General features: G+C 48.8%; 4 protein-coding genes across 6 annotated transcripts; all 4 read right to left on the bottom strand.

Moving 5' to 3' along the window:
* Positions 1-25,084: 25,084 nt before the first annotated feature.
* Positions 25,085-51,429, bottom strand: LOC134343045 (Golgi phosphoprotein 3-like). Its single transcript, XM_063041881.1, has 4 exons — positions 51,142-51,429; positions 32,253-32,384; positions 31,182-31,296; positions 25,085-27,541 (listed from the first exon to the last, which is right to left on the bottom strand). Exons 1-4 carry the CDS (start codon positions 51,334-51,336, stop codon positions 27,117-27,119), a joined length of 867 nt encoding a protein of 288 aa, XP_062897951.1. The 5' UTR covers positions 51,337-51,429; the 3' UTR covers positions 25,085-27,116.
* Positions 51,430-63,835: 12,406 nt separating this feature from the next.
* On the bottom strand, positions 63,836-101,323 carry prpf3 (PRP3 pre-mRNA processing factor 3 homolog (yeast)). Of its 2 annotated transcripts, XM_063032433.1 has the most exons (17): positions 101,254-101,269; positions 100,569-100,660; positions 92,272-92,424; positions 90,088-90,218; positions 89,712-89,852; positions 88,952-89,035; positions 88,150-88,370; positions 86,475-86,784; positions 85,011-85,177; positions 83,734-83,816; positions 82,391-82,534; positions 82,206-82,305; positions 78,815-78,928; positions 78,169-78,287; positions 70,122-70,205; positions 65,551-65,612; positions 63,836-65,113 (listed from the first exon to the last, which is right to left on the bottom strand). In XM_063032433.1, the coding sequence occupies exons 3-17, from the start codon at positions 92,420-92,422 to the stop codon at positions 64,964-64,966; spliced, it is 2,061 nt and encodes a 686-aa protein (XP_062888503.1). In that variant the 5' UTR covers positions 92,423-92,424; positions 100,569-100,660; positions 101,254-101,269; the 3' UTR covers positions 63,836-64,963. The 2 variants fall into 2 exon arrangements, with proteins under 2 accessions (XP_062888503.1, XP_062888494.1); XM_063032424.1 differs by lacking the exon at positions 100,569-100,660 and having other exon boundaries at positions 101,254-101,323.
* Positions 101,324-106,951: 5,628 nt separating this feature from the next.
* Positions 106,952-122,118, bottom strand: LOC134337421 (extracellular matrix protein 1-like). Its single transcript, XM_063032415.1, has 6 exons — positions 121,964-122,118; positions 117,505-117,848; positions 116,696-116,864; positions 113,477-113,820; positions 110,389-110,593; positions 106,952-107,753 (listed from the first exon to the last, which is right to left on the bottom strand). Exons 1-6 carry the CDS (start codon positions 122,016-122,018, stop codon positions 107,734-107,736), a joined length of 1,137 nt encoding a protein of 378 aa, XP_062888485.1. The 5' UTR covers positions 122,019-122,118; the 3' UTR covers positions 106,952-107,733.
* Positions 122,119-126,754: 4,636 nt separating this feature from the next.
* Positions 126,755-139,034, bottom strand: mrpl9 (mitochondrial ribosomal protein L9). Of its 2 annotated transcripts, none has more exons than XM_063041879.1 (7): positions 138,811-139,005; positions 136,487-136,646; positions 134,874-134,998; positions 134,552-134,605; positions 131,087-131,188; positions 127,833-127,916; positions 126,755-127,058 (listed from the first exon to the last, which is right to left on the bottom strand). In XM_063041879.1, exons 1-7 carry the CDS (start codon positions 138,904-138,906, stop codon positions 126,903-126,905), a joined length of 777 nt encoding a protein of 258 aa, XP_062897949.1. In that variant the 5' UTR covers positions 138,907-139,005; the 3' UTR covers positions 126,755-126,902. The 2 variants fall into 2 exon arrangements, with proteins under 2 accessions (XP_062897949.1, XP_062897950.1); XM_063041880.1 differs by lacking the exon at positions 126,755-127,058 and adding an exon at positions 127,065-127,224 and having other exon boundaries at positions 138,811-139,034.
* Between the last annotated feature and the right edge of the window lie 4,485 nt (positions 139,035-143,519).

The raw sequence follows: 143,519 nt of genomic DNA, 5'->3' as shown, positions 1-143,519 counted from the left end.
TAGTGTATTTCTATGAATGCCTGCAAGTAAATGAATCTCAGGGTGTCATAACGGGGGGCGCTGGGAGAGGACCCAAAAGCAAGGCACGGACACTGAGGTACTAGGAACAGGACAGGACTAGAGTTAGGGACGTGACTGGATGCAGGCTAGCAGCTGGGACAAGAACACAGACTTGGGCTAGGACACTGGCGAGGCAAGCGGGACCAGGACTAGGAACTGGGAACTAGACTCCGAGCCAGAGACTGGATAAGAACCCAGAACCTGGGTCTTGACTCGGGCTCGGACCCCGGAACTAGGCGAAGACATGACGTGGTCTTGGGAGACAGGACTAGGCGAGGCTACAGGACAGAACAAGAGACTCCTGGGCAAGATGAGGGAACTCCAGCACAGGACTAAGCACATGGACAGGACGAGAACTCAAAGCCTTGACTTGGTATTCAGGAACAGCCGAGCTTTGGACTTGGGATGACAGGAACCTCAGAACCTTGGACTTGGGACGATAGGAACACAGAACACAGAGCTTTGGTCTTGAAAGATAGGAACATGGAACACAGAGCCTTGGTCGAGGGAGAGACAGGAACATGGAACACAGAGTCTGGACCCCTCCTTGGGAACAGGACGTAGGGCCCGGACTCATACACAGAATGCTGAACACGACGAGACGGTTCTCAACACTAGGTAGCGGCAAACGGCTGGACCTACCTAGCGAAGGCGTGGACACAGAGACAGTTCCTACTCAACGAAAGACAGTTTCATATCTTGACACGGCAAGGCTCCAGACACAGGTTGAGGGCAAGGCTCCAGACATAGGTTGCAGGCAAGGCTTCAGAAGGAAGGGGAAGGGAAGGGAACAGTCCAGTCTCAGGGTAATGGCAAAGACGGCCTGGCCTACCCCATGGAGACAAGGACAGGATACTGACAAGATAAACCAGCACCACACTCGAACCCAGGGCCACTTATATTCCCAGCCCCAAGACGAGCATCAGGTGCCTATGATTAAGCCTAACTGAAACAAGGGACAGCCGGAAGACCCGGAATCTGGAATCCACGGACCGGACCGTGAACCGGAAAGTGGACTTTATGGACCGGACCATGACACAGGGTAGTGTATGGTGACGTACACGTACTTTGATAATAAATTACTTTGACCTTGTTTACATGTATGAAAAACATGAAAACAAATGTACATACAATCAACTCACCAGACTGCGTTTATACACAGACACACACACAAACACACATATACATACACATATATACACACACATATACATATGTACACACACAAACACACATATACACACACACATACCCACACATATACATACACACACATATACACACACATACACATACATACACACAATCACACGCACTCACTCACTCACACACACACATACACACACAAGCATACACACACACTCACATACACATATACACACACATACAGACACACAGAGACAGACAGACACACACGCATACACATACAGACACACACACACACACACACACACACACACACACACACATTCACAGACACACTCACACACACACAGATCTTCTGTGGTGTCAGAACGTTTTGAGAAAGTACAAGCGAACCCGACCACAGCCATGGTTTCAGAATCTAGCGTGAGTACCGGTCTGCAGCCCCACGAGTATATTTGGTAAAAACGCGAGTCGGAAAGGTAGATAAGGATTAAACTTGTGGAAGGGTTTTGAAAGGTACAGAACTGGGAAACACAAGAGATTCTTCAGCTGCTGCAGATCCAGAGCAACTCCCAGAACATGCTGGAGGAACTCAGCGGGTCAGGCAGCGTCTATGGAGGGGAATAAACAGTTGACGTTCCGGCAGGGACCCTTCATGAGGACTGAAAAAGCAAAAGGAAGATGCTGGAATTAAAAGCTGGGGGGGGGGGCAGGAGGGCAAACTAAAGGGTGACGGGAAAGGCAAATTTCTTTGTGCAAGGGGAAATATTCTCTTGGGCTGCATCTGTATACATGAGAAAGAGAGAGAGAGAGATAGATAGATAGATAGAGAGAGAGAGAGAGAGAGAGAGAGAGAGAGTCATATCGGTTGTGAACACAGACTGGAGAGAGGGTCACCGAGACTGGGAGACACAGTCACAGTAAGACTCAGAGAAAGACAGAGAGAGACGCACGGACATTGAGAGAGAGACTGGGCGAGACAGAGAGAGCGTGTGTGTACACAGAAGGTCAGTCACAGACACACATTAACAGCGAGCATCAGACTGAGAGGGAGGGGGATTGAGAAAGATGGACGCATAGTAAGAAATACACAGAGCGGTGAAGAAGGAGGGAAGAGAGGAAGATAGATATATATGTATATTCCTCTCTCCCACCCCTTCTCTCTTTCACTCTCCTCCTTTTCCCCTCCTTCTTCACCTCCCTGTCAATCTATCTCTTACTATGCGTCCATCTTTCTCAAACTCCCTACCTCTCAGTCTGATGCTCGCTGTTAATGTGTATACATTACATATACATACATAGATATGTATATATACACACATATATACACACACACACACACACACACACACACACACATATATATATATATATATATATATATATATACAGAGAGAGAGAGATTCGCACAGAGGGAAAGAAGATGAGCTAATTATTTATCACACAAACAGTGTTAACTATATCGCTTCCGTGAGATTAAGCTCTGACTCTGTCCCCGGATTGTCCTCACCAGCAATATTCCGTGCGTTGCGTTTCATTCGGCCCCCCGTCTCCCGGGACTAAACATTTCACCGGTTATCTGCAGACTCCTACCGTATTCCGCTGCTGTTTGCGGGAGCTCCGCTGTGCTGAGCGTGGACTGCGGGGAAAACAGGAGACCGGACTTGCAAAGACGCCCCGGCATGGGTAGACAGTTTCCGCAGCGTTTAACTGGGCTGTCGGTCGATCCCGCTCTCTCTGTGGGTCGATCACTCGCCGTCTGTATGTTCGGATTACCCTGGGAAATGATCAAACGGATCGATCGGAGGGAGGAGAGGGCAATTGGTGACAAGTTATTGATGTCTGTGTAGGTGTCCTCTGTGTGAGTGTGTGTGTGTGTGTGTGTGTGTGTGTGTGTGTGTGTGTGTGTATGTGTGTGTGTGTGTGTGTGTATGTGTGGAGTTTGGACGTTCTACCCGTGACCGTGAGGGTTTCCCCCGGGCACTCAGACACTCATCCGTCCCACGTTCGGCGGGTTTATCAGTCACTGTACGTGGTGTGTGGGTGAGCGGTGGAGATGATGGGAACGTGGGGAGATTGAAAAGGGGATGGGTGTAAATAGGTGGCCAATAGGTCAGCCCGGCCTCGACGGTCTGAAAGGCGTGTCTCTGTTCCTCTCATTCTCGGGAACCGCAGTGAATGTAACCCTGGCCGGCCAAGGTGTCCATGGTTAGTTGCCCGACCTTGTCTCCCCCTGTGTGGTGGGGGACGAGGGAATGCCGAGGGGCTCCCGGGAGACTGAGGAGGCCGCGTTCTGCCTGGAGACGGTGGAGACGGAGGGCCGGAGACGAAAGAGGAGGGGAATTGGGAGGAAAGGTCAAAGACTGCGTTCCAATATCGACCAATGGGAGACTGCGCCCATGTGGTCACCTGGCAACAGCAGACTCCGATCAATGGAGCACAGGACCAAGTCTTTGTCTAACCCTGCAATTCATATTCATAGAACATAGAAAAGTACAGCACAGTACAGGCCCTTCGGCCCACAATGTGCCGACCCTCAAACCCTGCCTCCCATATAACCCCCCCACTTTAAATTCCTCCATATACCTGTCTAGTAGTCTCTTAAACTTCACGAGTGTATCTGCCTCCACCACTGACTCAGGCAGTGCATTCCACGCACCAACCACTCTCTGAGTGAAAAACCTTCCTCTAATATCCCCCTTGAACTTCCCACCCCTTACCTTACTTTACCTTATATACACGACATAAGCCCACAAGAAATAGGATTAGAAATGGGCCATTTAGCTCATCAAGTCTGAACCGTGTACCGGAGAGCAGAGGCGGTAGTCAGGTCGGGAACGTGCATGGAGTACTGCACTGGGGGAGATGCAGTGAGGAGGGAGCGTCTCACTGTGGAAGGGACGGCGGTAGGGAGGGAGCATCGCACTCTGAGAGGGGCAGTGAGGAGGGGAGTGCCACACCGAGGAAGGGGTAGTGAGGAGAGAGTGCCACTTTGAGGGTGTGGTGGTGAGGAGGGAGCGACTCATTGTGGAAGGGGCGGCGGTAGGGAGGGAGCATCGCACTCTGAGAGGGGCAGTGAGGAGGGAGCATCGCACTCTGAGAGGGGCAGTGACGAGGGAGCGCCACACTGAGGGAGAGAACAAGTTGCAGTCACAGAGGGAGAAGAGAGGAAGGGAGGATGTGATTAATAGGATTGCTCTGTTGGGAGCTAGCATGGACCGAATAGGCCGAATAGCCTCCTTCTATGTCACCATAAGCAGATCAAAACCTCGGGATCCTCATCTTAATCTCTCTGATACAGCTAGAGTAAAACTCTCTCTCTATCTCCCTATCTCCCTCTCTCTATATAAAATTCGTTAATAGGGCAAAAGTCCCACGTCTAAGTCAAAGTTGCCACCTACACAAAAGCTTACTTGCAGCAGTGTCACAGGCACAGAGAACCTGATAAGCAGTGATCAGAATAAAAAATAGAAATGAGTTATAAATCATGTGCAATTTTTACAATTAGGAGAAAAAAGGAAGTATCTCTATTCCTGAGCTGGTGATCAGGACTGAGCAGGCTGGTTCGGTTGTAGAGATGCCTGTCACTGGTTTTCGCCCTTTTAGGGGAAAATGCTCCAAATTTTGTTTGCCACATAAAAAAGGTTGGTTTTAGATCTAGCATTATACATAACTCGTTAAGGTGCGTGAGGTGCTTATGTTTCGTGACAGTAGTGGATACCCAACCCTTGAGACGTGTGGTACTTGATTCAATAATACAGGAGGAGAGGGAGATAGGAGAGGAGGGAGGGAAGGACAGGGAGACAGAGAGAAGGAGTGAGAGGGAGAGAAAGAGGGGTCGAGGGAGAACGGGAGGGGAAAAGAGAGTGAGAGAGAGGTAGAGGAAGAGAGAGCAAAAGCGAGACGAGTTGTCATGGGTCCTGCAGGCCTGGGCAGGAAGCCCTAGAGCGCTGGGCTCCGTGTTTCAAGAGCACCTGTTAATTATTGTCTTGACTAGACTCAGTGCTTCCCGTTTAATCTTATCAAGTTTGGTTTGACTGGCACGGGGTTCCCACGTGGTGATTAATTAAAGTGGTCTCCCGATTAGTGCTTATTGCAGGGTCCTTGTCATCTCATGATGTCGCTCGGTCGAGCCACCAACGTTCTGTTGGAATTCCCGTGTAAAATCTCTTGTTTGCGTCTCTACGTGGGAGTCTGTCGTCTGCACCTGGGTTCAGACATTGCCAGCCTACGCCGTGGCATGCAGACAAGAGGGAGCGGGTGGAAGGAGAGGAATAGTTTCTGGATTCCTTCTTCTCCGGCCTTTTAACTCTGCTTCAATCACATCCCAGCTTCTCACTTCATACCAGCCACCTTACCCCTCACCGGCCTCACCTATCACCTGCCAGCCTGAACTCTCTTCCTTACCATCTCTTTCTTAATCTGGCTCCTTTCCCTTCCTTTCCCGTCCAGATGAAGGGTCTCTGCCAGAAACGTCGACTGTTTATTCATTTCCATAGATGCTGCCTGACCTGCTCAGTCCCTCCAGCGTTTTCTGTGTGTTACTCTGGATTTCCAGCATCTGGAGAGAGAAGTAGAAAGTGTTGGATAGAAACAGAGAAGAGAAAACGTGACGGGGGTGGGGAGGAGGGGGGACAGAGTGTGATAACGCCAGGAGAGAGGGTGGGAGAGGGGGCTGAAATAGGGAAGAATAGAGAGAGTGAGTGAAGGGGCGAGGGGAAGAAAAAATGAAACAATATACAACGACGCGCTGTGGGAGGGGTGGCGAGGAGCAGAACGACGGTTTTCCAAACACAGGTAGATGGTGAATATCCCATCACCCTCCCGACCCGTGCCTTGCAGGCAGGGGAGAGGTACTGGGCGGATGTTGAGCGCATGGACTAACTCCACCCAGGCAAGTGGGGAGTGTTCGATCAGACCCAGATCAAGGTTTTGTTGAGCACTCCTGTGAAACTTCTCTGTAATATCTAACCAAACTGAAAGACGTCACAAATGCATGGAGGCCTAGCGAACATCCCTACTGACGTTAAAACATGAACCCACACTCCGTGGCCACTTTATTAGGTACATTGCTCATTAATGCAAAGATCTAAGCAGCCAATCCTGTGGCAGCAACTCAATGCATTAAAACATGCAGCCATAGCCCGGACGTTCGGATGGTGTTCAAGCCAAACATCAGATTCGTGAAGAAATGTGAGCTAAGTGACGTTGACCGTGAAATGATTGTTGGTTTGAGTCTCAAACACGAGGAATTCTGCAGATGCTGGAAATTCAAGCAACGCACATCAAAGTTGCTGGTGAATGCAGCAGGCCAGGCAGCATCTCTAGGAAGAGGTGCAGTCGACGTTTCGGGCCGAAACCCTTCGTCAGGACTAACTGAAAGAAGAGATTTTAAATCTCTTACTAGCTCTTCCTTCAGTTAGTCCTGACGAAGGGTCTCGGCCTGAAACGTCGACTGTACCTCTTCCTAGAGATGCTGCCTGGCCTGCTGCTTTCACCAGCAACTTTGATGAGTGTTGGTTTGAGTCTCCTGGGATTTTCAGCGGGAGACAGAAAAAGCAACCCAAAGGGGCAATGTTACAGTAATCATGGGGAATTTCAATATGCAGGAGGATTGGGGAAATCACGTTTCTGCTGGATCCCAAGGCGGGGGTGGTGGAATTTCTAGAATGCCCCATCAGAGAAGAATCAGAATCAGGTTTATTATCACCGGCACTGGACGTGAAATTTGTTAACTTAGCAGCAGCAGTTCAATGCAATACATATGGATTCAGAATTGGCTTGCCTGCAGAAGGCAGAGGGTCGTGGTGGAGAGAATACATTCAGATTGGAGGATTGGACTAGTGGTGTCCCACAAGGATCTGTTCTGGGAGCTCTACTTTTCGTGATTTTTATTAACGACCTGGGTGTGAGGGTAGAAGGGTGGGTTGGCAAGTTTGCAGACAACACAAAGGTTGGTGGTGTTGTAGATAGTGTAGAGGATTGTCAAAGATTGCAGAGAGACATTGATAGGATGCAGAAGTGGGCTGAGAAGTGGCAGATAGAGTTCAACCCGGAGAAGTGTGAGGTGGTACACTTTGGAAGGACAAACTCCAAGGCAGAGTACAAAGTAAATGGCAGGATACTTGGTAGTGTGGAGGAACAGAGGGATCTCGGGGTACATGTCCACAGATCCCGGAAAGTTGCCTCACAGGTGGATAGGGTAGTTAAGAAAGCTTATGGGGTGTTAGCTTTCATAAGTCGAGGGATAGAGTTTAAGGGTCGCAATGTAATGATGCAGCTCTATAAAACTCTGGTTAGGCCACACTTGGAGTACTGTGTCCAGTTCTGGTTGCCTCACTATAGGAAGGATGTGGAAGCATTGGAAAGGGTACAGGGGAGATTTACCAGGATGCTGCCTGGTTTAGAAAGTATGCATCATGATCAGAGATTAAGGGAGCTAGGGCTTTACTCTTTGGAGAGAAGGAGGATGAGAGGAGACATGATAGAGGTGTACAAGATAATGAGAGGAATAGATAGAGTGGATAGCCAGCGCCTCTTCCCCAGGGCACCACTGCTCAATACAAGAGGACATGGCTTTAAGGTAAGGGGTGGGAAGTTCAAGGGGGATATTAGAGGAAGGTTTTTTACTCAGAAAGTGGTTGGTGCGTGGAATGCACTGCCTGAGTCAGTGGTGGAGGCAGATACACTAGTGAAGTTTAAGAGACTACTGGACAGGTATATGAAGGAATCTAAGGTGGGGGCTTATATGGGAGGCAGGGTTTGAGGGTCGGCACAACATTGTGGGCCGAAAGGCCTGTACTGTGCTGTAATATTCTATGTTCTGTGTTCTATAATCTAGAAAAAAAATAAATGAAATAAAAATAATCAATAAACAAACAAACAAACAAACAAATAAATAAACGGCAGGAGCCGGCCACAGCCAGTTTTCTCGCAGGTCGGCGACGCTTGTTTAAAAGAGAAGGGACAAGGGAGGCGGCCATTGTTGAGAGTTGGCCAGTGGTGGTGGTGGGAGTGTCCGGCTTCGGCTCGAAAGCGGCGTTGACTCTGGGTTAAGCTTTGTTAAGGTTCCCTTTTTTTCTCACTTTTGCTGTATTTAGTGTGGTTTAAATGGCTGTTGTGTGTTCTTCATGCCAGATGTTGGGAGACCCAGAGTCTCCCAGGAAACTACATCTGCGTGAAGCGCATCCGGCGGCAGTTCCTCGAAGACCGTCTGGGGATCTGGAGCTGGATGATCTTCAGCTTGAACAGGAGAGTGAGGAGATCATCTGCTGGAGCTACAGGGAAGTAGTCAGCCCAAAGTTGCAGAAGAAGAGGGGAGCGGTGGTGATAGGAGAACAGACCGGAGATTTTGTGAAGGTGAACGGGACACCCGAATGGTATGTTGCTTCCCAGCTGCCAGGGGCAGGGACGTCTTGGATCGGGTCCACAACATCTTGGAGAGGAAGGGAGAGCAGGCAGATGTCGTGGTACGATTGGTACCAATGATATAGGACCTCTTCAGCAAAGAGATCCTGAAAAAGGAATTTAGAGGGCTAGGGAGAAAGCTGAGAAACAGGGTCTCCCGCGTGACAATTTCTGATTGCTACCCGTGTCACACGTCACTGAGGCTGGGAAGCTGGCGCAGGGGGCAGGGCGTTAGGTTCTTGGATCATTGGGATCTCATCTGGGGGAGGTATGACCTGTTCAAAAGTGATCGACTGCGCCTGAACCCGAGGGGGTGGGGGGAATATTCTCGCGGGCAGGTTTGTTAAAACTGTTGGGGAGGGTTTAAAATTATTTGGCAGGGGGTTGGCAACCGCGGTGAAGCGACTCAGGATAGGACGGATGGTAAAAAAAACAGCAAGGGTTGTCACAATGGGGGCGCTTGAGAACGGACCCAAATGCAAGACATAGACACTGAAGTACAAGGAACAGGACTTGAATAGAGTAGGGACGTGACAGGATTCAGACCAGGAGCAGGGACATAAATGCAAACTTGGGTGAGGGAAAGCGGGACCAGGACTAGGAACCATGGACTAGGAGACAAGGCTTGGACTCCAAGCCCAAGACTGGACAAGGACCCAGAACCTGGATCTTGCCTCGGGCTCGGAACCCGGAACCAGACAAGGACATGACATGGCTTCAGGACAGGACATGGCTGGGGTCTAGAGGCCTGAGCTTGGAGACCGGCTGGGGTCTTAGCTCTTGAGGCTTGAGGCTGTGGTCTTGGGTCTTGAGCTTGGTTGCAGGCTGGGGCCTCGGGTCGTGAGCTTGGCTGCAGGCTGGGGACTCCAGGTTTGTGTTCTTGGAGCTTGGCTTGAGAACCTCGAGGCTAGTGTTCTTGGCGCTTGGCTTGGGATCCTCGTCTTGAAATATGGAGGCTGATAACTTGGAGGCTGGAGCTCAGAGACAGACTGGGAACTGAACATCAACATAGAGCTGGGACTTATCCTTCGAAAAGCCGGGACTCATCGTTAACATGACACCAACATGAGACAGGACAGTACATAGACATAGAGCCGGGACTTATCCTTAAACAAGCCGGAACTCAACCTCACCACACTAAGGTGGGACAGGTTCACCTGTTGGGTAATGGCAAAATGGCCAGACTTACCCAGCAGAGGTAAAGATAAGACAAGACATATGCCCCCCGCAGGGCAACGGCAAAACAGCCTGACTTACCCCACGGGGGCGAGAGCAAGAAGAGACAAACACCAAAGAACGACAGACTGTTCCATTTCTGCTTCGGGGTAGCTCCGAATCTTAGTTTGGCCAGCAACCTCGGCTGGTTACGGAAACAGCCGGATCACTACTTAGCTCGGAGTGGCTGGCAGCCACTCAGCTGGCCCGGGAAACAGCCGAATCCATATCGCAAAGATTTCTCCAACGAGTGGCAACAAGGCTGCATGAAGCGGTGGTCCTCCAACCAGGCCTCGAGATCACGAATGGTTTCACTAGCCTTCCATCAGCGGGTTGCTCCAAGGGGGGCTGACAAGCCAAACCAGCAGCCCACACTCAATCCCAAGGCTACTTATATCCCAAGCCCAAAGATGGGAATCAGGTGCCTATGATTAACCCAATCGAAATAAGGGACAGCTGGAAGACCCGGCATCCTGAGTCCACGGACTGGACCGTGAGCCGGAATGCGGACTTCAAGGACCGGACCATGACAAAGGTAGCGTGCAGTCAAACTGTCAGGAAGATGATAGGACAAAATTGCAGCCAGCAGGCTGAATATCAGTGTATTAGGGGTGCAGAATCAAAAAGGGTAAAAAATACAGTACTCAAAGTGTTATATCTCAATGCACGGAGTATAAGAAATAAGGTGGATGATCTTGTTGCACTATTGCAGGTTGTCAGGTTGATCACTGAATCGTGGCTGAAGGGTGGTTGTAGTTGGGAGCTGAATGTCCAAGGTTACACAATGTATCGGAGGGATTGGAAGGTAGGCAAAGGGGGTGGTGTGGCTCTGCTGGTAAAGAATGGCAACAAATCAGTAGAAAGATGAGACATAGAAGATGTTGAATCCTTGTAGCTGAGTTAAGAAATTGCAAGGGTAAAAGGACCCTGATGGCAGTTACATACAGGTCTCCCAATAGTGTCTGGGATGTGGACCACAGATTTCAGCAGGAAATAGGAAAAGCATGTCAAAAGGGCAATGTTATGATAGTCATGGGAGATATCAACATGCAAGTTAATTGGGAAAATCAGGTTGGTAATGGATCCCAAGAGAGTGAGTTTGTTGAATGCCTACGAGTCGGCTTTTTAGAGCAGTTTGTCATTGAGCCTACTAGGGGATCAGCTATACTGGATTGGGTGTTATGTAATGAACCATATGTGATTAGGGAGTTTAAGGTAAAAGAACCCTTAGGAGGAAGTGACCACAATATGATTGAGTTCAACTTGAAATTTGACAGGGAGAAAGTAAGGACTAACGTAGCAATATTTCAGTGGAGTAAAGGAAATTACAGTGGTATGAGAGAGGAGTTGGTCAGAGTAAATTGGAAAGAGATGCTGGCAGGGGTGACAACAGAGCAGCAATAGTGTGAGTTTCTGGGAAAAATGAGGAAGGTGCAGGATAGATGTATCCAAAGACAAAGAAATACTTAAATGGCAAAGTAGTACAACTGTGGCTGGCAAGGGAAGTCAAAGCTAATGTAAAAGCAAAAGCGGCCAAATAACAACGTAAACATTAGTGGTAGGGATTGGGAAGCTTTTAAAAAAGCTACAGAGAGCAACTGAAAGAATCATCAGAAGGGAAAAGATGAAATATGAAAGCAAGTAGCAAACAATATCAAATTGGATAGTAAAAGCTTTTTCAAATATGTAAAAAAAAAGAGGGATGAGAGCGGATATGGGAACGGCAGAAGATGAGGCCAGGGAAATAATAACAGGGGACAGAGAGGTGGCAAATGAACTAAATGAGTATTTTGCATCAGTCTTCACTGAGGGGTGTGAAGGAAGAGAAGGGGGTGCAGTTGCTATTACAAGGGAGAAGGTGCTCAAAAGGCTGAAAGATCCAACGATACATAAGTCACCACGATCAGATGAACTGCACCTAGGGTTCTGAAAGAGGTAGTGGTAGAGATTGTGGAGGCACTAGTAATGATCTTTCAAAAAGCATTGGATTCTGGCATGGTGCTAGAGGACTGGAAAATTGCAAATGTCACTCCACTCTTTAAGGAAGGAGGCAGGCAGCAGAAAGGGAAAGTATAGACCAGTTAGCCTGACCTCAGTGGTGGGGGAAGATGTTGGAGTCAACTGTTAAGGATGAGATTATGGAGTACTTGGTGACATAGGACAAAGTCAGCATGGTTTCCTTAAGGGCAAATCTTGCCTGATGAACCTGTTGGAATTCTTTGAGGAGATTACAAGTAGGATAGATAAAGGGAATGTAGTGGATGTTGTATATTTGGACTTTCAGAAGACTTTTGACAAGTTGCCACACATGAGGTTGCTTACCGAATCAAGAGGTCACGGTATTACAGGAAAGCTACTAACATGGTTAGAGCATTGGCTGATTGGTAGGAGGCATTGAGTGGGAATAAAAGGATCCTTTTCTGGTTGGCTGCCAGTGACCAGTGGTATTCCACAGGGGTCGGTGTTGGGATCGCTTCTTTTTATGCTATCAATGATTTAAATTATGGAATAGATGACTTTGTTGCCAAGTTTGCAGATGGTACGATGATTAGTGGAGGGGCAGGTAGTATTGAGGAAACAGGTAGGCTGCAGAAGGACTTAGACAGATTAGGACAATGGGCAAGAAAGTGGCAAATGAAATACAATGTTGGAAAATGTGCTTTGGTAGTAGAAATAAATGTGCAGATTATTTTCTAAACGGAGAGAAAATCCAGGAATCTGAGATGCAGAGGGTCTTGGGAATCCTCGGGCAGAACATGCTAAAGGTTAACTTGCATATAGAGTCCTGGGTGAAGAAGGCAAATGCAGTTCATTTCAAGAGGTCTAGAATACAAGAGCAGGGATGTGATGCTGAGGCTCTATAAGGCACTGGTGAGGCCTCACCTTGAGTATTGTGACCAGTTCTGGGCTCCTCAACTAAGAAAATATGTGCTGGCATTGGACAGGGTCCAGAAGAGGTTCACAAGGATGATTCCGGGGATGAAAAGGTGATTATACAAGGAAAGTTTGATAGTTCTGGGTCTGTACTCGCTGGAAGTTAGAAGGATGGGGGTGGGGGGCGGAATCTGATTGAAACCTTTTGAATGTTGAAAGGTCTAGATAGAGTAGATGTGGAAAGGATGTTTCCCATGGTCGGGGAGTCTAGGACAAGAGGGCACAGCCTCAGGATAGAGGGGTGTCCATTTAAAACAGAGCTGTGGAGAAATTTCTTTAGGCAGAAGGTGGTGAATTTGTGGGAATTTGTTACCACAGGCAGCTGTGGAGGCCAGGTCATTGTGTTCATAAGGCAGAGCTTGATAGGTTCTTGATTGGACACCATATAACCATATAACAATTACAGCACGGAAACAGGCCATCTTGGCCCTTCTAGTCCGTGCCGAACTCCTACTCTCACCTAGTCCCACTGACCTGCACTCAGCCCATAACCCTCCATTCCTTTCCTGTCCATATATCTATCCAATTTAACTTTAAACAACAACATCGAACCTGCCTCAACCACTTCTGCTGGAAGCTCGTTCCACACAGCTACCACTCTCTGAGTAAAGAAGTTCCCCCTCATGTTACCCCTAAACTTTTTCCCTTTAACTCTCAACTTATGACCTCTTGTTTGAATCTCCCCCACTCTCAATGGAAAAAAGCCTATCCACGTTAACTCTATCTATCCCCCTCATAATTTTAAATACCTCTATCAAGTCCCCCCTCAACCTTCTATGCTCCAAAGAATAAAGACCCAACTTGTTCAACCTTTCTCTGTAACTTAGGAGATGAAACCCAGGTAACATTCTAGTAACTCTTCTCTGTACTTCCTCTAATTTGTTGACATCTTTTCTATAATTTGGTGACCAAAACTGTAAACAATACTCCAAATTTGGCCTTACCAATGCCTTGTACAATTTCAACATTACATCCCAACTCCTATACTCAATGCTCTGATTTATAAAGGCCAGCATACCGAAAGCTTTCTTCTCTAGTTGGTATCTCTATGTATTGCTGCAAAAAACTATCCTGCACACATTTTACAAACTCTAAACCATCCAGCCCTTTTACAGTATGGGCTTCCCAGTCTATGTATCAAAGATTATTGAGGAGAAGGCTGGGGAGTGGGGCTGAGGAGAGGAAAAGAAAGGATCAGCCATGATTGAGTGACGGAACAGACTCGACAGGCCAAACGGCTTAATTCTATTCCTATATTTTATGGTCTTATGGAAATGGATTTTTAGAGCAGCTCATGTTTGAGCCCACTACTGCATCAGCTATTTTGAATTGGGAGCTGTGTAATGAAGCAGAATTGATTAAAGAATTTAAGGTAAAAGAACTCTTAGGGGCCAGAGAATATTACTTGTTTCTTTTGTAATTTAATTTTTATTGAAGTTCATCATCAAACAAACATTTCCATAAGATGTATTTCAGATACTGTACATATATATCATATAATCATATTTGTCACAAATCTCCACATATTTATCTGAGGTATACACTTATAGAAAGGAGAGGAAAGAAAGAACAATTGAAAGAAGAAAACTATGTACAAAGTAGGGAGTGATCTTTTTTCATAACATATTCATTGACTTGTGAGAATAAAATCAGGCCTATGAGGTGTTATGTAGTTAAACCATTTTTCCCCAGTATGAATCAAATTGCTCCAACTTATGATTAACAGATGCTGTTATCTTCTCGATTTTGTAAATGCCCATTGTAATTTCCATCCATACATTTAAAGTTGGGCTCTCCTGTGATAACCATTTCCTGGTAAGAGTCTTTTTACCAGCCACCAGCAGTACATTCATTAAATATTTATCTCTCTTCAGCCATTCTTGAGGTACATACCCAAAATATATGGTCTTACTCTCTAAGGGTATTTCACATTTAAAGATGTCTTGTAGTGCATTGTGTATCCCACTCCAATAGTCTTTGATAACGGGGCATTCCCAGAAAATATGATAATGGTTTGCATTTTGATTTCCACAATTTCTCCAGCAAACAGGGAGGTTGCTATCATAATGGGATTTCTGAGATATTTCTGACACAATAAAATATCACGTTTTTCCACCCGAACTCCCTCCATTTCAGTGAACTGGTACACTTCCATTGATACCTCCATATTATTGTCCACTCTTCCTCAGATACTATTATCCCTCCTTCCTTCTCCCATTTTGTTTTAATGTATGAAGTCGAATGTGTTTTAAGATTTGACAAACCCTTATACACACTTGAAATTATTCTACTACCGTTGTCTGAATTATATGCTTTTCTAAATAGCTGGTGTCTGAAAAGAGGATGCTGTCCAAGTTGCACGCCATCTTGGACAATGTCTCCCATCCACTACATAATGTACTGGGTGGCCACAGGAGTACATTCAGCCAGAGACTCATTCCACTGAGATGCAGCACAGAGCGTCATAGGAAGTCATTCCTGCCTGTGGCCATCAAACTTTACAACTCCTCCCTTGGAGGGTCAGACATCCTGAGCCAATAGGCTGGTCCTGGACTTATTTCTATCTGGCATAATTTACATATTATTATTTAATTATTTATGGTTTTATATTGCTATATTTATATATTCTTGGTTGGTGCAACTGTAATGAAACCCAATTTCCCTCGGGATCAATAAAATATGTCTATCTATCTATCTATCTATCTATCAAACATTTACTTGGCTTGGTTACATTTTTAACCGTCCTATTAACATACTGTCACATCTGTAAATATCGATAAAAGTCTTTTTTTCTAATAAGTGTTTCTCTTTGAGCATTTCAAAAGTGAACAGTGTTCCTTCTTTCATTATATTGCAAATAGCTGTTATTCCTTTAGCTGTCCAGTTCTTAAATGTAGCACCCAGTTTATTCGGCATATAATCCGAGTCATATGCACACCATTTACGAATTGCAATGTCTCTCTCTAGTTTATATTCTTTTATAATAGTTTTCCATATTTTAAGAGTCCATTTCACCCACGGGTTATCAATATTATTTATGTAACTTTGTAGGCTGTTATCAGCCAAAATTGCCTGTATGGGGATGGAAAGTATCCTCTCCTCAATGTTTTTCCATTGAGCGCCATACGATGGGTTGCACCAGCATATCACAGCTCTCAACTGTGCTGCAAAATAATAATCTCTAACAGAAGGTAGGCCCCATCCCCCTTTTCCTTGGCTAATTGCAAAGTTTTGAGACAAATTCTAGGCCTTTTACCTTGCCATATATATCTTGATAGCATCTTGTTTCATTTATTGAACTGATTTTGGTTGATCTCTATTGGTAGGGTCTGAAAGACATATAGTAGTCAGGGCAGTATACTCATTTTAATAGATCCAATCCTTGAGCTGAGACCAAGAAAAGGAATTAGGTTCCATCTTGTTATATCTTCCTTAATTTATATATATAGGCTGATAATTGCATTCTGATAATTTTGCCAAATCTTTTGGCATAATGATGCCCAAATATTTGAAATACTCTGTTTGCCATGCCCAAGGATATCTACTTTCAATTTCTCTTGGTGGGCTATAGTTATATGAAAGTAGTTGGGTTTTATCTATGTTGATCTTGTATCCTGATAATTGGCCATATTGTTCAAAGGATTGTATCAATTTAGGTAAAGAGTAAGTTGGTTGCCCTAGATAGATCAAAATGTCATCCGTGTAACAGGCCAATTTATGTTCTGTCCCTTTAATAGTAATTCCCCTGATATCTTCATTTTGTCTGATGTGTTGAGCTAATGGTTCCAGATGTAATGTGAAGAGTAGCGGTGACCATGCACAACCCTGTCTCGTGCCCCTTTGTAGGGTAAAACTATTAAATAAATATCCATTGATTTTAATCCTAGCAGAAGGATTGTCATATAGTGCCCATATAGTTTTAATAATTGTGTCATGCAGACCAAATCTATGTAAAACTCTGTAAAGAAAATTCCAATTAACCGAATCAAATGCCTTTTCAGCATCCATGCTTATCACTATTGCTTCGATTTCATTTCTTATACAATCCATAATGTGAAGTGTCATTCATATATTGTCTTGTGTTTGACGTTGTTGTATAAAACCTGTCTAATCATTATGTATCAGTGTGGGTAGAAACCCTTCTAATCGTTTGGCCATGATGGAGGTAAATAATCTATAATCCACATTAAGAACAGATGAGTCTAAATGACCCACATTCCATTTTATCCTGGTCGCCTTTCGGTATAGCTGAGATTATCGCCTCCTTCCAGCTGGGTGGCATTTGTGCCTCTTTTAGAGCCCAGTTCAGTGTGGGGAACAAAACAGGAATGAACTCATTTCTAAATTCCTTATACCACTCGGCCGTATATCCATCTGATCCTGGTGACTTGCTTAATTTAAGCCGACTAATTGCAGCTTCAGTTGCGTCAGCAGTCATCGTTCTGTTTTGTTCTTTGCTTAAAGTGGGTAGCTCTAAAGAATTCAGGAAGGTGTCAGTCTGGGCTATGCTTCTCCCTGGGAGCTTTGTAATATAGAGTTCTGTAAAACATTTCAAAAGCTTCTTGAATTTCATTTAGCTTATTTTTTATCATTTTTGTTCTTGGATCCCTAATTCTATGAATTGTATTTTCTGCTTTTTTTTTCAGTTCCCACGCCAGTATTTTCATAGATTTAGATCCACTTTCATAGTGTCTCTGTTTCAGAAACATTAATTTTTTTTCTAATTTCTTGTGTAGCCAAACTATTAATTTCATTCCTAATTTTTTAAATTTCTCTAGTGTATCCTGTGCCAAACTCAATTTGTGTTTTTTCTAGTTCCTTCAGCTTATTTTGTAATTCCTCTAATGTTTTATTCCTTATCTTTTTCTTATATGAAGATATCGCTATAACTTTCCCTCTTAAGACAGCCTTCATGATATCCCATAGAATGGGAGGTGAAACCCCTCCATTATCATTGAAAGACCAATTTAAAAAAAATTTGTTCCTTAAAATAGGAATCATTGAGTGGACTTGAATTTAGTTTCCAAATAGAATTCTTTGGTTGTAGGTCAAAATCAACATATAAATATATAGGTGCATGGTCACCTACATCTATTGTCCCAATTCCACAGGTGTTTATTTTGTCTTTGTCTTTTCCAAATGTTATGAAATAGTCTATTCTTGTATATACGGAATGGGGGGGGGGGACAGAATAATGAGTGTAATCCCTTCTGTCGGGGAAAAGATCCCTCCATATATCAATTAGACCAACGTCCTCAAAAAGAGTGTTAACTTTCTTATGTAAGGACTTTGTTTCGTAAGTTTTCAGTGAACATTATTTGATAGAATTCAGCCTAAAGTTTGGGAAGAATAAGCCAAAGTCAGATGTAGCAATATTACCGTGGAGTAAAGAGAATTACAGATGTGTAAGAGAAAAGTTTACAAAAATTGATTGGAAAAGAACACTGGCAGGGATGACGGTAGAGCAGAATAAGTATTTTGCATCAATCTTCACTGTAAACAACACTAATAGTATGCCAGAAGTTCAAGAGTGTCGGAGGCAGGGGAGGGAGAGTGGGACATGGCAGAAGTATGTGAAGTTATCATTACTAGGGAGAATGATCTTGGAAATTGAAAGGTGCAACGGTGGATAAGTCAACTGGACCAAATCGTATAAATCCCAGTGTTCTCTAAGTGGTGGCTGAAGAGATTGTGGAGGCATTAATAATTGATCTTTCAAGAATCAATTAATTTGTGAATGGTTCCAGAAGACTGGAAAACTGTAAGTGTCACTCCACTCTTCAAGAAGGGAGAGAAGTAGAAGAAAGGAAATTATAGGCCAGTTAGTCTGACCTCAGTGGTTGGGAAAATATTGGAGTCAAATGTTAAGGATGTGGTTTCGGACTACTAGGAGGCACATGATAAAATAACCTGTAGTCAGCATGGTTTCCTCAAGGGAAACTCTTCACTGCCAGATCTATTGGAATTCTTTGAAGAAATAACAAGCAGCATAGATGAAGGGAACTTTTCTGGTTGGCTGCCAGTGACTAGCGGTGTTCCCCAGGGGTCTGTGTTGGGATCGCTTATTACGTTCTATGTCAATGATTTGGACGACAGAATTACGTACAACATTGAACAGAACAGCACAGGAACTGATGGCTTTGCGGCCAATTTCGTGGATGATATGAAGATAGGTGGGTGCAGAGGCAGGTAGATCTGAGGAAGCAGATAGAAGACAGAAGGATTTAGCCAGATTAGGAGAATGGGCACAGAAGTGGCAGGTGGAATACAGTGTTGGGAAGTGTATGGTCATGCACTTTGGTAGAAGAAATAAAAGGGTAGACTATTTTCTAAATGGAGATAAAATACAAAAATCTGAGGTGCGAAGGGATTTGGGAATCTTCGTGCAGAATTCCCTAAAGGTTAACTTGCTGATTGAGTCATTAGCATCCATTTCGAAAGGACTAGAATATAAAAGCAAGGATGTAATGTTGAGGCTTTGTAAAGCACTGGTGGGGCCTTACTTGGGAGTATAGTGGGCAGTTTTGGGCTCCTTGATGTGGTAACGTTGGAGAGGAGGGTCAGGAAATGACTCCGGGATTGAAAGGCTTGTCTTTTGAAAAGCGTTTGATGGCTCTGAGCCTGGACTCACTGGAATTCAGAATGAGAGGAGACCTCATTGAAACCTATCGAATGGTGAAAAGCCTTGATAGAATTGATGTGGAGGGGATGTATCCTATGGTGGGAGAGTTTAAGACCAGAGGACACCGCCTTAGGCTAGAGGGGCGTCCTTTTAGGACAGAGACGAGGAATAATTACTTTAACCAGAAAGTGGGTGAATCTGTGGAATTCTTTGCTGTGGAAGCCAAGTCTCTGTGTGTATTTGAGGCAGAGGTAGATCCTTGATCAGTCAGGGCATGAAGGGATACAGGGAGAAGGCAGGAGACTGGGGCCGATTATTTTCACGCACAGCGATCTCTGGAGTTCACAGAGAATGGTTAAAAAAACATCCAGTGGGCGGCAGTTCTGTGGGCGCAAACGCCTCGTTAATGAGAGAGGTCAGAGGAGAATGGCCGGACTGGAAGGCGATGGCAGCTCAAATAACCACACGTTACAGCACTGATGTGCAGAACAGCTTCTCTGAACGCGCAACACGTCGAACTCCGAAGGGGGTGGGTTACAGTAGCGGAAGAGCCCAAACCTGTGGCCATTTTCTTAGGTAGGAATTTACTTCCAAAGTGGCCACTGAGTCCAAAATGCAACGTTAGAGGATCAAAGACTTTTTAAAAAGTCCAACGGTACATGCCGGAGGATCGATTTACAACGACCTTGCAGACTAGGAGGTGGGAAGCTCCAGTCCTGATAAATGTGACCGACAGGTTAATTTGCTTCTATTTTAGCATATTTCCTGCATTCCCGAGACACCACGTCCTTCCCTCTGCACCCGAGAGTGTGCTGATGGCCAACTAATATTCCCAGGTTTTGGCATCGGCAGCCGATTCTTCAAAGACCGACGTTTTAAATGTTAATTCAGTACCGTACTGGGTAACTGCTGGCCCCACCAGTTCTTCCTTCGATTGCAGATTCACGCGGGTGGGGCGGTGAGGAGGGAGTGTCGCGCTGTGGGAGGGGAATTAACAAGAGAGCTGTGTGTGTGTGTGTGTGTGTGTGGAGGGGTGGTGGTGTTGCCGGTGAGGAGGGAGCGTCGCTCTGCGGGAGCGGCGGTGTATGTGAAGAACCCGGTTTTCATTGCCTGTTAACCATCCCACTAAACCCTTGCTCTAGGACAGAAGCGTCGACTCTTTCTCCCTCTCCACGGATGCCCCCTGGCCTGCTGAGTTCCTCCAGCATTTTGTGCGTGTTACTCTGGATTTCCAGCACCTGCGGAATCTCGTGTTTGTAGTTACATTACGACCTTGTACGGCAATTTCGACGCACAGGAACGCAAGAGCCGCAGAGAGCAGTGAGCACATCTCGGTCCATCATGGGTACGTCCCTCTCCAACACTGACAGCGTACTCGAAGAGGCAACAGCCATGAACAAAGATCCCCACCACCCGGGCCACGCCATCTTCTCGTAACTACCACCGGCCAGGAGATTTTGCAGCCCCGCACACCACCAGGTTCAGCAACAGCTACTTCCCTTCAACCATTCGGTTCTTGACCCAACCTGCACGACCTTGATCACTACCCCAGTACAGCAACACTGCGCTACAGTGCGCTTGCCTCTGACTGCGTTTTGTTTTGCCACTAATCTCTCGTTTTGCACAATCTTTTTTCTTCACTTGCCTTGCGCATTGTCTGCACCCGCGTACCTGCGATGCTGCCGCAAGCAGTTCTTCTGTTCCACTCCTGCCTCGCAGTACTTTCCCGCACATAACAAGGACTTGTCTTGGCTTAAGGGGTAAATAAGTACGCCCCAGATCACCCTGTCTCCATTCCCAGCACAAGCAGAAATCCCTTCCCTATCTCCCCTGCTGTAGGTTACCCAACTTCTGCCCCGAAGGGGAAAGAAAACATCACACGTTTTGTACGAGACTTTGGTAGGCTGTGGTGGGGTTTGAGAGCTGGCGAATCATTAATTCGGTAACAGACACAAACAGCATCAACAAACTCATTCGTAAGGCCAGTGATGTTGTGGGGATGGAACTGGACTCTCTGACGGTGGTGTCTGAAAAGAGGATGCTGTCCAAGTTGCATGCCATCTTGGACAATGTCTCCCATCCACTACATAATGTACTGGGTGGGCACAGGAGTACATTCAGCCAGAGACTCATTCCACCGAGATGCAGCACAGAGCGTCATAGGAAGTCATTCCTGCCTGTGGCCATCAAACTTTACAACTCCTCCCTTGGAGGGTCAGACACCCTGAGCCAATAGGCTGGTCCTGGACTTATTTCCTGGCATAATTTACATATTAATATTTAATTATTCATGGTTTTATTACTATTTATTATTTATGGTGCAACTGTAACGAAAACCAATTTCCCCGGGATCAATAAAGTATGACTATGACTATAACATCGTGCTCCTTTAACACGCGTTAAACTGGATCACCTCTGCCACCTCGTGGTCATTGAGGGGTACTGCGCGCTGTGCTGAAGGGAGAAGCTTGTCAACGTGACGGCGACAGATCTACCCCCTCACAGAACAATACCCTTCGCCTCACGATGTTGTGCCGAGCTAAATAAACCGGTCCTTAAACCCCTAACGAAACTCGCTGCTACCGTCAAGCAAGAAGTATGGAAGCCTCAGGTCCTGGAGCGCACAACCTCAGAAATGAAGGCATGTCCCTTTAATTCTTGAGATGAGGAGGGATTTCTTCAGATAAAGCTGAATTTGTGGAATGCCTTGCCACAGAGAGCGGTGGGGATGAAGTAATTTCGTATATTTAAGGCAGAGACTGATTGGTAAAGGGTGTTACAGTAGGGGGAGAATGGGTTGGTAAAAATCAGCCACGACTGAATGGTGGAGCACTCGACGGGCCGAATGGCCTAATTCTTCCCCTTTCTCTTGCAGTCTGGCACACCATTAGGTTCACAGAAGACAGGAACAGGCCCATCAGCTTACAATGTTGTGCTGTACCAACTAAATCTGAAATCAAATGGCTGACTAATCTCTTACGCCTACACACAATGTCCATAATTTTAAATTTTCCTCACAATCATAAGCCTATCTAAATGATTCTTAGAAGTCCCAACAGTTCAGGAAGTTATTACCCTACAGCCAGTGCGGATAACTTCCCTCACCTCAACATTGAACTGATTCCACAACCTGTGGACTCACTTCCAAGGACTCTGTAGCTTGTGTTCTCAGTACGATCTCTCTCTCTAGTTACCATTCTTATTTTTTTTGTATTTATACAGTTTGTATTTTCTTGCACATTGGTTGTTTGTCAGTCTGTGCAGTTTCTCATTGATTCTGTTGCATTTCATTGTTCTAATGAAAATGCCTACAAGAAAATGAATCTCAGTTTAGTCTAACAACAGGAATTCTGCAGATGCTGGAAATTCAAGCAACACACATCAAAGTTGCTGGTGAACGCAGCAGGCCAGGCAGCATCTGTAGGAAGAGGTGCGCGTCTGACGAAGGGTCTCGGCCTGAAACGTCGACTGTACCTCTTCCTGGAGATGCTGCCTGGCCTGCTGTGTTCACCAGCAACTTTGATGTGTGTTGCTCAGTCTAGTCTACACACTTCGATAATGAATTCATTTGGAGCTTCAAACTCACTGAGCGTGGAACAGGTTTGTCTCTTTCTCTGGCTTTCATATTTTATGTTGACGCAGTATCCTGTGGGGTCACAAGATGTTACAGATCCTAGAATCCAAGCCACACCCTCCCCCCCCCCAAAAAGACTTGGTCTTCGGGGATATTCAAGACAACGATTTGGATCCAAGAGAAATTGGGGTTCTGGGTTTAATGTTACTGAGGTAGATCGGGTGTGAAATAGTGATGTAGCAAGCCACATGAAAACAGGCTCTTCAGCCCAACACATTCCTGCTGATCCTGTTGCTCTCCAAGCTAGTCCCATTTGCCTCCATTCGGCCCACCTCCCTCTAACTCCCTCCTATCTTGGCATTTATCCAAATGCCTTTTAAATACTTACATTTGCCATTTCCATATACTCACCCCCACCTGTTGTCAAAAAGTTGCTCCTCAAAACTTTCCCCTCACCTTAAATCTATGCAACCTAGTTTTAGAACCCCCACCTAACCTGGGGCGGGGGGAAATACTGTGTGCACTCAGCCTCCTCGTGATTTTATACCATTCCACAAGGTCAGCTCTCATTGTGAATGAGCAGTGAATGGGCAACACTGACGCGATGGGCCGAAGGAACTGTTGTACGACGCAAGCCTTCCCAGATATAAGGAGCTGGAGTGAGATCCCTCCTCAAACTCCACGGTGCAGTGACGGGTCGAATCCAGGTGCAGGACCCCACCAGTTCTCCTTCTCTCCCCATCTCCCCCTTTCACAAGCTCCCCCTCCCTCACTTATATACCTCCCCCCTATCCCTCTCCCACCCTTCCCTCCCTCCCCATTTTCCCTCGCCCTCTCCCATCCTTCTCTTCTCTCTCATTCTCCTTCCCAACCTTCTCCCTTAAGCCTTTCCCACCCTTCCCTCCTTCCCCCCATTCCCTGTCTCCTCCTCCCCTCCCTTGTAGGCCTTCCCTTCCCTTCCCTCTCTCATTCTCCCCCTCTCCCTCTCTACAATACCCATTGCAGGAAATTTGTCCCGGATTGGGACACAAACTCCGACCCAGAACTCAACAAGGCGGCAGTGTACGTGGGTCATTACCGCTGGCCCACAGGAAGCAATGAACACAGATAAAAGGACTAATCCTTCACAGTGAGGGCAGTTTTCAAAACTCATTTATCCCCGCAAGTCTTTGGATCAATAACCTGTCTTTTCTTCCCAATTCGTATTGGATTGAGTGGGGATGTTGCCCTGGTAACAGAACTGCGGCATTTCCAGGGAAACCAATACCCTATAACGTTACAGGATAAAGTCTGAAAGGGTGATAGGGAGAGGGCGGGGGGGGGGGAGAGAAGAGGAGGAACCGGGGAGGGGGGGGAGAGAAGAGAAGAGGAGGGAAGAGAAGAGGAGGAACCGGGGGGGGCGGGGAGAGAAGAGGAGGAATGGGGGAGGGGGAAGAGAAGAGGAACGGAGGAGGGGGAAGAGAAGAGGAGGAACCGGGGGGGAGAGAAGGGGGGAACCCTGGGGGGGGGAAGAGGAGGAACCGGGGGGGGGCGGGGAGAGAAGAGGAGGAACTGGGGGGGGAGAGAAGAGGAGGAACCCGGGGGGGGGGGGAGAAGAGGAATGGTGGATTCCCTTAGGCTTGAAGGAGATCCATGTTATAGTCTCATAGTCACAGGCAGTTTCGGGGTGGGGGGGGGAGGAGAAATTTGCAGAGGGAAGAGGCACTGCTTCACTCTCCCAGTGAGCTGGATGTGATCCTGAATTCCAACGCTGTGTGTGTGTGTGTGTGTGTGTGTGTGTGTGTGTGTGTGTGTGTATCTTGTCACGTGTCTCATGTCTCGTGTTGTGTGTTCGAGTGTGTGAGTGAGAGGCAGTTTACATACTCTCCCTGTGGCCACGCGGGTTTCCCTCGGGGTGTTCCGGTTCCCTCCCACGCCTCAACAACGCGTGGGGTCGGTGAGTTAACTGGCCGCTGTACGTTGGGGAATGCTGGAATCTGTGGGGGAGTTAGTGGGAACTTGGGAAGAATTAAACGACAGTAATGTCAGATTGGTGAAGATGGGTGGTTGACAGCACAATCACATTGGGCTTCTGTGCTGCGAGTCTCCAAGGCAGCCCAACAACAAGTTTCCCAATCATCCAACAGGCCCTGTTTTTTTGTTAAACTAGTTTTAAATTTATTTTACAGATTCATTGATTACATAGAGCTGAAAATAAAGAAATTCAACTGAATCACTGACCTAACAAAGATTACCGATGTCACATTTAAGAGGGCTCGTGGACAGTGGACTGGGCTGGGCCTCAAAAGACTCGAGAGTTGGATTTAATTAACCTTCCCACTCCCTGCTTGGGGACACGACTGGGACTGGCCCAAGCTCTGAGAAGCAAGGCGACAGCAGCCCCTCTCCTGACTGACCAGCACAGGCTGGGGAGAATTCCTTGTTGCTAATTTGGAACTGATCCTCACTAACCTTTCACCTTGAACTTCGGCTAGGGGACATAGCTGGTTCTCCATGCCCGTCGCCTACATGGAGGTGGGAGAGGGAGTGACCCACCTAGGAGGACGTGCATGGAAGAGGGAAGGAATCAGCCCTGGCAGGAGAGCAGCCTGTAATGATGGACTCCCACTGAGGGGTGGCGCTAAGATGCTGGGCGAACATCGGCTTACGAGCACCACCCTGAGGCCAAAATAAACCATCGCGGCCATCCAGCCCAACATGGCAGCACTCCTTGACCGCCACCCATCCAGTCCGAGCCCCCTAATCCCTCAGATCCTTCCCCCGCTCCACTACTCTCCCCCCACATAACCCTGACAGGATTGAGTGGGGGGTGAGTGGATTTGTGAGGTGGGAGGGGGAATAAATTCAGCAGGGCGTCAGGTCACACCCCATCCCGTTCCCAAGAGCTCCAATGTCACCACCAGTTAGGCGCTTCAATTGGCAAACTAGAGGGAATTAATTCAGGTGGATTGCGGACATAATTTAGAACGCGGCTGATTACCTGTGAAACAGTACGTTCCCTTTCAACAGAAATTAGATAAAGAAGTTATATTAATCCCCAAACTCAAGGCAGCGCCTTTATCTGGAGTCAGGGACAACGCCCAACAGCATCTATAACAATGGAGAGCTCACACTGGGATAGGAGGGAGAGTGGAGGGCAATGCAGTTGGTGGGGACGGGGCATTTGGGTGTCCTGTAGCACACTGCTTTTCTGTCACTGAGCTGACCGATATGGCACACAGAGAAGGCATTCGATGGTGGGGAACTTTGGAAGATACAAGGTGGATGGATCTTACGTGGGTGTTACTTGGTAAAGGCCACGATGGTGGCCCTCATAACTTTTCACAGTGGAAGCGGGGAAGGAGAGCACGCAGGTGTAGTCACCCACCCTCTCCAAAACATCCCACCTCAACCTACTCCCCCACTGTTGGTCAGGTTTGTGTGTTAGCTCCCCCAGGGGAGGATGCTGTAATTAATAACCACTGATCCCTGGGGTAGCGGTAGAGGAGCTGTCTTCTATAACAGATTGGGGCACAGACCATCTTGATTCACATCAAGAACAGAGGCATCATGGTGGGAACACTCGTAAGAAAACAAGGTCGGGGGCCATGTTGGGAGTTCGTCGGGAGGTGGGGGAAATGGGACCTAAAATAAAAGTGCAACTCACTAATCACAGGGCAAGAGATTAGACCTCCCCTCCTTCACAAAATAGGTTGTCCCTTAAGTACTACCTACTATCGCCAAGAGGTGGCGCCAAGGTTCTGAGTAAGCAGCAGCGCCACCCAGAGGCCGGAATAATCCACTGCACCGATCCAACATGGCAGCACTCCTTGACCACCACCAATCCAATCCAAGCTTCCTGCTTCCTTGGATTCTTCCACCAACCCCCTTCCCCACATCTTGGGTGATCGAGTGGCCTAAAAAGGATTGGGGATGGGGGCGGACGAGATTGCAAGGCAGAAGGGAGAATAAATCCACCAAGGTACACCCTGGCCCATTCCCAAGAGCTACCAGCACCCTATTGCACACAGAGACACACTCTTACCGAGGCAGGGTGCACACAAGAGGGGAAGTGATAAGAAGGTTTGGGGGGGGGGGCGGGAAGAGAAACACCATACCATTAGATTGTTCCCTCAAACAGAGTTTTCATTGGTCAAATGAAAATAAAGGATCTGGGCATTACTTGGTAAAGGCTGCCATTACAGCCCAGATCATCTGGCCACTGCTCGACTTGGCGCACTCCACGTCTGGGTTGAGCTCCAGCAGCTCCCGCGACCGGCAGGTGGCCAACTCGTACTGCTCGTCCTGCAGCGGCACGAAGGCGTTCTCCAAAACGTCCGAGTTGTGGGCCAGCAGGATGAGGGCCAGCAGCCGCTTGTCCATGCGCTGGGGCTCCTTCACCCACTTGTCTAGGAAAGCGTCCTGCAGCTTCTTGATGAGCCGCTGCTTCAGCGTGTCGTTGGTGACCGGGTGGGTGGTCATGTCGAAGAGCAGGAAGTTCTGCTTCTCGGTGGTCAGCACCCCCTTCTCCACCAGGCTCTTGGCCAAGCGCTCGCGCACATTGCGGATCTGGTAGTTCAGCTTGAGGGGGTTCCATGTCTCGCCTGGTCCCAGGGCAAAATGGATCAGGAGGGACAAAGGGTAAAAGAGGGCAACAGAATTAGAACATACAGCACAACATGATATATAAACTACTCACCATTTCTCTGCCTTTCCCTCTTGCAAAGGCCATAACCCTTCACATGCCCCTCTAAGAGTTACTGAGTATCACAAACAGGCCCTTCAGCCTATCTAGTCCATACTGAAACGTTAATCTGCCTAGCCCGTCAACCCGTATTGGCACCAGAACCCTCCGCACCACTCTTGTCCAAACTTCTCTTAGAAGTTACATTCGAACCACAGTCTCTGGAATGTCCCTAACGTATCAGCCAAGCACTTACTTCGGTAAAAAAAATGTCTGACATCTCCCTGAAACTTTCCTCCATTCAGCCTAAAAGGATGTCGTCAGGTATTAGCCATTGTCACCCTGGAAAAAGGGTGCTGGCTGTCCACTCTATGCCTCTTATCATCTTGTACACCTCTATCAAATAACCTCTCATCTTTCTTCAGCCCAAGCTCACTCATCCTATCCTCAAGACATGCTCTCTAATCCAGGCAGTCTCCTGGTAAATCTCCTCTACGTCCTCTCTAATGGCGGGAGGAGGAGATAGCAGCGCACCGTGCATGCGCAGCCCCCCGGTAAAAATGATATCGTATCCGTTAAATAGGGGCTGTGGACAATTCTGATTTGATGGAGACAGACGTGAAAGCACAGAAGAACATCTGGAGAAATTTCTGAAAAGCAGGCTCACTGCCACTGTTACTGGGCGATCGAGAATCTTCCGGAGGGAAGGCCCCAAAACCCCCGGCTTTGTCTGCTGCTGGCGACCGAGATTGAGGTCGTATCGTTCGGACAGAGATGGTGCTTGGTACTCAGTATCAGAGAGCTTATCGGAGAGCTGATCGGAGGCTCGAAGTTTTCGGACGACTCTGAGTCGGACTGTGGTCGGCATGGCAGGGAGAGTTTTTCTTCCTTCTCCCGTCTGCGTGAGATGTGGGACATTTGAGAGACTTTGAACTTTACTGTGCTCATGGACTTCTTCATCAAGTTATGGTATTGTTGCACTGTTGTAACTATATGTTACAATTATGTGGTTTTGTCAGTTTTTTCAGTCTTGGTCTGTCCTGTGTTTTGTGGTATCATACTGGAGGAAATATTGTATCATTTCTTAATGCATGCATTACTAAATGACAATAAGAGAACTGCGTGTCTTCATAATCTAAAGCTTCCACATCCTCCCTAGAGCCAAGGAGGGGATTTGGTGGGAGACAAAAGAGACTACAGGTGCCAACATTTGGAGCAATTGGGTGAAGTAAAAGGTTCATAAGGTTACAAGAGTAGGCAGCTCGTATCTTTCTCCCTCGGGTTAACATGTCTAATACCAGAGGGCACGTATGAGAGGAGATGAGCAAAGGAGAAGACCAGAGCAAGTGTTTTGTTTAAGAACACACAGCACAGCAGGTGCCTGCACTGCACTGCAGGGGCAGAGGTTGTGGTGGTGTAGATACAATAGATGTGTTTAAGAGGCTCTTAGATGGACAATGGAGGGATAGGGACATTGTGTAGGCAGGAGGAATTTGTTCAGTTCTGTATTTAATTGCTGTTTAAATTAGAGCGGCTTGGTAGTGTAGCAGTTAGTGTAACTGGGCAGTTGTAGCACTCATCCCACTTCACTGCGAAGGCAGCTGATGTACCTTAGCCCTGTCATCCTAGTTAACCCTGACCCGTAACATCCAGACATTTATCATCGTGGGAGCAGCTCTCCGGGATGCAAACTTCCAAAGGTTCCGGTGAAGAAATCTCATCACTTGTTCTGAGAGGTGAGGCCAGCTGGTCAGCCAGAGGAATCACGTTCCCTGTATCCAGCGCTTAACAAGCCAGTCAGTCCCATAATGCTGCTCCTTATTACCTTGCAACTCTGTTTTAATCATCAACTATTTACACAGTTGCTTCCTGAAGTCCAAGTTAATCACAAATCGTCCGCCTTTCAGATGGCAACCTTGTGCTGCAATCAGTTACGATGTTTATCTGAACCCTTCAAGGTTCCTGTAGGTTGTTGTAGCTGAGCGAGGTAGTGGCGATAAGCTCCCACGACCTATTAAATGCTCACAATGGCATGTGTCTCAGGTAGCCTCCGACAACCGAGTCCAGCTCATGAACTTCACGTGTGGCTTAGCGGAATTGTTTCTACTGACAGGAGAAGGGACGAATGCGGGTTACTGGCACCTTAAAACCAGTCGCTTCGGGCAGATGGGGCTCATCAGCCGTGGCTGGCGGCTCATCCAGAAGGAAAGCTCTCAAACGCCTGCTGCCGGGCTTCGGGAGTAAACCCCGAGAAAAAAATCCAGCCCCTGTAGTCCCTGTAGCAGTCCCACGTTGAGTTCAATGCTGACTAGCAACTCCTGCGACGCCACCGGTGCCAAACTGTATCGGTCTCTGCCGTTCCTTTGGGTTCATCAGCTGTGTGCAGAGGGGGAGCCTGCTACACGGGCAACAGCTTGCTCCCCACATCGTACTGCCCTGGTTTGCGTATCACGTGGACAGCTGGGACTCAACATCTATGGTTGACCTTGACCACATCAAACCATTCAAATCCAGTCGTCAAACTTCTCTCCAGCCTTGCGTGTTGTTAGGAGATGACACATCTCCTCCTCACCGCATTCTTGTGACTGTAATCACAAGATTTGATCAAGGTAGAGCAGTGGCAGAATACGTGATTAACGGCAGGATTCGGAGCAGTTGAGAAACAGAGGGATTCTCGGGTCCAAGACCACTGATTGCTCAAAGTTGCCACACAGGTTAATAGGGTGGTTATGATGTGTTGGCCTCAACACTTAAGAAAAATTTGGACAGGTACATGGCCAGGAGGACTATGGTCCATGCCAATGGGATAACAGGCAGACTTGTAGTTCAGCCAGACTAGGTGAGCCCAAGTGCCTGTTTCTGTGCTGTAGTCTCCTACAACTCTAAGGTTGACCTTCATTAGTTGGGGTATTGTGTTCAAGAGCCATGAGGTGATGTTGGAGCCTTATAAAACTCTGGTTAAGACCACACCTGGACTACTGTGTTCAGATACGGTTACCTCATTATAGAAATTATATGGAAGCTTTAGAGAGGGCGCTGCCTAAATTAGAGAACACGTCTTAATGCGGATAGTTGGAGTGAGCTAGAGCTTTTCTCTTTGGAGTGAAGGGAGGTTGAGAGGTGACTTGATAAAGATGCACAAGATGATAAGATAAATACCAGATTGGTCAGAAAGTCAAATGTTACGTGGAGAAGGGTAGAGGAGGGAAGTAAATCAGCCATGATCGAACGGTAGAGCACCAGAGGGACTGAAAGACCTGATTCTTCTTCCAGAACTTATAGACGTCCAAACTGGGAGCCTGAGGTAGAAGAGAGGGGTGATGAAAACATGGGATGGCACAGAGGATAAAACTACTGCCTCATTTCACTAGATCCCTAGTTTGGCAGACAGTGAACGAAGGTCTACTCTCGTACAGGAGGGAATGCTGTTGATCCTGGGGTCAGAGGGCAGGAGGACTGATCACCAGAGGGATTCAGTGGTGTCACAAGGCCCCGATCTCCCCACCCTCGCCTGCTCCCAGCGCAGCTACCCCGCCGAAGCCCGTGGGCAGGACGAATACCTGTGAGCAGCTCGATCCAACTCTGGACTGTCTCGGGGGGTTCGGTGGCTTTGATGTGTCTCAAGGCTTCGTCCAAGAGGACATCGCCAGTTGGGGCATCGGACTTGAAGAGGACCTGAAACAAAAGTGGAGGGGAGATAAGAGGAGGGGATTAGTTTGAGTAAACTGCAGAACAAAAACACCCTATCTCTGACCTTCCTCCACACACGTTAGAAAGATAACATCTGGTATCAGCATTTGCCACCCTAGGAAAAATGCACTGGCTGTCCATTCAATCTCTGCCTCATCTTATACACCTATATCCAGTTGCCTCTATTCTCTTTCGCTCCAAAGTCCTAGGTCGCGCAATGTTTCCACATGTGGCATGTTCTCTAATTCAGTTAAGTCCTTCCTGCTTCCTATCTGAGGTTTCCACATCCATCCTACAGTGAGGCAATCAGAACTGAAAACAATACTCCCAAGTGTGGTCTAACCAGTGTTTTATAGAGCTGTGTTGGCGCATGGCCAAGTGGTTAAGACCTTGGTCTAGTGATCTGAAGGTCGTGAGTTCGAGCCCCAGCCGAGACACTGCGTGGTGTCCTTGAGCAAGGCACTTAACCACACATTGCTCTGCGATGACACCGGTGCCAAGCTGTATCGGCCCTAGTGCCCTTCCATAAGACCATAAGACAAGGAACAGAAGTCGGCCATTCGGCCCATCGAGTCTGCTCTGCCATTTCCTTTGGACAACATTGGTGTCGTGGAGAGGGGAGACTTGCAGCATGGGCAACTGCTGGTCTTCCATACAACCTTGCCCAGCCTGCGCCCTGGAAACCTTCCAAGGTGCAGATCCATGCTCTCATGAGGCTAACGGGTGCCTATAAAAGGCTATATAGAGCTCCAACATTACTTTGTGGCCTCTTGAACTGAATCCTCAGACTAATGAAGGCCAGCACTCCATACACTTTCTAAACCACTGGAATGCACTTTATAGATAAAATGCACAAAGGCAACAGAGAAGTTTCACCCCGAAGGGGCTGCCCGTGGTCGCTGCTGCCCTGTCCCGGCTTCAGGCCTGATCCCAGCACTCACCTTGCGATTCAACAGGCTCTTGCGGCGCATGGTGACGGGCTCCAGCTGGATGCGCCCCCTCAACGCCAGCTCCACCAGGATGCAGCCCCGCAGGCCGGCAGAGATGCAGTCATTCCAGAACGAGGTGTAGCCCTGAGGGAGAGAGCAGGCAGAGCAAATCAGTGGGCTCACATCACAGAGACAAGGAGAGCGGGTGCAAGAGTGACAGATGGGGAGAGAATGAAAAAGAGAGATGGGGGAGGAGAGAGAGAGATGGAAGAAAGATGGAAAGTTAATCAGAAAGTTGGGGGGGAGAGAGAGAGATAGAGGGGGAGGGAGGAGATATATATATATATACACATACACACACATATATATACACACACACATATACACACACACACATACACACACACACACATACACATATATACACACACACACATATATATATATATATATATATATATATATATATATAGGAACTTACACCACAATTTCATAACTCTGAAGACAAGTTTCACTCTTTACCACAGGGGTTGTGGAGCTGAGCAGTAATAGGGTGGGAGGTATGGTGGGGAGTGAGCTGTTGGCCAGCTGCAATAAAGGGTTAAGTTAAGACGGGTAGACGAGTTTTTTTTAACCGTTAGCAGCCCCGTTTACAAACCTGAGCAAATAGGAGGGGTTATATAAATCCCCTGGGGGAGAAGCAGTTGTTTATTTCTGTGGATCTGACAAACAAGTCAAGACTAAACATAGAACATAGAATAGTACAGCACAGTACAGGCCCTTCGACCCACTATGTTGTGCCGACCCTCAAACCCTGCCTCCCATATAAGCCCCCACCTTAGATTCCTCCATATACCTGTCTAGTAGTCTCTTAAACTTCACTAGTGTATCTGCCTCCACCACTGACTCAGGCAGTGCATTCCACGCACCAACCACTCTCTGAGTGAAAAACCTTCCTCTAATATCCCCCTTGAACTTCCCACCCCTTACCTTAAAGCCATGTCCTCTTGTATTGAGCAGTGGTGCCCTGGGGAAGAGGCGCTGGCTATCCACTCTATCTATTCCTATTATTATCTTGTACACATCTATCATGTCTCCTCTCATCCTCCTTCTCTCCAAAGAGTAAAGCCTTAGCTCCCTTAATCTCTGATCATAATGCATACTTTCTAAACCAGGCAGCATCCTGGTAAATCTCCTCTGTACCCTTTCCAATGCTTCCACATCCTTCCTATAGTGAGGTGACCAGAACTGGACACAGTACTCCAAGTGTGGCCTAACCAGAGTTTTATAGAGCTGCATCATTACATCGTGACTCTTAAACTCTATCCCTCGACTTATGAAAGCTAACACCCCATAAGCTTTCTTAACTACCCTATCCACCTGTGAGGCAACTTTCAGGGATCTGTGGACATGCACCCCCAGATCCCTCTGCCCCTCCACACTACTAAGTATCCTGCCATTTACTTTGTACTCTGCCTTGGAGTTTGTCCTTCCAAAGTGTACCACCTCATACTTCTCCGTGTTGAACTCCATCTGCCACTTCTGCATCTTATCAATGTCTCTCTGCAATCTTTGACAATCCTCTACACTATCTACAACACCACCAACACCACTAAAGATCTAAACATTAGCTTTATTTGTCAAGTGTACAGAGAAATGAGTTCTTTGTGTTAGTGACCAACAGGCAGAGGATGTGCTGGGGATGCCTGCAAATGTCACCATTTTTCCAGTGGCACCAACGCAAAATGCCCACAACTTAGTGATCCTGACCCATACCTTTCCGGAACGTGGGAGGAAAGCGGAGCACCCCGGAGAAAGCCCACATGGTCATGGGGAGAACATGCAAACTCCTTACAGTGACAGGATTTGAACCCCAATAGCTGGCTGCTACACTACTGTGTTAGTGAAGTGCTACTTGCTATGCCAGGGTTACCCCTGTGCTTTAGAGAAAAGCAGTTAGACTTCTGAGCCAAGAATGAGTGCAGGGACAAAGGATAATTCAGATAAGATGTGCTGAAACTGAACGTAGGAACAATAATGAGCAAAGGTTAAAAAGGGAGCGGTACAAGTTTTGAGGACAAGGAGGTGGATGATTACAACACTGCTGCAGCTGCCTCACATCTTCAGTGACTGCAGGTTTAAGCCTCTATGTGTTGTATGCGTCGGGTTTCCATGTTCCTGTGACTTTGGCGGTTCGCCCCACTCTGTTCCTGTTCCCTCTCACATACTGAAGAAGTGAGGATTAGTGGGTCAATTGGCAGTAGGTTACCTCCAACCACCACACCCCACACCCCCCCCAACTACAGGCCCTTCGGCCCACAATGTGGTTCTGACCTTTTAACCTCCTCTAAGATCAATCTAACCCTTCCCTCCTGCATAGCCCTCCATTTTCCTCGCCTCCATCTGCCTATCTAAGAACATCCCCGACGTGTCTCCTGTACCACCACCCCTGGGAGGGAGTTCCATGCAGTCACCACTTTGTGTAAAAACTTACCCCTGATATTCCCCCTTAACTTATGCCCCTTGTATTAGCAATTTTCTCCCTGGGGAAAAGTCTCTGGCTGTCTACTCTATCTGTGCCTCGGCCTCTGATCACCTTGTATACCTCTATCAATTCACCTCTCACCCTCCTTCACTCCAAAGGAAAAAAGCCCTAGTTTGCTCAACCTTTCCTCATAAGACACACTCTCTATAATCCAGGCAGCATCCTGGTGAGTTCTGAAGAAGGGTCTCAGCCCGAAATGTCGACTGTTTAATCATTTCCATAGATGCTGCCTGACCTGCTGAGTTCCTCCAGCATTTTGTGTGTGTTTGCTCTGTATTTCCAGCATCTGCAGAATCCCCTGTGTTTAGCATCCTGGTAAATCTCCTCTGCACCCTCTCCAAAGCTTCTACAAAAGTGAACACAGTACTCCCAGCGTGGTCTAACTAGAGTTTTATAGAGCTGCAACATTACTTCACAGCTCTTCAACTGAATCCATCGACTAACGTAGGCAAATACACCACGTGCCTTGTTAACAACTTTATCAGCTCGACTCAATCTGGCAATGTTGGTACAATGGGTTATAGGGGTAAACAACGAGGGAACGAGGTGCAGCAGAGACTTAGTGGGCTGAACGTGAATGTGAGAAAAGGAACCTATTACATTAACCGAATGGACCTCTTCCTAATACCTGTAAGATCATAATCACACCAGTCCACACCTTCAATAACTGCATCAGGATCTCTTTACTGTATCTTCCCGCAGGCAGTCCTTACGCAAACATTTAAAAAAAGTCTGCTCACAGCTGCTCTTAGCAAACTCAAAATGTACAGCTTGTGTAGGAGCCACTTGTTCAGAAGATCTGGTAAGATAAGCCACAACACAAACAACAGCTTACGGGCTCCCTGCTTGGGTTGGTCTTGTTTTAACATCACTTCCCTGAGATACAGACAAAGGAGTTGAATCTCCACATCCCTCTATTCACACACAGAAATCCACCGGCCAAAGGAGTGAGCCTCCGAATACTCTCAGTCCGAGATACGCCGGACCTTCGTGCAGCATGACAGTGCAACGGTTAGCACCGCACTGCAGTAGCAGTGATCGCCCACTGGGGTTCAATGCCCACTGCTGTCTGTAGGGAGTGCGTTTCCTCCTACATTGCCAAAGCGTATGGGTTAGGGGCAGTAACGTTATGGGTGAGCTACGACAATGCTGGAAGTGTGGCTGCACTTGCGGGCTGCTCTCAGCAGACCCTTGCACTGTGTAGGCTGCCGACGTTTCAGCATACATGACAAACGAATCTAATCTAATCTAATCTTGCCTGCAGCCTCTCAGAACTGATCTGGTCATATTTGATATGGGCTCAACTACAAGCTTTCAGCTCCACAAGTAAAGAGGCATACAGACAGAGAGTAGATAGGCCAGTCCCTCCGGCTCACTGTACTTATGCTTATTATTGAATACAATCAATACTGACCAGCACTTTGCTGTGGTGCGAGTTTCCTGCCTTTACAGTGTTTTGGATTCCAGCCTCAGTACCCCAACTCTGCCTTGACCAATGTAATGTAACTTCCCTGTTCTAATGTTATAATGACGGTACATATCCTGTGCACCTTTTTCACTGCCTTCCCTACCTGTGTTGTCACTTTCAGAAAACCCTGGGCTTGTACACCAAAATCCTCTGGTATCCCAGTACCTTGCTACGAAAATGTCTCATTGGTCCCTTTTAAAGCCCTTAATGGTCTGGGTCCATAGTACATCATAGAATCATCTTTGTTTTACAATCCAGCCTGAGCTCTCAGTCCATAAGACATAGCAGGAGAACCTGGCCGTCCAGCCCATTGAGGCTGCTTTCCCATTTCATCATGACTGATCCATTTCCTTCTCAAACCCACTCTTCTGCCGCCTCCCTGTAACGTTCACACCCTGATTAATGAACAGCCTATCCACCTTCTCAAATTTACCCAATGACCTGGCTTCTTCTGTCTGTCTCGTAAACTTAAGCAATCTCCTTCACACGTCAGCTGTTTTTTTAACTACACTCCTAAGCTGTGGAACTCAGCAGGTCAGGCAGCATCCATGGAGGGGAATTAACAGTCGACATCTTGGGTCCAGACCTTTCATTAGAACCGGGAAGGAAGGGGGCAGAAACCAGGATAAGGTGGGGGAGAAGGGAAGGAGTGCAAGCTGGCAGGTGATAGGTGAGACCAGCTGAGGGAGCAGGTAGGTGGGTGGGAGGGGGAGGAGGGTAAAAGAAGGCGGGAAGTAATCGGTGAAAGAGGCAAGGGGCTAAAGAAGAAGAAATCTGACGAGAGAAGGCGATGGACCATGGGAGAAAGGGAAGGAGGGGAACCACAGAAAGGTGACGGTGAGTGAAAAGAGGCAGTCAACGCATAAAGAGCAGGAAACATCGATTGTGTACTCCTCTCCTTCTCAGTTCCTTCAACATGTTGTGTGTGTTGCTCACTAAACAACTTCCTTTATGGTGTTGCCACCTGTTTGTTCAGCTTGGCATGTGGGTGGGGACCAACGTAATGCCCCACTTTCAGACTGTGACACCACTTCCCTTGGGCTAGGGTGTGGAGCGCCTCTCGATAATTCACAACTGAAGCGGGCAGAACTGCAGGCCAGCAACACACACAGAATACTGGAGAACTCAGCAGGCCAGGCAGCATCGATGGAAAAGAGCGCACAGTCTATCTTTGGACTGAGACTTTTCAATAGATGCTGCCTGGCCCGCTGAGTTCCTCCAGTATTTTGTGCGTGTTGCTTGGATTTCCACACCTGCAGATTTTCTCCTGTTTGTGAAACTAGGCAAACCAGCTTCGGCTGGTTCAACAGGTTGCAGTGGCTGAGAGACAGGAGCTGGGGCTGACAAGAAGTTCAAAGGGGTGAGGATGCAAGACTCCCTATCCCCATTACAAAAACTTTCTACAGGAGCGCCACGCAGACTGTCCCGTCTGGCTGCATCACTGTGTGGTACGGAAGCTGCAAAGCACTGGACTGCAAGACCCTACAGTGGAGAGTAAAAACTGCCCAGGGGATCACCAGGGTCTCCTTCCCCCCTCTTTGAGATACTTACTGGGAGCACTGTAGACCAACAGCCCAGAGCATCGTTGGGGATCCCACTACCATGGAGAAGGGGGTACAGGAGCGTCAGGAACAGGACTGCCAGACTGGGTAACAGTTTCTTCCCCCGGGCTGACAGTAGTAATGAACACCCTGCCACCACCCAGATCTTGTCACCAGGTTGGAGTTCACCTGTACTGTACACCACATGCATTTTGAATTATAATTTATAAACTTATTTGTGGAAATATTTTGTGATGTATGCTTGTGTGATCCATGTTCTGTGGATACATACGGTCAGATGACAATAAACGTGAATTTGAATCTGAGGTCAGTGCACCTGGACACCAAGCCCTTGCACAAACTCCGATAACCCAGCACCTTTGGTCACAGATTTTCTGGAGCATTATTTTATTCACACCCATAAACATCATTTCTAATTAGTTTTTGCAAGTTATGCAATTTTGTGAACATAACCATTAGCACAACGCTTTACAGTGCCAGTGACCAGGGTCCAATTCCTGCCATTGTCTGTATGGAGATTGTTTGTGTGTTCTCCCTGTCACCGCCTGCATTTCCTCAGGGGTCCCCCCCCCCATTCCAAAGCCACACGGGCCAGGGTTAGGGTTAGTGAGTTGTGGGCATGCTGAGCTGATGCCAGAAGAATGGCAACACGAGTGGGCTACCCCCATCACATCCTCAGGTTGTTGACACAAACAACACATTTCATTGTTCTGATGTACACATGACAAATAAGGTAGTCTTAAAAACCTGCAACGTTCCAGTTACAGGAGCGAGTTTAAAGGGAGCAGGAAACATAGAAGTGTTCTGGGCTCTGCACCCGGCCACAAACGTAGCTGTGCTCCTGATCCCAGATGTTCTGGAATGCGGCGCCAGATACACATCCCCCTTGCACTCCGGACCCACGTCTCGTGTCAGCGAGCGAGACGCCAAACTATCAGGATATCCAAACTACTGGATGGCAGATCATCAGAGTTTCACTGTAAGAATGAAAGTCCTGTCAGATAATGGACAGATCCTGAGAGTGTGAGAGTAGGAAATATACAACATCAGGTGGAACTGAAACCACATCAGTGCTTTGTCCTGACTAAAATCGAGAAAACACAACCTTCTAAAAAGAGATTCACAGAACTCCAACGCAAGGGCAAAGATGGTTATAAACACCAGTATTATATAGTGACAGACCCGTCCCCACCGGTACTGTACCCCGGTGTTGTACAGTGACAGACCCGTCCCCACCGGTACCGTACCCCGGTGCTGTACAGTGACAGACCCGTCCCCACCGGTACCGTACCCCGGTGCTGTACAGTGACAGACCCGTCCCCACCGGTACCGTACCCCGGTGCTGTACAGTGACAGACCCGTCCCCACCGGTACCGTACCCCGGTGCTGTACAGTGACAGACCCGTCCCCACCGGTACCGTACCCCGGTGCTGTACAGTGACAGACCCGTCCCCACCGGTACCGTACCCCGGTGCTGTACAGTGACAGACCCGTCCCCACCGGTACCGTACCCCGGTGCTGTACAGTGACAGACCCGTCCCCACCGGTACCGTACCCCGGTGCTGTACAGTGACAGACCCGTCCCCACCGGTACCGTACCCCGGTGCTATACAGTGACAGACCCGTCCCCACCGGTACCGTACCCCGGTGCTATACAGTGACAGACCCGTCCCCACCGGTACCGTACCCCGGTGCTATACAGTGACAGACCCGTCCCCACCGGTACCGTACCCCGGTGTTATACATGGCAAACCCATCTCCACCAGTACCAGGGATGAGAGGGAAAATAAATCAGCTGTGATCGAACGGCAGAAGAAACTTGATGGGCTGAATGGGTCATGTGTGATAATAACAAAGCAATACCAATACCCATTGCCACACATTGGACAGCAGAGCCACCATGGAGCTAGACTGGAGCCCTTACTGGAGAGAACAAGACACTGGACTGTAAGTCAGCTGAGCAGCAGCAGGGCGAGGGGTGTTAGCTCAAGTACAGTTCCTGGTGTATGCTTTAGTCGTGGCCAGCCACTCTGAAAAAGCCACCACAATGAAAGGAAAGGACTGCAGACATTGGAAACCCATAAGTAACAAAAGTGTTAGGAACGTCACCACCTCAGGCACTGTCTGTGGATCTGTTCAGCAAAGATCTTTTAAAAAAAAATATTTGCAGCATGCCTTGAAAGCCAGCCGAAGCAATTCTCTTGTAAAAGACCAGTTCTTGTTTGGAGTTCGAGTGCCTGGGTAGGTGTGAAGAGATTCTTTTCGGCTGAAGCATGGGATTGGAAGAGGGCCAAGTGAACAGAGGCAGACTCTGTTTGCATTGGCAAGGATCTGGCATGTGGCACAGCAGCAAACATTTACTGGGCCTAAATGTGGCTGAGGAAGGAGCCTGTGGAATGCAAGAAAATACTTCCTCCAGACCTTCCTTATCAACCCCATAATGAAGTACAGTTACGGTTGTATGAAACGTACTGGCCAATTTCTACTCAGTGAGCTCCCGTATACATGATGTTAATCATTGCAATTTTGTTTAGATGGACAAAATTCCTCTCAATGCTGCCATCGAGGAGGGGGTACAGGAGCCTGAAGACACACACTCAATGATTCAGGAACAGCTTCTTCCCCCCTGCCATCAGATTTCTGAAGGGACAATGAACCCACAAACACTGCCTCAGTATTTCATTTTGTTTTTGATCTCTTTTTGCACGATTTAATTTAATTTATTTATTTATTGGCATGGGGGCATGGAACAGGCTCCTCCAGCCCTTTGAGTCAAAATGCCCAGCGATCCCCCCGTTTAACCCCAGCCTAATCACAGGACAATGTACAACGACCAATTAACCTACCGACTGGTACACCTTTCAACTGCGGGAGGAAACTGGAGCACCCGGAGGAAACCCACGCGGTCACAGGGAGAACGTACAAACTTCTTACAGAGGCAGGAATTGAACCTGGGTTGCCTGTACTGTAAACCACTATACATGTGTGTGTGTGTGTGTGTGTGTGTGTGTGTGTGTGTGTGTGCATAATTCATAGTTTTTTTTAAAAACATTACTTATTTCTGCAAAACAACGAATTTTATGACATATGACAGTGAAGTTAAACCTGATTCTGATTCTGGGGATTTTATCATGGCCTCCCATTAAATAAAGATTAGGTTGATTTATCACATGGCTAACACAGTCTGAGGATGTGCTGGGGGCAGCCCACAAGTGTTGGCATGCTTTTGGTGCCAACATGGCATGCCTGTTACTCCTGCACCTATTGTCTACTGTCTATTAGGAACTGGATACTGATTGTAGATGATCAGCCATGATCACAGAGAATGGCGGTGCTGGCTCAAAGGGCCGAATGGCCTATTCCTGCACCTATTGTCTATTGCCCACAACTCACTGACCCTAACAGTACGTTTTTGGTGGGGAAGGGTTCTGGACCATCGGGAGAAAACCCACACTACCATGGGGAGAATGTACAACTCCAAACTCCTTACAGACAGCCGCAGGAACTGAACCTCCATTATTGGCACTGTAAACCACTACACTCTCGTGTAACCCTGTGCCGGGAAGCTTGGTAACTGGGGGACAAGGGTTTTAAAGGACAAGTACAGTATTTGACAACTGCCTAGAAAGATGATATAAGGCAGGCAGTTTGGGATCCATAGATACAGGAGCAAAACTAGACCTGTTGGCCATTGAGTGTGCTTCACCATTCAACAGTTGCAATTTTTTTCTCCACTTCATTCACCCACCTTCTCTCCTAACCCAATCTCAACCCGTCAACCTCTGCTCCAATACACCGAGTGACTTGCCCTCTACAGCCATCTCCAGCAATGAATTCCACAGATTCACCACCCTCACCTCCTCTTTACTCTGAGGCTGTGTTTTCAGATCCCAGACTCTCTTACAGATGGAAACCTCCTCACTATATCCGCTCTATCCAGGCCTTTCGATGTTGTTATGTACAACTTGTGTTTTATTCTGCAAGGTGTGTATAATTTATGTTAATAAAGTTTATGTCATCATGTTTGTCATGTCTGTAATGTACTGTCAGCTGCTGCAGAAAGCTAACTTTCACAACATTTAATCCTGTGTATATAACCATATAACAATTACAGCACGGAAACAGGCCATCTCGGCCCTTCTAGTCTGTGCCAAACTCTTACTCTCACCTAGTCCCACCGGCCTGCACTCAGCCCATAACCCTCCATTCCTTTCCTGTCCATATATCTATCCAGTTTAACTTTAAACAACGATATCGAACCTGCCTCAACCACTTCTGCTGGAAGCTCGTTCCACACAGCTACCACCCTCTGAGTAAAGAAGTTCCCCCTCATGTTACCCCTAAACTTTTGCCCTTTAACTCTCAACTCATGTCCTCTTGTTTGAATCTTCCCCACTCTCAATGGAAAAAGCCTATCCACGTCAACTCTATCAATCCCCCTAATAATTTTAAACACCTCTATCAAGTCCCCCCTCAACCTCCTACGCTCCAAAGAATAAAGACCCAACTTGTTCAACCTTTCTCGGTAACTTAGGAGATGAAACCCAGGCAACATTTTAGTAAATCTCCTCTGTACTCTCTCAATTTTGTTGACATCTTTTCTATAATTCGGTGACCAGAACTGTACACAATACTCCAGATTTGGCCTCACCAATGCCTTATACAATTTCAGCATTACATCCCAATTCCTATACTCAAAGGTTCAATCGTTAGGCATTAATATCGAAGTAGTAAAATGGATTCAGCAGTGGCTGGATGGGAGACGCCAGAGAGTAGTGCTGGATAACTGTGTGTCAGATTGGAGACCTATGTCTAGTGGTGTGCCTCAGGGATCTGTACTGGGTCCAATGGTGTTTGTCATATATATTATTGATCTGGATGATGGGGTGGTAAATTGGATTAGTATGTATGCAGATGATACTAAGATAGGTGGCGTTGTGGATAATGAAGTAGGTTTTCAAAGCTTGCAGAGAGATTTAGGCCAGTTAGAAGAGTGGGCTGAAAGATGGCAGATGGAGTTTAATGCTGATTAATGTGAGGTGCTACATTTCGGTAGGACTAATCAAAATAGGACATACATGGTAAATGGTAGGGCATTGAAGAATACAGTAGAACAGAGGGATCTAGGAATAATGGTGCATAGTTCCCTGAAGGTGGAATCTCATGTGGATAGGGTGGTGAAGAACTGACTCCACACTCTAAGGACTCACTTTCAAGGCCTCTTTACAACTCATGCTCTCGATATTATTTTGTTCTCACTTGCTCAATTTGCCTTCTTTTGCACATTGGTTCTTTATTGATCTTCACTTGCCTAGGTTTTCTTAAGTTCTATTGCATTTTTTTTAAACTTTCCTCTAAATGCCTGCAAGAAAACAAATCTCAAGGTAGCATATGGTGACATACAGGGCCAGATTAACCTAGTAGCAAAAGTAGCATACGCTACGGGCCCCAGCCGCACTAAATGCTTGCAAGCTGCAGTCTGGTGAAATCGGCATCTCGCCGTATTCTCACAACTGTTAGAGTGAGTTCTGGGTAGACGATTCATTTACACTTAAATAAATGACTTCAGTCTTCTGTTCTTTGACAAAGTACTGACTGAGTTCATAACAATGCGTTTCCTAAGAGCTCTGAACCCAGTTTCATTTGTAACAATGCATCTCTGGTGCCTCTGAGACAAGAATGCTCAGTTTACAGGTAGTTGCAAAGACACCATATCTATGCTTTTTGAATACGAATTGTCCTCTAAGTTAGCATGTAACATACCAAATAATGTATTATGGATTTTAACTTGCTTTCCTAAAGGCCATGAACGCCAGCTTAGGCATACTGGTGCTGGTAGAATGAATTTAATCAAAAGAGGTGAAAACTTCAAAGAATTTGTCTGTACTTGTAACTGTGAACTGTCCTTTGTGTTTAGGAAATAAATATCGAGCCTCAATCACAAGGCGGTTAGACCTGTTCTGCCAGGGGTCTCCGCCTGCTGTAACCTTGTTTTGTCGAATAAAGAAAATGCTTTGTATCTACCGGTAACGCAACGCTCTGTAATTTCATCCACGCCACAACGACGACGATCTGGCAACGCTGTTGTTTTCATGTCGGGGGAGCTGCATGCTGCATGGTACAGCATGTGTGTGCAGGCGTGTGTTGGCTCCTTGCTGTGTCGTGGTATAAATGCTCATGCAAACCAAGGAAGGGGACATAAATCATACCTATCTAAAACAACATGTGAGGAATTCATCAATCTGATTGGATCCAGCATACTGCATCACATTATCGGTGAAGTGAAGAAATACAAGTATTATTCTGTTTCATTAGATTCTACTACAGATTTATCTAATGTGGACCAGCTGACTTTGTGCGCTATGTTTTGCTGTCTGGACCAGCTGAAAGATTTGTGAAGTTTTTGGATATGGAAGGTCATTGTGCTGAACAGCTCGCTCAAAGTTTACTTGACTTTTTAATGGAAAATGACATTGATATAAAAGACTGCCGTGGTCAAAGTTATGACAATGCCAGCAACATGAGTGGCAAGTATAGTGGCTTACAAGCAGGAATTAAAGAGCTGAATGAGTTTGTGGATTACATTCCATGTTTTGCACATTCACTAAATTTGGTTGGAAAATGTGCTGCTGAAAGTTGCCAAGAAGCATTAATTTTCTTTCAATTTGTAGAAAGCCTGTACACATTTTTTTCTGCTTCTACTTATCGGTGGGATCTCCTTTCTGCTGCATTATCTGATGGTGGTGCTCATTTGCCCATCGTGAAAAGAATGTCAGATACCAGGTGGTCAGCTCGTGCAGATGCAACAAAAGCTTTTCTGCAATAAAACAAGTCTTGGATGACATTTCAAATAACAATGATCAGAAGGCAGAGTGTCAACAACAGGCTCGTGGACTACTTTCAACCATGATGAAGTTGGAAACAGGAATAATGGTCATATTGTGGGATCAAGTATTACAGCACTTTCAAATGACCAGTGCTTCTTTGCAATCTTCTGGCCAAGACTTGAACACAGCTTGTGCACTCTATGAATCCTTGCATGGATATATTCAAGCTATGTGGTCTACTTTTTCAGACACTGAGCAAAAAGCCAAGGATCTGACTAAGTGCGAAGATTATCAACAGGAAACTCGAAGAAAACACAAGCAAAATCGTGCGTATGATGATTTCAGAGGTTCCAGCACTCTCGACCCACTTGTTGAACCTCAAACACCTTCTCAGAGGTTTAAAAGCCGAACATTTCTTGCCATAATTGACAGCTTGCTTTCTGCCCTGTCAACAAGGCAGAAAGCTTATCTATAGGTGAACGGTGCTTTTGGATTCCTTCATCAGTTACAGTCGTTTACACCTGAAGGGATCGTAAAGAGGTCATCAAATCTTATTAAATCATATCCTGAAGATCAGGAAGAAAGTTTTAATGAAGAATTTGTGCAGTTTACTGAACTGTTGAAAACTGATCTTGCTTCTCATATTGGCGCCAAACAAGACCTCGTAGAGTTACAGTTGTACCGTTTGATAACTGACCATTCTTTGGAGTCATGTTTTCCAAATGTATAAAATGCCTTGTGCATCTATTTGTCACTCATGGTTACCAACTGCTCATTTTCAAAATGGAAAAGGATTAAAAATGAACTAAAGAGTACCATGAGTCAAAACAGATTGAACATGAACTTGAACTTCTGCGTGAAATAGACATTTCCAGTATCATCAACGAATTTGCTCATGCTAAATCTAGAAAATCTAACTTTTAAATTGTAGTTTGTTACTTTTGACATTTGAAATTGATACCTGCACGTAAGTAATACTATTACTGAAGTGTCAGACATTTGTCGTATTATCTGGCTGTATAGCAAATGAAAAAATTGAATTACTTTACTATGCAAGTAAATTATTTATGTTTTAATACTTATGTGCATTTTTTAAATTTAGGGCCCCTTTATAACATATGCAACAGACCCCGCACTAGCTTAATCAGGCCCTGGTGACATATACTGTATGTACTTTGATAACAAATTTACTTCGGCAACAAACTTGAACACTAGGCTCAGCCCGAAACTCGGGGCTGTTTTCGAGGAAGAGGGAGAGGCTCTGAGGTTTAGAGAGAGAACTCCAGTGCTCTGAGGTTTAGAGAGGGAACTCCAGTGCTCTGAGGTTTAGAGAGGGAACTCCAGTGCTCTGAGGTTTCGAGAGGGAACTCCAGTGCTCGGGATCCCTCCAGCTGCAGGTTTGACCACCCACTGCCAGAGTTCAGGGAACGCAGAGATTTGGGATTCATGGAGCAGGAATAGGCTATGGATGCAAAGACAGGAGAGAGGCAGGGAGGAAGGAAATTTGAAAACTAGCCTGAGGATTTTCGGAATTGCTTAGCTGCGTGAATGGGACTCTGGAAGTGTTAGGTTTCCCTGAGCACAAACCTCCCCATCATCTAGGACATCTTCAAAGAGTGATGCCTCGAGAAGGCAACATCCAACATTAAGGACCCCCAGCACCCAGGGCATCACTAACATCAGGGAGGAGGTACAGGAGCCTGAAGACACACACTCAATGCATTACTTTGAGCTTCTTCCCCTCCATCTGAATCGTCCATGAACCCATGAACACGACTTTAGTCTCCTTTTGCACTAATTTTTTTTACATTTCTTACCATAGCTTACAGTAACTCTGTCTAGGTATTACACTCTACTACTGCCACAAAGCAGTGATAATAAACGTGATTTTGATTCCGATTCTTAGGACCTCAGGCAGCAGATCTTTGGACGAACAAGAGATTCTTCAGATGCTGGAAATCCAAGATGCAAGAGACAGAAAATGCTGGAGGAACTCAGCAGGTCAGGCAGCATCTATGGAGGGGAATAAACAGTCGACGTACTGGGCCAAGACCCCTCCTCAGGACTGGAAAGGAAGAGGGAACAAGCCAGGCCTTAGCATGAGCTGGTGTTTACAGAGGGCAGGGAGGGTGCCAGAAAATTGTACTCTAGAATTAACAAAGCCATGGATGAGGGCTTCATCAGTGGGAGGCTCAGGTAGGGATTACGGGGGTGAAAATTGGTCGACCTGATGGCAGAGAGGAGGAGGAGTAGTGAGGTCAATGGCATACAGGCCTGGAAGAGCGGTGCGGCCGAAACCAACATAACGTGCCCAGGACTGATTCACCCTAACTGGTGTCTGTGGAATGAGGGAGGAAACCAAAGCACCCAAGGACACCCATGTGCAAACTCCTTACCGACACCAGCAAGAACTGAACCCCAATCTTACAGTTGGCACTGAGAAGCATTTCACTAACCCCCCATGCCACCGTAAATATTGTCAGCAAAGGAATGGAGGCCGAATTTTTGCCCTGATGCTACTGAGAGGGGAACACAGAGGTGAGACAAGGGGCAGATGATTGAAGGGGGTGGGGGCGTCACTGACAATGGTGGACTGGAAGCCAATGGTCGGGTCATGAACAAATGGACGTGGTGGTCGGAGATGATTCCATTACTTTGAAACATAAAGAGGAACTGCAATATTCAGTATTGGGAAAGGTTCTCAGCTCCCGTAACGATAACTGTTCCCCTTTCCACAGAAGCTGCCTGACACGGTTGGTATTTCTAACTATCTATGTGTCTGGAGGCTGAAGGCCCAGAGGCAGCCTGTCTTGGGGCTGGAGAGCTGTCTGTGTGGGCGAGTAGTGGAAGGGGTGTGTTTTGCTGTTGCTCTGTTGCTGCTAGTGTTGTTCTGTGAGCGTCGTGGACGTGCTACGTTGGCAACATTTGCAGGCTACCCCCAGCACATCCTTAGATCGTGTAAATTAAAAAAATTTTAGAGATACAAAGGCTCTCTGCACCATCCAGCAACCCACATATTTAACATTACTAACCTAATCACAGAACGACTTATGATGACCAATTGACCTACTAACCAGTATGCCTTTGACTGTTAACGCAAATAATGCCTTTCACTGTATGTTTCCACATACATGTGATAAATAAATAAATCTGATCTGACCAGACATATCCATTCCCTTCACAGACAGAGAGAGATTAGCACACCCACAGTATGCACCCAGCCATCTCCGGCCAACAACAAAGGGATGATTCTGTACATCTATGCCTCATACTCCAGATATTTCACGACCACACCCTACAGGATGCAGTGCCCCGAAGGCCACTCCAATAGCAACTGAATAGTCTGACTGCTGTGACAAATGTGAAGCTGTTCACACCAGCAAGTAACCTATATGGCACACCATGGGATAGAAACATAGAAACATAGAAAATAGGTGCAGGAGTAGGCCATTCGGCCCTTCGAGCCTGCACCGCCATTTATTATGATCATGGCTGATCATCCAACTCAGAACCCTGCACCAGCCTTCCCTCCATACCCCCTGATCCCTTTAGCCACAAGGGCCATATCTAACTCCCTCTTAAATATAGCCAATGAACTGGCCTCAACTGTTTCCTGTGGCAGAGAATTCCACAGATTCACCACTCTCTGTGTGAAAGAAGTTTTTCCTCGTCTCGGTCCTAAAAGGCTTCCCCTTTATCCTCAAACTGTGACCCCTCGTTCTGGACTTTCCCAACATCGGGAACAATCTTCCTGCATCTAGCCTGTCCAATCCCTTTAGGATTTTATACGTTTCAATCAGATCCCCCCTCAATCTTCTAAATTCCAACGAGTACAAGCCCAGTTCATCCAGTCTTTCTTCATATGAAAGTCCTGCCATCCCAGGAATCAATCTGGTGAACCTTCTTTGTACTCCCTCTATGGCAAGGATGTCTTTCCTCAGATTAGGGGACCAAAACTTCACACAATACTCCAGGTGTGGTCTCACCAAGGCCTTGTACAACTGCAGTAGTATCTCCCTGCTCCTGTACTCGAATCCTCTCGCTATAAATGCCAGCATACCATTCGCCTTTTTCACCGCCTGCTGTACCTGCATGCCCACTTTCAATGACTGGTGTATAATGACACCCAGGTCTCGTTGCACCTCCCCTTTTCCTAATCGGCCACCATTCAGATAATAATCTGTTTTCCTATTTTTGCCACCAAAGTGGATAACTTCACATTTATCCACATTAAATTGCATCTGCCATGAATTTGCCCACTCACCCAACCTATCCAAGTCACCCTGCATCCTCTTAGCATCCTCCTCACAGCTAACACTGCCGCCCAGCTTTGTGTCATCCGCAAACTTGGAGATGCTGCATTTAATTCCCTCATCCAAGTCATTAATATATATTGTAAACAACTGGGGTCCCAGCACTGAGCCTTGCGGTACCCCACTAGTCACTGCCTGCCATTCTGAAAAGGTCCCGTTTATTCCCACTCTTTGCTTCCTGTCTGCTAACCAATTCTCTATCCACATCAATTCCTTACCCCCAATACCGTGTGCTTTAAGTTTGCACACTAATCTCCTGTGTGGGACCTTGTCAAAAGCCTTTTGAAAATCCAAATATACCACATCCACTGGTTCTCCCCTATCCACTCTACTAGTTACATCCACAAAAAATTCTATGAGATTCGTCAGACATGATTTTCCTTTCACAAATCCATGCTGACTTTGTCCGATGATTTCACCGCTTTCCAAATGTGCTGTTATCACATCCTTGATAACTGACTCCAGCAGTTTCCCCACCACCGACGTTAGGCTAACCGGTCTATAATTCCCCGGTTTCTCTCTCCCTCCTTTTTTAAAAAGTGGGGTTACATTAGCCATCTCCAATCCTCAGGAACTAGTCCAGAATCTAACGAGTTTTGAAAAATTATCACTAATGCATCCACTATTTCTTGGGCTACTTCCTTAAGCACTCTAGGATGCAGACCATCTGGCCCTGGGGATTTATCTGCCTTCAATTTACCTAACACCACTTCCCTACTAACATGTATTTCGCTCAGTTCCTCCATCTCACTGGACCCTCTGTCCCTTACTATTTCTGGAAGATTATTTATGTCCTCCTTAGTGAAGACAGGACCAAAGTAATTATTCAATTGGTCTGCTATGTCCTTGCTCCCCATAATCAATTCACCTGTTTCTGTCTGTAGGGGACCTACATTTGTCTTTACCAGTCTTTTCCTTTTTACATATCTATAAAAGCTTTTACAGTCTGCTTTTATGTTCCCTGCCAGTTTTCTGTCATAATCTTTTTTCCCCTTCCTAATTAAGCCCTTTGTCCTCCTCTGCTGAACTCTGAATTTCTCCCAGTCCTCAGGTGAGCCACTTTCTCTGGCTAATTTGTATGCTTCTTCTTTGGAATTGATACTATCCCTAATTTCTCTTGTCAGCCACGGGTGCACTACCTTCCTTGATTTATTCTTTTGCCAAACTGGGATGAACAATTGTTGTAGTTCATCCATGCAATCCTTAAATGCTTGCCATTGCATATCCACCGTCAATCCTTTAAGTGTCATTTGCCAGTCTATCTTAGCTAATTCATGTCTCATACCTTCAAAGTTACCCCTCTTTTAAGTTCAGAACCTTTGTTTCTGAATTAACTATCTCACTCTCCATCTTAATGAAGAATTCCACCATATTATGGTCACTCTTACCCAAGGGGCCTCTCACGACAAGATCGCTAATTAACCCTAGTGGATCTAGTGGAATAGAATCAAAATTATCTGTATTCCTCTATGAGAAATTAGGGATTTCCGGTGAGATCAGTGGACTACACCCTGATCTCCAGCAGCCAAACCTTGCCCTGATCTCCACTGATACCTAGGACATCTGGTGGTCCAACTCACCTGATCACCAAAGGCCCAGTGTCCTGATCTCCAGGGAGATCCAGTGGACCTCCTGATCATCCAATCTCCATGGGCACCCAGTCTCCCGCCAACCCAATCTCCAACAGGTCACTGCCCCGATCTAAACGGACATCCAGCAGCAAACCTTTCTCTGATCTCCACAGAGATCTGGTGGCCCACTGGCCTGACCTCCGTGGAGACCAGAAATGCAGCTGTCCGCCCACAGCTATCCCAGTGGAGAACCAGTGAGCAACTCCGGCCCTGATCTCCATGGAAACCAAGCTGGCTACCTGGCCATCCAGAGGCCCAACAGGCCTGACATCCACTGAGATCTGGTGGCCACTCTGCGTCGAGATTTCAGTGGCCCACCCGGCGCACCAGGGGGATCCAGGATCTGCCTGGAGATCCACTACAACTCCCCGAACTCCAGGCAGGCCCGGTCCTCTCGTCGCGGGAATCCAGTGGCCTAACCCGGAGACCCAGTGGCTCACGGCCCGATCGCCTTGGAGATCCGGGTACCCACCGCCCTGTTTTCCATGAAGGCCCGATGTCTGTACCTCTACCCCCGACCCACCCACCACCCAGCGCGGCGAGCAGCGGCCTGACCTCCCGGTCCTTGATGCCGAGCAGCAGCACTTCCTCCATGAGCGTCAGCCGCAGCTCCTTGGCGTCGCCCGGATCCTCCTCGTCCTCCAGCTGCTCGACCTGCTGCCGCTCCTCGTCGTCCGGCCCGTCCCGCCAGCGCTCGGCGTCCCGGGCCGCCGGCTCGGCCCGTCGCGACCTGCGGGTCAAGACCGACATGGCCTCAGGGCCCCCGATTCCTTGGCCACCCGAACTCGGCCCCCCGGTTTTCCGTCGCCGCCGCCGCCCGCTTCCCCCACCCGCAGCCGCTGATTGCCAACCCCTTCAGCCAATCACCGCCCTCCTCCGTCCATTTACGCCCAATCGCTGTGCGCGCAGCGGGGGGAGGGCCGCCTACGCCAGGTGAGGCCGCTTGGGTCGTCGAGCCAATCGGAAACGGCCTTTCTGCTCCCGTCGGCCGGTCGGCGTGCGTGTGGTGCGGAGGGGCGTAACCAACACTGCTGCCCCGTCCTCGGTATGACAGACAGGCCATATTGCCCAATCAGAGATGAGTATTTCTGTTTTACTGCCAGACGTAAGAGGACATCAGACGTGAGGCCATCGCCTTTGCTTTGATTGACACTTATGATTAGCCAATCGACGCCAAACTCTGGACAGCGCCGCAAATCACACGCGGGGTTTCTTACCCTCTCCGCCAATCGTTTTGTGGGATGGACAGAATAAGAGGCGGAGTGTAGACGCTCAGGACACGTCACCGAATTAGTTTTTGTCGGTCCATCGGTGCAGTGCCGGTGGACTGTAGCAAGAGTTTAGTTTTAAAATGTTGTCTGGCGAAACATTTTGGAGCACAAACAGAAATGCACAAAGTTATTTGTTAAGTGCTGAAGTAGAGGAGTGGTGATGCCCAGAGTGAAACACAAGTCTTTGAAAGCAATTAGATTCAATTCAGATTAGCAAGGACACCTCGCTGTTGGGCGAACAACACCGGGAGCATTGCCTCCTTATTCATGAGAGAAGAAAAACATCGAATCACAGAATGGTGCTGAACTGCAGGCCATTCAGCCCATTTTGTACTTGCCAGCTCATTCCAGGCGCAAAGTTATACCAGAAACTGACAATGGAATCAGGCTGAGGGGTGGGGATGAGTCCGAGAGTGAGCCGTGCCGCTGCAAATGAGAGGGGACGGTTGAACTTTGACCAATAACAGCTCAAATGCCATCTATAAAAAATCAGGGCAATACCTCTGTTGCTGGCGTTAGGGGAGGCGTGTAGGATTTAATGGGTCGGTTGGTTGAGCGGTTAACAACCTTGCACTTAATGTTAGTGAGAACAGGAACGATCCATCATTAAGGACCCGCACCCTCCGGGATATGCCCTCCTCCTCATCACTACCACCAGGAGCTGAAACCCACACTCAACGTTTCAGGGGCAGCTTCTTTCCCCCTACCATCAGATTTCTGAATGATCCATACACACACCACCTTGCTATTCCTCTCTTGCACTGTTTTTTTTATTTATGTATTTGTTGCAAATTATCGTAAATTTTATAATAATCACAGCGCTTCACCGAGCGGCGCCTCTCCATCTGCCAAAAGTGGAACTTCCTGGTGGCCAAACGTTTTAATTCCGATTCCCATTCCAACATGTTGGTCCGTGGCCCCCTCTTGTTCCACAACGTGTTCAGGGTGGAGGAGCAACATCTTCTATTCCATCTGGGTGGCCTCCATCCTGATGGCATGAATATCGATTTCTCCTTCCAGTGAAAAAATTCCCTTCCACTCCCCACTTCTTCTTTTCCCCTCCTACCTCTTCCTTCTCTTCCTTCTCTTTCTCCTACTCCTCTCCCATCAGATTCCTTCCTCTCCAGCCCTTTACCTTTCCTACCCACCCAGCTTCACGTCTCACCTTCTAGCTAGCCTCCTTCCCCTCCACCCTTCCTTTCCAGACCTGATGAAGGGTCTCGGCCGGAACGTCGACTGTTTATTCATCTCCATAGACGCTGCCCGACCTGCTGAGTTCCTCCGGCATTCTGTGGTGTTGCTCTGAAGGTCCAGAACCCGCAGATCTTCTCATGTTTACGGGCTGCCAGTCATTGCTAAAACCCCGACTGACGATGCTACAAGCTCACTACAATCTGCTTACCAACTGCTGGTGTTGTGTATCTCTGATCTCTTTCCAAAGAGAAATCGTGCAGTGGAAAGTATTGTCAAAGTCAAGTTCACTGTCACGTCCGGAAGCGCAGGTGCCCAGCAGCAGATAAGCAGCATTTACAAAAACAAAACGTAAATGATCATCAATTATACACAATTTTCAAAGTTCCAATTAAGTTTATAGAAACATAGAAAATAGGTGCAGGAGTAGGCCATTCGGCCCTTCGAGCCTGCACCGCCATTTATTATGATCATGGCTGATCATCCAACTCAGAACCCCGCCCCAGCCTTCTCTCCATACCCCCTGATCCCCGTGGCCACAAGGGCCATATCTAACTCCCTCTTAAATATAGCCAATGAACTGGCCTCAACTGTTTCCTGTGGCAGAGAATTCCACAGATTCACCACTCTCTGTGTGAAGAAGTTTTTCCTCATCTCGGTCCTAAAAGGCTTCCCCTTTATCCTCGAACTGTGACCCCTCGTTCTGGACTTCCCCAACATCGGGAACAATCTTCCTGCATCTAGCCTGTCCAATCCCTTTAGGATCTTATACGTTTCAATCAGATCCCCCCTCAATCTTCTAAATTCCAACGAGTACAAGCCCAATTCATCCAGTCTTTCTTCATATGAAAGTCCCGCCATCCCAGGAATCAATTTATCTTCTAACTATGGATATATGTCACTATACACTACCATGAAGTTAATTTTCTTCCAGGTTTTTATTGTGAAAAACGGATTTTTTGAACCTGTGGACTCACTTTTGGAGATTCTGCAGTTCACGTTCTCAGTATTGCTTGTTTATTTTTGTTATTATTTGCATGATTTGTTCACTTTTGCATGTCAGATGTGTGTGGTTTTTTTTGTAGATTCTGCTATATTTCTTTGTCTTCCTGTGGGTGCCTGCAAGAAAATTAATCTCGGGGTCGTATATAATGTACTTTTTCCTTAGCCCATCAGCACTACTAGACAGCAAGACCCTTCCTCTTCCTGGATGAGACTTTTGGGCTTCTGCAGCTCTGTTTTTGTAGTGGGGGGGGGTTGCTCGGCTCCAGCCCAACTCTCCCCATCTCACAGCCGGGCTTGGGACCATCCATGGCGAAGTTTTATCATATAGATTATTAGAGTGACAGAGGATGAGAGGTGACCTGATAGGGTGTACAAGATAATAGTCATAGTCATAGTTATATTTTATTGATCCCGGGGGAAATTGGTTTTCGTTACAGTTGCACCATAAATAATAAATAGTAACAGAACCATAAATAGTTAAGTAGTAATATGTAAATGATGCCAGTAAATTATGAAATAAGTCCAGGACCAGCCTATTGGCTCAGGGTGTCTGACCCTCCAAGGGAGGAGTTGTAAAGTTTGATGGCCACAGGCAGGAATGACTTCCTATGACGCTCTGTGTTGCATCTCGGTGGAATGAGTCTCTGGCTGAATGTGCTCCTGTGCCCAACCAGTACATTATGTAGTGAATGGGAGACATTGTCCAAGATGGCATGCAACTTGGACAGCAGAGGCTTTGATCATGTGGATAGTCAGAGGTTTTTCCCCAGGGCTGAAATGGCTAACATGAGAGGGATAGTTGTAAGGTGCTTGGAGTAGGTACAGAGGAGATGTCAGGGGTAAGTTTTTTACACAGAAAGTGATGAGGGCGTGAAATGGGCTGCCGGTGGTGGGATGGAAACAATAAGGTCTTTTAAGAGACTGCTGGATAGGTACATGGAGCTTAGAAAAATAGAGGGCTATGGGTAACCCTAGGTAGTTCTAAGGTAGGGACATGTTGGGCACAGCTTTGTGGGCCGAAGGGCCTGTATTGTGCTGTAGGATTTCCATGTTTCTTTGTATGTATATAATATATGATAAACATTAGATTAAAAAAATGTACTTTGAACTTTGAATTTCACGATACATAAAGTGACAAATAACCAATGTGCAAAAGAAAAACATAATACTCATGAGAGCATGAGCAATGTTTTCTCTAAGGTGTCCACGTGCGCACAAACATCTCTTGCTACCAGCACACAAAGGAATTTAAATTGCGCACGAAAGGTTGTCACCCTCTACCTCGTTGGCATGTTAAGTACATTTCATGATCGTACACAATCACATTTCCTTTTCAGTTTCTGATGCAGACGGTGTTGACAACATGCAGTTCGTGATGATTTGTCTGCAGATTTTCAAACTGGCTTATTTATACTGTTTTTATTGAAGAAACCATTCAGCTGCGTACATGTTGTTGTCACTGGGCAAAAAATTGCACAGCACAAGATTTTTGTGCACACTGGTCATTACAAATTAGAGGGAACATTGGACATGAGTTGGAAAGGCTCCTTGAAAGAAAGTCAGTGGGTCGTACAGTCAGCTTAGAGTCGTGGTGACTGAGGGTACCCAGGCAATTCAGCAGCTTTTTAAAAAACAATAAAGTTGTATTTTTACAGAAAAGGATACAATTAGAGGAAAAATCCCTCAAAGTCCATTGTAATGCAAAGTGGTCACAGTGTTTCTGTACTGAGATGATGATTGGGGTTGTGCTGGTTGGTTCAAGAACCGAATGGCTGTTCCTGAACCTGGTGGTGTGGGGCTTCAGGCTTCTGTACCTCCTGCCCGATGGGAGCTGTGAGAAGATGGCCTGGCCCGGATGGTGGGGATCTCTGACGATGGACGTTGCCATCTTGAGGCAGTGGCTCCTGTAGGTACGACCGATGGTGGGGAGGGATGTGCCCGTGATGTACTGGGCAGAGTACACTAGTCCCTGCCATTTCTTTGTGGTAGTATAGTGGTTAGCACAAGCTGTAAGACTGGGGATCGATTCCTGCCGCTCTTTGGAAGGAGTTTGAACATCCCCCACACCCTGCTCATGATCTCATGGTTCGGGTAAGTAAAGTGTGGGCATTGCAAGTTGGCACTGGAAGCATGCCAACACTTGCAAGCTGTCCCCAGCACAACCCTCAGTCTGTGTTGGTTGTTGATGCAAATGATGCATTTGCATTACATTCTTGCTTTTATATTCTATTCCTGTCAAAGCGAATGCTAACATTGCATTTGCCTTCCTCACCACTGACTCAGCCTGAAAATGAACCTTTAGGGAATCCTGCATGAGGTCTTCCAACTCCCCTTGCACCTCAGATTTTTTAATTTTCTCCGTTTAGAAATAGTCTATGCTTCTATTCCTTCTACCAAAGTGCATGACCATACACTTCCCAACACTGTATTCCATTTAAGCAACACACATCAGAGTTGCTGGTGAACGCAGCAGGCCAGGCAGCACCTCTAGGAAGAGGTACAGTCGACGTTTCGGGCCGAGACCCTTCGTCAGGACTAACTGAAGGAAGAGTGAGTAAGAGATTTGAAAGTGGGAGGGGGAGGGGGAGATTCAAAATGATAGGAGAAGACAGGAGGGGGAGGGATGGAGCCAAGAGCTGGACAGGTGATTGGCAAAAGGGATACGAGAGGATCATGGGACAGGAGGCCTAGGGAGAAGGAAAACGGGGGGGGGGGGACCCAGCGGATGGGCAAGGGGTATATTCAGAGGGACAGAGGGAGAAAAAGGAGAGTGAGAGAAAGAATGTGTGCATAAAAATAAGTAACAGATGGGGTATGAGGGGGAGGTGGGGCATTAGCAGAAGTTAGAGAAGTCAATGTTCATGCCATCAGGTTGGAGGCTACCCAGACGGAATACAAGGTGTTGTTCCTCCAACCTGAGTGTGGCTTCATCTTGACAGTAGAGGACGCCGTGGATAGACATATCAGAAGTTACGGAGAATAATATGTTGGACCCGGAGGCTGGTGGGGTGGTAGGTGAGGTCAAGGGGAACCCTATTCCTAGTGGGGTGGCGGGAAGATGGAGTGAGAGCAGATGTGCGTGAAATGGGGGAGATGCATTTGAGAGCAGAGTTGATGGTGGAGGAAGGGACTGCAGTAGCTTTATACTAACCACCACGCTACCATGCTGTCTATTTGTTATGAGTCTATGTGGAGCAAGGAGGCCCCTCGCCCATCGAACCATTCCCTTAAAAATATCCACCCCCATTGCCGAATCCCCCCCACCATTTTCTCTACAAACCCCTCCAACCCTCTTAAATCTCGACCAGAGGTGGTGGTAGAGGCTGATACACCAGGGACATTTAAGAAACTCATAGATAGGCACATGGATGAAAGAAAAATAGAGGGCAATGTACGGGGATCCTGAGGGTAGATCAAAAGTTCAGCAGAATATTGTGGGCTGAAGGGCCTGTACTGTGCTGTAATGTTCGATAGTCCCCCAGTCACAGAAAATAAACAGTATGGAAAAAGGCCCTTCGGCCCACAATGCCTGTGCTGAACATGATGCCAAATTAAATTCTATCCTGTCTGCCTGCAGACAAACTATATCCCCGTGATTCCATTGAATATCTATGTTCAGTATAAATAGTATGTGTACCGGTCGTGGTTTAATATTGGTACGTGTAACGAGATAGTGAAAAGCTTATCCTGCACGGATCACGGTGCATTGAGCTAGAATAAAGCTAAACAAGAACAATGCAGAATCAAGTGTAAAAGCCACAGAAAGAGTGCAGTGCAGGTAAATGATAAAGTGGAAGATCATAATGAGGTAGATTGTGAGGCCAAGAGTCCAGCTTGTTGTACAAAAGATCCATTCAAGAGTCTGATAACAGTTGGATAGCAGCTGTCCTTGAGCCTGGTCTATTAGGAGAGGGGAGAAGAGAGAATGTCTCCAGTGTGGGTTTTTGATTATGCTGGCTGCTTTATTGAGGCATCGAGTAGCGTAGACAAGACTCTATTGAGTCTAAATGCTATTATCAGATCTGCTGTCATCAGTACCCACTACTCTCTGGGTGGGAAAACCTCCCTGCACAAAAACATCTCCCCTCTCAGCTTCAATGTGTGCCCTCTCCTGTTTGACATTTTAACCCTGGGAAAAAGATACCAGCTGCTTACTCTACCTATTACCCCTGTTATAAGACCATTAAGTGGTTCCTTAGATCGACTTTTGGCCTCACAATCGGCCTTGTTATAATCTTGTACTTTAATGTTTACCCGCACTGCACTTTCTCTGCAGCTGTTACACTTTATTCTGCATTCTCTTATTGTTTTATCTTCTTCTACCTCTTGTTGTTGGGCACGTAGCCAAGTGGTTACCTGGTGGTCTAGTTATCTCAAGGTCGCTAGTTTGAGCCTCAGCTGTGGCAGCGTGTTGGTACCCTTGAGCAAGGCACTTAATCACACGTTGCTCTAGACTGTGTGAGGAGTGGCGTTCCACACAGACTTCCAATCTGCGCCTTGTAAGGCATGAAAATGCCCGATGCAGGCCTCTCATGGTCTGAGTCGACGTTCCCTCCCCTCCCCTACCTCAATACACACTTTAATGGTCTGATCTGTAGGAAGGTTTTTCCAATTCTTTGCTTCTCAGATCTCTATCAGCCTCTCCTTGTACAACATACTGTCTAATCCAGGCAGCACCCTGGTGAACCTCTCCAAAGCCTTCACGTCCTTCCCATAACGGAGCAATTAGAACTGCACACAATCCCTCCAGCGCGACTTGACCAGTTTTATACATTTTCCTGACTCTTGTACTCAATTCCCCAACCAATGAAGGCAAGAGAAGTGCACCTTCAATAACTCCGAAAGACTGAAGTTGGGTAAAATACTGAAAGGCTTTTATTCGCTGTACAATACGACCTCCATAGTGAGGGTCTACCCCCGGACTGAGGGGGAGGGGCAAGGCGAAACACCTTTATTCAGGGTCTGTGGTGGGGGAGCCACAGGGGCAGTCAGCAGAGAGGCGTGTCCAGACAGGTAACCCAGTTACAACATATTTCTAGTTTACCACAGCAAGCCTCCTTTACCATCTTTTCAGGGAGCTTCGGACTTGGAGCCCGAGATCCCTCTGTACATCGACAGTTAAGTGTCTGGCCGTTAACTGCGTACGTTACCCTTACATTTCATTTTCCTAAGTGCAGTACAGATTTGCCCAGATTAAATTCCATGCACCATTTCTCCGCCAATATCTGTAACAGTTCTTTATTCTAACCCCCCCCCTCCCCTCCCCACGATTCCTGTCGTTCTATCATTGTCTGCCTCTTCTTCTGCTCCCTGGGCTCCGATCTCTGGAATCCTCCCTCTCACACTCAGCTGCTCCAATCTCCAATATATTTTGTGGCTCAGGGTCAGATAGCACTCCACCGAAGCATCTTGGGAAATTATCCTGTAGTGCAGGCACTCTGTAAATAAAGGTGGTTGTTTAAAAGTTATTGGCAAGTAACCATCGCGTTAAACGTGGGAACAGCGTGGCTCCTGGTGCTGGCCTGTCCCCTGCTGATGATAGTCAGTGCGTAGCTCCAACTTTTCACACACGCCCTCTAGTGGGAAATCGCATATCAACAACCCTGAGGGCTGGTGGGGGGAGTGGAATTGGTGACAAGGACTGGGAGGTCCTTGCGCGTCTCTTAATCTCTCTCCTACGTGGGTGGTGTGTTTGCGTGTCTCTCTCTCGTGTGTGCTGTATGTGCACGAGGATGTATGTACAGTATCTCCTGCTCACGTGTTTTTGTGCGAGTCTGTGTCTTGCGTGTGGTCTGTATGTATCTCCTACTGCATTTTCTTCTCCTGTATTATGTATCGCATTGAACTGCTGCTGCTAAGTTAAAAAATTTCACGACACATGCCGATGATAACAAACCTGATTCTGATATCTCCTATCAGCGTCTCTCTCTCTACAGCAGATTCCAGTTATTTGGGACATAGCAGGGCCAGTACATTTCGGCCCAATTAAACCGTTTCATAGGAATAGTTAAAAGGTATAAAAAAGACAAACTTCCTTTAACTGAGTTAACAATTTAGTACCTCTACAGTACTATAAGTAGTCCTAATAGTTATCAATGGAGGAAGTTATGTGTTCTTTTGATAACTATAACTGAGCAAAGTCAGCGTAGACACTAGTGCAGACAATGGACTGCTGTCATACAATGCTTTTGACGATTGCATCTTCCAAATCTTCATTTTCATTGTAACATTTAAGGTGATTGTCAATACCTTCAAATTCTTCATAACTCCTAACTTGAAGCAGTGAAATTGTTTAATTGTCACTCCCAGTTGTCTTGTTACATCCCCAAGCCTGAATGCTTGAAACCACAATGAGCAAAAGTTCTGAATTGTCTTACTGCTTATTTTTTGCCAAATCTCAGTGACAAAAATCTCTGCTTTATGAACACAAACATGTTACGTGACACTAGTTAAAAAATGTTCGCTCTGAGCATGGTGTAGTATCTAATGGCAACACAAGTACATGCAACTGACACTAGGTAGAAATTGTTCGGCAAGTCTCCTGTCCAAATTACGTATCCCACGTAAATGAAGAGAATCCCGACTTTTTTCTCAATTAACACACATCAAAGTTGCTGGTGAACGCAGCAGGCCAAGCAGCATCTATAGGAAGAGGCGCAGTCGACGTTTCAGGCCGTTTTTTTTTTTGAGTTGTCCCAAACGAGTAGCTGTCCCAATTATTCAGAATTCACTGTATCCTTGTGTGTGACTGTATGTCTCGTGCGAGTGTATCACCTGTGTGTGACGTTGATATCTCCCTTGTTTGTCTGTTGTATCACTTTATAGATTATGAGGACACGCAGTCCTCTTTTATTGTCATTTAGTAATGCATGCATTAAGAAATCATACAATGTTTTTCCGGAATGATATCACAGAAAACACATGACAAACCAAGACTGAAAAACTGACAAAAACCACATAATTATAACAACTAGTTACAACAGTGCAAAGCAATACCGTAATTTGATAAGAACAGACCATGGGCACGGTAAAGTCTCAAAGTCTCTTGAAAGTCTCATCATCTCATGCAGACGGTAAACATCCAGCGTCGCAAACTTGCCGATGCAGCATCCTGGAAGCATCCGACCACAGTCTGACTCCAAGCCTCCGGCCAGCTCTCCAACACCGATGCACCATCTCTGCCAAGCGCTTTGACCCCGGCCCCGGGAACAGGCAAAGCCAAGGATTTAGGGCCTTCCCTCCGGAGATTCTCGATCGCACAGTAGCAGCAGCAGCGAAGCAGGCATTCCAGAAGTTTCTCCAGCTGTTCCTCCGTGCTTCTTCACATCTGTCTCTATCAAATCAGGATTGTGCACGGCATCCTACTTCACAGATACGATAATCAGTTTGGAAGGGCTGCGCACGTTGCCATCTTCTCCCTGTGCGCCTCTGCTCTATATCTATCGTGTGTGTGTGTGTGTGTATATCTCCCCCTCTGTATCTTTCTCCTGTGTCTGTCTCTCCTGTTTTCTGGTTTTCTCCCACATTGCAAAGTTGTATGGATTGGGGTTAGTGAACTGAGAGCGGGCCATGTTGGTGCTGGGTGACTCAGTTGCTAACACAAGCAACACATTTCACTGCATGTTTCGATGTACATGTGATAAACAAATGAGTCTGAATCCAATCGTGAACGAGGTACTGGATGCTGGCGACAAGCCAGACTGAAGGGTGGGGAACACGCACAGAACGTTGGAGGAATTCAGCAAGTCAAGCCCCAGGTGCTTTCTCGAGGCTGGGACATTAAACCCAAGGTGCGGTGGGATATTATTTTCAGGAGTTAACAGGTCAGTCCTGGGCCAACACTTATCACCGGCCAATGCCAGAAATCCTGTTCAACTTAAACACGAAATACTGCAGATCCTGACCAACACACATAAAATGCTGGAGGAACTCAGCAGGTCAGGCAGCATCCATGGAGAGGTATAAACAGTTGACATTTCGGGCTGAGACCTTTCATTGGGACTGGAAATTAAGGGAGAACATGCCAGAATAAGAAAGTGGAAGGAGTACAGTTATGTGAGAGGTGGGACAGAAGCCAGAGTAACAAGGTGAGGGCGGAGGGGGCGGGAGTACGACCTGGCAGGTGAGAGGTGAGTCCAGATGAGGGGGAGGGCTTGCAGTAAGCTGGGGGGTGATAAAGATGAAAGAGGTAAAGGACTGTAGAAGGAATCTGACAGGAGAAAACAACAGACCATGAGAGAAAGGGAAGGCAGAGGGGGAACTAGGGAAAGAAGGGATGAGAGAGGAACCAAAATGGGGAGGGGTGGGAGAAGCTATCTGATGTGTAGTGAGATTTTTTCTTTGTGAGGGTGTGGGATTGTGGGACCTGGGTAAGAATGCAACAGGGTTTCACATTTGGATTAGCAGTAGTCCAATGTTTCTCTGGCCAAAGGATCAGGGGCACTGGGGATGAATAACGAATAAGACAGCTGAGGAAAGCCCTGCAAAACAACACACATTCACTTTAGAAAAAAAAAAATCAATCTTTATTATGAAACTCCAGGCTGTCTGCTTATACAGCAATAAATGTCTGAGCAGTACCCACGCTCAACAAAACTGTTTCTCCAGGCTCTTCACACTGAAGGGTTCTTTCTTAACGACTGGCTCTTGATGTTGACGAAGTTGACTTTGTAGATAGAGTGAATGACCACACCAGTAATAAAGCACTTCCCAGTGTCTGAGCATCTAATATACAATGTGTCCAACTCAGAACAATTTTCTATGTCAAAGTCCAGTTGAAAAAAAAGGTTTCCATAACAGTGCTGCATCACATACAAACAAAATGGGGACAGCAAAGACTATACACAGAGTGAAACTCCCTCTACACCATCCCATCACACACTCGTAGGGTCAGACACAGAGTGAATCTCCCTCCACACTGTCCCATCACACACTCCCGGGGTCAGACACAGAGTGACACTCTCTCCACACCGTCCCATCACACACTCCCGGGGTCAGACACAGAGTGAATCTCCCTCCACACTGTCCCATCACACACTCCCGGGGTCAGACACAGAGTGAAACTCCCTCTACGCCGTCCCACCACACATGCCCGGGGTCAGACACAGAGTGAAACTCCCTCTACACCGTCCCATCACACACTCCCAGGGTCAGACACAGAGTGAAACTCCCTCTACACTGTCCCATCACACACTCCCGGGGTCAGACACAGAGTGAAACTCCCTCCACACCGTCCCATCACACACTCCCGGGGTCAGACACAGAGTGAAGCTCCCTCCACACTTTCCCATCACCACACAGTTCCAGCGAATTTCCTTAGCCACCACATCCCTTTCCTCTGACATGTTCTGCACTGATGAGCTGCCAGGCAGTATACTCCCCCCCCCCGCTCGCCTGGGCAGTCGCATCACTAACCCGAGTAGCAACCACAGCCACAGTCTGCTCGCAAGCAACAGGCAGCAAGGGTTTAGTAATGGGAGGGGAAAGATGGGGGCCGTGAAGGGGAGGAGGAGGGGAGGGGGGGCGTGACAGGGAGGAGGAGGGGAGGGGGACGGGGAGGAGGAGGGGGGCCGTGAAGGGAGGAGGAGGGGAGGGGGACGGGGAGGAGGAGGGGAGGGGGGGGACGTGACGAGGAGGAGGAGGAGGGGAGGGGGCGTGACAGGGAGGAGGAGGGGAGGGGGGCGTGACGGGGAATAGGAGGGGGACGGGTAGGAGGAGGAGAGGGGGGACGTGAAGGGAGGAGGAGGAGGGGGGACATGAAGGGAGGAGGAGGATGGGGGGACGTGACGGGGAGGAGGAGGGGGCCGTGTAGGGGAGGATGAGAGGAGGGGGGCCGTGAGGGGAGGACGAGGGGAGGGGGGGACGTGAGGGGAGGACGAGGGGAGGGGGGCCGTGAGGGGAGGACGAGGGGAGGGGGGGCCCTGGGGGAGGACGAGGGGAGGGGGGCCGTGAAGAGAGGACGAGGGGAGGGGTGCCGTGTAGGGGAGGAGGAGGAGAGGAGGGGAGGGGGGCCGTGAAGGGGAGGAGGTGGGGGAGGGGGGCTGTGACGGGGTGGGTAGGGGATGTTCCAAATGTCCCTTTAACGCAAGGCCCGTTTCCTGGGAGGGTTCTGTATGCCAGATGCGCAGACGCAGAAAACCCACTCGTTCGACGCACGGAGCACAGTGTCACGCCGGCAGACGTTAAATGCAGAGCAGGTGATCGGTGCAAGGCTTGCGTTATGCACCTCAAACGTGATCGACTGGAGGCTTGCCTTACACCGCCCAAACACACTACACATCAGTGCAAGGCTTGAAACGCAATCCGTGCAATGCCTGCATTACGCAGCCCAAACACAATCAGCACGAGACTCGAGTTACACAGCCCCTACGCGGGCAGCGCGAGGCACGCCGAAGATATCCTGATGAACCTTCACTAGCGGCAACAACCCCTTCCTCGCGACTTAAAATAAAAAGAACCCAGGCAGAGTTTATTTGGAGAGAGGGGAGGGGAGGGGAGGGACAAGAGTGAGGCGGAGGAACACGGTAGGATGCAGGGAAGAGAACGTAAGTTTTAACACCTGGATCTGCCATGATCAGTGACCAGACATCGAGCTGGCGAGAAGACCGGGCTGCAGTGTTGGCGACCCAGTCCTGGAGCACGCGTACTCCACTTTCCTGACGCAGTCAGCGGGCTCTCCCTCCTGCCGGACCTCCGCAGACAGCCTGCTTTCCTTTCAACGCGTACCTTCCCGGCATGCGGGAACCCTTCGTCCAGCGCGAGCGGCGTCCACCGGTGGGGAGAGCGCTGAGCTCCACGGGCTGCTGCTCCTGCTCCATTTGAAAGCCGCCTCCCGCTGAGAATTGTCTGCATCCCCTCAGAGCCCCCCCCCAGCAAACCCGCGGCAGGTGCGATGGTGCCGGGCAGCCCCCTCAGTCCTCGGTGACCTCCAGCACCGACTCGCTGATGGCCAGGTCCCAGTACTGCTCCACGCCGTGCTTTTTGAAGTGCTCGCGTGCCATGCTCTCTGTGGGGCACTGTTTAAACTTCATCTCCCCAAAGCTCCTCTCCTTCGCCGTTCCCTGGGTCACAAGTTCGGGGGAGGGTGGAGAAAGGTTTACCTGAATTAGAATCAGGGTTCCTGCGTCTCTAGAGACCACCCTCCTCCCACCCCACCACCTCAGACACCCCTCCCTACCCTTGGCACGGTCTGATTGCCCTGGGATCCCAGGGAGGAGGTGACAATGCCTAGTCTCTGCCACAGAGGCCGGGACTGCTGCCCAAGTGGAGATGGAGGATATGGGGCAGAGGGAGGAGATGGAGGCTTGTTGGAGTGAATGAACGGAGAGGGAGGGAGCTCGATAGGAGTTGGAGGGGTGGGAGAGAGGGAGGGAGACTGAGAGGAGTGGACGGGGTACGGTGGGAGGAGGGTAGAGGGAGGGAGATGGAAAGCGGAAAAACATTCCAGGGTTTCTTTTTGGGGTGGGGGGAAGGAGATGAGAACGTAAACACTTCTTACCTCCCAGACCAGCACACACTTGTTCACCCTCTTCACCGCATCGTCATCAGACCCTTCCTCGTCTGTGAGGGAGAGACAGTAGCAGAGTCAGTGTACCAGCAGCACCTCCCCACCGCCCAGGCGAGGGGGCGATGAAGTAAAGTACAAAGCTGGGATTTCTCAGCATTCCTTCCCCTCTCCCCGTTTCCATGAAGGGTCTCAGCCCAGAACTGTTCATTCTCCTCCACAGATGCTGCCTGGCCTCAGGATCGCCAGCGTCTGCTGAACCTTGTGTTCGTGGATAGGCTGGGACTGTTTTCCCTGAAGTGGAGGGGGCTGAGGAATGACCCTGGAGAGGGGCATAATTAGTCTAACCTTTTCCCCCAGAGTAGAGAAGCTAAAACCAACAGGCACAGGTTTAAGCAAAAGGGGAGAGATTTAAAGGGGATCTGAGGGTGGTGGGTCTGTGGAACAAGCAGCCAGAGAAACTGAGCCAAAGCTCAAAGAGTCCACAGCACCACAGCACAGACGCAGGCTCTTCGGCCCATTTAGTCCATGCTCAACTGTTACTCCGGCTAGTCCCATCAACCATGACCCTCCATACCCCTGCCAATCATTTACTTACCCAAATTTCCCTCAAATGTTGAAATCAAACCTGCCTCCACCACTTCCGCTGGCAGCTTGTTCCACACTCTCACCACCCTCTGAGAGATCGTTTGAACAGATTGCAAAGGTGTTGATGGATTTTGGCAAATGGGGATTAGACAGGCATTTTTCTCAGTATGGCAGAGTTGGGCCAAAGGGCCTGTTTCTGTGATGTACTGAATTTTATTTAGAGACAGCACAGGCCCATCCGGCCCGCTGAGCTGCACCACCTACTGAACCCCAGCCTAATCATAGGACAGTTCACAATGACCAATTAACCTAGGGGTCCCCAACCACCGGGCCGCGAGGAAACGATATGGTTTGGCGATATGAGTCAGCTGCACCTTTCCTCATTCCCTGTCACGCCCACTGTTGAGCCTGAACGCACGTGAGGTCGTTACCCGCGCGTCATCCACGTCAGCGCGGGAAGGAGATCAACTCCTCGAGCTTGCAAATGTCAGCGGGCTGAAAAGTATGTTTGACATAACATCTCTGCCGGCATTCCAGATCAAAGTCAAGGCTGAATATCCTGAGATAGCCACGAAAGCACTGAAAACGTTGCTTCCATTTCCAACATCATATCTTCTGCAATGAATGCAATGAAAACTAAACTGCGGAATAGACTGGACATAAGGAACCCTGTTCGAGTATCACTGTCTCCCATCACACCTCGATGGCACCGTCTTGTTGCAGGAAAACAAGTCCAGGGCTCCCACTGATTCAGCGATATTGGTGTGTTGCAATGATTTTATATGTTCATACGGGGAAAATATGTGCTGTGTGTTTAATATCCAAACGTTACTTAAAATGTTATGATGCTATTGACTTATATAACCATATAACAATTACAGCACAGAAACAGGCCATCTCTGCCCTTCTAGTCCGTGCCGAACGCTACTCTCACCTAGTCCCACCGACCTGCACTCAGCCCATAACCTTCCATTCCTTTCCTGTCCATATACCTATCCAATTTTTCTTTAAATGATAATATCGAACCTGCCTCTACCACTTCTACTGGAAGTTCGTTCAACACTTACTTCAAGCTCCCCGTCCTCCCCTGATAATTGACTTATCACTATATTCATGCGAGGAAAATATGCGCTGTGTGTTTAATATTAAATTCGTTAGATAAACCCTTTTAGAAACGAAATTGAGTGTATTAGCCATTTATCACCTATACTCCGGTCGTGATTAACACCTCCCTCCCCAAAACAGAATTGCCAAAAACGATTTGTAGGAAAAAAATCGGCACGTACACACAAGCGCACTGGTGCCTGTGCAAGGCTTCATGGTCATTGTAGTCTTTCTCGGGGTAAACACAACGTATTTGACTGCTACTCTTGTCCGTTGGCAATCCTACTCCCACCCCCCCGCCCCCCTGCCGGGTCGGCTGGTCCGCAAGAATATTGTCAATATGAAACCGGTCCGCGTTGCAAAAAAAGTTGGGGACCCCTGAATTAACTTACTAAACAGAACGTCTTTGGACTGTGGGATGAAATTGGAGCACCCAGAGGAAACCCATGTGTTTACGGAAAGGACGCACAAACAGATGGAGTCAGAATTGAACACTGGTGCCCCGAGTTGTAAGGCCATAAGGTATAGTTGAAGAATGAGGCCATTCAGCCCATCGAGTCTGCTCAGTCATCTCATCATGGCTGATATCTCTCTCTCTCAAGCGTATTCTCCTGTCTCCTCCCCGTAAGCTCAAATACCATCCATAAAGAGATTGATAGGTATCTGAGTAGCCAGGGCATCAAAGGTTATGGTGAGAAGGCGGGGATGTGGGACTAAATGGGAGAATGGATCAGCTCATGATAAAATGGCGGAGCAGACTTGATGGGCCGAATGGTCGACTTCTGCTCCTTTGTCTTATGGTCTTGTCTTGTCTTATGGTAACCGTTCACACTTGACTAATCAACAACCTATCAACCTCTGCCGAATGACCTGGTCTCTACAGCCACCTGTGGCAACAAGTTCCACAGATTCGGCAGCCTCTGGCAAAAGCAATTTCTCATTTCTATCCTAAATAGATGTCCATCTATTCTGAGGCTGTGCCCTCTGGTTTTAGACTCCCCTACGGTAGGAAACATCCACTCTATCTAGGTTTTCCAACATTTGATAGGCTTCAATGAGATCCTCCCCATCCCCCCCATTCGTTTACATTCCAGCGAATAAAGGCCCAGAGCCATCGCGCTAACCGCTAAGCTACCGGGGTGTCCCAATGTCTCCGTGAATCACACCCCTGATTACATGCTTCCTGTGATCAATCCTCCAAACTCAGCCCAAAGTAACCTGGAGCCATCCCGGTCAGACCTGGGGAGTTACTTCTGTTCAATCTGACCGTTTAATTCTTAGACTGTTTAATCAGTGTTTTCTTTACAGTTAAACCTGTTTAAGCATTATATGCTTGTACTTTAAGCAATTCTTATATGCATAACAATTTAATAAGCTTCCTAGTGGACACAATGTGTACAAGCAAATTTAGCGTGGCCCCAGCAGTTCTACCAAGTGTGACTCTGGAAGTTTCTCTTGGTACTGCATTATTTGAATAACACCAATCTCATTGGTTGACTCTTATCGACAAATTTGAATGAAATGTTCCTTATCAAAATATAAAGATACAAACGTGACGTGTTGGAGAAGGTGCGACTCCAAGGAGGCAAATCATTTTCATATTTTCTGGGATTGCCCTAAATTAAGTCTATATTGGGAAGGTATTCATAGAACATTAGTTAAGGTACTTAGGTCCCAGATACCTCTGAACTTTGAGACGCTCTATTTGGGGCATGTATTGTTTCTTGAACAGAAGGAAGATATAAAGTTGCTGCAGGCCCTCTTAGCGGCAAGTAAGAAATCAATCACTAGAAAATGGCTAAATCCAATACCACCTACATTAGAAGATTGGCACGAACTTATCTTGGAAATATTTAAAATGGAAAAGTTGACTTACTCCCTGAGAATTCAAAAAGAAAAATTTTATCAAATCTGGAATAAATGTTTTGAATATATAACCCCAATGCGAGCAGACTTTAGATGACTCTCCTAATGATTTATACTGCTCTTCTCATCAACACAGTAATATTGCTAACGTAAGCACCCCGAGTCTAAATGTCTTTTTTTTTTGTTTTCTTTTGGAAAATAGAGAATTAACACATGGGAAAGATTTGGGAAAGGGATAAAAAATGAAAAAATTAAGTAAATAAGTACATAGGGATTGGATAATTATGTCTGCAGGCAGGAGCAAGCATGAACAAATTAGGATATAAACACCTACAATGGTTGTTACATAGGCTTATATACAACATTTTGGACCAGTGGGAATGGTCCAGTAGAGTTATATGGAAACTATTATTACCATTTTTCTTAACAACTAATACCATTACTTAGCCTAATAGATTAGAATTAGCACAGTACATAATTATCTATTTAAGTGTCTAATTTCCTTTTATATCATCTCAATGTGTACTTAAGAATGCATAAATAATTTAGTTTTATACATATAAAAAAATGGAAAAGGTTATATGTGTGAAAAAAGTACATGATATCTGTGAATTCCTTATCCAAATAAAAATAAAATTAAAAAAAAAATTCCTTATCTATGGGCATAAAATAGCTGACCACAAACTAGTCCCATCTTAGTTCCTTGGTCCCTCTCTCCCTGTGCTTAGACCTCTATCACTGCTCGTTTCAATTTCTCCATGTTCTCTCATGGCTGAATAAAACCATCGTGAAGCAACAAGTATTGCGCCTCATTCCTGACTTCTGAACGACCCTTGGATTAAAACACAAGAGTCGAAAACCTTGTGAAATTGCATTGATCGAGAATCAATCCAAAAGAGTCCGGATACCACACTGGTGCTGTAACAGTGCGAGACATCAACAGCACTGACACGCACCCAAACAGACATCCGCGTCAGGACCCTGGACACCCGCCGACCAAAACTCACCATCGTCACGGGAACTGGCCGTCTGCTCCGACCACTTTATACGGTGCAGCATCAGTCGCTTGAACTTCTTCTGAGCTTTTGGACCTGAGTGCACAGGAGGGGCAGTAGCTGAAACCATAACCCGGACATTCGGAACGCACAGCACCCAGATCAGTGGTAATCTCCCAGCCCAGTGAGGATCAGGGGAAGGACGAGGACCACCATCCCATTACACATTCCCGGGATTGGACCGAGAGGAAGCTCCCTGTCCACCATCCCATCACACACTCCCGGGGTCAGACACAGAATGAAACTCCCTCTACACTGTCCCATCACACACACATGGGGTCAGACACAGAGTGAATCTCCCTCCACACTGTCCCATCACACACTCCCGGGGTCAGACACAGAGTGAAACTCCCTCCACACCGTCCCATCACACATTCCCGGGGTCAGACACAGAATGAAACTCCCTCTACACCGTCCCATCACACACACATGGGGTCAGACACAGAGTGAATCTCCCTCCACACTGTCCCATCACACACTCCCGGGGTCAGACACAGAGTGAAACTCCCTCTACACCGTCCCATCACACACTCCCGGGGTCAGACACAGAATGAAACTCCCTCTACACCGTCCCATCACACACTCCTGGCGTCAGACACAGAGTGAATCTCCCTCCACACTGTCTCATCACACACTCCCGGGGTCAGACACACAGTGAAGCTCCCTCTACACTGTCCCATCACACACTCCCGGGGTCAGACACAGAGTGAATCTCCCTCCACACTGTCTCATCACACACTCCCGGGGTCAGACACACAGTGAAGCTCCCTCTACACTGTCCCATCACACACTCCCGGGGTCAGACACAGAGTGAATCTCCCTCCACACTGTCTCATCACACACTCCCGGGGTCAGACACAGAGTGAAGCTCCCTCTACACTGTCCCATCACACACTCCCGGGGTCAGACACAGAGTGAAACTCCCTCTACACTGTCCCGTCACACACTCCCGGGGTCAGACACAGAGAGGAGCTGTGCTGACTGAGCTGGGAGAAATCGAAGGAAAACTACTGGATAAAGTTCGTGGAATACTTTGGAGGTGGCTCTAAAAGTCTCTTGGACAACTGAGTGAGTGACGGCGTTGGCGTGGAAGCTCGGTGTGGAGTTTTTGCTGCCGGTTTGGACTGGGTTTGTTGGCGGCTGCTTACTGCGTAGCTCCCAGCTGCGGCCGCTGGCAACTCGCCAGTAAGCCGGTTCGCTCCAAAACCGGAGGCAAACGCCATCGTTTCCCCCCCCCCCCATTGACATCGGGGCAACGTTCCTCCTCCATTGTTTTCCTGATTTTTCGTCCGGTGTCGGTGCCGGAGCATCTGGAAGGACGTTTCGGCCTCTCCCGGCCTGGGTCTCTGCAAGTCCGACGGAGCCTTTCCTGGCGCCGAGCCAGCGAGGAACTGTCGACTGCAAACTTTCCCGGCCAGTTATTCGACTCGCTCCAGGACTTCTAACTGGCACCGCCGCAAAATTCTCGGACTGGAAAGAGCGCCAGCATGCCGGACCGGTCTCCAGGGAGTCGCGGGCCTTCGGGGAGTTACGCAAGGGCGGCTGCCTCCCCGGCCTCGGACAACGCCCTGTTTCGGTCGGTGAAGGTGGAACGTGGGGTGCAATGTATTTTGCGCCCTGGAATGACACTAGAAAAGTGTACGGAGGCAATGGAGGACCTTGTGGGGAAAGGTGGTATTCTGGCCACGGAGAAGGAGTTCGGAAAGGCGGTGTTCTATCTGGTGAATGAAGAGCTAGTGCACCGGGCCCTAAGCAGGGGAGTCACGGTGGACAACATCTTTTTACCTATGGAGCTGGTGACGGCCCCCACGCAACGTATCGTGCTTGGGCATGTTAAGCCTTTCATTCCAAATGAGGACTTGCTTCCCCCACTGGCCCGTTTAGGGCAAGTAAGGTCGGAGATTACTGCCATCCGACACAAATTTAAGAGACGCACCCTCCGCACCGTAATCTCTTTCCGGCGTCAGGTTTTCATGCAGCTGGAAAGGGAGGACGATGTTGAGGGCCGCTTTACTGTCCGGCACGAGGGAGTAGATTATCAGGTGTACTGGAGCTCCGAGCGCCCACGGTGCCATGCGTGCAGGGAGGTGGGGCACTTTCGGAGGGACTGTCCTGCCGCCCGGAACCCGAGGGAGCCCACTTCGGGCACCAGTGCCGCAGCTACCTCTGCCCCTGATCCTACTCCTGCGCATGCGCCTGCACCTGCATCTGACCCTGCCCCAGCCCCTCACCCTGCCCCTACCCCTACCCCTGTCCCTACTTCTACGGTTGGGTCGGTCCCTGCTCCTCTCCCTGTAGTTCAGGTGGGGGACGGGGTGGAGTCTGTGCGGAGTAAGAAGGCAAAGGGGAAATCCAAACATAGTAAGAAGCGGGCCTTTGAGGTCGCAGAGCTCACACCCATTTCGTCTGAAGTGGAGCGTGGGGCTCGGGGAGGTGCGCAAGCAGACGGGGCGATGGAAACAGAAGGCGCCGCCCCATCGGTGAAGCCTGCACCTGTGTGCTCCTCCAGCGTGAAGAGGAGAAGGGAACGTTCCCGCAAGAGGGCAGGGGATGTAGATGCGGGGGAGTCCCAGGAAGGGGTGGGAATCCGGGTAGGGGTTGGTTCTAAACCTGAGTCCTCAGATGTAGCCACCAGTCCTGGGGTAGATGGTGTGGTTGTGCAAAAAGCTTGTGATAGGCCTGTTTGCACAAATGAGGCAGCCCTGGAGGCCTCCACCCAGGACCTACAAGTCAGCGCCTCTCTGGAGGCCAGTGTACCGAATAGTGTAAGAGGAGACGAGGCAAAGCTCTCTCATTCTCAGCACCAGGCGGCTTATGAATCCCTTGGACCAAAGGTGCCGGGTTCCCCTCTATGCCTGCCCCCTAGGGAGGACGATATTCTGTGCACATCGACCCCAGCAATAAATGACTTGCAGGGAGTCCCTGGGGATTGTCTCTCCACTGTCGCAAATGTGGATGAGGCTGATGCGACGGTGGAGAAGGCAGGTAAGAGCGAGGTGCCCGCTGCGCGGTGTGGGTCGCAGGCGCAGCCATCTATTGGAACATGCGGGGAGGCCGATGGGGATTCTGTCTGCAGTGACGGGTTGGAGGGGGACTCTTTCGATAGTGAAACAATGGACATCCTCACCCCTCCTGAGAAATCCCCATTGATACCTGTAGAGGAAATTAAGCATTTCATTCTCACCTCTGAGGGTGCCAAGCACCGGCCTCAGCTAGCCTCGCTTCGCTGGCCCAGCATGCCGAGGCTGGTGAGGTCCCTGCGAGTCATCCTCAGACGAAAGGGAAAGGGAAAGAGGAATGCGGTGGTGGGGAACGACAGACGGCAACTAAAATCTTTCCTGGATGACCTAGTAAGGGACATCAGAGGGAGAAGCAGCCTCGCTCCTACGGGGGATGGTGGGTCACAGGGTGTTGCTGGTACCGCTCGAGCCCGGAAAGCAAAAGGTATCTTTGCTTTCTTTCCGGACAGTGTGGTGGAAGGCGCCTCCGCTCTCACCGAAATGGGCGCAGCTGCTGAGACCTAGTGTGCTCCCGCCATGAAGCTTACCATAGCTAGTCTCAATGTAAACGGCAGCAGGGGTCCTCTTCGCAGGCATAACAATCTCTCAGTCCTCAGGGATGGGCGGTATACGGTGAGTTTCCTGCAGGAAACCCATACCATCCCTGGGGACGAGTCTGCTTGGCTCCTGGAGTGGCGGGGCGGGGTCTACATGAGCCACCTCAGCTCCATTTCTAGCGGGGTGGCGATCCTGTTGGCCCCGACCTTCCAGCCAGTAATTGAAAGAGTCCAAGACGTTGTGCCTGGCCGTCTGCTCCACCTGGTTGTGCGCCTGGATGGCGTACCATTGCATTTTATCAATGTGTATGCTCCCAGGCGCGGTGTGATGCAGACGCGCCTATTCTGTCAGCTGTCCACCCTGCTGAGCTCCATCGATCCAGGGGACTGCATAATCCTCGGGGGAGATTTCAATTGTACCCTCGAGGTGGAGGACCGTTCGGGCCTCCAACGCGACCCAGCATCAGCAAAAAAGTTAAAGGAGCTAGTCGGCTCCTTTGACTTGGTGGACAGCTGGCGGAATTTTCACCCCAACTCTAGCGCCTTCTCGAGAAGGTCTAGAGAAGGAGGTTCCAGGATAGACCGCATTTACATCTCTCGGGCCTACGCCTCCCGCGTGTCGGCGTCCTCCATGCGGCCAGTGTCGTGCTCGGATCATCACCTTGTGTGGATGGAATTTATTCCACTACACCCTCGGGTGGGATCCGGGTATTGGCATTTTAACAACCGGCTGCTGGAGGACAGCCGTTTCCGGGATTCGTTCCGAGCGTTCTGGGTCTCCTGGAAGGAGAGGCGGAGAGAGTTCTGCTCCCTACGGCTATGGTGGGATGTGGGCAAAGCCCACATCCAGTTTTTATGTCGGGAGTACACTGGGGGGTCGACCAAAGGGCGGGGCTCTGAGATTGAGCGGCTTGAGAGAGCGTTGCTTGACCTGGAGTCCCGCCTCGGTCCGACCACTGGAGACCAGCAGCTGTGGCAGGAATACCAGGAGAAGAAGGACGCACTAAGGGACTTGCAGCTTCAGCAGTCCCGAGGTGCGTACGTGAGGTCACGGATCCAAATGCTGCAGGATTTGAACCGTGGCTCACCCTTCTACTCGTTGGAGAGGTGGCGGGGAGTTCAAAAGCAGCTAGTGGAATTGCTGGCTGCCGATGGCTCCTCCATCACGGACCCTGATGGAATTAACAACGAGGTCCGTTCATACTATCGGTCCTTATTCTCGCCTGATCCGTCAAATGCGGAGGCGTGCAATGAGGTCTGGAAGGATTTGCCTAAGGTCAGTCCAGAGGATGCAGTGCGTCTGGATGCCCCTCTGACTCGGGAGGAGCTGTCCACTGCCCTTCGGCAACTCCGGAGGGGCAAGTCCCCTGGTTTGGATGGACTGAGTGTTGAGTTTTATCAGGCTTTTTGGGATGTCCTGGGGGATGATTACAGCCTTGTCCTAGGGGAGAGCCTAGCCACCGGAGAAATGCCCCTCTCATGGCGAAGAGCTGTTGTGGTCCTACTGCCCAAGAAGGGAGACCTCCGCCTGCTAAAGAACTGGCGGCCGGTCTCCCTCTTGTGCGCGGACAACAAGATCTTCGCCCGGGCAATGGCCAACCGTCTGGGTTCGGTAATTGGACAGGTGGTCCATCCTGACCAATCTTACACGGTCCTGGGCCGCTCCATCCAGGACAATGTCCACCTAGTACGGGACCTGATCCACCTGCTCCAGGAGACTGGGACCCCGGCAGCGTTTCTTTCTCTTGACCAGGAGAAGGCGTTTGACCGGGTGGACCACAGTTTCCTGCTGGGCACCCTGCAGGCTTTTGGGCTCGGACCACACTTTGTGGCCCGAGTTCGGCTCCTGTACTCTGCCGCAGAGTGCCTAGTTAAGATCAACGGATCACTGACAGGACCTATCCACTTCCGAAGAGGAGTGCGTCAAGGGTGCCCCATGTCCGGTCAACTGTATGCGATCTGTGTCGAGCCATTCCTCGGCCTTCTTCGGTGAAGGCTGACAGGTCTGGTTCTGCGCGAACCGGACATGAGGGTCGTCCTCTCGGCCTACGCCGATGACGTACTCCTCATGATGACAGACCCCTGTGACCTGCGGAGGATGCGCGAGTGCCAAGATGTTTTCTCGGCGGCATCCTCCGCCAGGATCAACTGGGCGAAATGTTCCGGACTCTTAGTAGGCCAGTGGCAGGTGGACTCCCTGCCGGAGGAGATGAGAGCTTTTGAGTGGAGCACCAGACGTCTTCTCTATCTGGGAGTCTACCTGAGTCCTTCTGGGGAGACCTGGCTGGCGAACTGGCAGGACCTGGAGACAAAGGTCATGGCCCGGCTAGGGCGCTGGTCAGGCCTTCTCAGGGTGCTTTCCTATCGAGGCAGGGTGGTGGTCATAAACCAGCTGGTGGCCTCCATGTTGTGGTACCGGATGGTCACCTTGGCCCCCCCTGCCCCTTTTGTTGCGAGAATGCAGAGGAAGCTGGTGGACTTCTTCTGGGGAAACAGGAAACACTGGGTCTCTGCAGCGGTTCTGAGTCTCCCAGTAGGAGAGGGCGGACAGTCGCTGGTGTGTGTACGCACACGACTGGCGGCTCTCCGCCTCAGGACTCTGCAGAGATTCCTGTACGCCGAGCGCCCTCCCAGGTGGCACGTGTTGGCGACTTTCTTCCTCCGGAGGGGCTGCTGCCTTCACGAAGATATGCAGCTACCACCGGCAGGCGTCAGCCGTGCTGCTTTGCAGAGGCTGCCCGGCTTCTATCATGACCTACTGAGAGTCTGGAACATGGTTGCCTCAGGCCGGGAATCCCCTCCTCTGGCAGAGGGCGGGGTCCTGGCCGACCCTTGCCCTGCCTCAGCGGATGTCGGTGCGGCTCAGGTGTGTGGATCGACTCAAGCTGAGCTGCTCGTCGGGCCCAGGCCCCGCAGCCTTACCCGAGAGACGAATCCACACAACTTGAGCCGTCTTTCATCGACACCCACAATCCCATTCAGGGATGCAGGCAGGAGGTACCTTTATGGGCTGCTGCTCCACACCCTCCACTTCCTAGCCTTTGTCCACCGTCCCGACACGCCATGGCGGTCGGTCTTTCCACCTGGAGGTGAGGGGGGTCCCCAATGGAAGTCCCTTTACAAGGGAGTCCTCCCCATGCACCTTGGGGATCTCGGCTGGAGGGTGCTGCATAAAGCGGTGCCCTGCAATAAGTTCTTTAGTCTGTACACGGATCTCCCAGCCGCGTGTCACTTCTGCGGGCTGGAGGAGACCGTGTACCACATGTACGTGGAGTGTGTGAGGCTGCAGCCCCTTTTCGCGTTTTTGCGTGGGCTGCTTCTCGCCTTCTGGTTGCATTTCAGTCCCACCCTATTTATATATGGTCATCCAGTAAGGAGGGGGGCACAGAGGGATGAGGATGTCCTTGTCAACTTGCTCCTGGGGCTGGCGAAAATTGCCATCCGTGGCTCCTGGAAAAGGGTGGCAGGAGGTTCTCCCCGGGCGGACTGCCTGGCTATGTTTAGGGGGTATGTTCGTGCCCGGGTGAACATTGAAAAGGAATACGCACAGTCCACGGCGACCGTAGAGGTGTTCCGGGACCGTTGGGCTCCGCGGGGTGTAAATGCCATCATTGATGAGGATGGCAATATATTGGTTTAAGATGTATTGTCTGTTTGTAGTGTAGTAAATATGTTAGTCACTGGGTTTGTAAATATTGTATAGCACCGACATTTGTAATAAAGAATTTTGAAAAAAAAAACAAAAAAAAAGGGGTCAGACACAGAGTGAAGCTCCCTCTACACCGTCCCATCACACACTCCCGGGGTCAGACACAGAGTGAAACTCCCTCTACACCGTCCCATCACACACTCCCGGGGTCAGACACAGAGTGAAACTCCCTCCACACTGTCCCATCACACACTCCCGGGGTCAGACAGAGTGAAACTCCCTCTACACCGTCCCATCACACACTCCCGGGGTCAGACACAGAGTGAAACTCCCTCCACACCGTCCCATCACACACTCCCAGGGTCAGACACAGAGTGAAGCTCCCTCTACACTGTCCCATCACACACTCCCGGGGTCAGACACAGAGTGAAGCTCCCTCTACACTGTCCCATCACACACTCCCGGGGTCAGACAGAGTGAAACTCCCTCTACACCGTCCCATCACACACTCCCGGGGTCAGACACAGAGTGAAACTCCCTCTACACTGTCCCATCACACACTCCCGGGGTCAGACACAGAGTGAAACTCCCTCTACACTGTCCCATCACACACTCCCGGCGTCAGACATGGAGTGAAACCTCCCTCTATCTTGCTAAGGCTGCTAAGACTCTGCTTCTCACTTCACCATTTTGAAACTGGGGCCACTGGGCAGCGAGTTTCTGCTGAGATGGAGAACCCCAAGTTCAGCTTTGCCTAAGTTATGACGGCGAGAAGGGACAGGATGACCGCTCACCTCCCTCCACCACCACCACGTTGACATCCTTGTGCAGGACTACCGTCCCCGTGAGGTACAGCTGTGCTGCATTCGTCTCGACTTTGAACTTCTTGGCGGAGTTGCTCAGGTTTCGGATCCTGCGAGAGAGAGGGATCTGTCAGTCCACCTGCAGGTAAGAGGCTCAGCACAAGAATAGTCCCCCGACCAACTCTCCCACCCTTCCTCCTCACAATGGGCTGCTTTATCAACCCTCAGACCGATAGGGGTGTCACACTGTGGGAGGGGCAATGCCGAGGGAGGTCCATACTGAGGGAGGGACGGTACGACTGCAGGTCGCACTATGGGAGGAGCGACCTGGGGGTGGGGGGAGCCTGCACCATGAGCAGAAGCCCACTGTCCCATTACACATTCCCGGGGTTGGACCGAGAGGAAGCTCCCTTTGCACCATCCCAGGGGCACACACCGTGGGAGGGGTGACCGGGTTGGGGGGTCTTCCCACACTGTGGGAAGTACGTTTGTTTGGGAAGGGGGCACCATGGGAGGGGCGGCCACACAGTTTAACCCTGAACTCTGCTATCAAGTGAGGCTGCTGGAGAAAAGCCAAGTGGCGGGAGGCTGCTTATGACAGGGCCGCTCGAAGCGCGAGATGGGCTCGTGGACTCACCGGTAGACGGCGATGTGGGCCCCCTGGGACAGGTCCTCCTTCAGTTTCTTCATCTTCTTCTCGCGTCGCTGGTCTGCTGTCAGTTTCCGGGCGCTGTTGGCATCCTGGTGAGCCCTGGATTGGAGCAGTCAGTTAGGGCCCTTCCTGGCACCTGTACCCTCCCTTTCCGCGGTGACCCTGGGTCACTGAACCCCAACGTGCCTCTGTCGGGCAAGACTGCCCTTCTCCTTGCACCTCCAAAGCCACCAGCAAATAAAAGGGGGTGGGGTGGTACAGTAGCGTAACGCTGTCACAGTGCCAGTAACCTGGGTTCGATTCCGCCAATGAATACAGTACAGGGGCTTCGACCCACTTTAACCCTTCCGTCCTACATAGCCCTCCATTTTTCTATCATAAGGAGGTTCAAACTTCTCCCTGTGACCATGTGGGAGCTGCAGCCTCCTCCCACAATCCAGAGACGTATCGATTTGTAGGTTAACTGGTCACATGGGTGTAACTGGACGGCACGGGCTCGTCGGTCTGTTACCGTGCTGTATCAGTAAATGATCATACAACTTAAATCTCGCCTCCGCAAATGATCCCCAGCACCCAAGAAGTTCATGACGGAGTATTCTGTCCCGAATAGAGGGGTGGGGAGGGGCAACACTGGATTCCCTGTTGGGACATGACGCAGGGCAAATGACTGAGGTGTCGAGGGGGGAAGCACTTTCAGACCATGACCCATGATGGTTCACAAAACTACTCCTTTCACTTCTTCCACAGCCTTTTTTGTCTTTCGAGTGTGGTTCTGCTACTGTTGGAGCCTGTGACCTCCATTTCGATGATGTGCACTCGAGTGATCCCCTCTCTCGGCAGTGAGTGAGAACCTCAGGGAAGTGACGCGATAGATTGCAACATCGAAACAGCAAGCTATTGGTCTCCCGCTCTAATCTGTTGCAGGAACAACCTGACAGCCTGTCTGAGATACCAGAGTGTTGAGATGGACTGTAGTTTTCGATGGACTCTAATCAAGGTCTCTCTCTTTAGGGAGCTTTGCTATTGCTTGCATGGGGTGGGGGGGGGGAGGGCTTTTGCTGGCGCAGGAGTGGGGGGCAAGGAAGAGGGTTGATGGTTTTCCTGCTGCTTGTGGGTGGGAGGGGACTTTGGGGTTCTGACATTTCTGTCGTTCATTCTTTAGGGATTTTTCTGTTTCGTGGATGTCTGCGAAGAATAAGAATTTCGGGTTGTATATTGTATTAACTTTTTGATATTAAATTGAATGGGGTGAAAAAAATTAGACATGATTGAATGCAAGGGAAGATTTGATGGGCTGAATGTCCTGATTCTGCTCCTATATCTTCCGGTCACAATCTAAAAGAATTTCACAAGATCTCCATTATTGGAGCAACAAAAAAACTTCTCGGAATGTGTAAAGGTTGACCCCCATGTCCTCAGCAGCCCCACACATATACACCACCCTCATGAGTCCGACAGTAATTTCACTGAGGAAATGCTGGTTCCATTCAGCCCCTCCAGGTCCTTCTGCTCCTCCGGCCCGTTCTGACCAGTGTTTGGCCCATGTCCTTGCCAACCTCTTCCACTCATGGTCCCATCTGAGTGCCCTTCAGACGTTGTAAACAATGAGCCGGTTCCACTGTACCTCTCTCTGCAACTGGATCCTTTACTTCCCCATCAGAACACCAGTCCGTGCGGATCAGCAATCATAACTCCTCCCTGCTGCCGACCAACACCGGTGCACCTCAAGGATGTGTGCTTAGCCCATTGCTCTATTCTCTCTGCACTCACAACTGAGTGGCTGGGCACAGCTCAAACGGGGCCTGTAAATTCGCCACCGACACCACCGTCACCGGCAGAGCCTCAGGTGGCGACGAGATGGTGTGCGGGAGTGAGACAGGTCAGCTGGTTGAGTGCTGTCACAGCAACTACCTCACACTCAATGTTAGCAAGGCCAAGGAACTGATTATGGACTTCAAGGAGGGGAGGTCAGGTCACCCACCCATCCTTTTTGAGGGATCAGTGGTGGAAAGGGTGAAAAGCTTCATGTTCCAGTGTCAGCAACCCAGACGTTGTAGACTCAGTCACCTCCATCACAGGCACGAGCTTCGCAGCAACAAGTACATCCCCGAAAGGGGAGTCCTCAAGAATACAGCATCCAGGATTCCGAACCCACACCAGCCAGGACACAGTCTCGTATTATTGCTACCATCAGGCAAGAGGTACAGGAGCGTGAAGACCCACACTTAACAGTTTAGCAACAGCTTCTTCCCCTCCATCAGATTTCTGAATGGTCCATGAACACATGAACCCTGTCAGTCAGGGAGGTCTGTTAAGGGTGTCAAGGGGACAAGTGGTTTATTGTGCTGTGTCATTCACCCCTTGGTTACCCACTCTCAGAGGTTCTATTTATTTTTCTATTACTTCTGGATACACCACAGTAACAGGTCCTTCAGCCCATAATGCTGTGCCGAACCAAATAAGTTAGCTATCACATGGCCAATGGAACGAATCCCTTATCTCTACACAATACACAACCCACCCAGCCAACACACTTTTCGTCCCTCTTCCCTCCAGGAGAAGGCTCAGGAGCTGGAAGACTCATACGGCCAGATTTGGGAACAGCTTCTTTCCAACTGTGATAAGACTGCTGAACGGATCCTGACCCGGATCTGGGCCGTAACCTCCAAATATCCAGACCTGCATCTCGGTTTTTTCCACTACCTTACTTTCCATTTTTCTATTTTCTATTTACGATTTATAATTTAAATTTTTAATATTTACTATCGATTTGTAATCCAGGGAGCGGGAAGTGCAGAATCAAATATCACTATGATGATTGTACACTCTAGTATCAATTGTTTGGCGACAGAAGTATAAAGTATGATATCCCTAACCTTCCTAACCTCAATTGTGCGCCTAACTCTTAAAACTCTCTAACGTATCTACCTCTGCCACTTCAGACAGTACATTCCAGGCACCCACCACTCTGTGTCAAAAAACTGCTCCTCATATCTCCTTTGAACCTGCCCCCTCTCACCTTAAATGCATGCTCTCTGGTATTAGACATTTCAACCCTGGGAAAAGTCTGTCTACTCCATTTATGAAGCTATTTTAGATCTCCCCCTCAGCCTCTGCCGTTCCAGAGAACAACCCAACTGTGTCCAGCCTTTCGTTATAGCAAATGCCCTCTAATCCAGGCAGCATCTGGTGAACATCGTCTGCACCCTCATTTTTATCAACTGCACCATACTGCTGCCGCAAGACAGACTTCACGATGACAAACTCTATTCCGATTCTGAAGGTTGGCCTGCTCCCAACCCGACCACCCCACCTCAACCTCTCCCGCCCCACCCTGGGGAACCCTCCCAAAGAACCCCTCCCCGTCCACACTTACTTCAGCCTCTTGGCCATCTGGGCCCTGACATGCGCCTCGACCTTGGTGGGGTCCTGCACAGCCTCTGTACCGAGTACTCGCATCAGGTTGGAGATTCGCACTGCGGGAAGAGAGAGAGGAGAGAGGTGAGGGGCTGAGGTGGGCAACAGCGGGGAGGGGAGGATGGAGACGAGGTTTCTCCTTACCCTTCGGCTCGGGAGGAGGTACCAGCCCCAATCGGATCTTCTCCTGTAGCTCCTTCAGTCCCTCCCTCCGGGTCTGCCGCCGTAATTTCTTCTGCTCCTTCTTGGTCAGGTAGACCCCGAGGGTTACAGGCTTGTCTGTGTCGACTGTGTGAGAGAAACGAGAGCGCGTCGGTCAGCACATAGCAGCAGCAGGCCGCTTGGCTTCCTGATACTACCCCCCCCAACGCCAGTAACGGAATCATTCCACATAGAGGCAGGCCTCATACCACTCACTTTACATCAAACGTACTTACTGATGCCTCCACGTTGCCATTAACTCCCTCACCCACACGCCAGGGAGCAAGTTACTTCATTTTTTATATATTCAGAGACGTGCCTTTCTGGCCCAACAACGTGCACCCCATATTCAACCCCAGCCTAATCATCGGACTAATTAACCTAATAAGCAGCACAGCTTTGGACTGTGTGGGGGGGGGGGGGCGGGACGGAGCACCCGGAGGAAACCCAGCCGTTCACGGGAAGGACGTACAAACTCCTTGCAGATGGCATCGAAGCTGAACTTCGAACTCCGGCACCCTGAGCCGTAGTAAAGTCATGCCTACGGCTACCAGGAGGGCCAATTTAAAAGCATCCCTTCTTCCTGCACGTGGTCCATATCCCTCCACCCCCTACAATCCACAGGCTCTTAAACACCTTTATCATATCTGCCTCCACCACCACCCGGCTGCACACTGCGGACACGGTGCAAAGAAAAACTTACCCTACACATTTCCTTTAAGCCCCCTCCCCAATACAGTGCAGGTATTTGACATTTTCACCTTGGGAAAAAGACCGTCTACCCTAGCTCTGCCTCTCAGAAGTGCAATTAAGCCATTTGGTCATTGAGTCCATTCCGCCATTCAGTTGTGGCTGATTTATTTTCCCTCTCAACTCCATTCTCCCGCAATCTCTCTGTAACCTCTGACACCCTTATTAATCAAGAACCTATCAACCTTTGCTTTAAGTACACCCAATGACTTGGCCTCCACAGCCATCTGTGGCAATGAATTCCACAGAATAACCAACATCTAGTTAAAGAAAGTTTTCCTCATCTCCGTCCTAAATGCACGTCCCTCTCGTCTGAGGCTGTACCCCAGCTCTAGGCTCTCCCACTATAGGAAACATCCTGTCCACATCCATTCTGTCAAGGCCTTTCAATATTCGGTACGTTTCAATGAGATCTCCTGTCCCATTCTTCTAAGCTCCAGTGAGTACAGGCCGAGAGTGATCAAATGCTCCTCCCTGTCATTCGAGACACTGCCCTGTTGGGGTGTCCGTATGCACACCTCGTTCCCCGCACGTACCTGGAGGGCTGATCTGGGTCGGATGCTCCACGAGGTTAGTGATTCCGTGAAAGGTGTGTTCGCTGGCCAAGTTCTCTGCAGTCCTGGGTGGAAGCAGACACAAATACACTTAGACATCATGCAGTGAGATGGAACAATGTCAGCTTTCATATCGAGAGGACTAGCATATAAAAGCCAGGATGCAATGCTGAGGCTTTAGAAGGCATTGTCAGACTACATTTGGAGCATCATGAGCAGCTTTGTGCCCCTTATCTAAGGAAGATGTACTGGCACTGGTGAGCGTCCAGAAGAGGTTCACCAAGAATGATCCTGGAAATGAAAGGGTTAACTTTTGAGGTGCATTTGAGGGCTCTGGGGCTTAGAAGAATGAGAAAGATCTCAATGAAACTTACGGAAGACGGCAAGGTCTAAATAGAGTGGATGTGGAGATGCTTCCAATAGTGGAGTCTAGGACTAGAGGGCACAGCCTCAGAATACAAGACTGTCCCTTTAGAATCAAGATGAGGGTGGTGAATCTGTGGAATTCATTGCCACAGATGGCCGTGGAGGCCAAGTCATTGGGTCTAACACAGGCCAACTGCCACAAGCTGAAGATGGAACCCCAGGGCCTCATTATGTTCTCCTACATGTCAACTGGGGCCGGCTAAGAAAAAGAGACTTGGGAGAGCTAGATGCACATAGACTAAGTGTAATACATCTCATGTCAGACACCCATCAGAAAATCAGGCTAGCAGGGACTAGTTGGGCCGAAGGGCCTATTTCCGTGCCTAGAGCTGTATAAATGACATTTGTTGTGGAGGTATTAGTAGTGATCTTCCAAAAATCACTAGATTCTGGAACAGTTCCAACAGGGGGAGAACCTAGCACCAGAGGGCACAAACTCAGAACAGAAGAATGTCCCTTTAGAACAGAGATGAGTGGCAAATCTGTGGAGGCCAGGTTACGGGTATATTACACGTGGAGGTTGATAGATTCTTGATTAGTAATGGTGTCAGAGGTTACGGGGAGAAGGCAAGAGAATGGAGTTGAGAGAGATGATAAATCAGCCGCGATGGAATGGTGGAACAGACTCGATGGGCCGAACAGCCTAATTCTGCTCCTATGTCTTATCGTTTTATGAACATTGCGTAAGAAAGGATTAGTTTCGCTGGGCGCTGAAATATAGTTCAACTAGTTCTGCACAACATTGGCAGAATACTGCTCATGTTTTAAACAGAAAGAGGTCATGAGCCGGTGCCGAGCAGTTGAAGACTCAGCCTGTGTGGAGAGAGCCTTACAGTTCAACACCACCGTGGATGATGTAGGAGTCCCACCACTCGATCTCCGGCACGTCGCCTTCCCTCAGCTCCTTCTTGGGCGCGATCAGGGCCAGCTTGGTCGACGCCTGGATCCCTGTCTTCTTGGCCGCCTGGGCGATCTCGGTCTGTAGTTTCTCCAGCTGAGCCTGTGGAGAGATGGGAGAGATGGGAAAGGTGAGACGGTTCCAGAGTCTTGGTGTCAGACCCACCCCCACCACTCCTCCCACCATACCCCTACCGAGGCTCACAAACTGGAACACCGCAGATGCCTAAAGTCTGAGAATGTCAGGGGCACCCGGTGGGTCAGGCAGGGGTGTGGCGAGAGACCAAGTGCGAGAAAGAGCGCACGCAAACTGGAGGGGGACAGTGTGCATGAAATGAGGGGGTGCAGAGGGTTTGGGAGGGCAAGTGAGGTCAAGGACACGAATTCAGGGTTCAGGTCAAGGGTCCTGAACTCAGACAAAAGACAGCAATTGCATTTTGGGAATTTAAATCAGGACAGGCCTGACACAGTGAATAGGAAAGGCTTAGAGGGTTATGGCCAAGCACTCGTGGGGAGTGTTAATAGAACAAAGAGACCTAACCTACAACATTCAGGTATATGGCTCCTTGAGATTGGTGGAGACAGCATTAACCCGCATCACGATAAGCTGTGTAGCGAGACCACATGTGGAGTATTGCCTGTAGTCAACACTGGCACTGCTTCGTAACTCCAGTGACTCAGTTTAACACTCAGATTTACCCTCATGGTTTCCTGAGCTGTTTTAGAGCTACAGACTGATACAGCATGGAAGCGGCCCTTCAGCCCAACTGCTCCATGCTGACCAAGGTATCCCCACCTGAGCTAGCCCCATTTCCCTTTTAACCTTTCCCTCGCTACGTACCTGTCCAAGCACCTTTTAAAGGTAACTGTACCCGTCTCTACCACTTCCTCTGACAGCTCGTATCACATCCCTGCCACTCTCTGGGTGGAAAAAGCTGTCATCCAGGTCCCCTTTAAACTTCTCCCCTCTCACCTAGAACCTTTGCCCTGCAGTCCTAGACTCCCCTTTCCTGGGGAAAAAGACTAACCGATCACCTTATCTTGGCCCCTCATGATTTTATAAATCCAAAATCACCCCCTCAACCGCCTTCGCTCCAGAGGAAACAGTCCCAGCCCATCCAGTCTCTCCTTAAAACTCAAACTCTCCAGTCCCGGTAACATCTTTGCAAATAGCTTTTGTACACTTTCCAGCTTAATGTATCACCCGCGTTCCAGAGACACATTAACACGTGTGCCAACATGTCCATGTGTAAGTGGCACACGTCACAATGTTACAGCCCACAAGCACATGCTAATAACACATTAACAGCCATGTGCTTGAGATAACACATGATACAGGACAGAACCACACGTGTGCTGGGACTGAGCCGGCAGAGCTCGCTCCCTGTGCCCAGCACTACCTTTGTCCGTATCCTCTGGGCGATCTTCTCGAACTTGCCCCTCTCGTGGAACCGGAAGAGCCTCTTCTGCCGCTGGGCGGGCACCATGGCCACGCGGGGATCGTAGAAGTTGTTGGACTCCAGGTCGTCGGAAGGCTTCTCCTTCAGCAACAGCTGTTTGAACTGCTCCCGCTTCACCGCCCGGATGTTGGCCTTCAACGTGGGCATGCGGTGCGTCAGCTCCACCTCCTTGCCCGTGGCGTCCACCGTCCGGCCCTGGTCGTCCAGGATCAGCGGCGTCGGCTTCAGGTGCTCCTTCGACTCCACCTTCCTGTCGGGAGCAGGGGAAGAAGAGGCATGTTCAACCAGGGCACCTCACACATTGCCCTACCTTACCCATCCACACTGTGCGCGTGCATCTCTCTGTCCTGTACACACACACGCACACGTGTACTCGAGTGTGTGCATATGCTAGCACGTCTCTCCTCAGCGTAGGGGGTGCGTGTCCTGAGTAAAGAAGTGTTTGTACCTGGGTCTTTGCTGAGTGCGTGCGCAGACGGGTCTTCTCCCATGTCCCAGTAACACGACGAGTCGGTGGGTAAATTGGTGTGCGAGGTGAGGGAGGGAAATTGTGGAGTGAGCATCCGGATTTGATGTCTCGATGGAGGTCAGGAAGATGAGGGACAGGGAAACTCGCTGAATACTGGAAGGCCGGGAAAGAGCAGCCGTGGAGAGGCAGGATCTGAGAGCACAGCCTCAGAATAAAGGGCGTCCCTCAAGGACTGAGATGAAGAGGTATTTCTTCAGCCAGAAGGTGAGGAATCTGTGGGATTTAACACCATAGGGGACTGCAGAGGCCAAATCACAGAGTAACAGAGCACAGAAACAGGCCCTTCAGCCCATCTGGTCCATGCTGGCTTGGTCCCATCTACCTGTGCCCAGACCATATCTCTCTCCCTCTCATCCATGTACACACAATTGAACCCACAACCAATTCTGCTCACAGTTCGTTCCACACTCACACCATCCTGAGCGAGGAGGGTCCTCCTCAGAATCTTGTCATGTGTTTCACCCTTAACCTATGACCTCCAGTTCTAGTCTCACAGAGCCTGAGAGGGAAAAGCCGGGAAGCATTCACCCCATCTTTACCTCTCATAATTATGTATACCTCAGTAAGATCTCCCCTCATTCTCCTGCGGAGGGGGAATCAAGTCTGAGGGCACTGGCTCTATTTAGGACAGAGATTCGCAGGTTCTTGACTGGTAAGGTGTTGGGAAGGGGGAGGTTAAAGGTTAGCAATAAACCAGACAGGAGTAAGGGGCAGATTGGCCAAAGGGCCTGATTCTGTTCCATTTGGGCCAGGGTTGGTGAGTCGTGCACCTGCTATGTTGGCGCCGGAAAAGTGGCCACTGCCCCCAGAACATCTTCGCATCCTGTTGGTCGTTGACATAAACAACGAATTTCACATACGGCGATGTACATGTGACAAGTAAAGCTCATCTAATTCAATCTCTCGTGCTGGGACGGTGGATATCGGGCCCCAGGGTGGGGAGAGGCAGACCCGTGGACGGTGATGAGTGGGTCCAGGGATCAGAGGTACTCACAGAGGACGGGGACGGTGGTGAGTGGGTCAAGGGTCAAAGGTACTCAGAGGACGGGGACGGTGGTGAGTGGGTCAAGGGTCAGAGGTACTCACGGAGGGGCGATGCCCATGGCGTGCAGGTTGGCCAGTCCCACCAGGTTGGTGCTCTGTAGCAGGCCGGGCTTCAGCGAGAGCTGCGTCTGGATGCGTGCCTGCAGTTCCGCCGCCTTCTTCGCCTTCTCGATGGCGTCGTTCATGAACGAGGCAGCCTGGGACGGCTGAATAGTCTGCCCCATTGGGGGGAGGTCGGCCGAGAGGGCTGGAGCCGAGACCCGCTGGCAGAGAGACGTTACCCAGATCAGACCACATGGTACAACTCCAAGCACCTCTCCCCCCGCCACATCCCCATCGGGGAGACAGTCCCAGCACCCCAGGGATCCTCCCCCACCTGCACTTCAGGGAGACACCAGAACACCTAAAAGGCCTCTTTCTCTCTAAACCCCCCTCCAATTCAGGAAGACATTTCCTCCACCTCAGGGAAACAGTCCCAGAACCCACGGGACTTCATGACTCCACCCAACTCAGGGAGCCAGACGCAGCACCCACGGGACCTTGCAATGCATCATATTTTCAGGGGGACAGTCCCAGGACCCAGGGCCCCAAACCCCACCACAGAGAGGCAGTCACATGCACCCAAAGGATCCTGGCCAAATTCAGGGAGGCTATGTCACAGCACCCAATGCCCCTGTCACCCACCCCACCACCTCGGGCAGTATGTGGCCCAGCACACAAGGGCACTCCCCCCGACACCTGCCCCCATTTCAGGGAGACTAAATCCCAGCAGCCACCAGGCCAATGACAACCAAGGGTGTTCCAAGCAGCCCCCGAGGGCCACAAGGAGGGTCAGCAGCCCTACCTGAGGAAAGGAGGGAGTGATCAGACTCAGCTGCCTCTTCCGCTCCTCGATCTGTTTCGTTGCAGCTTCCATCATCTGCTTGATCTGTAAACAACAAACAGGAACAGTCAGTGACAGGAGACACCACAATCAACCAGTGGAAGATCAGATAGGAATACGCCCGAGGCAAAATCAAGCCAGACTCAGAGTGACGCTCCCTTTACACCATCCCATCACACACTTCCGTGGAAAGACACAGAGTAGAGCTTCCTCTACACCGTCCCATCACATGTCCCCGGGTCAGACATGAGGTGAAACTCCTCTACGCTCTCCCATTACTAACTCCCAGGGTCAGACATGAGGAGAAGCTCCCTCCACATTGTCCCATCACACAGTCCTGGGGTCAAATATGAGATGAAGCTCTAGACGTTGGAGATGCAAAAAGCTAAAAGTTTAATTTTAGGTTATTTTCTTTCTTAGCAGACAAACTCATTTCCGGCAAACTTCCTGAGGGGCGTTTGAATAGACTGGACTGTTTGCTGTGGTGCAAGATGAAGCAGACTCTGTGGACTGTTTGCTTTGGTGCACCAAATCAGATGTTATGCACTGTTTGCTTTTACGCACTGTTAAGTTCTCAATGGATTGTATGCTGTGCTGTGTTATGTTAGTAGAATTATTTGATCAGCAGTCTGAGTTGTACAACTGCCCATCAGCTGTGTTTCCCACTGTGCACCGTGTCCATCCCAAGAGGAGGAATGTTCTGGAGTTAAGGAGGTCCTACCTGAATCTTTGTGAGCATCCCAGGGCTCTCAGTGGGGGGACCTGGGATGATTTCGTTCTCCTCCACCTCCTCGAACCTTGGGATCCGTTTCCTCTTGGCCGACAATTCCCGGGTGACTTCCGAGTCTTCGCCGAAGACTTCCTGCCAGCAGCAGCGAGATGGGTGAGCCGAAGTTACGCCCCACACAAGAACCCGCATTCGCACAGTGCCTGAAAAATCCCACACACTACACAGCGACACACACCAGCTAATCCAACCAACCAAAAGCTCCGTTAATTAGCTCAACTTTAAGGAGAATTGTAAAGGAACAGAGGTCAGAAATAATCAGGACAAACCGCAGAGGGTGAAAGGAGAGCGCCAGGCGTGGACAACTGACCTTCAGTTCCCGCTTCCTGTGTTTCTCGCTGCTGGATTTGGAGTGCCGGGAGTTACGGCCTTCCTCCACCGCCTCGAACAGCTTGTCCACGAACCGCACTGTTGAATCATCCAGGAAAGGCTTCAGGTGCTCTGTGGGGGAGCGGCAAGGTAGGGGGGGAGACAGGGGTGAGTTGAGGGGGAGGTGGGGGATAAGGCGGGGGAGGGAGGGCAGGATGAGGGGGAGGAAGTAAGGGTGAGTTGGGGGGGAGGGAGGGAGGGCGAGGCAGAGGAGTAAGGGTGGGCGAGACAGTGGGGAGGGAGGTCAAGACGTGGGGAGAGAGGTCAGCCTCATAAAATAAAACCAACAGCCCTCCATCCATCGATCTTCACCTGATAACCCACCCTATACCAGACTCTGCCCAACTCAAGTCGCCATGGTAACAGTGTTACTGGGTGTAAATGAAATCATTTTGGGAGGAGGACAGTCTCGGTGCTGAGAGTTCCAGCTCAATCCCGTCCTATGGCTGTACCTGTGTGGATTTCACCTGCCCGTCTGCCAATCTCATGACATTCTCCTGCAAGAACAGCCTGAGCTGTTGCAGTCACCCTGTCTCAGGAAATGAGAATGTGGGGGTGGTGTAAGCAGAAGTGAAGGTGATGGCTACAGTTCCCCTGATCTCCGCCCAACCTGGGGGCATCAAAATAGTGCAACAGTTCCAGAGATTCCAGGTTCTACGTCTGTGTTGGTGAGCATACTTGCATGTGAACGAGCATGCAGGCGCACGTCTGTGGAGTTTGCACGTTTCCCCTCTGATCGAAGGCAGTGTGCAGTCTAACAGATTGTCTCAGTCGTTTTTCTTCTGGTTGCAACTCGCCGCTGGACATTGGTAATGTGAAATGCTGCAAGTACAGTTCACTGGTTTCCTGGTGGGACCGACGGTCGGGGAGCTGCGTGACCTCAGTCATAGCGAGGACTAGGCCTCTAGCCTCAGTGTCGCCTGTTTGCAGCCGCCCAGGAGAAGTGCGCTGGAGTTGGGACGGTGTCCACGCTGCTGGCAGAAGACAAGCGGTGTTGTGTTTGACTGCTGCAACATTCATTGGCTCAGGGACTTGGACTGTATTTTTGTGTGACTGTATGCTTACTGCTACCTTCTACATGCCATATGTGCTTTGTGCTGTGTATGATTATTGGTACTGTGTTTTGTACCTTGACCCCAGAGGAACACGGGTTTGCCCTGAGTGCTCTGGCTTCCTCCCACATCCTCATGATGTGTGGGGTCGATGTGTTAATTGCCCACTGTAAACTATACCCAAACAGGAATTGATGAGAACATGGGAGGTGCAAGTAAAACAATCAATCAGCAGGAAATAGGCATCAATTCAATGACAGAGGCCGGAAAACCCTCAGGAGGTCGGGCAGCATCTGTGGGGAGAGAAGCCACCCGCTGGCAAAGGGATTGCTCAGTGTACTGACAGGCTGAGGGGCCCCCGCCCATATGGAACAAGATCGTACAAAGCACACGATCGTCGGAGGAACTCAGCAGGTCCGGCGGCATCGATAAACAGTCGAACACTCCAGGCCAACATCCTTCAGCAACACCTCGAGTTGACCTTTCCCTTGCCCACGATGCTCAAGAGGGTGAAGACAGAGTACATCTGAAGATGGTGCCAGATTCCATCCACAGGAATGTCTGTGGTGAACACAAGCCTCGTCCCACCCTGTTTGAGGGTCATTTTCACTGGAGTGGCGGAGGGAAGACCTGATAGAGGTTTATAAAGTGAGAGGCAGAGACAAGGGAGATGTGTGCAGCTTGTTTTTATTTACATAGTGCGGGGTGGGAGGAAAGCACTGCCAGAGTGGTTATGTGGGCAGATACAACAGAAGCATTTAAGAGGCTATTAGATACCCAGGAATGGTGGCATATGGATTAGACTGAATTATAAAATGTCTATTTATTTAGATATTCAGCAAGGTAACAGGGCCTTCTCACCATGTCAACAATTAACCTACTAACCAGGATGTCATTGGGCTGTGGAAGGGAACCAGAGCACCCAGGGAGAACATACAAAATCCTTACAAACAGCACAAGAAATGAACCCCAGTTGCTGGTGTATGTAGGTCACTGTCACAGACTGCCCCACTCCACGTTCCCTGTGCCTGTCAGCCCACCCTGGAGGTTATCCCTCGCCACGGCCCTCTTACCCACGGTTTTCTTCTTGTCCATCCCCTTGCCTACGCAGTTGAGGGCAGCAGTCACCACCGTCTGCTCCGAGAAGCCCAGCACCCTCTTCACGGTCTTCTCCACCCATGGCTTCAGCTCATCCAGATCCCGCTTGGTCAGTGAGAGCGACATCTCTGTCCAGGGAAAGGAAACAGGCAACGTGAGTAATCATTCAAACTATTCAGGGTCGATGACAAAATCAGAATATCACTGCATGTCAAAAGGGCAATGTTACGATAATCATCAGAGATTTCAATATGCAGGTAGATTGGGAGAATCAGGTTGGAGCTGGATCCCAAGACAGAGTATTTGTAGGATGCCTAGGAGATGGCTTTTTAGAGCAGCCTGTGGTAGAGCCCACTAGGGGATCAGCTACTCTGGACTGGGGATTGTGCAATGAACCAGAATTGGTAAAGGAACCCTAGGGGTCAGTAATAATAATATGATAGAATTCAGCCTGCAATTCGAAAAAAGTCAGGTGTATTAGTGTTACAGTGGAGTAAGGGGAATTACAGAGGCATGAGAGAGGAGCCAGACAAAATTAATTGGAAGGGAACACTAGCAAGGATGATGGTAGAGCAGCAATGGCTAGATTCTGGGAGCAAATCGGAAGGCACAGGATGGATACATCCCAAAGAAGAGGTAGTCTAAATGCAGGATGACACAACTATGGCTGAAAAGAGAACTCAAAACCAACATAACAGCCAAAGAGAGGGCATATAATAGAGAAACAAATTAGTGGGAAATTAGTGGATTGGGAAGCTTTTAAAAACCAACAGAAGGGAACTTAAAAAGTCATACAGAGGAAAAGATTCAATATGAAGCTAGGCTAGCCAATAATATTAAACAGGATACCCAAAGTTTCTTCAAGACACAAAATGTAAAAGACCATAAGACAAAGGAGCAGAAATCGGCCATTCGGACCATCGAGTCTGCTCTGCCATTTTATCATGAGCTGATCCATTCTCCCATTTAGCCCCACTCCCCTGCATTCTCACCATAACCTTTGATGCCCTGGCTACTCAGATACCTATCAATCTCTGCCTTAAATACACCCAGTGACTTGGCCTCCACTGCCGCCCGTGGCAACAAATTCCATAGATTCACCACCCTCTGGCTAAAAAAATGTCTTCGCATCTCTGTTCTCAATGGGCACCCTTCAAACCTTAAGTCATGCCCTCTTGTACCAGACTCCCCCATCATGGGAAACAATTTTGCCAGATCCACTCTGTCCATGCCTTTCAACATTAAAAATGTTTCTATGAGGTCCTCCCTCATTCTTCTAAACTCCAAGGAATACAGTCCAAGAGCAGACAAACATTCCTCATATGTTAACCCTCTCATTCCTGGAATCATTCTAGTGAATCTTCTCTGAAGCCTCTCCAACGTCAACACATCCTTTCTTAAATAAGACCAAAACTGCCCACAGTACTCCAAGTGAGGTCTCACCAGTGCCTTATAGAGCCTCAACATCACATCCCTGCTCCTATACTCTATTCCTGTAGAAATGAATGCCAACATTGCATTCGCCTTCTTCACCACCGACTCAACTCGGAGGTTAACCTTAAGGGTATCCTGCACAAGGACTCCCAAGTCCCGTTGTATCTCAGAACTTTGAATTCTCTCCCCATTTAAATAATAGTCTGCCCGTTTATTTCTTCTGCCAAAGTGCATAACCATACACCTTCCAACATTGCATTTCATTTGCCACTTCTTTGCCCATTCTCCCAATCTATCCAAGTCTCTCTGCAGACTCTCTGTTTCCTCAGCACTACTGGCCCCTCCACCTATCTTTGTATCATCAGCAAACTTAGCCACAAAGCCATCTATTCCATAACCCAAATCATTGATGTACAATGTAAAAAGAAGCGGCCCCAACACGGACGCCTGTGGAACACCACTGGTAACGGGCAGCCAACCAGAATAGGATCCCTTTATTCCCACTCTCTGTTTCCTGCCAATCAGCCAACGCTCTATCCACGTATGTAACTTTCCTGTAATTCCATGGGCTCTTATCTTGTTAAGTAGCCTCATGTGTGGTACCTTGTCAAAGGCCTTCTGAAAATCCAAATATACAATATCCACTGCATCTCCCTTGTCTAGCCTACTTGTAATTTCCTCAAAAAGAGAGGCAAGAGTAGATATCGGACTACTGGAAAACTATGCTGAAGTAGTAATAATGGGAGACAAGGAAATGGCGGACAAACTGAATAAGTGTTTTGTATCAGTCTTCACTGTGGAAGACACTAGCAGTATGCCAGAAGTTCAAGAGTGTCAGGAGGCAGAAGTGAGTGAAGATGTCATTACTAGGGGAGGTGCTTGGGAAACTGAAAGTCTGAAGGTAGGTCAGTCACCCAGACTGGATGGTGTACACCCCAGGATTCTCAAAGAGGTGGCTGATAAGATTGTGGAGGCATTAATAATGGTCTTTCAAGAATCGATAGATTCTGGCATGGTTCTAGAGGACTGAAAAACTGCAAGTATCACTCCACTCTTCAAGGAGGGAGAGAGGCAGAAGAAAGGAAATGGTGAGCCAGTTAGCCTGACCTCACCGGTTGGGAAAATGCTGGAGTCAATTGGTGGATTGACCAATTGACTCAGTCAAGTATCTGAGTAGCCAGGGTATCAAAGGTTATGGTGAGAAGGCAGGGGAGTGGGACTAAATGGGAGAATGGATCAGCTCATGCAAAATGGCAGAGCAGACTTGATGGGCGACTTGGAACCACATGATAAAATAGGCAAAAGTCAGCATGGTTTCCTTCAGGGAAATATCTTGCCCGACGAATCAGTTGGAATTCTCTGACAAAGGAGAATTGGTGGATATTGTATACTTGGATTTTCACAAGGCCTTTGACAAGGTGCCACACGTGAGGCTGCTTAACAAGTTATAAGCCCATGGTATTACAGGAAAGATGCTAGCACAGACAGAGCACTGGTTGATTGACAGGATGCAAGGAGTGGCAGTAAAGGGAGTCTTTTCTGGCTGGCTGCTGGTGACCTGCGGTGTTCCACTGCTTCCTTTTATGTTATATGTCAATGATCTGGATTACGGAATCGATGGCATTGTGGCCAAGTTTGTGGATGCCATGGTTAGGTGGAGGGGCAGGTCGTGTTGATGAAGCAGAGAGGCTACAGAAAGACTTAAGTCAGATTAGGAGACTGGACAAAGAAGTGGCAGGTGGAATACAGTGTGGGGAAGTGTACGATCATGCACTTTGGTAGAAGAAATAAAAGCTTAGACTGTTTTCTAAACGGAGAGGAAATTCAAAACTCTGAGGTGCAAAGGGACTTGGGAGTCATAGAAACATAGAAAATGGGTGCAGGAGTAGGCCATTCAGCCCTTCGACCCTGCACCGACATTCAGTACGATCATGGCTGATCATCCAACTCAGAATCCTGTACCAGTCTTCCCTCCATACCCCCCGATCCCTTTAGCCACAAGAGCCATATCTAACTCCCTCACAGAACTCTGGGTCCTTGTGCAGGATTCCCTAAGAGTTAATTTGCAGGTTGAGTCGGAGGTGAGGAAGGCAAATGTAATGTTAGCATTTGCTTCGAGAGGACTAGAATATAAAAGCAAGGATGTAATGTTGAGGCTTTATAAGGCACTGGTGAGGCGTCACTTGGGAGTATTGTGAGCAGTTCTGGAGCCCCTATCTAAGGAAGGAATCTCTTTAGTCAGAATGGTGAATCTGTGGAATTCTTTTCCACAGGCAGCTGTGGAGGCCAAGTCTTTACGTATATTTAAGGCAGAGGTTGATAAATTCTTGATTGGTCAGGGCATGACGGGATACAGAGAGAAAGCAGGAGATTGGGGTTGAGGAGTAACTGGATCAGCCATGATGAAATGGCAGAGCAGACTCGATGGGCCAAATGGCCTACTTCTGCTCCTATATCTTAAGGTCTTTAATGTGAAATTTGTTTTGTGGCAGCAGTACAATGCAATATATAATTTTGAAAAAAGATAAAATTACAAAAATAAATATGTATTATATTTAAAAAATCAATTAAGTAAATTACACAAGTAGCGCAAAGGGAGCAAAAAAATCGTGAGGTAGTGTTCATGGGTTCATTGTCCATTCAGAAATCTGATGGCGGAGGGGAAGGAGCTGTTCCTGAATCGCTGAGTGTGTGTCTGTGTGGTGAGAAAAAGCACGACAGCGCCTCTTTTACTTCAGATGGCTGAAGAAGTTTGGCACGAGTCCCCAAATCCTCAGGACTTTTACAGGGGCACCATCGAGAGCATCCTGTCTGTGTCATCGCCTATACTACCCTCAATCACAGGGCCCAGTGCATCTGCGGACGGGAACTCTCCTCTATTCCGGACATTTACAGCAGCAGGTGCGTAAAAAAGGCCCTGGAGGCCATCACCCAGGACATCAGGAACTCCAGTCACCCCAACCACAAACCGCTTCAACTTCTACCATCCGGCAAACGGAATCGCAGTGTTAAGGGCTCCGAGACAGCTTCTTTCAACAGCACAACTAATTTATCAATACACATTAATCTGATTGTACACATGTATACAAAACAATCACAAATACAATCAGTGTTTGTGCAATATCCTCCCACGTTTCCCTTCCTTATTGCTTGTATGTAGCGACGGAGACGCAACGTAAAGATTTTTACTCCCTTGGAGATAAATAATACTATTATAATTATTCATGCTCCTTGAAGGTAGCAATGAGAAGACAGCACATCCTGGGTGATGGGGATCCTTAAGGACAGATGCTGACTTTCTGAAGCATCACATTTTGAAGGTATCCTCGATGCGGCGGAGGCCAGTGCCCGTGATGGAGCTGGCCGAGTTGACAGCTTTCTCCAATCCTGTGCAGTGGCCCTCCCCCCCACCCCCGTACCAGACAGTTAGAATACGGGGCAGATTGAGTTCAGTGCCCATTGTTGTTTGGCGGGGGGGTGGGGAGGATGTTACAGCTGGAGTTCTGTTTATGGTTCTGGTCAGCCCGCTCTAGGAAGGACACTATTCCATTGGTGAGACTCACCAGGACGCAGCCTGCATCGGAGGGTTTCTGTGGTGAGGATGGGGTTATTTTCTGTTCTGGGTGAACAACCAGGCACAGTGTGACTGACCAGATGGACACCACAAGACAGCAGGATCCCAGGATCATCCCTCATCCAGAGGGCAGTGCTTACATCAGTTGTTTCACTCCGCTGCCCACGGTTCCGCGTCAGGCTGTGGGGGGGGGGGGTTGGCCGTGGGGCTAGAAACCCCACCCCATAAAAACCCAGAGCTACAGAAACGCCAACAGGAGCTCTAAATAGCTCATCCTAGGCAGAGGCTCCACCTCGAAAGACCAGAAGCCGCCCCGGACAGAGGAATCTGGTGAGCTGCTGTTGGCAGCCTATGTCCCAGTAGGTGCAACTCCCGAAAGAACACCAGGGGTTTGAGGCTCAATGTTGAGACGCCTCCTGAAATTGGTTCATTAACAACAGTGAAATCCTGCACATTGTTCATCCCGATCGATTCATCGCACAATGCACTGAGGACCATAACGGAACCCAGAACAAAGCAACAGCCACAGGGTGCAGTGCAGGTAAACAATGCGATGGTTCTGACACAGGGGACGTCAGAGGGAAGTTCTTTACACAGAGAGTGGGGGGTGCGTGGAGCGTGCTGCCAGGGGTCGCGGTACACACACTAGGGGCATTTAGGACACATGAAAGAGAAATGGAGGGTGTGGGGTGGGGAAGGGTTAGGTTAACCTTTGAGGAGTTTAATCTTAAAGGTCAGCATAACATCGTGGACCAAAGGGCCTTTGCTGTGCTGTGGTTTTCTACGTTCCAATAAGGTGCAAGATCATAATGAGGTAGGTTGTGAAGCCAACAGACCTTCTTATCGTACTAGGGAACCATTCAAGTGTCTGATAACAGTGGAGCAGAAGCTGTCCTTGCGCGTGGTGGTACGTGCTTTCAGGTTTTGGTGTCGTCTGCCTGATGGGAGCGGGGAGACGAGAGACAAGAGAATCCCCAGGGTGGGTGGGGTTTTTGATTCTGCTGGCCGCTGTACTGAGGCAGTGAGAAGTGTGTACAGAGAGGAGGCTGGTTCCTGTGACGTGCTGCGCTGCGCCCACAACTCTCTGCAGATTCCTGCAGCACGGTGAGGACAGCCGCCGTACCAAACTGTGAGGCATCCGGACAGGATTCTGTCTGCGGTGCGTTGATTAACATTGGTGCAGGCTGACAGTGATGTACCAAACTTCTTCAGCCTACTGAGGAAGTAGAGGCATCGGTGAGCTCTCTGGGCAGTGGTGCCTATGTATCTGGACCAGGACCAGCTGCTGGTGATGTGTACCGTGGGTCAGCACAGTGTATACATGAGAAGGACCACACAGAACCCTGCTTGCTGCAACATGTCAATGTTGGAGTCATATGGCACATCTGTCCTGGTCATCAATACCCTCCGATACCAATCCCAATTTCTTCTCTTTACCCTGTCACCCTCTACTGGGGCGTCGGCCGCCAACAGCAGCTCAGAGTCCTCTGTCCTGGGCCAGACTTTCAAATTGTCCCTGGGAGTTGCCCGTCTTCAAACATCCTTCCTCTCCCAGGGATCAGGTTGATGGGTTTCTGAAGCTCTGGGTTTTTATGGGATGGGCTTGCCACCGTCCATGGCAGAGTTAAAAACTCAATTTACTCCTTCTAAAATATGAGCGCTCCCCCCTACAACTACCTCTTTGTGAACTGCCCCAGCCCACCATTTGGTCGTGTTGGCTCTTAATGCCAATGACAGATTCACTGTCTGTTTCGACCTACGTTGATAAATAAATGAATGAAATCTGAGTTCTAACACAGATTTCCACCATGCACTGAAATTTAAAAAGAATTCCTACTCAAAGCTCCAAACCTTTTACCTAAAGCCTATCGCCTCTGGTCAGAATCTGCTGCTGAGAACTGATTTCTTGCTATCCCTCTCCCCTTCTGCAAGGATAACATCCCTGAACTCTCCAGGGCAGGCTATGCTCCAGTGAATCTCCTCTGCACCCTCACCAGTAGAACAGTGTCCTTCCAGATTGCTAAACGTTCCTCCAGCTGTGACATCATCGATGTTTTACGAAGTGCGGCCATAACCTCCCTGTACTTACATTCACTGTCTCAGCCAACAACAGACCTCACATCACCCGCAGAGTTTCAGTGTGCATCACTGCCTGCGATGGCTCTGGTGCACAGGACCGCAAGAGGCTGTTCCATCATGGGCAAAGCACTCCTCTCAACAAGACACCTTCATAACGTGGTTCCTCCACCACCCAATACAAGCCTTCTCATTATAACCATCCGGGGCGAGGTACAGGAGCCTGAAGACAGGCTCAACGATTCAAGAACAGCTTCTTCCCCTCCACCATCAGATTTCCTTTAGAACGGAGACGAGGAGGAGCTTCCTTAGCCAGAGGTGGTGAACCTGTGGAATTCATTGCCAAGCACGGCTTTGAAGCCCAGTCATTGGTATATTTAAAGCAGAGGTCGATAGGTTCTTGATTAGTAAAGGTGTCAAAAGTTACAGGGGGAAGGCAGGAGAATGGGGTTGAGAGGGATAATAAATCAGCCACGATGGACCAAATGGAGCAGAACTGCTGGGCTGAGAGGCCTAATTATTCTATTTCTTAGGGTCTTATGGACTATTTCTAAACGGTCCACGAACCCATGAAAACGACCTCACTAATCCTTCCTTTGCATTTCTTATTTATTTTTAATATTTACAGTAACTTTTGCATTTTTGTACTGTACTGCAACCATGAAACAACTTTCACATCAGCAAGTCTATGATAATAAACCTGATTGTTTTCTACAATCTACAGTTTATATAGTTCTTTTAATGCATTCTAGAAAGGCTGAGCAGAAATGATTTCTCTATCAGTCACACTTAATATCCTACAGATTTCAAATCAAACCACCTCATAGCTTTCTTAAAAATTCAGGAAAAATAAATGTCAGGAGAAGTGAGGGAACAACGGGGCTTTACATTCAGATGCAGCGAATCTGAAATTGAAATAAAGTTCTGGAAATATTCAAACTCAAGAGACTCTGGTGATGCTGGAAGTCCAGAGTAACACACACAAAATGCCGGAGGAACTCAGCAGCATCTACGGAAGGGAATAAACCATCAATGGAGACCATTTCACCAGATATAATGCTACTCTCTCTGATCCACTGGGTGCTTCCAGATTTATTTCAACATCCCCTCATTGCATGAAGCTAAAACACACATAATAATCCCTGGGCTAAGAAAAGGTTCCATCACTTTCTCTTCTCATATCATCACCTGCAGCTCCAGTGCCTGCTTCTCCTTGACGTTCCTGGCTTTTGCACCTACCCGAACTGTGCGGCTGGCAGGGGACAGCGCAATCAGGATGTCTGTCCAGGAAGAGGGGCAAATAAGAGGAGGGTGATAATGGTTGAAAGGGGGACTAGGGGTGGTGGAAGGGAGAGATGGAGTAGAGAGGTGAGGGCAGGAATGAGGTGGACGAGTTGGGAGGGAGTAGGGTGGAGTACGAAGGGGGAAGGTGTGGAGGAGGGGAGGTGGGATGAGGAGGGAGGGGAGGTGAGGGGATTGAGGAAGGGAAGGTGGGGTGAGGAGGTGGGATGAGGAGGGAGGGGATTGAGGAAGGGAAGGTGGGGTGAGGAGGTGGGATGAGGAGGGAGGGGATTGAGGAAGGGAAGGTGGGGTGAAACAGTGAGGGAAGGTATATGGGGGCGGAAGGGAAGAGGCTCCCAGGACCAGGCCAGGCCAGGCCTCCAACCCAGGAGCCGTAGAGTGGGACCCTCCCTCCGCCGAGGCCCAGCACGGGGCCAACGGACCAGGAGCCAAGGCCTCGGGCCCGGGGCCACGGCCCCACTTCCCACCCTCTATTCTCCCGTCCCGCTGTCCAACCCGATCCCTCTCATCTCTTCCGACCGTCCCGTCCCTCGCATCCGGCCTGACCGCGTCCCCCAAGGTCCCTCCTCACCCGCCGCTGCTCCGTAGTCCTCCCGCCGCCGGAAGTTAGTGTCGCCGCCTCAGTCGTCCCCGCGTCGCCGGAAGTCAGCGTCCCCGCCTCAGCCGTCCCCCGTCGCCGGAAGTCAGTGTCACCGCCTCAGCCGTCCCCCACACTGGAAGTCGTGGGCCGCCCGTTCGTCCTGTCCTGAGTCCCGGGCGGATGCAGATGTCCGTTCCTCCCCACAGAGGCTGGCCGACCCGTTGGGTCTTTCCTCTCCCTCCTCCTCTTCCATTTGCCAGCCGCTCGCAGCGTGTTTTACGAACTTCCAAATCAAGGGGATTGCTGGTAGTCCGCACCTGTGATCTACCAAAGTCCCTTTACAAACTGGACCAGCTGGACATCTGAAGTTGTCGCTGTAGAAGTAGGCCATTCAGCCCATTGAACCCATGCTAGTCTAAAGGCAGCATCTCTCTGACTCATTATCTTGCAGCCATCAGCTGCTTTCTTCTTCTTCCTCTTCTTCTTCTTCTTCTTCTGTTTTGTGGCCATTGCCAAACCAACTTTAAGGGGCATTGCCGCCACCTGCTAGACTTGCGGTGTTCGATTTCAAACCAAATCTGCCCTGGAGTACTCTACTTTAGACAACCTAGTTCAGTCTGCAGATCACCAGATGCATCACTCTGTGATTGCAATTCCTCTTGGGAATGCTGTATGCGCTCATTAGATAGCAGTGCCACAGACTGCTTTCCTTCCCTAATTTTTGTCTCATGGTTTTCAAGTAATTGCATTACCTCAGTTACGTTGATTTCATCTGCATCATTTGTAAGACTCAAGTCTTCTTGTTTAAGAATATTAATTATCGCATGCTTAACTTTTAAAATTGCAATTTTTCAAGTCTATCTGCTACTTGCAAGTTTTCCTTTAATTGAATCATAGCCTGTAGTTGTTTACTGAGATCTCGAAGTTCTTCTTCATTTGTTTCCATGTTTTCATTTTATAATCTGAATTCCTTTTCCTTTTGTAACTTTGTAATAAGTTCCTCCATTTTTCCAATCTCTTTTCCAACTCACAGTTGTTCTTATTGGGTACTTCTATTTGTTGTTGAAGTTCTGCACGTTTACCCAGGGTTTCAACCATGTTTCTTGTATACATTAAATCTGAGGTTTTTCCTTAAGTTCTGATACATATTTCTTAAATTCTTGACCATTTGTGAAAAGACTCCTTGCATTCCATTGTAAAATATATACTGCCATTAATATCCCATGCCTGTGAACTGTTTGATTATGGGGAGCAAGGACATGGCAGACCAATTGAATAATTACTTTGGTTCTGTCTTCACTAAGGAGGACATAAATAATCTTCCAGAAATAGTAGGGGACAGAGGGTCCAGTGAGATGGAGGAACTGAGCGAAATACATGTTAGTAGGGAAGTGGTGTTAGGTAAATTGAAGGGATTGAAGGCAGATAAATCCCCAGGGCCAGATGGTCTGCATCCTAGAGTGCTTAAAGAAGTAGCCCAAGAAATAGTGGATGCATTAGTGATAATTTTTCAAAACTCGTTAGATTCTGGACTAGTTCCTGAGGATTGGAGGGTGGCTAATGTAACCCCACTTTTTAAAAAAGGAGGGAGAGAGAAACCGGGGAATTATAGACCGGTTAGCCTAACATCGGTGGTGGGGAAACTGCTGGAGTCAGTTACCAAGGATGTGATAACAGCACATTTGGAAAGCGGTGAAATGATCGGACAAAGTCAGCATGGATTTGTGAAAGGAAAATCATGTCTGACGAATCTCATAGAATTTTTTGAGGATGTAACCAGTAGAGTGGATAGGGGAGAACCAGTGGATGTGGTATATTTGGATTTTCAAAAGGCTTTTGACAAGGTCCCACACAGGAGATTAGTGTGCAAACTTAAAGCACACGTATTGAGGGTAAGGTATTGGTGTGGGTGGAGAATTGGTTAGCAGACAGGAAGCAAAGAGTGGGAATAAACGGGACCTTTTCAGAATGGCAGGCGGTGACTAGTGGGGTACCGCAAGGCTCAGTGCTGGGACCCCAGTTGTTTACAATATATATTAATGACCTGGATGAGGGAATTAAATGCAGCATCTCCAGGTTTGCGGATGACACGAAGCTGGGTGGCAGTGTTAGCTGTGAGGAGGATGCTAAGAGGATGCAGGGTGACTTGGATAGGTTGGGTGAGTGGGCAAATTCATGGCAGATGCAATTTAATGTGGATAAATGTGAAGTTATCCACTTTGGTGGCAAAAATAGGAAAACAGATTATTATTTGAATGGTGGCCGATTAGGAAAAGGGGAGGTGCAACGAGACCTGGGTGTCATTATACACCAGTCATTGAAAGTGGGCATGCAGGTACAGCAGGCGGTGAAAAAGGCGAATGGTATGCTGGCATTTATAGCGAGAGGATTCGAGTACAGGAGCAGGGAGGTACTACTGCAGTTGTACAAGGCCTTGGTGAGACCACACCTGGAGTATTGTGTGCAGTTTTGGTCCTCTAATCTGAGGAAAGACATCTTTGCCATAGAGGGAGTACAAAGAAGGTTCACCAGACTTATTCCAGGGATGGCAGGACTTTCATATGAAGAAAGACTGGATGAACTGGGCTTGTACTCGTTGGAATTTAGAAGATTGAGGGGGGATCTGATTGAAACGTATAAAATCCTAAAGGGATTGGACAGGCTAGATGCAGGAAGATTGTTCCCAATATTGGGGAAGTCCAGAACGAGGGGTCACAGTCTGAGGATAGAGGGGAAGCCTTTTAGGACCGAGATTAGGAAAAACTTCTTCACACAGAGAGTGGTGAATCTGTGGAATTCTCTGCCACAGCAAACTGTTGAGGCCAGTTCATTAGCTATGTTTAAGAAGGAGTTAGATATGGCCCTTGTGGCTACAGGGGTCAGGGGGTATGGAGGGAAGGCTGGGGTGGGGTTCTGAGTTGGGTGATCAGCCATGATCATAATAAATGGCGGTGCAGGCTCGAAGGGCCAAATGGCCTACTCCTGCACCTATTTTCTATGTTTCTATGTTTCTATGTTTGATCCTCCATTCAGTGTTTCTTTGACTACTTTCCATCTAAGCACTGTAATACCAAGATATTTTTCTGCAGGCTTGACTATAATTCAAATTTTTTCGGTTCTTTTGTTTGCGCTGAACAGTTAATTGCATCTACCATAAACAGTACGAAATCCTTTCTACTCATTATTAGTGTATCCTTATTTATCATATTACAGCCCACACAATTCACCGGTTTATTATTCTCTGTATTTCAGTTGGGTAAAACAACAACACATTATCAATAGGGTAAAACTAACCTGTTTACTTGATAGCCTTCTCCTTTTCAGCAAATCCTTTCACTGCCTCTGTGTAACTGAACCCTTGAGTTACTTTTACATATTGTATCTCAGCTGCCTTCTTGCTATAAACGCACCCTCGATAAGCTGCGCTGTGTCCCTCACCACAATTGCAACATTTCAGCCTAGCTCCCGCCTCACATTTCCCGTATTCATGTTCTGCAGCGCATCTCTCACGTCTTTGTTTCCCTCTGCAGACCGCCACAATGTGCCTGAATTTCTGACATTTAAAGCATCTTAAAGGTGGTGATATATATATTCTGACCTCATAACACATATACCCTAAATAAACGTTAGTCGGCAATCTCTCTTCATCAAATTTAATCATAACCGATAAACTATCACACTTTTTTCCGTTTCTTGTAACTTTCAAATGTTTGGCCTCAATAATTTTTGCTCCTTTCATGTTCTGTTTAATCTCATCCATAGTAACTTCTGTTGGTATCCCTGAAATAACTCCTCTAGTCCACTTTCTATTGTCGGGTAATGAGCATTGTACTTTTTTGGTGTCTATTTTATTTAATCTTATCACTTTGCCTTGCTGAGCGCTATCCCGACAAATCACTAACAGTGCAAACACGAGGAAATCTGCAGATGCTGGAAATTCAAGCAACACACACCAAAAAATGCTGGTGAACGCAGCAGGCCAGGCAGCATCTATAGGAAGCGGTATAGTCGACGTTTCTCCTATAAATCACCAATAACGATCCATTTTGTAAAATCTTTGCTCTTTTGAACTCGCCTATAAGTTTGTTGATTATCTTCGTCAAGTGAATCGGGTTCTGATCACTAAAAGACACCCATCTTCGCTCGGTTTTATAATTGCTTTAATTTCATCTTCTTTCCATTGTTCTGCTATCCTATTTTGATCATCCTCTGACTCCTCAGAGTTTGACATCTCATACCTCTGTTTTCTTTTCTTACTCTTTCCACTCCATTCCTCTTCCCCGCCACCCTCCACCTCTAACTCACTACCACTATCCGGTTCACCTCCACGCTGCCTCCCGTCAGCTGCCCTTCAAAGCCACTGGAATTTGTAGCAGCAAACCCTCATTCTTTTTGATTGAATGGTTTCATTCGAGATACCCCACAGTGGCAGGCCCAGTGAGAGCACGCCACCTTGTTTCTCTTATGTGACCAGTAACCTTACTCACACGTTCAAATTTGTGGAATGTGGGAGGAAACCGGAGGTTCTGGGGGAAACCCACGTGGTCACAGGGAGAGTATACAAACTGCTTACAGACGACAACAGGATGGCTGCAGCCAATCGACCAGCCGTCGTGGCACCGGAGTGTGGGAGGGATCCCACACGACCACAGGGAGAGCAGGCAGACTCCACAGAGAGAGGGGTAGAGAGGGAAAAAAGAGATAGATTGGAGTTGGCAGAGGTAAAGGGAGATAGAGACAGAGAGCCAGAGATAGAGAGACAAAGATAGAGTTAGAGAGGTAGAGAGTGGTAGACACAGACAGAGAGAGAAGCACTGCTCAGCATCAGTCAGTCCAGAGGAATGTCGTGATACGGCACATTAGGTCTCCAAAGAGAGAGTGGCATGGTATCTCAACCACCCTGTAATCTCTCCCACACAGCTCGACATCCCTGCACTCCTGCTAACACTCACACTTAGGGCAGAGCTGGCTTCATCCAAATCTCTCACTCCACGGAATGGGCCCTCATCCCTCTCTCTGTCCTTCCGGAATCCCCCCACAGCCGGGATATACACATAAGAGCATAAGAAATAGGAGCAGGAGTCGGCTATTCGGCCCATCGAGCCTGCCCCGCCATTCAATAAGATCATGGTTGATCTGTCTGTAAACTCAGCTCCATCTACCTGCCTCTTCCCCATAACCCTTAATTCCCCTATGTAAAAAATATCTAACTGTTTCTTAAATATATTTAGTGAAGAAGCCTCAACTGCTTCCCTGGGCAGAGAATTCCACAGATTCACCACTCTCTGGGAAAAACAGTTTCTCCTCATCTCCGTCCTAAATCTTCTCCCCTGAATCTTGAGGCAATGTCCCCTAGTTCTAGTCTCACCTACCAATGGAATCAACTTTCCTACTTCTATCTTATCTATCCCTTTCAAAGCTTTGTATGTTTCTGTAAGATCCCCTTTCATTCTTCTGAACTCCAGAGAGTATAGTCCCAGGCGACTCAATCTCTCCTCATTTGTTAATCTAACTGGCCTATCTTTTGCCTACGTCCTTTTTTAAAGACTGGCGTGACATTTGCTGTCTTCCAATCCACCGGGACCTGCCCTGAGTCTAGAGGGTTTTGATAAATGATTACCAACGTGTCTACTATAACCTCCGGAAATCTCCGGAAGGAAAAAGGAGGAAAAGAAAGTCGGACACACACTTGTTTATTTTTCTGAAAATTACCTTTATTGGCATTGAATTTAAGGCGACTCAGCAAGGGACCAACTCACCCAAAGCAAAGAAACCAGCAAAATCCCAGTCAAAAGAAACAGCAGACGCTGGGAGACTGGCATAAAATAAACAGGAAACTCTCAGCAGGTCATCGGTATCGGTGGAGACAGTCAGCGTCACAACCGAACATTCTCTACCAGAGGTGTGCCTTTGGTATCCATCTGGTTTGGAGGGGCCACTGCACAGGATCATAAAAAGCTGCAGGAAGTTGTAAACTCAACCAGCTCCTTCACGCCCACTAGTCTCCCCAGTATCCAGGACATCTTCAAAAGGCAATGCCTCAAAAAGGGAACATCCATCATTAAGGACTCCCATCTCCCACGACGTGCCCTGTTCTCAGTGCTACCATCAGGAAGGAGGTACAGGAGCCTGAAGACACACTCAATATTCCACAAACATTTTCTCCCACTTATCAGATTTCTGACTGCAGGATAAATCCACCATACACTATCTCACTATCTTCTTGCTCTCTTTTTCCACTACTTCCTTAGTTTAGTTTTAATGTATACTGCTTACTGTAAGTTATAGTTTATTATTATATTTTGTACTGTACTGCTGCTGCAAAACAATAAATTTCACGACATACGCCGGCGAGATTAAACTTGATTCTCATTCAGCCAGAAGCAGCATCTCCATTTCTCTCTCTCTCCCCGCAGACGCTGCTCGACGATGTGCTCGTCTCTCCGCTTCCCCACAGACCGGCTGCGGGCGCTACTGACAATGGGAATTTTCTGCGTAAAAAAATAAAACAACTTCACTTTAAATTGTCCACGTCAAATGTCCAGTCTCACTTCCTAATAACTGGCCACTACTGGAACAGGTTAGACACAGAGAGAAGCTCCCTCCCACTGTCCCATCACAGACCTCCAAGGTCAGACACGGAGTCAAGCTCCTCTACACCATCCCATCACAGAGTTAAAACTATTGCCTCAACGAGCAGAGCTGCTATCTCACAACCCTGGTGACCCAGGGTCGATCGCCACCTCTGGGGCTGTATGAGTGTGTGTGTGTGTGTGTGTGTGTGTGTGTGTGTGTGTGTAGGTAGCATGTGCTCCCTGTAACTGCATGAGTTTCTTCAGGATGCCCCAGTTCCCTCCCACATCCCTGGGTCATTGGGTTAATTGGCCACTATAACTTGTGCCCCCCGCCCCCCCCCGCTCGTGTGTGACTGGGGCAAGAATGAAGTTGGATTGATGTGGGATTAGTGTAAATGGTAAAACATTTCCTCACACGTTTGGTGGTTGAGTTACACGGAGAGACGGCACAGGTCTGGACTTTTCTCCCCGAGCAAAGGAGGCTGAGGGGTGAGGGGTGAGTTTACGTTTATAAATTCGTAGGGGTGCAGATGAGAAGAATGGACACAGATTTGGGAAAAGGCTGCAGAAAGTTGCAAACTCAGCCGCTCCATCACGGGCGCCGGCCTCCCCAACAACGAGGACACCTTCAAAATGCGCTGTCGCGAAAGGGCAGCATCCATCATCAAAGACCCCCCACCCATCACTCAGGACAGGCCCTCTTCTCGTTGCTATCATCGAGGAGGGGGTACAGGAGCCTGAAGACACACACTCAATGATTCAGGAACAGCTTCTTCCCCTCCGCCATCAGATATCTGACTGGACAATGAACCCATCAACACTACCTCACTTTCCCCCGCTCTGTATTTGCACCATCATTTAATTTAATTTTCTTTTTCTATATGCCCCTTATTGTAATTTACAGTTTTTATTATCAAGTATTTCAAAGTATTGCCGCCACAAAACAATAAATTTCATGAAATATGCCAGTGATATTAAACCTGTCTCTGATTCTCATTCGTTTCCTCGGGAGAGGGGAGTTGACAACCAGAGAGAACAGGATTTAAGGGGCAAGATTTAAAAGGGCAAATTTTCCACCGAGAGGCTACTGGATTTCTAGATTTCTGAAACAATCTGCCCTGAGGAATGAGCTGCTCAGGAAGAGGAGGCAGAGCAGGGCCCCCCAAGGAGACTGAGGCAAGTGAGACCCCCCCCACCCCAGACAAGCTGCGTCTCCAACTGGTCTGGGAGCAGTCGGACATCGGACCAGGAGTCCCTACAAAAGACTGTGACAATGCCTAAGAGGATCATAGTCACAGTCATAGTCATACTTCATTGATCCCGGGGAAAATTGGTTTATGTTACAGTTGCACCATAAATAATTAATTAGTAATAGAACCATAAATAGTTAAATAGTAATGTGTAAATTCTGCCAGTGAATTTTGAAATAAATCCAGGACCAGCCTATTGGCTCAGCGTGTCTGACCCTCCAAGGGAGGAGTTGTAAAGTTTGATGGCCACAGGCAGGAATGACTTCCTATGACGCTCTGTGTTGCATCTCGGTGGAATGAGTCTCTGGCTGAATGTACTCCTGTGCCCACCCAGTACATTATGTAGTGGATGGGAGACATTGTCCAAGATGGCATGCAACTTGGACAGCATCCTCTTTTCAGACACCACCGTCAGAGAGTCCAGTTCCATCCCCACAATATCACTGGCCTTACGAATGAGTTTGTTGATTCTGTTGGTGTCTGCTACCCTCAGCCTGCTGCCCCAGCGGGTCTCCCTACCATACATCGGGGACATTCATCAGGAGCGCTGCATACAGAGGGCCCTCAGAGCTGTGATGGATCCCACCCATCCATCCAGCATCCTCTTTGACTTTCTATTGTCAGGCAGGAGACTCTGATGCATAAAAACAAGAACAGTCAGGATCTTGTTTCTTCAGTTTCTTCCCCAGGCCATTGGGATTCTGAACTCCCCGCTGCATCATATTCGAAGTGTCACCGGTTAACCTCATCCGTACCTTACAATATTTAATTTATGCACTGTGATTAATTGTAGATTTAATTCTTACTTTCCTAAGTTATTGTGTGTTATGTGTATTGCTTTACACCCGGCTTTGTTTAACGGTATATATGGATATAGTTAAATGACAATAAACTTGACTTGCCAGAGGAAGTGGTTGAGGCAGGTACATTATCAACATTTAAAACACACCTGGACAGGTACACGGATAGGAAAGGTTTAGAGGGATATGGACAGGTACACGGATAGGAAAGGTTTAGAGGGATACGGACAGGTACACAGATAGGAAAGGTTTAGAGGGATACAGACAGGGACACGGATAGGAAAGGTTTAGAGGGATACGGACAGGTACACGGATAGGAAAGGTTTAGAGGGATACGGACAGGTACACGGAGAGGAAAGATTTGGAGGGATACGGACAGGTACACGGATAGGAAAGGTTTAGAGGGATACGGACAGGTGCACCGATAGGAAAGGTTTAGAGGGATACGGACAGGTACACAGATAGGAAAGGTTTCGAGGGAGATGATACTCAGGTAATCACCTTGATCTGGTGACGCAGTGCCTTCAGGCAGACAGGTCGAGCTCTTCCCGTGCAAAGTGTCGACAGGAGGCTGGTAGCTCAGAGAGGGGGCAGCCAGGGCAAAGCACTCGTGTCGCTCGTCCTCTTCCCGCTTTCGGCAGCAATCGTGCACCCTGGTCTTGATGGAGTATTCTTCCTTGCAGAACTGATCCAGCGACTCCTTCCACTGTGAGGAAAGCCGGACAGACAGGAGTTACACAGGTTCTTCCGCCCTGCTGACTAAGACACCGAGCTGCACTAATCCCATTGCTCTGACTTCTACCCCGTCAATCCGACATAGAAATATCACGTGAAGAAAACATCTCATGAGATGAGAAATGTCCAAGGCAGATGGGTGGGACAATTTATCTTTACAGACAGAAAGCCTGGACAGAGCTGCCTGGGGTGGAGATGGAGGCATATACAACAGAGACATCTAAAAGGCCATTAGGCAGACACATGAGTGTGAAAGGAATGGATCACGTCCAGGCAAAAAAGATTTAGTTTGATTCACTGTTGAGTTCAGTATGGACACGATGGGCTGAAGGGCCTGTTCCTGTGCTAGGTTCTATGAGGATGAGAATTTTTTAAGTGAGGGGAACACGGGGATCGCGGCAGAGTTCCTTATTGATGTGTGTGTGGCGTGTAGCCTTGCACAGGAAGAGTGCAAGAGCATTTTGGAGATAGTGATCTCAATTCTATCTCCTTTACCACAGCATTGGAGAGGGATAGGAACAGACAAGTTAGGAAAGTGTTTAATTGGATTAAGGAGAAACATGACGCTGTCAGGCAGGAACTTGGAATCATAAATTGGAAACAGATGTTCTCAGGGAAATGAACAGAAGAAATGTGGCAAATGTTCAGGGAATTTGCGTGGCGTCCTGCACAGATACGTTCCAATGAGACACGGAAAAATGGTTGGGTACAGGAACCGTGGTGTACAAAGGCTGTCGTAATTCTAGTCAAGAAGAAAAGAAAAGCTTATGAAAGGTTCAAAAAACTAGGTAATGATAGAGATCTGCAAGATCATAAGTCTAGTAGGAAGGAGCTTAAGAATGAAATTAGGAAAGCCAGAAGGGGCCATAAGAAGGCCTTGGTGGGCAGGATTAGGGAAAACCCCAAGTATGTGAAGAGCAAGAGGATAAGACGTGAGAGAATAGGACCAATCAAGTGTGACAGTGGAAAAGTGTGTATGGAACCGGAGGAGATAGCAGAAGTACTTAGTGAATACTTTGCTTCAGTATTCACTACGGAAAAGGATCTTGGCGATTGTAGGGATGACTTGCAGTGGACTGAAAAGCTTGAGCATATAGATATTGAGAAAGAGGATGTGCTGGAGCTTTTGGAATGCATCAAGTTGGATAAGTCACCGGGACCGGACAAGATGTACCCCAGGCTACTGTGGGAGGCGAGGGAGGAGATTGCTGAGCCTCTGGCGATGATCTTTGCATCATCAATGGGGACAGGAGAAGTTCTGGAGGATTGGAGGGTTGCAGATGTTGTTCCTTTATTCAAGAAAGGGAGTAGAGATAGATCAGGAAATCATAGCCCAATGAGTCTTACTTCAGTGGTTGGTAAGTTGATGGAGAAGATCCTGAGAGGCAGGATTTGTGAACATTTGCAGAGGCAGAATATGATTAGGAATTGTCAGCATGGCTTTGTCAAAGGCAGGTCGTGCTTTACAAGTCTGACTGAATTTTTTGAGGATGTGACTAATCATATTGATGAAGGTAGAGCGGCAGATGTAGTGTATATGGATTTCAGCAAGGCATTTGATAAGGTACCCCATGCAAGGCTTATTGAGAAAGTAAGGAGGCATGGAATCCAAGGGGACTTTGCTTTGTGGATCCAGAAATGGCTTGCCCACAGAAGGCAAAGAGTGGTTGTAGATGGGTATTATTCTGCATGGAGGCCGGTGACTAGTGGTGTGCCCCAGGGATCTGTTCTGGGACCCCTATTCTTTGTGATTTTTATAAATGACCTGGATGAAGAAGTGGTGGGATAGGTTAGTAAATTTGCTGATGACGCAAAGGTTGGGGGTGTTGTAGATAGTGTGGAGGGCTGTCAGAGGTTACAGCGGGACATCGATAAGATGCAAAACTGGGCTGAGAAGTGGCAGATGGCGTTCAACCCAGTTAAGTGTGAGGTGGTTCATTTTGGAAGGTCAAATATGATGGCAGAACATGAATGGCAAGACTCTTGGCAGTGTGGAGGATCAGAGAGATCTTGGGGTCCGAGTCCATAGGACATTCAAAGCTGTTGCACAGGTTGACTCTGTGGTTAAGAAGGCATACGGTGCATTGGCCTTCATCAATCGTGGGATTGAGTTTAAGGGTTGAGAAGTAATGTTGCAGCTATATAGGACCCTGGTCACACCCCACTTGGAGTACTGTGCTCAGTTCTGGTCGCCTCACTACAGGAAGGATGTGGAAACCATAGAAAGGGTGCAGAGGAGATTTACAAGGATGTTGCCTGGATTGGGGAGCACGCCTCATGAGAATAGGTTGAGTAAACTCGACCTTTTTTCCTTGGAGTGACGATGGATGAGAGGTGACCTGATAGAGGTGTATAAGATGATGAGAGGCATTGATCATGTGGATAGTCAGAGGCTTTTTCCCCAGGGCTGAAATGGCTAGCACAGGAGGGCACAGATTTAAGGTGTTTGGAAGTAGGTACAGAGGAGATGTCAGGGGTTAGTTTTTTTTTCGCAGAGAGTGGTGAGGTCGTAGATTGGGCTACGGCGACATTAGTGGAGGCGGATACAACAGGTTCTTTTAAGGGACTCCTGGATAGGTATATGGAGTTCAGAAAAATAGAGGGATAAGTAATTTCTAAAGTAAGGACATGTTCCGCACAGCATTGTGAGCCGAAGGGCATGTATTGTGCTGTAGGTTTTCTATGTTTCTCAGATCCCGGCTGCGTCTGACAGCGGTGGGATGGGTTATAGGGAGAACCCCACTTCCCCCGCCTCACTCAGCCCACGACATTTCCTATTCCACCCTTTCAACCCCGATGGCGGGCGGCTCAGGGCGTTTGTGTGTGGCGAGCGGGGCGGGGGAGGTGGTCTTACCCCGCCCAGGGCGCACTCCATTCGCTCCTCCAGGTTCAGCCCGCGGCAGCAGCTGGCGAAACTCTCCTCCATCCTCTGTAGCGCGTCGGCCTGACGTTGGAGGTGCCCAAACCCCGTGGTGGGCAGAGACCCGGGAGGGTAAGTCTTCCGCCGACCCAGGTACTGGCAGACGGAGTCGATGTTGTCTGTGTCCGGACGTTCCAGAGGGAACGAGACACTCGGCACCTCCCTCGAGGGGTATTCTGCTGCATCGCTTGGGATGGCTTCTTCCTCTGTCAGTAACGCAGGGAGGGGAATGGTGATCTCCGACTGCTCGATGAATTGGCCTTCTTCTCTGTTATCATCTAATTCGGAAGATATTGGTTAAAATATGAGCAACACCCACAAAATGCTGGAGGAACTCAGCATCGACGGAGAGGAATTAACAGCCAATGTTTCGGGTCGAGATCCTTCATCAGGTCTCATCAGAACTGAACAACAACCTTTCTTCTCCCCTCCGAGTGGCAGATCAGCATGAACCAAATGGGCCGAAGAGCCTGATTCTGTGCTGCAGTCGTCTTTGACTCTGAGACTCACAAACGGCCGAACGGCACCTTTATCTGATGCCTCGCTGCCAATTCCCTGCGCTGTTCATGTACATCCGTGGCCGAAGGTGTTCGGCACACTCTCCCTTTTCGGCAGTCTGAGTTCCCACACAAAATTTGGGGCGTAATGAACGAGACACTGGCGAGGCCATACTTGGATCGCTGTGTGCTTGTTCTAGTCGCCCGAGCCTAGCAAGAGTGTCATTCAACTAGAAACGGTGCAGCAAACACTCAAGGGATGTTACCAAGCTTGGTTTCCTGACCGGCTGCTTCACCGTCCGGGACGGGAACCGCGGGGCAACTGACCGCAAGTCCTTACAAAGGATTGCGAGAACTGCCGAGGGGATGATCGGGGTCTCTCTTCTATCCATCAGAGATATTTACCAGGAGCGCAGCGTCCGCAGGGCCCTTGGTATTGTCAATGATCTCACCCATCTCTCCAGCTATCTCTTTAGCCCCCTATCACCAGGCAGGGGGTACCACAGCTTTAGGACAAGAACTATTCGGAAGAGAAACAGCGTCTTACCCCAGGCCGTGAGACCGCTCTACTCTCTATCACCACCCAGGTCTCATCACATATAAGGAGCCAGGAGCATTACACTGTTGACTTTTTAACTTGTATTGCAAATGTACCTTGTTATTTGTTAATCTATTTGTGGTAATATTACCGTATGTGTTGTGTGTGAGTTGTATGTACTGTGTGTCTGGGGGAACGTTGTTTCCTTTGCTGGTATACATGTGTATGGTTGAATGACAATGACTCTGGACAGGTACACGGATAGGAAAGGTTTAGAGGGATACGGACAGGTACACGGATAGGAAAGGTTTAGAGGGATATGGACAGGTACACGGATACGAAAGGTTTAGAGGGATACGGACAGGTACACAGACAGGAAAGGTTTAGAGGGATACGGTCAGGGAGGCGGATAGGAAAGGTTTAGAGGGATACGGACAGGTACACAGATAGGAAAGGTTTAGAGGGATATGGACAGGTACACGGATAGGAAAGGTTTAGAGGGATATGGACAGGTACACGGATACGAAAGGTTTAGAGGGATACGGACAGGTACACAGACAGGAAAGGTTTAGAGGGATATGGACAGGTACACGGATAGGAAAGGTTTAGAGGGATACGGTCAGGGAGACGGATAGGAAAGGTTTAGAGGGATATGGACAGGTACACAGATAGGAAAGGTTTAGAGGGATACGGACAGGTACACGGATAGGAAAGGTTTAGAGGGATACGGACAGGTACACGGATAGGAAAGGTTTAGACGGATACGGACAGGTACACGGATAGGAAAGGTTTAGAGGGATGTGTTCAGGTACACAGACAGGAAAGGTTTAGAGGGATACGGACAGGTACACGGATAGGAAAGGTTTAGAGGGATACGGACAGGTACACGGATAGGAAAGGTTTAGAGGGATACGGACAGGTACACGGATAGGAAAGGTTCAGAGGGATATGGACAGGTACACGGATAGGAAAGGTTTAGAGGGATACGGACAGGTACACGGATAGGAAAGGTTTAGAGGGATACGGACAGGTACACAGATAGGAAAGGTTTAGAGGGATACGGACAGGTACACGGATAGGAAAGGTTTAGAGGGATACGGACAGGTACACAGATAGGAAAGGTTTAGAGGGATACGGACAGGTACACGGATAGGAAAGGTTTAGAGGGATATGGACAGGTACACGGATAGGAAAGGTTTAGAGGGATATGGACAGGTACACGGATAGGAAAGGTTTAGATGGATATGGACAGGTACACGGATAGGAAAGGTTTAGAGGGATATGGACAGGTACACGGATAGGAAAGGTTTAGAGGGATATGGACAGGTACACGGATAGGAAAGGTTTAGATGGATATGGACAGGTACACGGATAGGAAAGGTTTAGAGGGATACGGACAGGTACACGGATAGGAAAGGTTTAGAGGGATATGGACAGGTACACGGATAGGAAAGGTTTAGAGGGATATGGACAGGTGTACACAGATAGGAAAGGTTTAGAGGGATATGGACAGGTGTACACAGATAGGAAAGGTTTAGAGGGATACGGACAGGTACACGGATAGGAAAGGTTTAGAGGGATACGGACAGGTACACGGATAGGAAAGGTTTAGAGGGATATGGACAGGTACACGGATAGGAAAGGTTTAGAGGGATACGGACAGGTACACGGATAGGAAAGGTTTAGAGGGATACGGACAGGTACACGGATAGGAAAGGTTTAGAGGGATACGGACGGGTACACGGACAGGAAATGTTTAGAGGGATACGGACAGGTACACGGATAGGAAAGGTTTAGAGGGATACGGACAGGGACACAGATAGGAAAGGTTTAGAGGGATACAGACAGGTACACGGATAGGAAAGGTTTAGAGGGATATGGACAGGTACACGGATACGAAAGGTTTAGAGGGATACGGACAGGTACACGGATAGGAAAGGTTTAGAGGGATACGGACAGGTACACGGATAGGAAAGGTTTAGAGGGATACGGACAGGTACACGGATAGGAAAGGTTTAGAGGGATATGGACAGGGACACAGATAGGAAAGGTTCAGAGGGATATGGACAGGTACATGGATAGGAAAGGTTTAGAGGGATATGATACTCAGGTAATCACCTTGATCTGGTAACGCAGTGCCTTCAGGCAGAGGCTGGTAACTCAGAGAGGGGGCAGCCAGGGCAAAGCACTCGTGTCGCTTGTCCTCTTCCCGCTCTCGGCAGCAATCGTGCACCCTGGTCTTGATGGAGTATTCTTCCTTGCAGAACTGATCCAGCGACTCCCTCCACTGTGAGGAAAGCCGGACAGACAGCAGTTACACAGGTTCTTCCGCCCTGCTGACTAACATACCGAGCTACACCAATCCCATTGCTCTGACCTCTACCCCTCTCAATCCGGCATAGAAATATCACGTGAAGAAAACATCTCATGAGATGAGAAGTGTTCAAGGCAAATGGACGGGACAATTTATCTTTACAGACAGAAAGCCTGGACAGAGCTGCCTGGGGTGGAGATGGAGGCATATACGACAGAGACTTCTAAAAGGCCATTAGGCAGACACGTGTGTGTGAAAGGAATGGGGCACGTCCAGGCAAAAAAATATTTAGTTTAATTCACTGTTGAGTTCAGTATGGACATGATGGGCCGAAGGGCCTGTTCCTGTGCTAGGTTCTATGAGGATGAGAATTTTTTTAAGTGAGGGGAGCACGGGGATCGCGGCAGAGTTCCTTGTTGATGTGTGGCTGACGTGTAGCCTTGCACAGGAAGATCCCAGCTGCGTCTGACAGCGGTGGGATGGGTTATAGGGAGAACCCCACTTCCCCCGCCTCACTCAGCCCACGACATTTCCTATTCCACCCTTTCAACCCCGATGGCGGGCGGCTCAGGGCGTTTGTGTGTGGCGAGCGGGGCGGGGGAGGTGGTCTTACCCCGCCCAGGGCGCACTCCATTCGCTCCTCCAGGTTCAGCCCGCGGCAGCAGCTGGCGAAACTCTCCTCCATCCTCTGTAGCGCGTCGGCCTGACGTTGGAGGTGCCCAAACCCCGTGGTGGGCAGAGACCCGGGAGGGTAAGTCTTCCGCCGACCCAGGTACTGGCAGACGGAGTCGATGTTGTCTGTGTTCGGACGTTCCAGAGGGAACGAGACACTCGGCACCTCCCTCGAGGGGTATTCTGCTGCATCGCTTGGGATGGCTTCTTCCTCTGTCAGTAACGCAGGGAGGGGAATGGTGATCTCCGACTGCTCGATGAATTGGCCTTCTTCTCTGTTATCATCTAATTCGGAAGATATTGGTTAAAATATGAGCAACACCCACAAAATGCTGGAGGAACTCAGCATCGACGGAGAGGAATTAACAGCCAATGTTTCGGGTCGAGATCCTTCATCAGGTCTCATCAGAACTGAACAACAACCGGGCAGGAGGTACCATAGCTTTAGGACAAGAACTGTTAAGATGAGAAACATCCTTTTACCCCAGGCCGTGAGACCACTGTACTCCCTGTCACCACCCAGGTCTCATCACATATAATGAGCCAGTAGCATTACACTGTTGACTCTTTAACTTGTATTGCAAATGTACCTTGTTATTTGTTAATCTATTTGTGTTAATATCACTTTATGTGTTGTGTGTGAGTTATATGTACTGTGAGTCTGGAGGAACGTTGTTTCATTTGCTGGTATACATGTGGATGGTTGAATGACAATAAACTGAAGTTGAACTCGAACTTTATATCGAATAAACTAGATTACTGTAATTAAACTTTTTACTTGCCTTACAAAGAAAACTTCTGACAAACTCCAACTCATTCAGAACACCGCTGCTGGACTTTTAACTCCAACCAGGACAAGGAGCTTATCTCTCCCGTCCTAACTACTCTGCATAGGTCTCCTCTATCTTCTAGATTTGATTTTAAAGTTCTCATAAAGCTCTCGACAGTCTGGACCGAAGTACATCACAGAACCGTTTTCGTTTCATAATCCTGCTCGAGCTCTCAAGTCTTCCTCCGCCGGTCTCTTAAATTCAAACATTTCCTCTCAAAAGATAATTGGCAGGTCAACTTTTCTGAACCACACTCCCAAACTGTGGAATTCAGACTCAACTGGCGCTTTTGAACGCCAGCTCAAGACCTACTTATTTAACCTGTTTTAACTAACATCTGTTTGTCGCTTAAGTTTATGTGTAGCCCTCTCACAGTAGGCTTGTAAGGAGTTAGCTGTTACTGTGAACACAAGGTGAAAGCAACACAACTCGACAATGCACGCGGAATAACGATGACAGGGCCAGTTTCAATAAATAAACAAGTCTAGGGTAAATATGATTCAGGCAAATAAAAGTTTGAATGTTCCTTCAAGGGAACCTAAGACTGTTACTTGTATGAATACTGATGCACTCGTGCAAATTTACTGTTCGCCTGGAAACAATAATTTACTTCTGGTACTGAAACGGTTTTGCTTGCAAACTCAGTCCAAGCGAAACAAGCATCGAACTTTCTCCAATGGCATGTGCTAACTAGCTAACGAAAAGTTATCTGCACGTTTTCCGTCAGACCAGTGTGTGCATGAGAATTTTCTGACCGTGGTATCTGTCTCTATCTTTCCAAATGAGCGCTTCACCATGTCCTCCTGCTCCGTTTATTGTCCAATTCCATTCTCCTTCGTCAATCCCGCGCTCTCTCTAGAAAATGGCTCCCCGTTCTTTCCCCCACATTCTCTCCTGAATGTTAACAAGACAAATCCTATTGGTTAATTCAACAACCCTAATTTAATCAACTGAATATTTATTTTAAACAGCAAAAATGAAATATTAGATTGTATAGTGTAATTAAAAGAGCGCGTATTCCATGTTGAGAAAAATTGCAAAAAATAAAATACTGAGCAGCATAACTCAATTAATAAAATAAAGCTTGGTCTTAATCCAGGGGATTACATTTGGTTTGCTCGTTATCCCATTGTAAAGGACTTTGAACTGCATCGACTGTGTGAAAAGTGCTCTATTATTATAGAGGTATTACAAGGGCACTTGGTGAGGGACGGTAGAGGTGGAGGCATGATCACGTCCTGAAGACCATCGCTGAAGCTGTCAGTGCAGGAGTTGAGTGGGCGAAGCGGTCCCGACCCTCCAAGCAGACCATTGCCTTTGTCAGAGCTGGGGAGCAGCCAATACCTGCCAAAAGAACATCTGCAGGCATTCTGACCTCTGCAAGGGACTGGCAGCTGTTGGTGGACCTTGAACAGCAGCTGAAGTTCCCCAACCATATCGCAGCCACCACCCTGCGACCAGACATTGTCCTAGTGTCTGAGTCTACTAAGCAAGTGGTGCTGCTGGAGCTGACAGTCCCATGGGAAGATCGCTTGGAAGAGGCCTTTGAAAGGAAGCTCTCCAAGTACGCAGGACTGGTCAGCAACTGTCAGCAGGCTGGATGGAGAGCGAGGTGTCTCCCAGTGGAGGTTGGTTGTAGGGGATTTGCCGCCCTTTCTTTAGCTAGAGCCTTCAGCATTTTGGGCATCGAGGGAGAGAGGAAGAGGAGAGCCATCCGCAGTACCACCGATGCGGCAGAGAGGGCCTCAAGATGGCTGTGGCTCAGAAGAGGGGAGCCATGGAGTCGTAAGTAGCTAGCCATCTGGACACAAGCTGGGGTCTGGTCAGCCCTGGCTGGGTCACCTGGAGGAGGTTGTATGATGTTGAAAGACCCGAAACACCCGATGATTCCAGGAACATCACTGAAGATGTGTCCGGAAGCATCAGTAGATGTATGTACACAGCATGTATCTATATTATAATATTATGCATCTATATTTTGGTTTAGGAGAGGCTGAATAAGCTTATGACCGTTTTCTCTGGAAAGGTTGAGTCGATGCAGAGGACAGCGAGGGGAGATTTGATACACAATTTCGAGTGGTACAGATGGCGTAAACGCAAGTAGGCTTTTTTCTGCACCGAGGTTGGGTGAAACTAGTATTAGAGACCACGGGCTAAGGGTGAAATGTTTAAGGGAATTTCTTCACTCAGAGGGGGCTGCAAGTGTGGAATGGGTGCACCAAGCCTCCCTGGAGTGAAGGATGCCGAGGGGCGAACCTAGAGGTTTCTAAAATCACGAGGGTTGTAGATAAGGCGTACGGTCACAGCCTTGTTCCCAGAGTGGTGGGGGGGGGGTCTAAAACGGAGGGGGGGGGGCGGCGGGTTTAAGGTGAGAGGGGAAAGATTTAAAAAGTGCTTTCTGAGTTTCTCCAGCACTTTCTTTTACACAAGGGTTTTCAGCTCTTGGAGAATGTTTTGTGTTTATTATTTGAAAAGGGCAATGTTTTTTTTCATACACGGAGGACGGCGGATACATGAAATGAACTGCCAGAGGAAGTGGTAGAAGCGGATGCAATAGAGGTCAGCTGGGCAGGGAAGGTTCAGAGGGATACGGGCCAAACTCGACGAAGTCATGGAGGTTTCTATCTCTGACTCTCTAACAGACGGGAGGGGGCTTCCAGCAGGGTCTGAAGGCAGTCACGGAGAACTGAGAGACCGGACTGGGGCAGCATCCGTCCACCAGGGCACAATCGCGAACCTTCTCCCCGCCAAAGCACTTCTTTTTAAAACAAGTCCAATTTTGGGCACAGCAAATGTTTGTTTAGCAGATGAATTGAGGATTATGGGGGAAAGGCAGGTAGGTGGAGCTAAATCCACGACCAGATCGGCTATGATCTTATTTAAAGCCGAAAGGGCGTCTCCTGTTCCTGTTTCTGATGGTCCTAAAATCCCACACAAACAACCTTGCCAAAGGCGACGAACGGTGCTGAAAATCCGAATGTAAGCAGGGCAAACGGGTAAACACCCGGCAGGTCAGGTCGGTGGGGTAGGGAGCAGTTGTTCTGTTATCCTGTTGAATGGGTCCCATCAACTGCCCGCAGGGCACAGAGGGAGGGATGTATTTACCCGCTCCCCAGGAGGCAGCTGGGTCCGTCATGTTTACGAAGGAGCGCACTTGACTCTGTCCCCACCCCCTTGCCCCCGGCGCCGCCCGCTTCTCATTTAAGTCCCTGCTGAGGGGGCGCTCCCTTGGCACAGCACCCTCCCCCCCCCCCGGCTCCATCTACGCGCCCCAAACCCCTACACCGTGCGGCCATCAGTCGGACTCTGTCCGGTTAGTGCCCAACGCTCCGACTACTAGGCGTGTAGACGTCCGGACCATTGATTCTCGGGTCAGTAACCGATTCCGGAAGGGGCAAGGTCAAAGAGCGACCAACTCCACCGCCCCTCGCCCCCCACCAACCCATCTTCCCGATTTTGCCAAAAGTCCGGAGTTTTTCAAACGCACTTCGGAGAAACCAGTGGCAAAACTTGTACCCTGTCTGCGACAACACCCTTCCCTGTGCCGCGACACCCCGACCCGCTACCTACCCTGTCCCAGAGAGGGAAGGACGAAACAGGAGACCAGCAACAGTATCCTCCACATCGTGTCCTTTCTCCGGACCCGGTCTGCTCCTCGCTTCCAGCCTGGGCTGACTCATCTCTTCACTATGTATTTTTGTCTTCCGACACCGGACGGGCGGGGACTGTTACGACTTCAGATTTTGGAATCTGTCCGAATTCAGTGCGCATTTTAAATTTCCAGCCTTCCGGGTTCCCCGTCGCCCCTGTTCTTCAAGATTGACGTTAAACACCCCACTCCACCCCCACCCTCGCCCCCAGGACCCAGACCTTCCTGGGATCTTGCCGTGCACACCCGGCCCTTGACGCGGATCCCACTTCGCCGAGGTTCTCACAGAAGGACAGACGGCAGGGAACCCTTTGCCGGGCGGGACCCGAGAGACGGCAGGGTCGACACACAAAGACTGAGAGCGGTGTAGGGGTGGGGATCTTCTTCATCCTTACTGGGTACAGAGAGGCCGCCCGCAGCAGCTCACCGGAGTCCTCTGGTCCTGAGCCAGTCTGTCAAGTTGTCCACAAGCGTAGCCCAACTCCCGGTGCATCCTTCCTCCCGCAGGGATGGGGTCTTTGGAGCACCTGTCGGTGTTTCTGTCGCTCCGGGACTGCTAGTCCCCACGCCCAGCCCTCCTTTCGCAGCTGGAGTTGGGACCGTCCATGGCGGTAGGGAAGATGGTCGGTATAAAGTGGAGAAGGGGAGTGGTGGGGAAGAGGTGTAGCTGGAGTCCGGTGGACGGAGGAATGTCATGTAACAGGCAGGTAGGAGAGGAGGGCGGTGAGTAGAGATTGGGAGCGAGAGGCAGGTGGATGAGAGAGAGAGCTCCTCTACCCCATATTGTGCTCATTCTCTGTCAATCCGTCCATCCAATGCTCGCCTGCCACTATCTCCCAATCAGAGGGGCCTCCTTACAAAGCCTAGGAGCAGAAATAGGCCATTCAGCCCATTGATTCTGTTCCACTATTCGATCACGGCTGATTTCTTTTTTCTCTCAATCCCATTCTCCTGCATTCTCACTATAAAGTCAGGAAATTGAGTTCGAGGCAGTGTTCCGGTGTGTTCAGGAACCTGATGGCAGTGGGGAAGATACTGTTGTTGAAGCGGGGCTGCTGGCTCCTGTGCCTCCCGCTTCAAAGCAGCATCGAGAAGATTGCACGTCCCAAGTGCCTCACCTTCCAGAGCCATCGCCTGTCCGTGTCCTCAATGGTGGGGAGAGCTGCCGCCAGAAAGGACCTGGCTGGGGCCGATGGGGGCATCAGAGGCGCGGTAGAGTGTGGAGGAATGGAATGAGAACACAGAGACCACGAGGGTATTAGAAGGAGAGTGCGGCACTGTTGAGGGAGTGTTACGTTATGGGCGGAGCGGGTAGGAGGCGCTGCAGGAGGATCTAGGGTCGATGATACTGCGGGTAGGGCGGTAGGAAGGAGCAAGGCCAGTTATACCCATGGGACCAATTACGTCTTTGGAACGTGGAAGGAAACCAGGGCACCCAGAGGAAACCCACACTGCCACAGGGATAACAGAGAAACTCCTTAAGGACAGCAGTGGGATTGAACCCGGGTCACTGGAGCTGTTACAGCTTTGCTCTAACCGCTATGCTGCTGCTGTAGGACGGGCGGTGAAGAGGGAGTGATGCGTTACGTTGGGTGGGGTTACTTGGGGAGTACTACACCGCGGGAGGGGCTGAGGAAGGAGCGCTGTGCTGTGGAGGGATGTTGAGATGGAAGTACAGTACTGCGTTGCAGGATGTGTGGCGGGCAGGCAATGGTGGTGAGGAGGGAGGGGCAGGACTGTGAAGTGTCACACAGTGGAAGGATGGCAAGGAGCAGTGAAGAGCGAGTGTCACTCTGAGGAAGAAGTACGGTACTGTACCGTGGTGGTGGTGGGAGATGCGACGAGGAGAGAGCACTGCGCTGTGTGACGGGTGGTACTGAAGAACTCCACAATTCCTGGGGTACACACCGATGGCCTACTCCCGTTTCGGGGGAACACGAGTGATCCTGTGGCCATTTGCAGACAATATTTATCCCATGCCAGGTCCCACAGAATGAGGAAGGCTCAGACCAGGTGTGAGCGGCTGGTCCCTACTCTATTGAGGACCCGGGTGTAGGATGGGGTGTGCAGTGAGGTACCGGGTTAGGACCTGGGTACTGCCTCACCCCATGAACCGACCCGACTGCCCCTCTCTCTCTTGCAGCCTAAGCTAGCAGTGAGGATCTGAGGAGTTTGAACCTGTTGGGTTAGGATGTGGAATTGTTACTGTTCTTATGTTTTTCATGTAGTTCCTATGCCTGTTATAATTTTTATATCACCTATAGACGTGTAAATGTTCAACAAATTCTTTTAGTAATTGTGGGTTAGGTGATTCTATATTTTAGTCGTAGTGCACTATAGCATTGATGCAGGCCCTTCGGCCCATCTAGTCAGTGCTGCACTGTTATTCTGCCAAGTCCCATCGATCCACAGCTGGACAACAGCATTTAAGACCCCTCTCATCCATGTACTTATCCAAATTCTCTTAAGTATGGAATCAAACCTGCATCTCCCATTTCCACTGGCAGCTCGTCCACACTTGCACTATCCGGAGTGAAGAAGCTTCCTTCACCCAACCCGATTCTTCTTAAATACTTCACCTTTCACCCCTAACCTATGATCTCTGCTTCTGGTCTTACCCAACCTCTCATGATGCTTCTTAGATTTTCATTATATGTGTCACACCACTTGAATCTGGCTAGTTCATAGGTTACATCTTCTCAAAGGAACGTGCTTTATCTCCAGCTTGCAAATAAAACCATGACTTCTTTTTTCTTTGACTCTCATTTTCTTGTAACACTTAAAATGGTCTTGATTTCCAAAGAACCTCTGGATCACTATCACCAGATTCCACAGATTCCAGAGTGATACTGTTCAGCAGCTACAGGCTGTGAGCCGAGTCTTGCCTGACAGGTTCCCGATGGGTGCACCTGGGACAGTTTATCAGCTGCTAGGAATGGGGACCGCCCCGGAATTTTCATTGGTGGGCCGGCCCTTTGGAGCCCCTGGATGCTGACAAACTAATTTCCTGTTATGCCAAGCAGTTGGGGTTCACATGCTGCTATGCGCCCCTTCTGGGAGTTCGAGTGACTAACCCAGGTTCAAGGCTCCCGCTTGATGTTCGCCCACTTGGTTAAATCATGTCCGACCCTCCCCTGCCAACTCCTTGCATTCAAACTTACATCCTCCATTTCAGGCCCCCCCCACCCCTCTGTAACCTCCTCCCTCGCCTCCGTTCTTCACCCCTCCCAGCACCCACAACACATTTCACCCCCACCCCCTTTCCAGGCTTGTTGGGTCAGAAGAACCTGTTATCGTGATGTATCTCTAACTAACTAAAATGTTGGATCAGAGAGCATTTGTTCTAGGACAAGTGACTCCCCTGTTGACATCAGCTTGTAATAAAGAGAAAATTTGGTCTGAATGTAAAACTCCAATTCCATGTGAATTCTTTTAATCTGGATTTAGTCAACCGAATTTGATTCCAAAGATAAAGATTAGCTTTATGTCACATGCACACACAGTGAAATGTGTCACTTGCGTCAAACCAAATCAGCAAGGATTATGTGGGCAGCCCACAAGTATTGCCACGATTCCAGAGCAAACATAGCATGCCTGCAATTGACTAATCCTAACTTGTACATCTTTGGAATGTGGGAAACAGGGAGAATATACAAACTTGTTACAGACAATGTGGAGAATCGAACCCTGATCTTAAAGTTGGCACTGTGATAGCTTTATGCTAGCCGTTATGTTACAGTACTGCCCCGTGAGGGGCATGCAAGCTGGTGTCTTCGGTCAGTAGTGTGGGCCACTGGATTATTAGTTGGGTATCTTACACTGGTGCTGGTTTGCTGAGATACCTCAGGTGGGGAGGTGCTGAGCAAGGGGGTAGCGTGGTGTAGATACCCCCAGGAGGGGACAGATTTGAAATACCAGGGGCACATAAAAGGGGGGGGGGGGGAAGTCCTTCACTGGTGCTTGTTAGCCCAGAAAGAGAGTGGATGTGGGGTGGGGGGGGGGTCTGCAGCAGTTCCTGAGCACATACAGAACCGGGGTGGCACGACAGCATAGTGGTTAGCACAAGGCTTTACAGCGCCAGTAACCCAAAGGCGTACATGAATTGGTTAATGGGTGAAACAGATGGTGTAATTGACAGTGAAGATGGTTACAGTGGGGATCCTGATCAGCTTGGTGAGTGGGCTGAAGAATGGCACGGTAGCGGTTAGCGTTAACACTATTACAGCGCCAACGGCCTGGGTTCAATTCCCACCGCGGTCTGTAATTCAGCGGTTTGCGGTTTTCCCCATGACGGGGTTTCCTCTGGGTGCTCTGGTGTCCTCCCACATTCCAAAGATGTACAGGGTAGGGTAAGCTGTGGGCATACTACACTGATGCCAGAAGTGTGACAGCACTTGTGAGCTGCCCCGTGATACAAATGATGTTCTGACGTACAAGTGACAAATAAAGACAATTTGATCTCATCTTAACTCAGCAGGTGGAAGGGAGACCATCACTGCAGTCAGGTACTGTCGGGGGCTCTGTTTCAGAAGCATATATACACACACACAAAGGGGAGCGATCTTCTCCCAGCTGGTATCTTGTGGTCACAGGTGAAGGTGGGTGTGACCTCTTTGCCTGTGAACCCGCTACAGATCCTGACGAGAGTGCCTTTGCTCCTTCACACGGAATAGGCAACTGCTGCTCCCTGTGGAAACTAAATGGATGGCCAGTCACGAGAAGAGATATTTATTATGTTTATCGCTCTGAGAGGACACAAGACCCTCACTAATGTGTTATAGGTAATACTGGGCAGGCAAGCTCCATCGAACACCTGAACACTTCAGAAAAGGGCCAGTGCCCCTGAAACCAAGGCCACGGTCAGCTCTCTTCTTCCTCCTCCTCCTTCTCCCCCTCTGCTGATAATTCCTCTTTTCTCTGCTGCTGCTGCCTCAGCCACTCCTTGTACCTCCTGGTCTTGGGAAGTTCGAAGTTCACCACTGACATGGGCAGGCAGACAGTGTCGATGCCGTTCACCTGCAGGGTACAAGTATCGGATGTCAGATCAGAGTTCTGGATTCCCCACCGTGTCACACGCCAGGGCAGACAATCCTTTGCCGTCTCTGCTCGCCTGTGTTAGGTGGAACCTCAGCAACGTTCTTCGAAATGCAATCAACAATTTTTCAGACCACGTTTGCTTCCCCTAAAAGATTCAGGGGAGATTTGATTAAGATATACACCATCATGAGGGGTATAGGCAGAGTTAATGAAAACAGGGTTTTTGCACTGAGGTCATGGGTTAAGAGTGAAAGATGACATGTTTAAGGGGAACATGAGAGGAAAATCCTTTACTCGGAGGGTGGTGAGAGTGTGGAACGAGCTGCTAGTTCAAGTGGTAACTGCGATTTCGGTTTCAACATTTAAGAGAAGCTTGGATAGGTAATGGATCAGTTTGGAGGGCGATGGGACTGGGCAGTTTAAATCATTTGGCATGGACTAGATGGGCCAAAGAGCCTGTTTCTGTGCTGTGGTGTTCTATGACTAAATATGAAAAATAATATTTCCTTTAACCCTCAAAATGAACAGAATCCCAGTGAACAGGGGAACTTCACACTGTATCGAACCCATTCCCCGGGTCAGCATAGAGGGAGTTTCAGTCTCTGTCTGACCCCAGGTGTGTGTGACTGGTTGGTGTGGACAGAATTGTTTTCAGACCATGTTGACACAGGGATGGGATCCCCTGCTGTAGGTGAAGACACGGCGGACCAGGGCGGCGGAGACTGTGTCAGCCCGCAATCGCAGGTCACTCACCGTCACCTCACACCAGTGCTCGCCCCAGTGGGTGATGGGCTCCTCGGGAATCCTCAGCGCCTCCGGTGGGACGAACAGGTTCAGCTGAGGAAGGAACGCAAGTTCGGTGAAACAAGAGAGACTGGAGACGCTGTCTGACCCACTGAGCTCCCACAACTGTAGTCAACCCCTTGGGGTCAGTCTGCTCTCCCTAGTCATCAATGGGGGGGGGGGGGACATCCACCAAGTCACCACCAGGGTCACAGCCCAGGATGTGTGTCACTGTGCCCTCTGTGCCTAGCAAGCTCCCACAAGCGTGGTGCAGAACCGACCAGCCCTCTCAACCCTGCCCCCCATCCACCTTCCTTTTGCAAGGCGAGGACTAAATCGCAGGGCACTGAATATGCAGAGGATTCAGAAAGTACCGCAGATATCCTAGTACATTCAACTTGAGGGTCAAACAAGGGCACAGGTTCAATGCACCCCCGCTTCCCTTAACACCCCACCAATATCTGGGCCCTCCCCAATCCCATAGATGCTGTGATGACAGATGATCACCGACCCTCTATTGATAGGCAATCACTCCCAACCCACACCCCACGCAATAGACCCTCTGACACTAGGCAATCTCTGCCCCCACCCACAGACCCTGCAACAACAGGTGATCAATTCCCCCACCCCCCAATACCTTCTGACGATGGGCGATTACTTGCACAACCCTATGGACCCTCTTACAATAGGCAATCACTTCCCCCTCCCACAGCATGGCCAGAATGAATGAGGTGTCCACTGGGAGGTGAGTGATGGGCGTGGTGGGAGTTATAACCATCATTCCTCTGGCACAACCGTTGGCCTTTGGTGGTGGGGCCAACCGCAGCCAAATGAGTAAGAAATAAGAAACAGCAGCAGGAGCCGGCCATTCAGCCCATCGAGCCATTCAATCAGATCATGGTTGATCTCACTGAGAATTCAACTCCACCTACCTGCCTTTACCCATAACCCTCAAATCCCCTGATATGCAAAATTCCAAGTGTCTCTTAAATATTTACTGAGGTAGCCTCTACTGCCTCCCTGGGAAGAGAATTCCAGATGACCTAGTTTCTGTGGACACCAGGACTGAACTCTGAACTCCAATGTCCTGAGCTATAATCGGGTTGCACTAACCGCCAAGCTACCATGGAGCCCTCATCTCGTCTCTGTCCTAAATCTATTCCCCCGAATCTTGAGACTATGTCCTCTGGTTATTCCTATCAGTGGAAACAACTTTCCTGTCTATCTTATTTCATTGGGCAGCACCATGGTTAGCACAACGCTTTACAGTACAGGTGCCTGTAGGGAGCCTGTATGTTCTCGCGGTGACCACATGGTTTCCTACGGGTGCTCCGGTTTCCTTCCACAGTACAAAGACGTATCGGTTGAAGGGTTAACGGGTCATTGTAAACTGTGCAGTGATTAGACTAGGGTTAAGTCGGGGGATTGCTGGGCAGCACAGCTCGAAGGGCCAGAAGGGCCTGTTCTCTTATTTATTGATTGATTAATATACAGCACAGAATTGGCCCTCCTGACCCTGCGAGCTGCACTGCCCAGCAATTCCCGACAACCCTGATTAACCCTAACCTACTTAACCCATTTATATCTCTCCGCATCCTTTACACAATTTGCTTTTCCACTTTATTTATTGTTATCAGCCAACTTGGGGGCATGCTACACCTGGTCTCGTTCCAAACCGTTCATGTACATCATGAACTGTTGTGGGCTCACCACTGGCCCCTGTGACACACTGCTCACCACTGACTGCCAACCAGAGAAACACCCATTTATCCCAACGCAGCACCTAGAAAATGCAGGAGTTCCTCCAGCTCTGGATTTCCAGCATCTCTACTTATCATTTAAACCCAACTCTATGTATCCTCATCTTATGAATAAGTCTTTTATGCAGTACCTTTTTGAACACCTTCTGGAAATCCAAGTACACAACATCCACCTGTTCCACTCTATGCACTATGCTCAATCAGTCAATCAATCAATAAATAAATAGGCATCCGTTAGTCTCGTGAGACCATGGATTTGTGCCTTGGAAGGTTTCCAGGGCGCAGGCCTGGGCAAGGTTGTATGGAAGACCGGCAGTTGCCCATGCTGCAAGTCTCCCCTCTCCACGCCACCGATGTTGTCCAAGAGAAAGGGATTAGGGCCGATACAGCTTGGCACCGTTGTTGTCACAGAGCAATGTGTGGTTAAGTGCTTTGCTCAAGGACACAACACACTGCCTCAGCTGAGGCTCGAACCAGCAACCTTCAGATCACTAGACCGAAGCCTTAACCACTTAGCCACGTGCCAACACTATATCCTCAAAGAACTCCAGTAAGTTTGTAAACATGACTTTTCCTTCCTGAGTCCATGCTATGTATGCCTGAACCACTTCTAATTGATGTTTCACTGATTCTTCCTTAAGGATTGCTCCAAGCAATTTCCCAACTAGACACTAAGCTAACTGGCCTATAGTTACCTGCCTTTGGCCTATGTCATTTTTAAACATTGGAGTCGTATCCGTTTTCTTTCAATTCACTGGGATCTGCTTTATACTCCCAAGTTCCTGCTTAGTAGCATCATATTTCCCCCTACCCCAATTAAATGCTTTCTCAAATTGTCTGCTCCCTCTCCAGCACTGTGGTCAAGGAGATAGAGTTGTGGTCACTACCTTCAAAATGCTCTCCCACCAAGAGGTCAGACACCTGACAAGGTTCATTTCCCAATAGCAGATCAAGTACAGCCTCTCAGCTTCTTGGCTTATCTACATATCGCGTCAGGAAACCTTCCTGAACACACCTAACAAACTCCACCCCATCTAAACCCCTTGTGCTAAGGAGATGCCAGTGAATATTAGGAAAGTTAAAATCTCCCATCATAACAACCCTAAACTTCCGCCAGTTCTTTCAGCATCCTACCAGAAGCAGGGGTCTTGTCACTTTTAGGCCTACTAGTCTCCTTATCACTGTCTCTTTAGTGATTGCGATTATATCGATGTCCTCACCTCCCATTAGATCCATAACATCTCTGTTTGGCATGTTAAACATGTCCTCCACTATGAAGACAAAACAGTCGTTCAAAACTTTGGCCTTTTCCACTTTTAGTATCTAGAACTAGGGATGTGCAGTCTGGGAACCGTCAGATCTGGCCCGGATAGGGGGTGTGGGATGTGGAATGAGGGAGGGGACCCCCCTGCCTGCACACAATGGTCACCGGACCCCCAGCTGTTCCCGCGCAGAGCTGCTCACCTCCTTGAGGAAGTGGCGGCAGACAATCTCCTTGCTCAGCTCCCACTTCACGTTGTTCTTCATCCTCACTGTCAGCCGAGAATTCCTCAAGAACTCCAGGGTCTGGAGGTGAGAGGAGTGGGAGGTCAGCACAGTTTGGTAGGGAGAATGCAAATTCCATTTGGCCCATCAAGTTTGTGCCAGTGCCTGGCAGAGCTAACCTGCAAGTCCCACCCCTGACATGTCAGCCATGCAAATCGCTCTCTCTCCCTCACTCAGATAGTGCCGTTGCCTCACAGACAGGGAGGGATGTAGGGCTTGGAGTGGTTTACAGAGACAGGGAGGGGTGTAGGGGTTTACGTTGATAGGGACAGGTCTAGGGTCCAGAGGGGGCTTACTGAGATAGGGAGGGGTGTAGATACTAGAGCAGGTCACAGAAACAGGGAGGGATACAGAGGCCAGAGGAGGGTTACAGAGACAGGGAGGGGTGTAGAGGCTGGAAGGGGTTACAGAGGCGGACAGGGGTGTGGGGGCTGGAAGTGGTTAGGGCAGGGTTCCTTGAGAGGTTGCTAGGGGTTCCATGAGAGACTGTGATTTTTAAAAAAAAAAATTTTTTTTTGAACCACGCAATGCGTGATGCTAGTGTTCTCAGTGGTGGTCAGTGACCAGGCAGCCCCATTAGCAATCTTGTTAGAGGCCTCTCAGCCCAGTGTGGCAGTGCGCAGTAGGACCCTGTTTACTTGTTTGAGTCCATTCTTAGTTTTTGATGCGAGGTCGGGGAGGCCATTGATAATTGGTGAGTGCTGTATTGTACGGAGGGGAGGATGGTAGGCTGATAATTGGGGAGCGCTGTATTGTACGGAGGGGAGGACAGTAGGCTGCTAATGGGTGAGCGCTGTATTGCACGGAGGGGAGGACGGTAGGCTGTTGAGGAGAGTGAAGTGCGTTTTCCGAGCATTGACTGGACTCACCCAACTTGGGCTGTGATGTCAGCCTCTCGCTCCCCAATTACCATCCCCAACTTCCCCTTACATGCCACCAACTGACTTAGGGGAATGAACAAACTCTACCGGTGGACTAGAAAATTGGAGGGAAATTTTCATTCTAAAGATGGTCCAGTGTGGTGATTTCTGAAGAGGAGCTGTGAGATGGAAGAGGAGGATTCTAGGTTGGGCCTACGGACAATTCTGATAAGCTTAATGATGAAGAATTACAATCATTTCACTGAACTAGTGCAACAATAGACACAAAACACATCCGTCTTTACAATAAAAGCTACTTATCAAAGGGTTTTACATGGACTGGTGATCCAAGTTGTCCTATTCCATTGTGCCTAGTCTGTGGCGAACAACTTATACATGCAGCAATGGCTCCAGCAAAATTGAAAAGAAACTTGAATACAAATCACAGCCATTTGACATGTAAAAGTCCTGATTAAACCACTATTGGAATCTCAAAACAAACAGATTTTGAAAAATAAAGTCACAGTCAGTAAAAAGATTCCGGAAGCAAGTTATTTATTATCTATAAAACTGTGCGAAAACTTGGACAAAGAGCACATCAATCTCTTGCTACGTACAGAAATCCGGTGCTTAGCAGGGGAAGAGTTCTCAGCAGGGTGCTTCAGCTGAAAGATGAATTGCGGGAGTACTTTCAAGAAAATAGTAAACAAGATTTTGGTGAGTGCTTTGAAGATGAAGAATGTTTACAGAAACTAGCCTACCTAGCAGACAGTTTTCATCATATGAACCGTTGAACAAGTCTCGGCAAGGCCCTGGAGAAGATATTTTGACTTCAAGAGACAAGATTTTTGGATTTAAAAGGAAACTGAATCTTTGGAAGAATCACGCTGCAACAGGAAATCTTGAAATATTTCCTCTGCTGCTTGGGCTTGAGAGTGAGGAAGGATATCAGAAAGTTTCCAGTCTTATTGAAAACCACATGGAAGAATTGCAGAACAAGTTTTTTTTGTCCCTTTCAACACAAGTGTATGACTGACTGGGTAAGGTTCCCTTTCTCTGATTCTTCTGCTCAGCCTGAGAACTTGACTTTGAGAGAAGAGGAAGAACTTTCTGAGCTGCACTCTGATCATGCGCTCAAGATGAGACCTACTGACCTGCCTCTGGACAAGTTCAGGATTTCTGTGGAAGAAGAATATCCTGCCATTCATAAGAAAGCAATGAATATTTTGCTACAGTTCTCAACTTCTTACATGTGTGAGAAAGCTTTTTCTTGTTTATCAAGCATCTAGAGCAAGGATAGAAATAGTCTCATTTCAGTTGAAGATGAAATCCGTGTGTGATCATCTCAAGTTCAAGTTCAAGAAAACAACTTCTCCCTCAATGTTACAAAAACAAAGGAGCTGGTTGTGGACAACAGGAGGAATGGAGACAGGCTAATCCCTATTGACATCAATGGATCTGGGGGTGACAGGGTGAACAGGTTTAAGTTCCTCGGCATACACATCACCAAGGATCTCACGTGGTCTGTACATACTGGCTGTGTGGTGAAAAAGGTAAAACAGCGTCTCTTTTGCCTCAGACGGTTGAAAGAGTTTGGTATGGGCCCCCAAATCCTAAGTACTTTCTAAAGGGACACAATTGAGAGCATCCTGACTGGCTGCATCACTACCTGGTATGGGAACTGTACTTCCCTCAATTGCAGGATTCTGCAGAGTGGTACTGACAGCTCAGCGCATCTGTAGACATGAACTTCCCACTACTCAGGACATTTACAAAACGGGTGTGTAAAAGTAAAAAAGGGCCCGAAGGATCATTGGGGACCCAATTCACTCCAACCAAAAACTGTTCCAGCTGCTACCATCTGGGAAACGGTACCGCAGCATAAAAGCCAGGACCAACAGGCTCTGGGACAGCTTCTTCCACCAGGCCATCAGACTGATTAATTCATGCTGACACAAGTGTATTTCTATGTTATATTGACTATCCTGTTGCACATAATATGTATTATAAATTACTATAAATTGCACATTTAGACGGAGATGTAACGTAAAGATTTTTACTCCTCACGTATATGAAGGTTGTAAGTAATAAAGTCAATTCAATTCAGAATTTAGGAGTTTATGTTTGCCTTGTGAGTTTTTAAAGATTTATGAAAGGGAAAGAAAGATTAATTTCAAGGAAGATAAGTTAAGCTTAACTGTGCTTTATTTTTCAAGAAAGGTTGGTTAAAAATTCCTTCTCTACTCAAAAGAGCATTGACAGTTATTTTTGGATTATTCTGTCTGCAACTTACTGATCACGCTAATGTATTGTGAGCTCTAAATATAATAATTTTTATGCAGGGGTTCCCTGAGACCTGAAAATTATGTTGGGGGTTTCTCCAGGGCAAAAGTTTGAGACAGGCTGGGCTAGAGAGACAAGCAGCAGTGTAGGGGCTGGATGGGATTATGGAAACAGGGCAGGGTATTGGGGTGGTGAGGGGGTTACAGAGAGAGGTAGGGGTCTACAGTCACATGTCACTCACCCGCTCTCCACTCTGTGTCTGCCTCCTCTCCTCTGCCTTCCCCTCTCGAAGCACCTGTCACGTCACAAGGGATGTTAATTACTGGAAGATGTAATCAGTCAGATTAGTCAGTTACAGTAAATTTTAAAAAACAACTGCAGATTCCAGAACCCTAAAATAAATACTTCCTCTTTGTACCCCCCCCCCGCCACCGACAACTCAGCCCCTGCCAGTTCTCCCCCTTCAGCCTGCACGACTGCCCTGACTACAGGAGACAGGGAGTGGGGGGGAGATTGCAGTGTTCAAGTGTTAGTGATATGAAAAACACGAGGATAGCACCCACCTTGCGCTCCTGCTCGAAGGCAGCCCGGTTCTCTGGGGAGGGGTAGACAGCCAGGCCTTGGGGTAGCAGTTGGTTCCGACCAATCGACTTCTTCACCCAAACTGTCTCTCCTCGATCTCCCAACTCTGTGGAAGGGGAGGGAGGAGGTAGTGAGTGAGGGGCCAGCGGGTGGGAAAGGGGAGGAGGAGGTAGTGAGTGAGGGACGGCAGGGGGAGGAAGTGAGTGGGAAGACAGAAGCCGGCAGGGGGATGGCGGAAATGGCGAGGGAGAAGCCGGAGGTGGGGAGTGAGTGAGGGAGAACAGAACCGCGCACTCTGTCTGGAAGTCAAAACCCGATGGGCGAAGCTTGAAAACGTGGAGGCGGGAGACGGGAATTGGAGGACTGTCTTTGCAAGGGTGGGAGGGAGGAAAGGGGCTTGTTTTGCTGTTGTTGTTTTACAGACAATAGACAATAGGTGCAGGAGTAGGCCATTCGGCCCTTCGAGCCAGCACCGCCATTCACTGTGATCATGGCTGCTCATCCACTATCAGTATCCAGCTCCTGCCTTATCCCCATAACCTTTGATTCCACTATCTTTAAGAGCTCTATTCATCTCTTTCTTGAAAACATCCAGAGACTTCACCTCCACAGCCTTCTGGGGCAGAGCATTCCATATATCCACCACTCTCTGGGTGAAAAAGTTTTTCCTCAACTCCGTTCTAAATGGCCTACCCCTTATTCTTAAACTGTGGCCTCTGATTCTGGACTCACCCATCAGCGGGAACATGCTTCCTGCCTCCAGCGTGTCCAATCCCTTAATAATCTTATACGTTTCAATAAGATCCCCTCTCAGCCTTCTAAATTCCAGAGTATACAAGCCCAGTCGTTCCAATCTTTCAACATATGACAGTCCCGCCATCCCGAGAATTAACCTTGTGAACCTACGCTGCACTCCCTCAATAGCAAGAATGTCCTTCCTCAAATTTGGAGACCAAAACTGCACACAGTACCCCAAGTGTGGTCTCACCAGGGCCCTGTACAGCTGCAGAAAGACCTCTTTGCTCTTATACTCAATTCCCCTTGTTATGAAGGCCAGCATGCCATTAGCTTTCTTCACTGCCTGCTGTACTTGCATGCTTGCTTTCAGTGACTGATGTACAAGAAAACCTAGATCTCGTTGTGCTTCCCCTTTTCTTAACTTGACTCCATTTAGATAATAATCTGCCTTCCCGTTCTTACCACCAAAGTGGATAACCTCACATTTATCTACATTAAACTGCATCTGCCCACTCACCCAGCCTGTCCAAATCACCCTGCATTCTCATAACATCCTCCTCACATTTCACACTGCCACCCAGCTTTGTGTCATCAGCAAATTTGCTAATGTTACTTTTAATTCCCTCATCTCACTCATAAGGCTTGTTGTGTTCTGCCGAGCGTCATGGACATGCTACGTTGGTGCCAGATTGTGTGGCGAAACGCGTGGGCTGCCCCCAGAGCATCCCAAGGTTTTGTTGGTTGCTAATGCCAGCAATGCCTTTTACGGTTTTGATGTACATGTGATAAATAAATCTAAATTTGAATCTGTCTACTGCTGGTGACAGGTCAGGGGTGGGGGCGTGCATTTACATACTGGGTACAGCCTGCGTCAATATCAGTTCCAGCTTGTCCTGGGGCTTGTGTTTCGTGTCCTCCACCAGACGGTACACTCGGTGTCTCCTAGGGTGGAGCCTGGCCGGCTTGCCTTCCTTAGAGAGGGGAACCTGCCACCAGCGTTCAACGATCACTGTGCCCTGTGGGAACAAGGGGCCTCATCAGACTCAGACACAAGAGATGCAACACACACAAAAGGCTGGATGAACTCGGCAGGTCAGGCAGCATCCGTGGAGGGGGAACAGTCAACACTTTGGTCTGAGACCCTTCATCAGGACTGGAAAGGAAGGGGGCAGAATGTGACATTTCAGACTGAGACCCTTCATCAGGACTGGAAAGGATAGATAGATAGATATACTTTATTGATCCCGAGGGAAATTGGGTTTTGTTACAGCCGCACCAACCAAGAATAGAGCATAAATATAGCAATACAAAAACCACAAACAAACAAACAACAAAATGCAAACTATGCCAGATGGAAATAAGTCCAGAAGGAAATAAGTCCAGGACCAGCCTATTGGCTCAGGGTGACTGACCCTCCACGGGAGGAGCTGCAAAGTTCGATGGCCACAGGCAGGAACAACCTCCCGTGCCGCCCAGTGTTGTATCTCGGTGGAATATGGCCAGAGTCCAACAGCAAAAAGTTCAATATCCGGTCTACAAACACATTCCTCAATCGTAATATGACCAGGATTGCACCATCCGTTGTTAACCAGAACAGTAAGCACCCAGCTCCTTTATGCTTACCACTCTCAGTGCAGTTCCGGTCAGCCCGAACGGTCTGGAAGCCGTCCATGGAAAAGATTTGATAGGGTATGTCCTTGTGCAGCCCCGTTCCAGTGAAACACATAACACTGCACTCCCGAAATGTTCTCTGATGCCTGGCTAGCACCATGAACTCGTCCATTTTATTACCCACCGAACTCCTCTTCTCCATAAGTCTCTGTTGTCTCGACCCGGTCCTCTTTCCTCGGATGGGGGAAGAAGCCTGAATTGTGTTTGATTTGCTGCTCCTCTTCAAGGGCTGCCTGCCTTGAAATCATTTAAATCTTCTCTCCGATGGGAGTTCAGTCAGACCTTCACTCACTACTCCCCTTCTGTGATCTCTGTTGTTCTCCAACTCATCGACCTAGTTATTTTGGCTTCTACCTCATTCCTTTCCAGTCCAATGGTAGGACCTTGGCCCAAAACATCGACTGTTTATTCCCCTCCATAAATGTTGCCTGATATGCTGAGTTCCTCCAGCATTTTGTGTGTGTGAGCCTTTCCACTCTGCCCTGGGGCCTCCAGTCACCAGTGGGGTCATCAACAGAACTTCCCAAGGTGCACAGAAACCAGGATCAAGCATTTCGATTCATGTCTCCTTCCTATATGGCAGGATACCGATTTGCCCAGAGTCCGTGCTGACCCACAGAGCCCTGTGACCGGTTCCCCTCCACATTACCATCAATTCCCCTACAATTCTACCTACCCTCCCCACTCTTTTACCCTCACCCAGCTCCACCTTTTCCCTCCCGCCTCCCTCTCCCTTCTCTCCTTCCCTTACCCCTCCCTCCCCTCACCCATTCCCTCCCTCCCCTATTCCCTTGCCCATCCCCACCTCCCCTTACCCATCACCACCCTCCCATCGCCCATCCCCTCCCTCCCCTCCTCATACACCCTCCCTCTCCTCACCCATCCCCTCCCTCCCCTCCTCATACACCCTCCCTCTCCTCACCCATCCCCTCCCTCCCCTCCTCATACACCCTCCCTCTCCTCACCCATCCCCTCCCTCCCCTCCTCATACACCCTCCCTCTCCTCACCCATCCCCTCCCTCTCCTCACCCATCCCCTCCCTCCCCTCCTCATACACCCTCCCTCTCCTCACCCATCCCCTCCCTCCCCTCCCCATCCCCTCCCTCCCCTCCTCATACACCCTCCCTCTCCTCACCCATCCCCTCCCTCCCCTCCTCATACACCCTCCCTCTCCTCACCCATCCCCTCCCTCCCCTCCTCATACACCCTCCCTCTCCTCACCCATCTCCTCCCTCCCCTCCACATACACCCTCCCTCTCCTCACCCATCCCCTCCCTCCCCTCCTCATACACCCTCCCTCTCCTCCTCATACACCCTCCCTCTCCTCACCCATCCCCTCCCTCCCCTCCTCATACACCCTCCCTCTCCTCACCCATCCCCTCCCTCACCTCCTCATACACCCTCCCTCTCCCTCTCCCTCTCCACCCTACCCCCTCACCTCAAACCTCTACCCCACCTCCCACTCTGCACCCACCCCCTTCTCCTCCTCCGTCCTCCACTTCCCCTCACCCTGACAGCGCTGACCGCGACCCCACGGACTGCAGCTTCCCCCTGGCCGCCGCCGCCTCCGGCCCGCAGCAGACGCTGGAGGCCCTGCCGCCACATTCCGCACGCGGGGCCGCGGACGCACGGTCACCACCGGCGACTAGGCCGCGTCACCCGGGCAACGGTCCGAGGACCCATTCGGGGACGTGAAGGTGGCCGCTGCCGCGCCTGATATCAACGGGAGTTCCCGGTGCCTCCCCGGCGGTTTGTCGGGAATTAACGCTCCTGAACGGCGGAGGCGACAACAATGGGAACCTTCTCCAACCGCCCACCCCCCTATTCGCCGTACACCACTCCACCGACCCCGGTACCCACCCACCCCTCCACCGACCTCCGCACCCACTCCTACCCGGCACCCTGTGCTCGCTTCTTCCCCTCTCTACATTCCTACCCCTCTGACAGCCTTCCAGCCTCATCCCTCAACCCTCCGGCCCCTCGTCTCCGCTCTAATGGCTCCCTCCCCCTCCTCACCTCCCTTTCTCCGTCGCCCCTGCGGTCCCCTTCCTCCCTCCCTACCCCATCCTCCCTCCCACTCCCTCCCTACCCCCTCCCTACCCCATCCTCCCTCCCACTCCCTCCCTACCCCATCCTCCCTCCCACTCCCTCCCTACCCCATCCTCCCTCCCTACCCCCTCCCTACCCCATCCTCCCTCCCTACCCCCTCCCTACCCCATCCTCCCTCCCTACCCCCTCCCTACCCCATCCTCCCTCCCACTCCCTCCCTACCCCATCCTCCCTCCCACTCCCTCCCTACCCCATCCTCCATCCTTTCTCCCTCTCTCCGTTACCCCTCCCTCCCACCGCTCCCTCTTTCCCTTTGGAGTCCCTAAAGATCACTTCCATCTCCCCCTCCACCCACCCAACCGAACCCTGCATCCCATCCCTACCTCCCACCGCAACCCCTTCCCCTCCTCTGGCTCTCTACCGCCCTCTCCTCCCTCCCTAACTATCACCTCCAAGGGCCCTTCTTCCCTCTCTTTGTCCCTCCTCACTTCTGCTTCCCTCCATCACCCCTCTCTCTGGGAATTTGCAACCATCAGCAAATTTCTTATTAATAACTGTTACTGTATCTATGAGACTGGGTCTAGCTGTAACAGTCAGAGCCCTGTGGTCAGTTCACATCGGTCAGTGTCCGGTCGCTCTGTCCTTGATGCTCACCTTACAGCCGAGTGACTGGGAATTTCTGCCTCCTCTCCCTCAACCTCACAATGTTCCTGCTCCCGGGCCGCTGTGCACGTCCTGGAACGTGAGTTAGGGGAAGGCTGTGAGACCTGCCGCCACTAGGACAGCAAACTGATTACTGGCAGAAATAGCCAGGGCATCAAAGGGTATGGGGTGAAGGCAGGGGAGTGGGGATGACTGGAAGAATTGGATCAGCCCATGATTGACTGGTGGAAAGGTCTCAATGGGCCAAATGGCCTACCTCTGCTCCTATATCTTGTGGTCTTATGGACCTGGCCTCAACAGCCACCGGTGGCAACGAATTCCACACTGTCCTAAAGGGACTCCCCTCTATTCTGAGGCTGTGCCCTCTGGTCCAATACTCCCCCACTATAGGGAAATCCTCTCCACATCTGCTCGATCTAGGCCTTTCAACATTCATTGAGGTCCAGTGAGTACAGGCCCAGAGCCATCAAACAGTCCTCATATGATTCTGGGATCATTTTCAAGAACCTTCTTTGAACTCTCTCCAATGCCAGCACATCCTTTCTTAGCTAAGGGTCCCAGAACTGCTCACAATACTGCAAGTGAGGCCTCACCAGTGCCTTATAAAGCCTCAGCATTATATCCTCTTAAAATGAATGCCAATATTGCATTTGCCTTCCTCAACGCAGACACAACCTGCAAACTAACCTTTAGGAAATCATGCACAAGGACTCCCAAGTCCCTTTGTACCTGAGACTTCTGAATTTTCTCCCCATATAGAAAATAGTCTGTGCTTTTATTTCTTCTACCAAAACGCATGACCATACACTTCCCAAAAGTGTATTGCATCTGCTATCTCTTTGCCCATTCTCCTAATCTGTCCAAGTCCTGCCCATCCATCAATCTTCGTATCTTCTGCAAAATTGGCCAGAAAACAATCAATTCCATCATCCGAATCATTGACATATGACATAAAAAGAATCGAAACCAATTCAGACCCTTGTGGAACACCACCAGTCACCGACAGCCAACCAGAAAAGGCTCCTTTCATTCCCATTCTTTACCTCCTGCCAATCAGCCACTGCTTTACCCCTGCTAGAACCTTTCCTGTAATACTGTGGTCTCTTATTTCATTAAGCAACCTCATGTGTGGAACCTTGTCAAAAGCCTTTTTTCCAAATACCGTACACAACATCCATCAATTCTCCTTTGTCTGCCATACTTGTTATTTCTTCAAAGAATTCCAACAGATTTGTCAGGCAAGATTTTCCCATGTTGACTTTTGCTATTATACCATGTACCTCCAAGTACCCTGAAACCTCATCCTTAACAATCAACTCCAACATCTTCCCAGCCACTGGGATCAGGCTAACCGACCCACAATTTCCTTCCTTCTGTCTCCCTCACTTCTTGAAGTATGCAATTTTCTAGTCCTCCAGAACAATGACAGAATCTACTGTTTCTTGATAGATCATTACTAATGACTCCACAATCTCTTCAGCTACACTTTCAGAACCCTGGCATGTAGACCTTCTGAGCCAAATGACTTATCTTCAGATCTTTCATCTTCCCAAGTACCTTCTCCCGAGTAAGAGCAACTGCACTCACTTCTGCCCCTTGACACTCAAACATAGTCATAGTCATAGTCATACTTTATTGATCCCGGGAGAAATTGGTTTTCATTACAGTTGCACCATAAATAATAAATAGTAATACAACCATAAATAGTTAAATAGTAATATGTAAATTATGCCAGTAAATTATGAAATAAGTCCAGGACCAGCCTATTGGCTCAGGGTGTCTAACCCTCCAAGGGAGGAGTTGTAAAGTTTGATGGCCACAGGCAGGAATGACTTCCTATGACGCTCTGTGTTGCATTACGGAGGAATGAGTCTCTGGCTGAATGTACTCCTGTGCCCACCCAGTACACTATGTAGTGGATGGGAGACATTGTCCAAGATGGCATGCAACTTAGACAGCATCCTCTTTTCAGACACCACCGTGAGAGAGTCCAGTTCCATCCCTACAACATCACTGGCCTTACGAATGAGTTTGTTGATTCTGTTGGTGTCTGCTACCCTCAGCCTGCTGCCCCAGCACACAACAACAAACATGATCGCACTGGTCACCACAGACTCGTAGAACATCCTCAGCATTGTCCGGCAGATGTTAAAGGACCTCAGTCTCCTCATGAAATAGAGACGGCTCTGACCCTTCTTGTAGACAGCCTCAGTGTTCTTAGACCAGTCCAGTTTATTGTCAATTCGTATCCCCAGGTATTTGTAATCCTCCACCATGTCCACACTGACTCCCTGGATGGAAACAGGGGTCACCGGTACCTTAGCCCTCCTCAGGTCCACCACCAGCTCCTTAGTCTTTTTCACATTAAGCTGCAGATAATTCTGCTCACACCATGTGACAAAGTTTCCTACCGTAGACCTGTACTTAACCTCATCTCCCTTGCTGATGCATCCAACTATGGCAAAGTCATCCGAAAACTTCTGAAGATGACAAGACTCTGTGCAGTAGTTGAACACTGTTCCGGCATACTGCTCGTGTCTCCCAAGGTGAAGACTGATGCAAAATACTTAGAAACCATAGAAACATTACAGCACAGAAATAGGCCTTCTTGGCTGTGCTGAACCATTTTTCTGCCTAGTCCCACTGACCTGCACCTGGTCCATATCCCTCCATACACCTCTCAGCCACATACCTGTCCAAGTTTTTCTTAAATGTTAAAAGTGAGCCCGAATTTACCACTTTATCTGGCAGCTCATTCTACACTCCCACCACTCTCTGTGTGAAGAAGCCCCCCCCCCGCCACCCACAGAGAGGAGATTAAGAACCTGGTGTCATGGTGCGAAGACAATAACCTATCCCAACGTCAGCAAGATGAAGGAATTGGTTGTTGTCTTCAGAAGGATTAGCGGACCGCACGACCCAATTTACATTGGCAGTGCGCAAGTGGAACAAGTCAAAAGCTTTAAGTTCCTCAGGTTCACTATCACAAATGACCTGACTTGGTCCAACCAAGCAGAGTCCAGTGCCAAGAAGGCCCACCAGCACCTTTACTTCAGAGAAAACTAAATAAATTTGGCCTGTCCCCTAAAGCTCTCACTAATTTTTATAGATGCACCGTAGAAAGCATTCTTCTAGGGTGCATCACAGCCTGGTATGGAAGTTGTCCTGTCCAAGACTGGAAGAAGCTGCAGAAGATCGTGAACAAGGTGCAGCACATCACACAAATCAATCTTCCATCCATGGACTCACTTTACACCGCACACTGTCGGAGCAGTGCTGCCAGGATAATCAAGGACACGACCCACCCAGTCAACACACTTTTCATCCCTTTTCCCTCCGGGAGAAGGATCAGGAGCTTGAAGACTCGTTCGGCCAGATTTGGGAACAGCTTCTTTCCAACTATGATAAGACTGCTGAACGGATCCTGACCCAGATCTGGGCCGAACCCTCTAAATATCCGGACCTGCCTCTCGGTTTTTTTGCACTACCTTACTTTCCATTTTTCT

Source organism: Mobula hypostoma, chromosome 2 (assembly GCF_963921235.1).
Source record: "Mobula hypostoma chromosome 2, sMobHyp1.1, whole genome shotgun sequence".
In the NCBI taxonomy this organism is placed as follows: Eukaryota; Metazoa; Chordata; class Chondrichthyes; order Myliobatiformes; family Myliobatidae; genus Mobula; species Mobula hypostoma.
This window is presented reverse-complemented; position numbering and strand designations above follow the sequence as displayed.

Bases quoted from the DNA above. Each gene is read 5' to 3' on its own strand.
- mrpl9 (XM_063041879.1), bottom strand. From the start codon at position 138,906: ATGTGGCGGCAGGGCCTCCAGCGTCTGCTGCGGGCCGGAGGCGGCGGC. The intron at 136,647-138,810 runs GTGAGGGGAAGT...TTGTTCCCACAG, and splicing joins TCGCGGTCAGCGCTGTCAGG to GGCACAGTGATCGTTGAACG. The intron at 127,917-131,086 runs GTGAGCAGCTCT...TTCCTTCCTCAG, and splicing joins GCCGCCACTTCCTCAAGGAG to CTGAACCTGTTCGTCCCACC.
- LOC134337421 (XM_063032415.1), bottom strand. From the start codon at position 122,018: ATGTGGAGGATACTGTTGCTGGTCTCCTGTTTCGTCCTTCCCTCTCTG. The intron at 110,594-113,476 runs GTAAGACCACCT...CTTTCCTCACAG, and splicing joins TGGAGTGCGCCCTGGGCGGG to TGGAAGGAGTCGCTGGATCA. The intron at 107,754-110,388 runs GTGATTACCTGA...TTTTTTACGCAG, and splicing joins CACTGCGTCACCAGATCAAG to AAAATTCCCATTGTCAGTAG.
- LOC134343045 (XM_063041881.1), bottom strand. From the start codon at position 51,336: ATGTCGGTCTTGACCCGCAGGTCGCGACGGGCCGAGCCGGCGGCCCGG. The intron at 31,297-32,252 runs GTGAGTGCTGGG...CTTTTGTTTCAG, and splicing joins AGAGCCTGTTGAATCGCAAG to GTCCTCTTCAAGTCCGATGC. The intron at 27,542-31,181 runs GTATTCGTCCTG...CCCTGGGACCAG, and splicing joins TTGGATCGAGCTGCTCACAG to GCGAGACATGGAACCCCCTC.
- prpf3 (XM_063032424.1), bottom strand. From the start codon at position 92,422: ATGTCGCTCTCACTGACCAAGCGGGATCTGGATGAGCTGAAGCCATGG. The intron at 90,219-92,271 runs GTAAGAGGGCCG...GCTCCCCCACAG, and splicing joins GGACAAGAAGAAAACCGTGG to AGCACCTGAAGCCTTTCCTG. The intron at 70,206-78,168 runs GTGAGCGGTCAT...CTGTGCACTCAG, and splicing joins CGTGGTGGTGGTGGAGGGAG to GTCCAAAAGCTCAGAAGAAG.